The sequence below is a fragment of the Halichoerus grypus genome, chromosome 2 (genome assembly GCF_964656455.1).
Source record: "Halichoerus grypus chromosome 2, mHalGry1.hap1.1, whole genome shotgun sequence".
In the NCBI taxonomy this organism is placed as follows: domain Eukaryota; kingdom Metazoa; phylum Chordata; class Mammalia; order Carnivora; family Phocidae; genus Halichoerus; species Halichoerus grypus.
The window spans coordinates 191,956,885-192,099,154 of NC_135713.1; the positions used below are offsets into that span (position 1 = coordinate 191,956,885).

The following is a 142,270-nucleotide window of genomic DNA, read 5'->3' on the forward strand; positions in this document are numbered from 1 at the left end:
AGAATGAATGAGAATGAGCTGCACTAAGCACGGTTAGTATTATCACATTATTGTAAGAACACACATTCGTTATTAAATTTTTATTGTAAGATGAGCTGTCCTCCTCTTTGGTCTTGGGTTGAGGTCTCCAAACCCCCCATTCTCCTTTAGGCAGGAGGGGGAAAGGGAGAAAGGAATGTAGTCAGAGGCATCTTGCTGAGGATGGCGGCACTGAGAAGAAAGGCAGGGAGGCACCCAGGTCTCGTGGCCCTGAACTCCCTGTCCCCAGGCCTCAAACCCAGTTCCTTTGGTCTTCTCAGAGCCCACCCCCTACTGACCCTGGAGGGACTTGAGGCCCTTGAGGGACGCTGGGGCTCAGGTGACGCTCCCCCATGGGCTGAATGGCGTCTTCAAGGACAAGGAACTGCAAAGCTGAATGTTTCAATCCCATTTTCCTGCGGCCCACTTTCCCTGGAACTAGTCTGTTTTCTTCTGTCCTTACCACGGGCATTGGTGGGCTCCTCCTGGAACTTCAGGGGAAGGTAGCAGCCAAGTAAATGCCACGTGGAGCCCTGAAACCATGAGCCCTGATTCCGGCCCCGAGCCCCCTCTCTTGCTTTGGAAAACCCAGCGGAAAAACAGTCCCGACATCTCTCATGCTCCGGTGTTAGGGGTCTGTGCTTCGACAGGCACAGGGAAGAAGCCACTGAGGTGGGATGTCAGGCATCAGCTTCAGTTGTTACATCTGAGTGTATGTAAGGAAACCTCCACCAAGGCCCTGAAATGCTATCCCTCCAAACCCCCTTCGTCTGGCTCCTAGTGGGGAGAGGACAGACCGCACACTGTCACCTCTCCTCCCCTGCATGCCCAGGCCTGGTGCAAACTCCCCCCCCCCCCCCCCCCCGCCACCGGGCAGGATGGCTGGTGGCCTCCCCCAACCAGTGGCAGCATCAGGATTCAGAAGCGAGACCAGAGGTGAGAAAAATCAGGTCTTTACTGCAAAATCATTCAAAAATCACACAGCAGCAGTTCCTTCCACACACCGCAAAGCGCTACTCAGGGTCAGCGCCCCTCACTAGAAACAGTTTATTGCATAAAATGGCATTTTAAAAATAGTGTGGGCACCACTGAGTTTCACATCAGCTTTCCGTTGAAGGTGAGAGGGTAAAAGTCAACTCATCCGGAAGCATTAGCAGCTTTCTGGTACTGGGCAGAGGGTCGGTTCTAATGCTACGACTAGTGCCTGGGAGGCGGCCGTGGGCTGGACAGGCCCTACCCAGCCTACACCAGGCCTCCGGGGCCGGCCGCGGGGGCAGCACTGCCCATCCCAGGCCAGCCCCTGCCCGCGTGGGGATCGGGGCCCCCGCGGCTGTGCTCGGGCTGGGTTTGTGGGGGAGCATTAACGCTGGCTGTGGGGGTGCAGGACGGGGATAAGGATCCACTTTCCCATTTAGGAGGCTTTGGTGTGCTGGGCATAGGTATGCAACCATCTTCTGTGACGGGGACAGAGAAGCTGTGTGGCAGCCCTCCCCTCCCCCACCCCTGCCCACCACCTCCTCTGTTCTATTGCACAATTTATCCAGCTCCACAGGGCTGGGCAGGTGACTCAGCAGCCGAATCACCCCAAGGGAGAGGTGGGAGTAGATTCATCTCTTGACAGTGACAGGCAATCTCCACCTGAGGCCCCCAATCCAAGCTGAGAGCAGATAGGATGGCCAGAGGACCCAGGGTGGGGGATGGGGGGCTGTGGGTCCAGGAGAGATGGGGGAAGGCAGCAGAGAAATCACCCCCGAACCACAGGGTCTAAATGTCACTTTGAAAACAATTCCAGGCTCCCACTCTACCCCAAGACCTCTTGAAAAGGCAATCATGCTCCAGTGACATTTTCTAGTCTCCAGCAGCGCCCCTCCTGGGCCAGTCCAGCAAAGCTTTGGGAATTCATGGCTTTGTAAACTGAGGCTAAGCATCCTTCCACAAGGTGGCTGCTCCCGCGTGTCCCCGTACATCTCCGCAGCAGGCCTGGCCCTCTTCGTGGAAGGCCGGGGGTCGCCACTCCACGGTGTGGGGCCTGGCAGTCACGATGCCCAAGGCTGGCCCCTGGCCCCGGCTCACTGCCTTCTCTGGGCTCAGGCAGGCAGTGGGGCAGGGGGGGTGTCCCCCTGAGAGCGTGTCTCCAGCAGCCCCCGGCCCATCCGGCTGCATGGCTGCCGTAGGTGTGGAGGGCAAGGGGCTGAGGGGTAGGGAAGAGGACAGCCCTGGCCTGGACCAAGGAAGGTGCAAAGTGCTGACAGTGCTGGTTCCGAGTTACTCCCTTCTCCCGTGGGGACCGAGATCCCAGGCTGTAGGGAAGCCAGGGGGCTCTGACCCGGAGAGAGGTGAGGAGGACAGGGCAGGGCGGAGAGAGGAGAGGGAGAGGAAGAGGGCGGTCATCAGGACCGGTCCCACCAGCCCCCGGGGCAGTTTGGCACGTCGTACTTGAGCTGTGGGCAGCAAGGGCCCGGCGCGGGTGACGGAAAGGCACCCGGTCCAGCCGACAGGCTCTGGCCCAGCGGTGGCCTGCCCACCCGCCACCCGCCGGCCTGCAGGCCAAATGTTCCCACACATTCGCTCCGCGCGAGAGTGCCTGGATTTCTTGGGTGAATTGTGTAGGGTCAAGAATAAAAAAATATTTTCTGTTGAAATACGAAGGGAAAAAAAACCTGCCTTAAAAAACTAGACCTTTTAATCGGGAATGTGGAATTGAGAATGCGCTCAAGTCTTGTGTCCACAGTGTTCGAACAGCCCTGATGGAGGGGCCGCGTCTGTGAGGCGAGCTGGGCCTGATTAGTGCAAAGCTGCCCTGCCCGCTTCCCCTGGGCCGAGGCGGCATCAGATGGTGTCCCCACCTCTTGGAGCAGACGGGGTGCGGGGGAGAGGGACTGGGGGACATCATCGAGGGCCTCATCTGGTGGGCTCGCGCGCTGGTCCCATCTGAGTCTTCCTGACACCTCGAGAGGATCCAGGCTGAAGCCGAACCCAGCTGGGACGGCCGAGCTGAGCGGGCTGCCGCCGCCCGACGGCTTGGGTGGGGACGGCGCGCTGGCTTAGCTGAGCGTGCTCTGCTCCTGGTGCCTGCGCCGCCGGGCGCAGCGGGGGCAGCCCTTCTTCACCACGGCCTGGCAGCTCTGGTGGAAGACTGTCTTGCACTCGCCACACCTGGAGGAGGGCAGCCAGCGTCTGACCAGAGCCCTGGGGGGTGGGGGGGCCCGAGGTCCGCCCCCGCCCGCCCCCACCCCAGCGCGCCCTGCCTCCCCACTGCCAGACGCCACAGGCGCTGACGCTCACTTCTAATCCACTTTCCCCACATGCTGCTGGAGACTCATGGGATGATTCCTTGCCTATGTTGAAAACACTCTGCCGTTTAAAAAACGGAGCCCAGGGGCTGAATCTAGGCCATGAGACGCCTCCTGAAAATGAATGAATGCTCCTGCCTGGGCTGGAATGGAGGTTTGGTGGATGAATTTTTCCACTGAGAGGCTTCTGATAAGGCGTGCTAACCGGCTAAGAAGCATCATCACTGCCGGGGCGAGCCAGGCAGGTGCCAGCCCCTGGGGGCCCACTTCGTGCCTGGCCTGTGCCAACACTCTAGGGCGGCCGCTCCTTCGGTCCCTCCTCAACCCGTCTGTATATGACAGAACCAAGGCCCCCGCTCAAAGACGCGGCAAGCTACCTCTTCTCTAGGGAGACAGACAGCTCCCTTGGTCTGGGGAGGGGTCCTCGGAGGGCTCTCTTGTCCCCTGAGCAGGCCCAGAGCCGCCGTGACTGCCCAGGGCATCGGCTGCTGTAGACGAGCTCGCCAGCCCGCGGCACCAGCACACACACGGCGTCCTCCGTGCGCCTGCCCCCCCGGAACGCCGGGGCCAGCCGTGGGGAGGGCATCCCGCATACCTGACCGTGCTGTCAAACTCGAAGGGGAAGATGATGTCGTGGTGGTGGCAGATCTGGCAGATGAAGCCGCGCTGGGTGCACAGGTCGCAGTGGTAGACGTGCTGGGAGGCGAATCCGATGAGGGCATTGAGGAACCCAGCGTATACCCCGTCTGCGATCTGTGGAGGGCAAGGGCGGGGGCCGCCAGGCCTTTCAGGCAGCTGCGCTGAGGCCGAGGCCGTCGGGACAGTGCGGCCTGCTGCTGTTCCTGGCACTCTGCCTGAACAAGGTCCTACCCCCGAAAAAGGCTCTCCCCGCTTGGGCAAGAAAAGCTCCCCGGACCAGGCCGAAGGATGCAGGTGTCCAGCTCCCCCGCATGCAGAGGTCACTGGGGCTAACCGGCTTGCCAGACGAGACCCAAATCCACAGTGCCCTCCCGCCAGGAAAGGAATGTCCCCAGCTCTCACCCCCGGGGCCTCCCCACCCCCCCGCCCTCCTGCTGGGGACGAGTCCAGCCGCAGGGAAGGGGCTGAGGAGCTCCTGTGCCCCGGACTTGGCTCGCCTGCCCGCTCACCGCAGGGGCTGGTGCTCGGTCACTGCCCGGGAAGCACGGGACAGCGAGACACGCTGAGGGCCTGAAAAGCTGCAGCCCCCCCCTCCCGCATCCCCCTTTCTGATTTCTCCAGGAATGAGGTCCCTCTGAGAGAGGTCTGGAGGTCGGGGAGGGCACTCTCACCTGCTGGAGGTCGGCAACACTGTACTTGTGGGGAGACTCCAAGAGGTAATTCCTGTGGTTGAGCCTTCAAACAAAACATAAGAGGCTCCTTATAAGGCTTTCCATGATCCGGGCAAACCTGTGTTTGTTTTCATTCCTTCAGCTGCTAACCAGGTATGAACGCCTGGCCGGGGCGGTCCCTAAAGAGCACGGTCGGCCGCCTGGGTTGGGGACCTGGTCTTCCAGGTGACCTGGGGCAAATTACTCAGCCTCTCTGCACCTCAAGCTTCCTCACCTGAGAAATGGAGCTGTTTTGAGGATTAAATAATTTATTCAAAGCATTCGGCACAGTGCTCAGCACACAGTAATCAATGAGTGATTGTCAGTTACAGTGGACAACACTGTACCGTATACCTGAAATTTGCTGAGGGAGTAGATCTTAAATGCTCTCACCAAAAATCTGTATGTAAGTAGTGAGGGATGGATGTGTGAATGAGCCAGATGGGAGGGACCCTGTCACACTGTATATACATGCATCAAATCATCATGATGTCCACTTTAAACACCTCACAATTTTGTCAGTTATACGTCAATAAAGCTGAAAAAATTGCAAACAAATTTAAAGGTATAAAAAATAAAATGTCTATAAAAAAAATAACAGCGAGGAGGGGGATGACCAAAGCTAACATTTGTATGGAGAACTGGGCTCAGAGCTTTATCCATTAACTCATTCCATGGTCCCGTGAGCTCGGTACTCTTACAAGCCCCACTTTGAGAAGAAGAGGGAATAGAGGCCCAGAGAGGTTAAATAACTTGCCTGCGGTCACACAGCTAGTGAGTGGCAGAGCTGGAGTTTGAACGCAGGGGTGTGGCTCCGGAGCCCTTACCCTTACCCACCCAGTAACACCCGGAGGTGTTAGCTGTTGTCATTCCTGCCACCATTACATACCAGGGACAGCACTTGGGGACAGAAATGCATGGGAAGTGGCCTCTGCCCTCCTGTCACCCCTGGGCTAGCTGAGGGACAGTCAAGCATCCAGTGTCGGTGCTACGTGAGAGGCATGGAGATGTGGCCCAAGTACGCCAGATCCCGTTTCAGAGGGTGGGGGGCACGGGGGAGACGGGGCCCGAGGGCGGCTCTCCTTTCCAGCTCGGCAAGGGCAGCGATCCGAGGGGTTCCATCCTGAGGGAAGGAGAGTAAACACCCTGTGACAACACCTGCCTGGCCTTGCTGTGTATGCCTATGTGGGTACTGGGGTTGGGGAAAATGCCTAAGGAGGCCCCGGGGCATCTGGAATGGGCCTCCGTCATGGTCTGGGGGAACCCAACCCGGGGCAGAGAGGACCAGCCGCACCAAGCAGCCCGGCAGGCCACGCTGTGCGACGAGGGCTGAGGACACTGCCGACCGGCTGCTCGGTTCACCACGCTGGCTTCCCCAGTAAACTTCCAGCTTTCTGGGAACGGGAAGCCGCCATTTATCACCAGGAAAACACGGGGGGCGGGGGGCGCACAGGCAGGAAGGGTGGGGCTGATCTGGATGGAGAGTCATCTCTGTCATCTGCCCTCTGCCCACGGTCATGGAAGCCCTGGGGAGCGGCCAGGCCCAGGACCCTCCCTGTGAGCCACTGTCCCTTGGGCCTGTCAGACGCTCAGTAAGGCCTTGCAGGTGCTTTCTCCACAGGACTCAGTCCAAGCTGGAGGGGACAGAGATGGGCCCCGGGGCGAGATGCCACTTCTTCTCATCCTGCCGTCAGGGGAGAAATCCACACCCCAGGGCTCCAGGACTCTGTTCTCCACCCTGCAATCAGGAGACCCCTCTCTGTCCTCTTCGGCGTGAGGCTGACTGCCAGGGGGAAAGGGGCCCGAGAGATCTGTAGGGCACTCTGGAAGAGAGTGGAAGACAGGGGAGGTTGCCCCTTCACTCCTGCAGCCAGTGATGGGGTGGGAAAGGGTGCTGGCAGGGCCGGCAGATCTGCATTCCAGGCCCAGGCTGTGTGACTCCTCTGAACTCAGCTGCCTCCTCTGGCCACCCCTCCAGGGCGTTCCTAGAATGGCTCCTTCCCAAGGGCCGAGAGGGTGCTCTGGGGCTTCTCTGGCCCCTGGAGACATGTCCTGGCCTGTCCGAGGATCCCCTTTCTCTCAGAGGGCCCAGCCAGAGGGCTGCCACTAGAAAGGGGAACTCCTCCCTGACGTCACCACTCACACTCAAGGCCTGCCCTTCCTTCCCAACCATTTTGGTCCTCAGCCTCCACTCTGGCCAACTCAGCCCAGGCCTCCTCACTTCCCTGGGCTAATTACTACACCAGCCCCCGTGCCCCTCTGCTGCCAAACTGGGCTTTTCATTTTCTTACTTGCTTACTTTTTTTAAAAAAATATTTTATGTTTAAGTAATCTCTACACCCAATGTGGGACTTGAACTCACAACCCCGAGATCAAGAGTTGTATGCTCTACCGACTGAGCCAGGAGGGCAACCCCTAAACTGGCCTTTTTTAAACCCTGGAGAACGTTGACAGTCCCGTGCTCAAAACCCTTCAAAGGGCTCCTCACTGTTGGCAGGATAAATCCAAACACCTTTAGTGTGGTACCTAGGACCTTCGAGGTCTGGCGCCCGCACCCACGATCCAATTGCACTGGACCCCTCAAGAGTCCTGGTAAGCCAAACTCCCATCCCCTTCCACATCACCGGTCCCCTTGAGCCAGGAAAACTGGGCCCTCCCTTCCCCTTTCTTCTCCTGGTTCTTCTGCAAAATCCCAGTTCACTATGTACATGGGTAAGGACAGAGTTCTGGAAGCATGCTCTAACAGTACTGATGGTGGTGGGATTGCAGGAGGGGTGATCGGAACTTCCTGCCTGATTCTTTAACGCTGTTTGAATATTGACTATCTTTGTAAAGAAGAAACACATTTCTTTTTTAAAGAAAAGAGAAGAAGAAAAGAAAACCCTGCAAACCCTTAGCTCAGACGCCATCTCCTCTGGGAGCTTTCTTGGCCCTCCAGCCCTGATGAGGCTGGGTCAGATGCTTTCCCTCATGGCACGAGTCATGCTGACCCAGGGCCATCTGTCTACCTGTCTGTGTCCTTCCCCAGACTCTGAGCCCCTCATGGGGCCCTCAGCACAACTCTGGAAGGCCGCATGAGCACAGGGATTACTGGCCCATTTTATAGACAAGAAAGCTGAGGCTCAGATAAGTGAACCAACCTCTCTGAGTCACACAGCAAATCTGAGGTCGGGCAGAGGCTGCTCCTTATCTCTTTCACTTGCCCCATGCTAATTCCAAAATGGGACCTCCACTGGCCTAGCCTTGCTCTCTCGAAGGTGGTAGGCTGCACAGTAGGTATGCAGTGCTGCTACCCAAGGATGGGAACCGCAGGGTCAGGGAGAATGAGGCAGGGCTGCCCCGCAGGTCAGCCCAGACAGGTCAGTAAAGCCGAAGACCAAACAATCTGAGCAGGGTGGGGCCAGGGAAGCGAGGCCAGCACCCAGGACCCACCCTGCAGGTACCTGGTCTGCTCAGGTGTGCAGAAGATCCCCTTGACTGGAGGGTGATGACAGTGAGATCTCACCACCCTGGTCAGGGGGGGCCGGAGGGCAGACTCTCTGGAGCCCTGTGTCCTAGAATCTCCGAAAGGAGGGCAATGAGGGAAGACCCAGGCACCCAGCTGATGATCACGACAGGCAGGGCCTCCCCGGGAAGCAGCCTGAGAGGGTCCCTCATGGTGGCCACCAGAGGGCTTTCTGTCCTTTCAGGCCCTGTGCAGACCAGGGCCCAGCTGGCCGCTCTGGGAGCCTATGAGGAGCCAGCTTCTCCCCTATGCCTCAGAGAGAGCTTCCTGCAGCAGCCCCCTCCCTGAGAGTCCTGGGGGGCCTGTACTAGGCACTGCCTGGGCCCCACACAGCCATGCAGGAACGACCCCCGGAGAACACGAGCCAGAAGCCTAGAGCTACAGCCCATCAGAGGGCTGGTCTCTGTGCCAGGCCTGTGTGGAGAAGTGGCTGGGAGCAGGGGCGAAAGTGGAGGGGCTGCTGAGCTGCCCCAAGTCCCCAGACACCCAGCCACAAAGCCCCACTGGACAGTAGGCACCAGCTCCCCCACCTGGGGTCTGCCCTCCTGAGGGCCTGAGGAGAGCCCAACCCCGAGACCGTGGCCTGGGCGAGGAGGCATTTACGACGGGCCCAGAAGGACCCTAAGTCCATGCTGCAGCACAACATCGCCTCCCAACCCTGAGCAGGCCCCCAGGCTCTGGGGGCCGAGAAGCTTCTCCAAGGGCATCCTGAGGGTCCCACCCTAATCTTGCCCTCTTCTGAGGATTTTGGGAGGGATGCTGTGCTGGACAGCAGCAAAGCAGCCATGCAGGGAGGACTGGGTAGGGAGGGGCCAGGGCAACACGGCCTTCCCCCACTCCCCCCCACCCGCCCCCGAGTTCTCTCTGTTCTTTCCATGTATGGGGACTTCGTTCATGGCCTGTGCACACTCTTCCTTCTGTCTGGATCACTCTCTCCTGAATCTCTTCTCCTTTCTAAACTCCTACTCATTCTTCGGGTCTCACCTTATTTGTCCGTTCCTTTAGGAAGTCTTCCCTGCTCTGCCCTCCTCCAGTCCTCTTAACCGGCCTACGTCTGTGGCCCACAAACCTGGGCACTTAGAATGTTCTCAGTAAATATTTGTTGAATGAATGAATACATGAACAAATAAAAGCCACTCTCAAAGCATGTGGTCATTTCCCAAACCCAGTGGGAAGGTGATTTGTGCCCAGCCCTGGCATTTCTCCCAAGAGGGCATCTGGTGCGGGTGCCGGCTGTATGTGTTGATGTGTGTCGGTGTGCGTCCAGGATGCTCACCTCTTGCTCAGCTCCTTCAGGGCCCCACTTCGGCACAGGCCCAGGTAATCCCCCAGAAGCTTCAGCTGTTCCCGGCATCTCCGGATGAGGTGCATCTGCTCCACGTGCTCGTACAGCGAGGCGTTCACCAGCTGCAGGTTGATGAGGGGCTGCGCCCGGATCCGTGTCAGGAACTTCAGGGCCTGCCGGCAGATCTGGAGCACCACCAGATAGCGGGGTCGGGACAGAGATGATCATTTGGTGAGCGCCTCGGGACAGGCACGGTCTTACCTACTCACTCCCCGGCCACCCCCGTCCAAGGGTACCATCTTTATCTTATAGATGAGGGAACTGAGGCTCAGGGGTGAGGTGATCTGGCCTAGGTCCATAGCTCATAAAAGTCAAGATCTGAACCCAGGTAACCTAATGCCCAAACCCACTCCCCCTCCATGGCATCAGCTGTGGCCCCTCTCCCCCTGGGCCCACAGACCTTTCCCACTCTTTCCTGTCCTCCCAGCCCCCATTTTCCTGCCTAACGGAAACAGGCATTGGCCCGGGGCCGACTCAGGAACCAGGTGACTGTCTGAGTCAGGCTCTAGCCACAGGAAGCCACAGATCAGACACGGCTTAACGAGGTTTCCCGAGCCCCCCAGCTCTTGCCAGCAGCACCAACCAGGGCTCCCCCAAGTCCCTGTGTGGAGGTGAGCGATCAACCCCAGTCTCTCCCACCTCAGAGGGGGCTGCAGTTTCCTCCCTCAGCCCTGACCCTCATGCCAAAGCCTGACCCTCATGCCAAAGCTTACTGAGCACCTACTATGTGCTAGACAGTGGGCTGAGGATCTCAGCCACATCCTTTCCTAATGCTTATGACAAGCCAATGGGGAAGGGCCAACATCCCCATTTTATAGATGAAGAAACTGAGGCTCACAGTTGCTAAAGTGGCTTATTTCATCTACCTGCAGAAAGCGGAGCCCAGGTCTAAACTGAGGTGTGGTCTCTGCACACTTGGCTGCCTCACTAACTAATGAGAAGCCTTCCCCCCGCCTTCAGTCTCCTCCTCGCTGTGACAAGGATGGAGGAGCTGAGACGTTCTTCACCATCAGCTACGGTGCAGTGGTTAGGAGTCGGGCTTCCAAGTCAGAATTGAATTTGAATCTTGGCTCTACCACTTCCTAGCAGTGTGACCTTGTGACACTTATTTTACCTCTTTGTGACTCAGTTTCCTTGTCTGTAAAATGGGGAAAATAAAAGCAATTCCCTTATGGGATTATTTTGAGTATAGATTAAAAAAAAACAACAAAAAACGTAGCATATCCTCAGGAATGGGAGCTGCCTTCAGACTCTTGAGTGCCCGTGCAACCCCGCTGTCCCCTGAAGCGTGGGGGATGGAACAGGGCCCTAGGGAGATGGTCACACTGGGGGTTTGGGAGCCTCTGGCCTCCTGTCTTACAGCTCCACCGCCATCTCTTGCTTCCCCCAACAATGGACAATTCCTTTTCCCATTTCCCAGAGCCCCAAAGTACCAGCCCTCCAGCTGGTGGGCAGCCAAGCAGCAAAGGCCTGGGGACTCTGTTCAGATGGCTTGTCTCTAGCCCCGGCCCAGCCCTTCCTACGACTCGGCTTCAGGCCTTGGGTGAGGCTCAGATGAAATCACACACAGGAATGCGCGCTGAAAACTGCCAAGTGCGTGGACAGGCAGGAGCCTCCTGTTCCCCCGGGACTGTTCCTGGCCTGTGGGCTTGCAGGAGACAGGCAAGGAAGAAACCCCAGTCCCACGCTGACATCCTGCCCAGTGGCAGCCAGTGGTAACAGTGAACAGTAAGGCCCCTAACCCACGAGCCAGCCACTTTCTATTTCGAGTGTTCCTGCCTTTCCCAGGCCAGGGATCTCTGAGAGACCGAGAGCTGGATATTTCCTGATCTCAGATATGCCAAGAAAAGTACTGTCATTTTCTAGTTGGGGAAAAGGAAGTGGCACAAGGATTACAGCAATGAATAAGAAGATGGCTTAACAAGTGTCTGGATGTTGTAAATAGTGAGTGTGTTTTATGGCCAAAGAATTATTTGCATTTGTGGTGGTTCTGAGGTTTAATATTCTACATGTAGTTAGTTAAATACTTACCCCTGGGGGCAGGAGTGGGGACAAGGTAACCGACCAAAAAGCCAGAGTGAAGCTAACGTCCTTGGGGTTCCGGTCCCCAGCAAGGTGGAGGCTGGAGTGGCACAGAATCTGAGAGTCACGTTCCCTGTGCTCTGATGACACATCCGTGGCCAGCAGGCCTGGGCCTTGAGAGAAGTAAATAACTTCTTCTTTGTGCTTCGGTGTCTGTCTTAAACAGAAATCTGTGCCTCTGGGGTAAAGCCAAGTTTGTGCTCCTCGAGGCAGGCCCTGACCAAGTGAATTAGGGGCCGAAGGTGTGACAGGCCTCAGGAGAAAGAAAGGGCACTAATGTAGGGCTCTAAGACACGGCGGGTCCTGTCCCTGTTAGTCCTTACACAGTCCTGAGGTACACACTTATTAATCCCTATTTACAGACAAGGAAACTGAAGTCAAATAATTGGCTAATGGTAACATAGCTAGATGAGTGGGTAAGCTCAGGTGGAGAAGAGGAAATGTGAAAGATCTTGGAATACATCTAATTCAAAGGCATTTGGTGAACTTAAAAAAGTACCCAAGACTAAGTGATACTCAGTGGACAAAGCAGGTTATAAAGCAGTATGAGTCCAGTATGATCCCAACTTTACAAATGTATATAAACAGATCCATAGAGAAGGCTGAAGCTCCAGGGAGAAGTACAGCTGGTTGGCCAGCCCACCCATCCACCCACCCATCTACCCACTCACCCACCCATCTACCCACCCACCTACCCATCCATCAACCATCCACCCACCCACCTACCCACCCATCCATCCACCATCCACCCATCTATCCACTCACCCACCCATCTATCCACCCATCTATCCATCCACCTATCTACATCCATCTATGTATCTAATCTAGCCTAATTATCCTTCCTTATCTACCTATCCCTATCTATCTATCTATCTATCTATCTATCTATCATCTATCTACCTACCTACCTATCTGCCTATCTACCTATCTACCTATCTGGTTGCTGGTGCCTTACACAGTTTAGTCTGTAGCCACGGAGAGCTGCAGAGAACCATCCTCAGACCTCCAGCTGAGGACCAAGGCAGGCACTGACAGAGCTCTGCCCAGGGACTATAGACCAGCACCATGTTTTTTTCTTGGTCAGCTCCCCCCCATCATGGGGCCTGAACCAGTGACCCGGGCTTCCCTAGAGCCAAACTCCTCCATGCAAAGAAGGGCGACCATTCCTCTGTCACTCAGCAGCCCTGTGTGGCCACCGACCGGCTGGGCTCAAGGCTTACCGGGCGCTTGGTGAGGTCCCAGTTGTGGATGATCCTGGCCGGAATCACCGAGGCATCGTCTTGGTGGCAGATGTCACAGTAATAGAGGCCAGAGAAGGCACAAAGCTTGGGTCTTACAAACGAGAAGCCAATCTGTCGGGAGCAGCCTGGGGAGAAGGACAGCGGGAGAGTGAGTGGTGGTGAGGCCAGAGTCTGCGATCAATGCAGAAGTTACTAAGCAGAAGGACCTGTTCTTTAAGGAAGAGATAGATTAAAAAGGATGGAAAGATAAAACAACCCTCACTCATATGCACACCGCTCAGAAACAACCCCATTCATGAGTGTTTACAACAGAACCCTGTTAACAATTGTTGTTGCCATTTTACAGCTGAAGAAATCGGTGCAGAGAGAGCTGAGGAGACCTGCCCAGTCACAGGATGATGACGCGGCACAGCGGGGCATTGGACTGGGGTTGGGTTGCTGCTAGAGCCCACATCCTCTTCTACCTAGCCGCCTGTTCAATGTTCCCACTGCTCACTCACCCATGCCAACCTCCTGTAGGTCTACGCCCTCCACTGGGGCCCAGAAATGGAAGTGACCAAGTCTGGGCCTCGGTAAGCAGGGTAGGAGCTGGGGACCTGGGGCCGGCCACAGGGAGCGGGTGGGGAAGCCAGCCAGAGGCAGGGGCATCTGGACATCGCCTGGTGCCAGCTCAGAATCAGAGATGCCCGATACCTCGGGACAGCGGGGCAGGGTCCAGCTTCAGTCCCTCTGCAGGAGGTCCGTCCGCAGCGGCGGGCAGTGAGAAGTGGAGTGGGGTATGCCTAGGGCAGAGCAAAGGCCTGGCTCAATTCCTGAGCACATGCCTGCCTCCCACGGGGTCAGGGGGAAAGGGTCCCTCTGGCCTTGGGACTAGAAGGACTGGCTCTTCTGCTTCCTAGCTGCCTCAAACTAACCTTCACTGAATTTCTACAAGGTTCCGTCGCGGTGTCTGTAAAATTCAGCTGTTACTTGCTCTTCTGCGGGGTGATTACAAAGTTTAAACGAGAGGAGATTTTGAAAGTGCCCTGCACACTATGAATACAGCCAAATGTCAGCGGTGGGGATGAGCCTGGCCACAGAGCTGTGCTTGCGGCAGGAAGGAAGCCCAAGCTCCCCAGATTCAGTCTCGGCCCACAGGCTGGCAGGTGACAGGTGCGGGGAGAGCTCCCCCGGCCAGCACTCACACCCACTGGGGGACCCTCACAGGCCTTGGGGGCCTGGCCTCCTCCCTGAGCCCAACACCCACAGGCTGGAGGTGTAAAGCGTGAGTGTTGGCGGTTGGCGGAGGGAGGGGGTGAGCAGGAACCTGAACATGCTTTCTGCAGGAAGAAAACCGCAGACCACTTCCTTCCGGATGCCCGAAGCGGACTTTCCCCTTTAGTCCCACAGGCTCCAGCCGACAGGACGGCCCTCAAGCCACTTGCAGCCAGGACTCCTGCTGTGACGCTCTGCAGCAGGGCAAAGTTCTCCCAGCTCGCCTGGAGCACCCACGGGGATGGAAATGGGTGTCTGGATCGGGGAGAAGAGCTGACAATGGAATGTGAGCCGTGGAATATCTCACGGCCTTGAAAAGCAAGGGAGTGGAGAGGGCCTATGCGGACCTGGCTGGAGCAAGGTTCTAGGACCGTCAAGGTCCTCATCTGGCTCCACCTCGGGATAGGTACTGTGAGGAATAAATGAAATAATCCACAAAAAGCAGCTGGCCCAGTGCCCCCCGCAGAAGAATCAGATTTGATGACAGTAATGATAGAGCAGGGGTACTGACTTGGAATAATATCCATAATACATTCTTAAGTAGAAAAAACCCAAGCTGTAGAACAATATAGATAGCTGTGCTGTCTCAAATAGCGGCCACGAGCCACAGGTCAAGTTAAATTGAAAATTCAGTTCCCTCAGTCACACTAGCTCCATCTGGAGTACTCGGGAGCCACATGTGGCTTGGAGTTACCATACTGGACAGCAGAGATCTAGAACATTTTCATCATCAGAGAAAGTTCTATTGCACAGCCCTGAGCCGTACGAGCCCATTTTTGTAACTGAAAAAGACTGTGTGCACTTGCAAGAGCATGCAGAAATCTTTGGAAGGGTGCCATGCCCCTGCTCCAAAAGGATCCAACAATATGGTAATGTGGTAACGGAGGGGGTGGAGAACAGAGCTCCCTGGATGGAACTCCCTGAGCAGAGCGCAGCACCTAGCAGAGCTGCCGCCCACAGGTGCCGACCCTCGGCAGGGGTGCTGGCCTCCGTGGGTGCTGGGGAGAAGCAGGGGCTATGTGCTGCCACATCGCAGGGGTGGTGCGGGGGCATGTGCGGAGAGCCAGGCAAGGGCAGAGAGCCTACATCCGGAACCCCACCGGAGGCAGAGGGAGGCGGGCATGTGGGGGTGGTGGGACAGTGGGTGGGCACCTGCACAGAAGCAGCCCTGGGAGTCCAGGCCTTTCTCCGTGGGGATGGCCACCAGGTACTGCAGTAGGAAGCCGTTCTCCCGCGTGGCGAACTTCAGCACCTCCTGACAGTTTTCGTCCAGACTCCCGCCCAGGGTCACGGCCTCCTCGGCCATCTCCAAGTAGGACGCCAGGACCTTGCGCACCAGATCCCTCCACAGGGCGGCTTCCTCGGCACTCCCAGCCTGCAGCTTCAGGACGGCCTTGGCCGTGATGATTTTGAAGAAGGAGGGGCCCCCGAGGCTTGTGTCTGGCAGGATGTCTCGGATGGTCTCAATCCCATGGCTGTCACTTAACATCTTCTCGTTGTTTCTCACTCGGAAGCATTTCAGAGACTCCAAGGAGAGGGAAAAAATACAGGGCATCCAGGTCCCATCCGTGCACAGGTACAGAAGGGATTCTTTAATAGCATCTGGCTCGGGAACTTGGGCAGAGGACCAGCAGAACTGTGTGCCCTGGAGGGTGTCAGGCTCGGGGAGCAGGTCTGGGTGGGAGGGGAGGCCACCCTGAGGGGCATCCGGAGGGTCGTCAGGCTGCTCGGGGTACTGGATGTTCACCCATTCATCCTCCTGCTGTGGCCGGCACTTCTGCAGGGCCTCCCGCACACGGTCCAGCCAGTCCTCGGCTTCATCCTGGGAGGAGGCCCTCAGGGCCAGCTTCCTGCCGGAGAAGACCAGCTCGAAGCGGCCATCGCTATGCGCCGGCCCCACAGATTCGCAGCGCAGTAGCGAGCAGGTCTCCACGCAGGTGCGCTCCTCGGTGTTCAGGTAAAGGCGGAACTCCAGAGGGGAGAGCTCGCAGAAGAGTTCCTTCCAAATGCCCATGGCCCCCCGCCGCTCCACGGTGCCCAGCTTCATGAGGCCCCGGAACGGGTTGGACAGTCCTGGGGGCAGAAAGAGGCACTTTAGATGGTGGGTCACCGCTCCACCTCCCGAGGCCCTGCGGCGGGTGTGGACACTGACTGCCACCAGAACAGTTTTTGAGTGCCTTCATCCTATCCTCACCCTCTACTGTTGACCTTGTTCCTGAATTTTACTGAGCCAAAAAAAGCACTCAAAAGATAACCTCCACAGACTCCTCACTTTGGCATCAGTACCCACAGTCTCACCTCCCCCTTGTCACCAGGGACGAGGCCAACTCCTCTGTTTGCACAGGGGACCCCCCCTCCGCCCCCCCGCCTACTCAAGGACAAGAACATCTCTCCAACAACCCTCCCTCTCCCGTGTCACTGCTTTCTCCCTTCCCTCCCGGATCATTCCCGCCAGCATACAAACATGCTGTTATTTCTGCCATCTTTAAAAATAGCTTTCTTGATGGCACTCACATCTCTAATTACCACCCTGTTCCTCCGTCCCCCTTTACAGAGAACCCCCTGAGGAGGTGTCAAAACTGCCTCTAGCGCCCCGGCTCCCATTCCATCTTGAATCTGCTCCAGTCAGGCTTCTGTCCCCTCCTTCCACTGGAAGGGAAGCCCCATGCCCTCCTTGTCACCAAATCCAAAGCCTAATCCTTGGTCCCCATCTGGCCTGACTCATCAGCATCACTGGATGCAGCTGAGCCCCCCTTCCCTCCCTCGGCTGCTGAGGTGCCACTCTGGGTCCTACTCCGCCTAACGGGCCACTCTTCTGTCCCCTGGGCTCGCTCCTCCTTCTCTCCCTGACATCTCAACACGGGGGCACCCCAGAACTCAGTCCTGGGTCCTCTCCTCCAATGACACCCACCTCCTACCTGGTCTTGCCCACTTGCAGGGCTTCATGCCAACAAGGCCCCGGTTTTTATCTCCGGCCTGAACCCCGCCCTTGAATCTCAGATTCAGATCTCCACCTTGCTCCACGTACGTCTAATATCTAATAAGCACCTCAAAGTGGACATGCCTGAAAATGAATTGCTGACCCTCCCACTGAAAACTGGCTTCTCCCCCAGCATTCCTCATCTCTGTAAATGCTACACTGTATCCTCCCAGTTGCTTGGGGTAAAAACCTTGGAGTTATCCTTGATTTCCGTTCTTCCATACCCCACATGCAGTCTTTCTGCAAATCCCGCTGGCGTATCCAGAACACCCCACTTCTCACCACCTCCACCGCTACCATGTGGGCTCAGTCGGCCGTCACCCCCAGCCTGGCTGATCTCTTTCCCTGAGGTCCTTCAACATATGAGCCAGGATGACTCCCCATTTAAAGGAAGTCAGATCACGTCCCTCTGCCCCAAACCCTGCAATGGCTGCCATCTCCCTCAGAATGAAAGCTAAGGCCACTTCTGTGGCCCTCGAGGCCCTCGCTCACTCTGACCTCACCTCTAACCACGCCCTCCCCATCTCCTCAGTTTCCCGGACACGTGCCCAGGGCAGGGGCTTTGCATCTGTTCCCCTGCTTGAGACACGAAGGTCGCCCAGCGCCTGCCTGCCTCCCTCCCTCCCTCCCTCCACATCTCCTCAGAGGTCACCTTATTTGTGAGGGCTTCCTTGGCCATGTGAAATAGTACACTCCCCACCTTGGTACTCCCATATTTACTGTTCTCCATAGCAATGATTATCACCGGCCCAGACTATACATTTACTTGTGAATCGTCTTATTTCCTGCCTAGGATATAAGTCTGTGAAGACAGAGACTTTGTCTTGCTTCCTGCTGTGTCCCCAGCACCTAGAACAAACTGGCACAGCGCAGATAACTATCTGCTAAATGAGCGCCTGCCTAACTACCACACACTGCTCAGGGCTCCCTGTTTCGTAGGGGTCTGCCACCAACCTGGGGTCCAAAGGACACGCAGTTCTCTCTCTCCCAGCCTGGACTAGCCTTGGAGATCTCAAACAATTGTACAGGGTCTTCCTACCCTTCAGGGAACCTAATGGCCTAGGCATGAAGCACACCTTCTCTGGCATGGTTACAATCACCCCGTGGACCTAAAGAAAAACCTAAATGAAGCCAGCTTGGAGACCAAAGCTCTACCCATACTCCCCAAGCCAGGAACCTGGCCAGAATTGTCTGCTGGCTCATTGCGGACACCAAATGAAGTGGGAAAGAGACACACACCAGGGCATACTTTTTTGTTTATGGGGGTTGTAGATAAATCAGGTTATGGTTATTGACCGCTTTCTAGAATTTCACAGGGCATGGAAATCGAGCTGGCCTCACTGTAAACAGCACAGAGAGGACACTAATCAGATAGCAGAGCTGATACACCCCACAAGCGCTGTTAAACAAACCATCTAAGGTAAAGGCCTTGGGAGGGGACACTGAAATGCCTTCAAGGGGCAGGGTTTGCTCTGGGCTCCAGGCAGAACCCAGGGTTTTGTATAATCATACGACTTCAGGGAAAAAGTTTCAATATTTCAATATATGAAACAGGCTTTTGAACATTATATTGTTGAGATTTTATGAGATAATATAGTACCTTTCCTGAAATGCTTTCCTGAATTACTCAGCAAGGGTGCTCCTTATTACACTGGGGGAAGAGGTGTTGTTTGGGAGAAGACATGACCCGGAGGCCATCAGCACTGCGCTCTGGAAGGCACTGTCCTGCACAGCGAGGCCGCTGGAAGCCACAGCCACCTACCCATCTGCCGGCGGTGCACCACCCTGAAGTTCTTATGCTCCGGCGCTGTGGCTGCCTGGCTTTTCCTGCCTCCTGGGGAAGGCACACAGGCTTTGTCTAAGGCCCCCGTGGAGAAGCTTTTTCTTGGTCCTTGAGAAAAATGCCGGAGGAGCCCGGGCCTCGATTCCGGTGTCCCTCCGGAAGGAGCCACGGAGCGTTCTGAGGGGCTCTCTGGGGGTGGCTCCTGGGTAGGCCGGTAGAAGTCATCCTCTGAGATCCAGCTCTTGCTTTTCTAGTGGGAAAGGAGTGAAGACAGGTTTGTTTCTTTCTTTTTTAAAGATTTTTTATTTTTTGTTATTTTTTTTAAAGATTTTATTTATTTATTTGAGAGAGATCATGAGCAGGGGAGGAGGGACAGAGGGAGAGCGGGAAGCTGACTCTCCGCTGAGCAGGGAGCCCGACGCGGGGCTCGATCCCAGGACCCCGGGATCATGACCTGAGCTGAAGGCAGACGCCTAACCAACTGAGCCACCCAGGCACCTCCAGAGGTTGTTTTTGAAGCTTTTTATGAACATCTTTATTGAGACACAATTCATTAAATTAACCCATTTCAAGTGTACAGTTTAATAGTTTGTGTGTTCACAGAGTTGTGCAACCATCACCACAATCTAAGTTTAGAACGTTTTCATTACTCCAAAAAGAAAGTCCATGCCCATGAGCAGTCACTCCCCATTTCCCCTCAACTGCTCCGGTTCTAGGCAAGCAATAATCTACTTTCTGTTTCCATAGATTTGTCCACTCTGGACATTTCATATAAATGGAATCTTCTAACACATGGTCTTTGTGTCTGCCTTCTTCCCCTCAGCACCATGTTTTCAGGGTCTGTCCACGTTATAGCAGCTGTGAGTACTTCATTCCTCTTCATTACTAAATGGTATCCCATAATGGTATCCATACCACACTGTCTGCTCACTAGCTGATGGGCATTAGGGCTGTTTCCTCCCTTTGGCAATTATGAATAATGCTGCTGTGAACATTCATGTCCAAAATTTTGTGTGGATGCTTGTTTTCCATTTCCTTGAGCACATACCTATGAGTGGAACGGATGGGTCATATGGTAACTATGTCTAACTTTCCGAGGAACTTCCAAACTGTTTTCCACACTGGCTGCACCATTTTACATTCCCACCAGCCATGTATGAGGATTCCAATTTCTCCACATCCTCTCCACCATTTTTTGTTACCTGTTTGCTTATAGCCATCCCAATGGGTGTGAGGTACCATCTTGTGGTTTGGGTTTGCAATCTCCCCAATGTCTAACGACACAGCAACCTTTCTTGAGCTTCGTGGACATTGGTATATCTTCTTTGGAGAAATGTCTATTCAAATCCTTTGCCCATTCTTAAATTGGTTTGTCTTTTTGTTCCTGTGTTATAGGTTGAATTGTGTCCCCCACAGAGATATGTTAAAACCTTAACCCCCAGTATCTCAGAACCTGACCTTTGGAAGTAGGGTTGTTGCAGATGTAATTAGTTAAGATGAGGTCATGCTAGGGGAAGGTGACCCCTTCAATGTGATTGGTGTTCTTATAAGAGAAAAGACACACACACACAGAGGAGAATCCCAAGTGAAGACAGACACAGAACGAGAAAGTCGTGTGATGACAGAGACAGAGCTGGGAGTGACGGATCTTTGAGCCAAGGAACATCAAGGATTTCTGGCAACCCCAACCTGAGAGAAGGGTGCAGAACAGATTCTTTCTCAGGATCTCCAGAACGTTCCTGCCAACATCTGGATTTTGGACTTCTAGCTTCTAGAACTATCAGAGAACGCATTTCTATTGTTTTGAGTTATCGAGTTTATGGTACTTCATTACAAAGGCCTTAGGAAACATTCAAGTTGTAAGGGTTCTTTATATATTCTAGGATATATGGGATACTAGGCCCATACCATATACATGGTTTGCAAATAATTTCTTCAGTTCTGGGGGTTGTCTTTTCACTTTCTTGATGGTGCCTTTTGAGGCACAAAATTTTAAAATTTTGCTGAAGTCCAATGTATCTATTTTTTCTTTTGTCTCTGCCTTTGGTGTTATATGTAAGACGCCACTGTCTAAGGTTATAAAGATTTGCTCCTATGTTTTCTGCTAAAAGCTTTATAGTTTTAGGTCTTACACTTAGGTCTACAATCTATTTTGAATTAATTTATGTGTATGGTGTGAGGAAGGGGTCCATTTTATTCTTTTGCATGTGCATATCCCGTTATCCCAGCACTGGTTGTTGAAGGGCTGTAGAATTTTTCAGCCCTGCTTATAGGGTTTGAGATGAGGGAGGCATGGGTGAGCAGGACCCAGAGTCCTCACTGGCCACCTCTGCTGGGACTCCTCACTTCTGAGCAGGCCCCTGAGGCCCCAGGCAGCCAGGCCCTGCCCCTTCTCTTCTGTTGCTGTCTGAGCCTGAAGTTGCTCGCTGGCTGGTGGAAGTGGGTTGGGTCTGGGGTCAGGGGATTGTGGGAATGGATTTTAGCTTCTTCTTTTCTTCTTTTTTTTTTTTCCCCCACTATTTCAAGTGCTCCCTGCCTTTCTGTGCCTAAGCATGAATGAGCAGAGGCAAGAAGCTGGTTGGACTGCCCTAAGTGACTGTCTATACAGAGGAAATGACTCACACAAGGGGTTAGCCCAGCCCAGCTATTTTGTTAAGTGTCACCAACCTCACCCTGAAGTTGCTATTTCCAACCCCTAACTCAGACTGCCCTCCCTGCTCCCAGAGACAAGGAAGGGGAGCAGGGCTGGGACTGCCCTCGAAGGATTGGTTTGGATGGTTTAATCTATTCAGATGCTAGATGGCTCGTTAAGCCAAGAGTAGAGAGCTCTGAGTCAGGAGTGTGGGGGCCTCACAATGCTGGGCCTCCAGGGCTTCCTCCAAAAACCCTCAGAATTAGCAGGTGTTTCCTTCTGCCCATGACAGGACAGTGTGTCAATCAGAGTGGCTACTTGAGGACTACCTGTAACACAGGATTCTGAACAAAGCCTGCCTAGGCCATAGAGACCCAGGGGAGCTCCCTGAGGAACATGGACAGGAGGAGCCTCACAGAGCCTGGGGGACATACCTGGGAAGTCCTGTGGCCTCCCAGCCCCAGCTAATGGCTCCAATGGGAGAGACCACTATTCCTTAAGTCTCAGTTCAGGGGTCATCCATCACCTCCTCCTGGAAGCTTTCCTTACTATTCCCCAGTCTACACTCCTCCCACCTCCTGGCTGGGTCAGGGACCCCTCTGGGCCCCCATGGCATTCTTTGCTTACCCCCAGCCTAGCACCTATAAGGTTGTTTACAATTTTTCATTTTTCTTTATGCCTGGCACAGAGTTATAACAGATGAGGGAATAAATCTTGACTATCCAAACTTCTTTAGTATGAAATAAGAAGGGTGGAGTGAGGGGACTGGAAGGAAGGGGACAAATGTGAATTGTGAGGTGATGTATGTTCACTGGTGAGGGCTTCTCTCTCCGAAAGGCAAGGGAGACTACTAGGAAATGTTCAGACACGGGCCAGCGGCCAAGGTCAGCCACCAGAAAATGATACTCCAGGGAAAATCTTTTGTTCTCTTAGGTAATAAAGAAAAAACAGTGGGAACATTGGGTCCTTGGAGCCTTTGCACACAGGCCTGGAGGGAGCTCTCTGCAGCTGTGCCCCAGCCAGCACCCCCTACCATGAAGTGTGTGTGGGGGGTAGCGCACCACTGTTGTCCTTCTCCCTCCCCTTTCCTACCACCTTCCTACCTTCTGCTCACCCAGGCCCCACATCTGGCCAGTTCCCTGCCCCTTTAACAGTGGGGGAAACCACCACCGACCAAGGGTCTAAGCCAGAGCAGCGCCTGCCACTAGGGACCCAAAACAGAGGAATGCCACTGGAGTTAGTAAAGGTACAGGATGCTGTAAACAACAGCTAAGTCTCAGAGGGGAGTCTGGCTGAGGAGAGAGATACTAGGTGTCTGGACTGTTTTCAGAAAAAGTGCTTTTTGTCCAGTCTATCCTCATTACACCAGGCAAAGAGATTTTGCCTGTACTCCTGTCTGGGGGAGGGGACCACATGCTATAGGCGGTGATGAGGGGACCACATGAGGGAAGTGATTAGGATGAAGTTTTAGAATTCAGACTGTCCTCTGGAGTCACACTGAGAAATCAATTCACAACCCCCCAGACTCCACAAATAAAAGTCCCCTTAGCTCCCCCACTCCCTGCTCCTTTCCTTCCCAGCACTTGTCACCAGCATAATTATGATGTGGGTAATGACTTGTCTAATCCAGTGTCTGTCCCCAGGGAGCAGGGCCCGTGTCCGTCCTGTTCCATCACTGTACCAAGCATGGTGCTTGGCCCAGAGCAGGGCCTTTGTGTTGAGTGAATTTAAAATAATGTGTTTTTTTTTTAAAGAAAGACTGAATGGCTCTCATGGTTATACAACTTGACAGTGACCCCCCTCTACTCCCCGCACTGTCCACCCCACGCTGCCCAAGTGTCAAATAAATAGCAGTGACTAAGTGCCAGAAGCACAGAAAGATGAGAACTACAGAGGTGACACACAGGGCAGGGTGCTACCCTGTCCAAAGGCTGGGGGTCCCCCGGGCCAGTGTGAGCCAGCGGGCTGCACAGGGGGGCCCAGAGGCTGTCTACCGAGTTCAGGGATGAGTGGGTCCTGTGACTCTCAGCAACCTGACTCCCCTGAGGCCTGCAGGGAGGCAGAGCCTGCCCTGGTCAGACCAACCTGCCCACCCCATGCACTTGATGGTATACTTCTCAATGTAAACTTACAAGTTAGCATCTCGAGAGTCTCTGAGAGTTCGAGAACTACTAATTGTGCCTATACTCTCCCAGGTACAGTGCTCAGAGCTGACATTACAGAAGGGAGCAGACACGTTCTTTTGTATCATGGAGCTGATATGTGAGTCCAGAGGCAGAAAATAAACAAGTAGACAGATCGAGGGACAATATGATTTCACACAGTGATGGGTGTTATAAACAAAGTAAAGCAGGCAAATGGGAAACAGAGTCTCTGGGGATGGTGCTTTTGAGACAAGGTGCTCAGGAAAGGCAGAGACAAAGGCGAGGAAAAGGAGCAAGCTGGGAAAGGGTCCCGGCAGATGGAACAGCAAATGGACAAGCCTGGGGCTGGAAGGAGCTTGTTTTGTCAGGAGCTGCAAGGAGGCCCGAGGGTCAGCACTCGGTAAGCAGAGGAGGAACTTGGGTGACAAGCTGCCCTGTCCCATCAGCTCTGGGACCCTGGCAAGACAGGATGTCTGAGCCAACACAAGACAAGTCATATCCTGGACAGGAGTGAACTCAATTTGGTCAGTGCCACTCTGTGGAGCCCTGCTGGGGCACACAGCCACAAACCCTCGGGACAGCCCTCTGCTGCCAGCTCAAGCCAGGGGCTGTGGAGCCTTTCTTCTTCACCCTTCAGAGCGTGGTGACAGTTTTCTGCTCATAACCTTCAGGGTCCTGTGACATTCTGGGCCCTGAAGTAATCTTCAGGATAGTAAAAATGGAGAGTGTGACCCTCACTTATACAGTGACATGATTTAAATAGTCATAGTCAGTAAGTGGTGCTAGTCCATCAGATATCCCTATGGAAAAACATGACTTTTGACTCCTACCTCACACCATACACAAAAATTAATCCGAGAGGGATCATAAACCTGACTGCAAAAGGTAAAACAGTAAAGCTTCTAGATGAAAATACAGGGGTTTTCACAGCCTCACAGCTTTGGGTAGACAAAGGGTTTAAAAATAGACACAAAACATATTAACCACAGAGAGATCGATAAATTGAGTATCATTAAAACCAAGAACATCTGTTCCATAAAAGATACCATTAAGAGATTTAAAAGGCAAGCCATAGACTCAAAGAAGACATCTGCTATACGTACATATGCTATATAATTTTTTCTGCCATAAAAGACCTATCCATAATACATAAAGAGCCCCTACAAATAAATAAGGAAAATACACACAACTCAATTTAAGAATGAAACAATGACTTAAACACTTCCAAAAAAGGACTGGCCAGTAAGGAAATGAAAAGGTATCAAAATCTTTGGTCATCAGGGAAATGCAAATTAAAACCACAGTGAGGGGCACCTGGGTGGTGCAGTGGTTAAGCATCCAACTCGGTTTTGGCTCAGGTCATGATCTCAGGGTCCCGGGATTGAGCCCCGCATCTGGCTCTGTGCTCAGCAAGGCGTCTGCTTCAGACTCTCTCCCTCTCCCTCTGCTCCCCCAAACCTGCTCGCACGTGTGCACGTGCTCTCTCTCAAACAAAATCTCAAGAACAAAACAAAACAAAAAAAACCCCAACCAAGGTGAGCCACCACTACACACCTTTTAAAGTGGCTACTACAAAGACTGATGACACCCCTGGCTAGGATAAAGAGCAATGAAAATGCTCACGTACTGCTAGTGTGAGTACAGGTCAGTACAAGCACTGTTAGACAATGCTTGGCAGTATCTACTAAAGGTAAACACACCCCTACCCAATGACCTGGCAATTCCATTCCTAGATATATACCCACAGAAATGAGTACAGAGGTTCACTGAAAGGCAAGTGCGAGAATGTTCACAGCAGCTCTCGTCCTAATAGCCAAAACCTGGAAACAACCCAAATGTCTGTTAGCAGGAGAATGGATAGATGCATTGGGATATATTCTTACAATGGAATACTATAGAACAATGGAAAAGAACAAACTATAACCTCGTGCTAAACGCACAGGTGAATCTCACAGACAAACGCTCAGTGAAAGAAGCAGGAGTACATATTGTACGATTCCATTTATATGAATGAAGTTCAACAACAGGAAAAATGAACCCATGGTGCTAGAAGTCAGAATGGAGCCTTCCTTTGGAGGGGAACAATGGGAGAAGGCATGAGAGCCTTCTGGTGGGCGGGAAAGGGTCTACATTTTATTTATTATTTTTTTAAATGCTCTTTTTTTTTTAAGATTTTATTTATTTGAGAGAGAGAAAGAGCATGAGCATAAGCAGGGGGAGCGGCAGGCAGAGGGAGAGGGAGAAGCAGGCTCCCCACTGAGCAGGGAGACTGACATGGGGCTCGATCACAGGACCCAAGGGCCTTCTAAAGGGGGAAATTATGGTGTTTTTAACAAATGGTGCTGGTACAACTGGCTATCCATACACAAAAGAATCAAGTTGGACCCCATCCTTATACCATGTACAAAAATCAACTCAAAATGGATCCTAGATCTAAATAGAAGAGCTGAAACTATAAAATTTTCAGAAGAACACATAAGAGTAAATCTCTGTGACCTTGAATTAGGAAATGGGTATAGATATGACACCAAAAGCCCAAATGAAGAAAGAAAAAAAACAGATAAATTGGATGATATCAAAACTAAAAACATTCATGCTGTAAGTGATACCACCAAGAAAGTGAAAAGACAACTCACAGGATGGGAGAAAATAGTTGCTAATTATGTATCTAATAAGGGTATAGAATCCAGAATATATAAAGAACTATTATGACTCAAGAATAAAAGGACAAAAAATCCAATTTAAAAATGGGCCAAGGTTTTGAATAGACATTTCTCCAAAGCAGATATACAAATGGCCAAAAGGCACATAGAAAGATGATACTTGATATCATCAGTCATTAAAGAAAAGCAAATCAAAACCATAATGAGATACTACTCCTCACCCCGTAGGATAGCTATAATAACAATTTTTACAGAGACAATAAGATCTGTTGGTGAGGATGTAGAAGAATACACTGCTGGTGGGAATATAAAATGGGGCAGCTGCTTTGGAAAACAGTTTGGCAGTTCCTCAAAAGGCTAAATATAGAATTACCACGTGACCCAGAAATTCTACTGCTAGGTACGCACCCAAGACAATTAAAAATATATATCCACACAAAAACTTGCACATGAATGTTCACTGCAGTATTATTTGTAATAGCCAAAATATGGGGCAAAAACCAAACATCTATCACCTGATGAAGGACAAAATAAAATGTAATGTGTTCATACAATGGAATCTACAATGAATTATTACTCATTGAAGTATAGGTCAGGCTACAACAGGGATGAATCCTGAAAACAATATGTTAACTGGAAGAAGTCAGTCACAAAAGATTATGTATTACATGATTCCATTTACATGAAATGTCCAGAATAGCAGATCTATAGACAAAGGAGATTAGCTATTGCCAGGGGATGAGAGAAGTGAGGCCGGTGGGGAGGAGAGGCGGATGGGGAGTCACTGCTAATGGCAAGGAGTTTCTTTGATGGGGGATGAAAATGTTTTCAAATTAGATTGTAGTGATAGTTGCACAGCCTTGCGAATATATGAAAAAAGCTGAATTATACATTTTGATTAGGTGAATTATATGGTGTATGAGTTATAGCTCAAAGAAGCTGTTAAAAACAAGGGTGTGTGCGTGCATTTGTCTCCTAGTCTATTTCATGGCCTTGGCCCCATCCTGAGTTACAGGATCTGGAAGCTACAGGCCAGTTAAGAGATGGAGCTGAAAAAGCAAGACCATCTCCCAGCATGAACCCCAGATAGCAGCTGGGATAAACTTGGGGCTTTGTGTGTTCATGTGCACACTGGCATACAACTTCCAATCCGGGCTGTTCATGACACAAGAACAAATGTGAAATGGCAAAAGAGCTTAGGTCCACAGCTTTGACGATAGTTCTCAAGCCTCTGACCCACGGCTCTGTCCAGAAGATTCCCAGGGCTGGCTTCCCGCGGGTTATCAACAAAGTAGACTGGCTTATCCTAGAGCAGCACCGCCTAACAGAAATAGAATTCCAGTCACGTGTGTCATTTTAAATATTCTACTAGCCACATTTTTAAAATGTAAAAAGAAACAGGTAAAATTAATTTTGATAATATATTTAACTCAACATATCAAAAATATTTTCATTTTAACATGTAATCAATACAAATTTATTGAGACATTTCACATTCTTTTTTTCATACTAAGACTTCAAAATTCAGGGTTTATTTTGTACAGCTTATCTCGGTTTGGACTGGCCACACTTTAAGTGCTCGTTCAGCAGCCACGTGTGTGGCTTGTGGCTGCCATACTGGACAGCGCAATTCTAAGTCTGGTTCATGTTGCAAGATGAGTATTCTCAAAGCCTGGTATTTTAGAAAATACGAATTTAAAAATAACAAGCGCGAAGGAAGAAGCCAAGGCTCAGTGAGGTGAAGTGCCTGGCCTGAGGCAGTGGTTAAGGACAGAATCCATGGTCAGATGAAAATTATCTTCTCCATGGGGTCAATGTGAGATGACAAGAGACACCCATGGGAAGGGACTGGCACAGTGCCTCGCTCATATCCGCCAAGAGACATGAGGGGTTAGCGGGGAGAAGGTAGAGACCACTCCGGGTCACAAGCCGGAGATACCCTGCACCAGTTCTGAGACATTTCCCCAAGCCCGTCCCCTGAAAAGCTTGCACCACTCACCGGACTGGTGGGTGAGGACACCCCAAGGCTCCACGCAGCTTCGTCATCCTCCGGGGGCTTCTGCTGGCCACTCCCCTTGGCCATCGCTCTGGCCACCTCTCTCACGGGACTGGCAGGCTGTTGGCCTGAAGCGCTTCCTGAAGGGACAGCTTGGGCAGTGCCCAACTGCTGCAGGCCCAGGGCGCCAGGTGCCTGGGCAGGTGGCTCCTGCTTGCGGTGCCCATCTTGAGTGGCAGGGGATGCCTGGGCCGGGAGGGGCTCTGCGGGCACATCACACGGGATGCGGGCCTCTGGGCCGGGGAGGGAGAGTGAGGCCCGCCCTGTGGGAATCTCCGCTTCTCCGCTGAGTCCGCTCAGTCCGCTGGTTGGCACAGAGTTTACCTGGGCTTTGCTGAATTCCGACAACACCCTAGAAGTTTTTAAACAAAGAAACCTGTGTGACAGGTTGTCAGTGAGAATGCCCAAGGCTACTGGGGCAGTGGTAAGAAAACAAGCAAGGCCCTCATCATCCATTGCTCCTTGCTTCCACACAGTCCTCCTGTGACACGCCTCACGAAACTTCTCCCCCGCTGGGACTTCGGCAGAGTGGATGGCCAAGTGAGCCGGGGTGCCAGGATCTCCAGTGAAAAAGCTCACAGAGCTGAGGAAAGAACTGATGTGAATGGAAACTGGCTGCCCTTTGCTTTTGCTTTCTGAACAGGCTACTGCGGGCCTGGAGAGCTTGCTCAGCCACGCCAACAGCTGTGTGAGCAACCATCTCCCCAAGCTGTTGTGGCAGAGCCCCAGGGAACAGCGTCTCAGAGCAGGGCTCCCCAACAGCACAAGCAGCTGAGGCACCAAGAACCCACTCCCCGGGACGTGGACTTCGGGGATGTGAGGACCCACTTTGTTCCTGGAACAGTAAGTGGACAGCAGGGTCGGGGTGAGGTGCGAGGGCTGGTCCGCCTCAGAGCTGCACTGCCGGCGGACTCAGAGAAGCCAGCCGTTCCCAAGAACTGCCGCTGGATCAGCGTACACAAGGTGCGTGAGTGTGTGCGCAAGTATGCATGGGGTGTGCACCTGCTCACGCCTCCAGTGGGACTGGCTCTTCCTGCCCCTCAGGGGTGCACAGGGAATGCAGGGAGCCAGTGTTACTGCCTTTGTGTGCGTGTACGCGCACGCATGCGCGCGCGGAAACACACCCCCGGGCCATCTAAAACGTGCACTGGCTATAGCAGCTGCTCCCCCTTCTCCTGCGGCTTCTGAGAATCCAAGTTCTGTTTCTGAAGTAAACCTATTTGCTGTCTCCTCCTCTCCTTACGAACCCAGTAGAGTACGTCATGGGCAAATGCAGGTTCATATGGCAACAAAGCTAGCTGGGCCCAAGAGACTGCACGTATCTGCCCTAATAGCTTAGACTGGGTCAGAAGATATGTCAAACTCCCCTTAATGTTGGCTTATGGAAATGAGGATTTTAGAACACAGGTTTTTACCTTAACGTCTTCTGGCTGAGCTCTGCTCTTATTTACAATGTTAAAACCCCAAACAACATTTCAAGACATGCTAGCTAGTCAAGCACTGGTGACCAACCCATGCATTTATCGGCAACTGATTTTCAACCCAAGACATTTCAGTGGGTGAAGAATAGTCTTTTCAACAAATGGTGCTGGGATAAGTGAATAGGCCCATGGAAAAGAATGAAGTTGGACTCCTATCTCACACGATATAAAAAATGAACTCAAAATGGATCAAAGACCTAAAGGTTAAGAGCTAAAACTATAAAACTCTTAGAAGGAAATAGGTATAAATCTTTGGATCAGGCAATGTTTTCTTATATGACATTCAATGGATAAGCATCCAATAAAAAATAGGTAAGTTGGACTTCATCAAAACTAAAAGCTTTTGTGCTTCAAAAGGATACTATCAGGAAAGTAAAAACACAACCCACAGAATAGGAAAAAAAATCTGCATATCTTATATGCAAGTATTATCATATATCTGATAAAGGTCTAGTATCCAGAATACACAGAGCTCTTAACAATTCAATAGTACTAGAACGAATAATCCAATTGAAAAATGGGCAAAGGAGGGGTGCCTGGGTGGCTCAGTCAGTTAAGCATCTGCCTTCAGCTCAGGTCATGATCCCGGGGTCCTGGGATTGAGCCCTCGCATCGGGCTCCCTGCTCAGTGGGAAGTCTGCTTCTGCCCCTCCCTCTGCCTCCTCCCACCTCCCTGCTCTCTCGTGCTCTTGCTCTCTCTTCAAATAAATAAATAAAAAATATATTTTTTTATTTAAAAAAGAAAAATGGGCAAAGGATTTGCAGAGACATTTTTCTAAAGGTATACAAATGGAGAGCAAGTATATGAAAAGATGCTCAATATCATTAGATAGCACTGAAATAAAAATCGAAGCCATAAGACACTACTTTATGCTCACCAGGATGCCTATAATAAAAAAAGACAGAGAATAACAAGTGTTGGCAAAGAGGTAGAGGAAATGGAACTCTTACACACTGCTGGTGGGAATGTGAAATGGTGTAGCTTCTGTGGAGAACAGTTTGGTAGTTCCTCAAAAAGTTAAATATAGAGTTACCATATGACTCAGCAATTCAACTCATGGATATATACCCAAGAGAATTAAAAGACAATGTCCACAGAAAAGTCGTACATGAATGTTCACAGCAATATTATTCATAATAGCCAAAAAGTAGGAATAAAACAAATGTCCACTAACTGATGAACAGATAAACAAACTGTATATCCACACAATGGAATATTATTCAGCCATGACCCATGCTATAACATGGACGAACCTTGAAAACATACTAAGCGAAGGAAGGTGGTCACAAAAAGCCACATATGGTATGATTCCATTTATATTCAAGTGCAGAATAGGTAAATCCATAGCTAACAGGTAAGGGGTTTCCTTCCAGGGTGATGAAAGTATTCTTCAATTATATCACAATGATGTTGCACAACCTTGTGAATATAGTAAAACCCACTGAATTGGACACTTTAAAATGGTGACTTTTATGGTAGGTGAATCATATCTCAACAAACAAGGAGGTGACCTATCAGAAGAAGGTGTAAATGTGTTGGTGGAATAGTTATGGGGGGAGGCAGGGGGCTGCTGGTTCTTGCTCTAGGCCTCACTCTGAAAACAGACCAATGAGAATCCAAAAGTACAGCTTGCAGTGAGCAGACACTGAGGCTCATGGGTTCTGGACACAAAGGGGTAGTTTCCACAGGCAGAGAAGGAAGGGACATTTGCTAACCAATTGCTTGTATCCAAACCATTGTGACAGAATGGGGCCACTTTCTGAGATGAGCTAGGGAGGCAGATTTTTGACAGATGGCCCCTGTGAGGTCCCAGCTCCACGTGGAGTCCTGAGAGGTGGGGTGGTAACCCGATTAAGAGCAGGGCTCCAGCGTTCTGCCTTTGGTTGGCACACTGCCGGGCCCCACAATAGGTTCCTAAAGTTCACAGACTTCATTCCCTTCCCTGTAAAACATGCATGGTAACAGCACCCACCTGTTAGGACTGTGTTAAAGGCTATGTGAGATAACATAGGTAAAATGCTTGGTAGTGTGTCTAGCACAAAACAAGTACTCAATAAACTTTAACCTCAATTTGTCACCGTGCCTGTTCTTACCATCACTGGTAAGACTGCTTAGCCTCCATGGACCCGAATATAAAAATGTAAGGAAAGGAGAATTATATTCACTAGCATTACCAAAACAGTTATCAATTATCAATGAATCCTAATCTGTAGACAAATTTTAATGACAGAGTAGACTGGGTGTTGGAATAAAGAAATGCCACCCAACAGCAAGAAGCCTGTGTGATAAAACAGAGCTTCTGCCAAATCAACGCCAAGGTCAAGGTGAAATAAAGTTCACAGAGCCTCACCAGAATCAGTGCTGGCCGTCAGGACCCAAAGAGGGTAAGAGAGACATATACATCAAGTGCAGAAAAGTGCTAGAGTTTTTTTTTTTTTTTTTTTTAAGAGATGAGATTTTCAAGGGAAGGCAAAAGAAAATTTTCAAATCCTTTGAAGAAAATGCAACATTGGACTGAAACCACTCCAGTCTGTCCGCTTTTGTTCTGTCCAGCTCAGGGCACTGTTTTTCAAAAACTGTCTATTCAAAAATTCTAGAACTTTGTGCTTTCATTTAGAAGACACTGGAAAAAAAAAGATGTATTATATACATACATATATATGTGTACGTAGAGGTACAGATGTGAAATAAACAAAAAGCATGGGCCGGAGGATCTGGATGACCACCTCATAAAGTACCCCTGCCAAGAGATTCTGAGCCTGAGCTTCTCCTGAGCATGTGGACTGGCATGTGGTGGTCCATGGCACCATCTGGCAGTCAGGGGACACTATTAAAAGCATGGAGGAGGGCTGCATATACGAAGAATCCTTTCCTCCAAGAGAAGGCCTTATGACAACGACATTTGACAAATATCACTAACCACGGTTTTGCAGCTGTGTGTATCGAGACAAGTCGTGGGAGAACTGACATCACAGGGACGCCAGTAGTAAAATGACAATGACACCACCTACCGAGCACTCACCCTGTGTCTAGCACTGCTCTAAGCACTTTACATGCCTCAACTCATTAATTCTTCCTAGCATTCTTAACCCCATTTTGCAGATGAGGACATCAAGGTCAGAAAGGTTGAATAACTTGCCCAAGGTCGCGAAGCTGGTTAATGGAAGACTCCAGCGGTCTGGCTCCTGACTCCACATTCCTAACCACTAGACTGTAGTCGTGCTTCTCAGTGATCACTGTAATTCAGACCCAACCAACACAAAAGAAGCTATTCAGGGCATCAATCCTCTGTTCACAAAGCAAACTGCAATTTGGTTTCCGGAAAAGATTAAATTAATACATTTCACTTGGAATGTTATGTGTTTTGTACTTTCTGTTTAATCTGTCAATGTTTTGATTTTACAGTTGTAGGAGTTATAAACCCATGTTATTTATGCCTAATTTTAAGTTACAAATATTTAAGTAATATAATAAAAATAAGTGAACTCTTAAACATTGATGAGAATCTTTACTCTTAAGACATACCCCCTAAGAAGAGCTGGTGCGGGTTGTGTGTTTGTGCATCTGTGTGCTCCCAGTGGGTGCTGGTTCCTCACACCACTGCCCAGTGCTGGTCTGTACGTCCTGACCCTCTTCCCTCGAGTTCTCCCATAACGCCCAGGACAACATTTCCCACACAGGGTGGATGGTCACTGATTCAATGACCTGAAGCTGGAAATTTTCCAATCACAAGACTCATGAAATATAAAAGCAAGACACATGACAAAGACACGTGGCTGGCCTGTGGGAGGAGGGAGAGAACGAAGGGCTCAGATAGGTGAATGAACCCAAGTCACGCCACCCGCCCAGTGGATAGGTGGGGATTGCTCCTTTCCAGCATGTTCTATCTAAATTCTTCCGTTTGACATTTGAAAGTTCTAGCTAATGTGCTCAGTCCTCAGAAGCCACTTCAGGGGTCTACCAGACGCTGTTATGTGTGCAACTCACTCCCAGGCATCTGATCTGATTCGCAGACAGCCATATGAGGGAGTCTCCATTTTAAGATTTATTTATTTGTCAGAGAGAGAGAGAGCAAGCGAGCAAGAGCACAAGCAGGGGGAGCTGCAGGCAGAGGGAGAAGCAGGCTCCCCGCTGAGCAAGGAGCCCAGTGAGGGACTTGAACCCAGGACCCTGGGATCACTACCTGAGCCAAAGGCAGAAGCTTAACGACTGAGCCACCCAGGCGTCCCGTGGGAGTCCCCATTTTAAAGATGAAGAAACAACTTCAAAGAGTCAGCAGTTTGGCAGCCGTTACTGAACTTGTAAGTGGTAGAATAGGACTTGAAACTAGATCCACTGCAAGCCAGTCCACACCAGCACCCAATCTGGTGTTATTCCTACACCAGCTGGGAACCCTGTAAAGGCCTGAACCAAGAGGGTGGGGAGCACCCAGGAGTAGATAAGAAGGTCCTAAACACAGGCTGGGGGAGCATGGCTGAAGGAAGTACTTAATAAAATTTACCATTTTCTACCTATTAGATGAGCAAATATCCAAAAGTTTGATAATACATTCTGCTGACAAGGCTGAGAGCACAAAGGCCCATCCCTGACAGAAGGTAACCAGGCAGTATCTGTGAAAACCACACATTAATGTATCCTTTGGCTCAGCAATTCTGTTTCTGGGAATTTACTGAACAGAGTTACTTGCATAGAATTAAAAGACCACATACACAAAGTTATTTATAAAAATGTGAACTCCAATGCCCATTAAATACAGGGCTGGTTAAATAAACTAACCAGCGATGGAAAAATAGGCAATTAAAAAAAAATAATAAAGAAGCTCTGATAGGACACTCCAAAACAAAAACTCTGATATGATCTCTTCCAAAACAAGATGTCAAACAGTGTATTTATAATAGCTTTTGTGGGAAAGGGGGCAGGGATAAGAAATAAAAAAAATTTAAAAAATCTGTATATTCATATTTGTTAGATGCATTTAGAAACATCAGAAGAAAATCTAAGGAATTAATAACTGTGGTGACAGAGGTGTGAAAGGCTTTTTACCGTATGCATTTTAGCCTTTTTCTAACCATAAAAATAGATCATCTATTCAAAAATTACTGTTAAAAAGCCTGGATAAAGAAGGCTCTGCTTGTGGTGAGCATGGCATAACACAGACATGGTGAATCACTATGTTGTACACCTGAGACTAGTATAACATTGTGTATCAACTATATTCAAATTAAAAAAATTTTTTTAAAGAGAAGGCTCTGTCCAGGCTCCCTCCTCTAGTCAAGTTCTTTGTTCCATGGACTCTTCCTCCATACACCTGTTGGCCCCTTTTGTCTGCCATATCCTCCAGTCATTGTTCAGGGTCTGTGTCCTTCCAAGGCCTTCTGGGAGGTCACAGAGGAGCACCCTTAATCTGTTATGCTTCATTGCATTTTTTGGAATTGTAAATATCACCGTGAACTCTTAGTTTCCTTCCCTCTAGAGGCAATAATATTTTACAATGCGCCTCAGAGAAATGAGGTAACTTGCTGAAGTTCACCCAGGGGCAGCACTGGATGGAGCCTGATCCAGCTCTGAGCCCTACCTAAATCCATCCTCCTCACAGCCCCATGTGGCCTCCAGTTACAGGTCCCAGCACCTCCAGTCCCTGAGGAAGACAGCCGATGTCCCCTTTGTCTCTCTTTATGCCCTTATAGAGGTCAGTGCTCAATGACAGGCAATCACATGCTATAGGAAGGGAGACTTGAAAGAGGAAGAGAAGGAGGTAGGCAGGAAGAGAGTGGGGGAAGGAGTGGGGGAGGAGCACTCACTCTTGCAGAGACGGGTCTGAATCCTCAGCATTTGCTGTCCCCAGGTCTGAGTTGTAGGACATGGGCTCCTCAGAACGGTCTGGACTCTTGCAGCCATTCTCTTGGAGTAGGCAGCTATCAGAGTTTAGGCTGCAAGACAGCTGGGACGAACTGGCCGTGTCCAGGCTGAGGGAGGAGGCCGTGAGCTTCCTGTTCCGTCGGATCTTGTGGCCTGAGTGCTGGACTTCGATGTCCTCTGAGCCTGAGGAATGGGAAATTGAATCCAGAGACTCTTTCCGCTGTAGTTCTGTCCCGGAGGTAGTGAGGGGGTCAAGCTCAGAGAGCGGGCAAAGCCCAGAGAGAGCCAGTGGGGTAAGCGTCCACTCGTTTAAGATGGCGGACTTGTAGGAGAGCTCGAAGGATAAGGATGTTAGTCCCTGCAGGAAGCTGAGGAGGAACTCCCCCTCCTCAGCATCTCGAAGCAGGGCTGTGGGCTGATAATACTCGCACAGGTGGGCCGGCTCCTGGAGGAGGAGCTTCAGGTAGCACTCCATCAGGCCGTCGTTGAGGGCCAGCCTCAGCCAGGCCCGGCAGCGGCCCACGTCTGTGCTCACAAAGATCAGGTGCTCCAATTCCGAGATGATGTGCCTGGGGATGGGGAGGACAGGCTTGTTTCAAGAAATGATTTCCAATCACTGAAGGTCTTGTTTTATCCACTGGTTAGCAAAAGCCCATAATAACGACTGCCCATATATACAGGCTCGAAAAAATCTTGGATAATAGTGCTCTACGGGAAATTTAGAAATATTAAGCTATAACCCCCAACTTTTTGAGGTTGCTGTCATAAAGGATAATCACCATTTTCATTACAACTACCTGGGGGACCCCTGACATCATGTGCTCATCCAGCACACATCTGATGAGCCCCTAAGTGCAAGTCTTTGGAGCTGTGAAGATACAGGGTAAAGACATGGTCCTGCCCTCAATCCAGGTAACCACCTTTCACAGGCACACTGAGGTGAACCCTGTTGTCAGCAGAGCTGGGGTGGGAGTAGGCAATCATTTCCGGGTCACAGTAAGAAAAATGCCATAGAAAAGGCAGTATCTGAGTTGGGCCGCGAGGGATTTCAAGAGGCGAAAACGGAAGGAGAACCTTCTAGGCACAAAGGACTGACAGAAAAAACGCACCAAGGGTGGGAAAGCAACAGCTCTGTAACAGGAGTGGCGAGCACATTCCGATTACAACCTGGGGAGGAGGAGTGGGTGATTGGGTTGCAAAGTCAGGTTATGCAGGGTCTTGAGGATGCAACTGGTAAGGCAAAGCGGGGCAGTGGTCCCCACGCCTGGCTATGCATCAGAATCACCTGGGAACTTGGTCAGGATGCAGATTCTGGGCCCCCTGCCTAGTGAATCAGACTCCAGGCTAGCATTTGAGAGCCTGAGGGTTTTTACACAGCAAAGTGACTTGACCACAGTTATGCAGGCGTCTTGGTGGGCCGCTCTGGATAAGATCATATCCCACATGTACCAAACTGAGTTCCTGAATCCTTGATCTGATGCAAATGCCCCTCTTCTGACTACCATGGTGCCCTGCGCATGTCTCACCCGTGGGAGTGCAGACCAAGCTCCGCGGGGCTCCGTTAGCGAGCTCTGGTTAGCTTCAGCTCAGTCAGTGCTGCCCCGCTGACTGGGCTAAAGAGAGAGAATGAGCTAAGGAGGACAATGAGAAAGCCACTGTCACCCAGGAGTGGGGTAAGAACCTGAGACGGGGCAGCGGCAGGCAGCAGGAAGATAGAGACCGACAAGGCACCTCAGGCCGAAGGTGGCATCAAGTAGCCCTTCGAGGCCCAGGGCCAGCTGCTTCCTCCACAGCCCAGGCGGTCAGCGGTAGGGCCACGGAGACAACCATCCCAGGGTGAATAGTCAGATGATCTGGATTCCACTTTTTTTAAAGAATGCCATCCTTTGTTACGAGTATAATATTTAGCAACACAGATGTTCAAACATTCTAAGGCAGGGTCGGCAAACTTCTTTTGTAAAAGGCCACATAGTAAAGATTTTAGGCTTTGCAGGCCGCACATTCTCGGTTGCAACCACCTCAGTTTGCCACGGTGTGGTAACGGTGGCCCGGCTAAAGGCGACCAGCCGGGCGCTTGAAGCAGCCCCCAGCCATTGCCTGAGGGCTGAGGGGCTCTTGAGGCTTGATCTAACAATAACCCCTACCTCACCCATCTCTGTTCTAGAACAGAGTGTCTCTGTTGCTTTCCCGTACAGCTGGCGAGGGAGAGCCCCGTGTCCCCCACTCTGAAGCTCCTCCCCACAACAAAACCTCCCCAGCTGATCTCACTTGTGGGTGACGGCTTTCAGGAGGGGCCAGAAGACAGGCTGAGGAAGAGGCTTCTGGTGGGCGCTTTTCTTCCTTTTCCCTCCGGCCTCGGCGCGGATGTGCTTGGCGTGCAGGCCGTGGATAAAGACGGCCTCCAGGGCACTGCACATGGTGTTGGCATCTCCGTCTTCACTAGTGACCACCATGTCCGAGGACACGTACTGCTTCTGCAACGCCTTCACGGATCCCACTAGCTTCTTCTTGATGACCTAGTCAGCGCCAGACATAACACAGCCTTTAGGAGATCCTGCAACGTACCTGCTCATTGCCACGTACACAAGCAACCACACACGTGCACCCATGTGTGTGTCTATCTAGCAAAACTCACACAAGCTAATTATAGAAAACAAAGACAAAGCCTAGAGAAGAAAAGGAAAATCACATACTTACACCACCCAGGGGTACTGATATTTTTTTTTTGCAAAGACATTTGTATATTTTTGTTTTGTTTTGTTTTTTAAACTGAACCTCAAACGAAAACAACAGCAGCAACAAAAGAAACTGAACTTCAGTGAATTGATAGCCATATAAATCTTGTGTTTAAATACCGGCTCCGTCACAGTTACAGCTTTGGGGGCTCGGGGAACCCACCTAGGACAGCGGGGAAGCGGTCTACCTTATTCATGGGACTACGATCCCACCAAGAGGCAACAAGTGCTGCTTTAGAACAAGAAAACAGGAGCAAGGTCTACACTGAGAAAGATCCTACACTGGGCAGTCAGAGGCCCAGGTTAGTGTTAGCTCTGTCGGCCACCAGCTGGGTCACCGCAGACATTTCACTTAACCTTGCTGATCTTAATGCCCTCATCCGTTAAACAGAAAGCGTACTTCCTGAACTATAGCACTGCGGGGATTACCCCGAGGGCAGGACTGGTCTTTTATTCATCCTTGGGTCCTTGACACTTGGCATGGTGCCTGGCACATATACGTACTCAGTTAATGTTGGTTCTGTAAGTAAATTATAAAATACATACACATAGAATCCTTTGGAAATGTAAGGACAGTTCGGTCATACTAGAAGCGTGTCAAAATTACCTAAGTGTCTGGAAAAAGACTAGAAGGAAATGCAGAAAAACTGGCTTGAATTGTTAGCTGATAGGATTACGGATAAATATTTTACTGTTTTATTTTTATTTTAGCCCAAACAGTTCATGTTAATGTTCTCTTAAGTCTAATGTTCTTTTTTTTTTTTTTTACAACAGTTTTAATGAGACCTAATTTACATAGCATAAAATTCACTCATTTAAAGTATACAGTCCAATGGTTTTGGGTATATTCACAGAATTGTGAAACTATAACCACTACCTCATTTCAGAACATGTTCATTGCCTCAGAAAGAAACATCGTGCCCATAAGCAGTTAACTCCCTATTCGCCTCTCCCCCAATCCCTGGCAACCGCTCATCTACTTTCTGCCTTGATGGATTTACCAATTCTCGACATTGTGTAGACACGGAGTCATACAGGGTGCGGCCTTCTGTGTCTGGCTTCTTGCACTGGGCCTATTACCAAGGTCTGTCTATGCTGTCGCCGTGTATTGGGACTTCCTTTTTATTGCCCCATAATATTCCACTGTATGGACACCTCACATTTTATTTATCCATTCACCCATTACTAGACATTTGGGTTGTTCCCACTTTTTGGCTATAATGCTGCTATGAACATTCATGCACATGTGTTTTCAGTTCTCCTGGGTATATACCTAGGGGTAGAACTGCTGGGTCATGTGTAACTCTGGGTTTAACTTTTTGAGGAACTGCCAAACTGTTTGCTACGACAGCTGCACCATTTGACATTCCCACCAGCAATGCACGAGGGTTTGAATTTCTCTACAAGGCCACCACTTACTCTTATGTCATTCTGATTCTAGCCATCCCAGAGGTGTGAAGAAGCCTCTCGTGGTTTTGAATGCATTTGCCTAATGTCTGATGATGTTAGGCATCTCTTCATGTACTTATGGGTCATATGTATGCCTTCTTTGGAGAAATCCTTGGTCCTCAGGTAGCCTATATTAAATCACCATCATTTTTTATAAATTCCCATTAATCACCGATAAGATGTTCTAGAAAGGGCAGGATCTCCTTAGAGCCTGCTCTGCTATAACTTTTTCTCAACCCGAGGACTCACTTTCCGGACAGTCCTCGTTCATTTCAAAGCAAGAAAAATCAATGAAATGGCTGTCCTGTGCACCCTTCCCCACCCTTGAGCCTCCCTTGCTGCCTACCGGGATGGCAGCCCGGGGGTCCAGTCCATTCTCCACCACTGAGAGCATTTCCACTCACAAAGCAGCACCCTCGGAGAATCACATGACACCTGCAGAGACAGATGGTGGCCAGATGAGCAAGTTCCAGCTCACCACCCTCAGCCAATTCGCTCCCACCCCCCACCCCGCCCCCCGAGGCAGCAGGTCAGCCCATCTTCCTCAAACTGCAATGGAAGGGCGTTTGAATACAAAAGTAAAAGCTAAGAGTGGATTTTAAGGAAGGAAGTGAGGAAGGAAAACAAATCTGAGGGCTTGGATCTCAGGAGGTGAGGAGTCCTGTGCGCCATGGGTGGGTCCAGCCCAAGCAGTGCTTGGAAAGGGCTCCAGATTCCACACCCAGTGCGGGCACAAAAAGCAGGGTGTGCAAGGCTGATTTAGACATGGAGCTAAGGGTGCAAGGGGGATGCTGCAGCTGAAGGTGCCAAGGGCCCATATGGACCAGGAAGCAGGGGTTCACAATTCACATTCGGGGCCTGGGCCCTGCAACTATCCCCTCTGACTCCTGTCCCAGTCTGGTGTCTGCCAGCTCAGCAGTGACAGGGATAACTGCAACAGCTTCCAAAGGGAGGGCTCTCTGGCCACACGTCTGCTTCTCCTTCAGGCGCCAGGGTCTAAGCTGGAGCAGCACAGGGACATGTCTAAAGGGAAACGGGTCTGACTCTCGATTTGCCACTAACCAGCTACCCATGCTGGGGCACCTTATCAGACCTCTCAGATGGAGATATGAATGTGGAAAATGCCTAGCACAGGGCCTGAAGGTACTAAGGAGAAATGGCACCTACAACCCTAGTGTTTGTGGCCATCCAAACCTATAGGCAAAGATTGCCAGGGCATGAATGCGCATGCACAAGTAGCTGAAGTGACTCCCTCAGGGCACTGGCTTCCTCCTGGGGGGTGGCTGAGGTGGGAGGGCTTCAACCTGAGCCTGAGCGGGGGGCTGCTGGCTGGCCTGGCCCCACCCCAGCCACCTGGATGGACAGCATGGGGCAGGCACCTTCCCATCTAAACAGATTTCCAGTGACCACAGAGCCTGAGCAGGAGGAGACACCAAAAAATAGGTCATTGGCCAAAGAAGTTAATAAAGCCAAGGCATGCTAAATGGATTTTGTACTCTTTACATATATTGCTTCTTGCATTCCTCCTAGTCACCCTAGGAGGGCTGTTTTATTATCCTGATCTAACAGATAAGAAATAGAAGCTGACCCAGGTCAAGGAACTTCCCAAGATTCCAGGGCTGATAGTGGCAGACTCCACCACCTCCCTCTAGGACGAGGTCAACCCTTCTGGAAGAGGCGAATGTGAGCTAGGGCTAAGGGATGGGTAGGGAGGGAGTAGGGGGGTCTGGGAGGAGGGCTCTCCAGCTGGGGGCCCAGCTGAGGGGGTGCAAGGGAACATCAAGGTCAGTCTGGTGGGAAAGATTTACAGAGAACAGCGGAGCATGGAGAACAGCAGGGTGGCCCGAAATGATGTTAGATGCTCTGATTCAAGCCCTGGCCTCTGGAGCTGGCCAAGGGTAAACAGGACCCAGAGCCAACCTTCCTAAGGAAGGGCATGCAGAGGGAGGTAGGTGTGTGTGGGGAATGGCCCCTGCAGCACCAGCTCTGGTCAGCCCATGACAGACTGGCAGGAAGAGCGCGCCGGCCCCTGGCCACAGCCCCTGTCTGACTGCCTCTCCCTCACCATGTTCCTGGCTCCTACCCGCCTGGAGTTCTCAGGACCCTCCTCTGCAGACCAGCTCCATGCTCTGGCCACCAGGACGACTGGAAAAGGCTGCAGTCAGAGTCCCTCCTGAAATTGTGCCTGATCCTGGAGGCGAGGTTCCTTCAAGGTTACCCTTTACAGCCCTGCAGGTCAAGTCCAGGTTCTCTGGCTCCAAGACCCTGGCATCCAATCCCTTTCAGCAATTCCAGAGGCCTAAGGCCTGCCTTCAGTCCGGTCCTTCCCAACAGAGCCTCAAGCTCCAAAACTGCCCTTCCCTCAGGCAGCCTTATGACTTGGACCTCAACAATTTGAATGGTAGGTCCATTAAGGCCTCATTAATTAATTAACCAAAAATAATAGAGTATTCACGGAGGGAGGGAGGGAGGCTTCTCAGTGAGTGGGTGCTCTGGCCAAGTCAGGGTCTGCTAAAAAAAACAAAGCCAACGGACACTGAGAGATCAGAGCAGGGGCAGATAGGAGACAACTGTGGCCTAAAACAAAGTGAAGAGTCAGAAAAGCCACAAAATGACAACAGCGCAGAGAAATCCAGAAGAGCCACTTGACAATTCACAAAATAGGATGAGACTCTGGGGTCAGGCCAAAGTTAAGGGCACATCTTTCTTTGCAAGAAGCCAGAGCACCCTACCGAGGCTTGTCTGTTCCCTAACACCTCAGGGAGGCAAGAAACCAGCTCAGAGGCAGGAACGTGACAGTCTATGAGATCTCTGGGGTCTGGGTCTCCTGACTGCTAGGTCAGCAGGGCTCCTGGGGGGCCCAGACCCCCAATCTACCGTCCTATGGGACTGGCTTCACTTCCTATCCTCAGAACAGTCTTCACTGACACCAAGAACCAAACCAAAGAGGGGTGTCTCTTCGGGACACCCAGGCTGAGGAGAGCAAATAGAGAGTTTCAAACATCACAAGTGCAGTTGAGCAGAAAAGGTGAGTGGCGTCTGCCTTTAGGAAACTCCAACCCATCCTAAGTCTACTTCCGTCCCTCAGCATTGATTCACCCTGGCACAGGATCTCATTCTCTAATCTCATTTAATTCTTAAAACAATCCTGTGAAAGGAGGATGATTATCTCCCATTTCATAGAGGAGAAAACGGAGGCTCAGTAGAAACAGGTCTCAGGTAAAGGACAGAATTCTTTGGTTTCCTCATTCCAAGTCCTGTGCCTTTCACCAGATCAAACTGTCTCAGGTCCTTGGTTCAAAGAGCTGCAGGCAAACTTATTACTCAGAGACCGTTTAGGGGCACTCAGAAGCTCCATTTTATTAAAGAAGGCCTAAAACCAACAAGAAACAATCTTGCCCGTCAGATCTGTAGCATAACAAAGGGGCAGGCCCACACACTCAGGTGCCCCATCTCCAACAGCTGGTTTTATAAATGGAAACAGGCACTGGGACCCCGATCTTCCCAGAAAGGCCCGTGGAGCCCCTGGCCCAGATCAGCGGAGCTTGCTTCCAAGAACTGTCCTGTTCCCAGGCCAGCCCTGTAGATACTCCCAAAGTATCCTCGGAGCACAGATTCTTTCCACGGTAGCTAGGTTTCAGAACTGTCCTTTCTTAAATGTTCCTACACACAGGAAGGAGACATTCTGGTTGATTTTCTTTATTATACGCCCTTCTATATACTTCCAATTTCACTTCCTCCAGAGACTAAGGAAGAATGAAAAGAGGAGAAAGGCCCAGATGAGACTTACATTAAAAGAAGAAATGGATGACCTGGCTTCACCGCTTTCGAAACACTCCATTCATCAGTAAACAGCAATCTCCTCTTCTTGGAGACTTCCCCGCCATCCGTGACAGCCTCAGTCTCCACAGCCTGAATCCGATCCTGCACCTGGCTATGCAGAACAACAGGCCGGTGTTTAAGCCCTCCAGCTGCTGTACCAGGTGATGAGTCAGGGTTTTCAGTTGGAAACAAATGACAAAGTTATCTTCTGATTCAGAAAGGCAGCTGATCCTTCAGACATGTGAGTGCTGGGTGAGTAAACAGCACCTCCTTCCACCTGAAGAAAGTTGGAGTTCTGGACAAGGGTCCTGTGAGGGGTGGGATGGGTGTGTGTGTGTGTATGGGGGTGAAGGCAACTAGGCCTTTGAAGCAACTGAATCCCAGCTGGAGGGCAAGAAACTTCTAGCTTGTGATTCTCAGTCTAAAGGCTAGTGGGTGAGGCCAGAAATGTGAAGTCTATGAACATTGGGTATCTTTCTTTACTCCCTCCCTCCTCCTACCCAACAACACCCATCTCCCCCACATTCTTTTTTTTTTTTTAAGATTTATTTATTTTTGAGAGAGAGAGAATGCACATGAGTGGGAGGAGGGGCAGGGGGAGAGAGAGAGAGAATCTTAAGCAGGCTCCATGGCCAGCATGGAGCCCAATGCGGGGCTCGATCTCACAATCCATGAGATCATGTCCTGAGCTGAAACCAAGAGTCAGACACTCAACTGACTGAGCTACCCAGGCGCCCTGCATCTCCCCCATATTCTTTTTTTTTTTTTTTTTTAATATTTTTATTTATTTATTTGACAGAGAGAAAGACAGCGAGAGAGGGAGCACGAGCAGGGGGAGTGGGAGAGGGAGAAGCAGGCTTCCCATTGAGCAGGGAGCCTGATGTGGGGCTCGAACCCAGGACCCTGGGATCACGACCTGAGCCGAAGGCAGACGCTTAAGGACTGAGCCACCCAGGCACCCTCTCCCCCATATTCTTGTCCCACATCCCTTAGGATTCCAGCAAGGACCAAACTCTGAAGGAATGAAAGCAGAAACTTTGCCCAACTCATTCACCATTGCATTTCTAGTGCCTAGAACACTGCATGGCACACAGTGGTGCTCAAAATATACTTGCTGAATGAACAGATGAGTAAAATAAAAAGGCTCAGGGAGAAGTTGAGGTATACAACTTTTCAGTGATAGGGCCACTGTGGAATTCCTTCCATTACACCAAGCTACCAACTGGCTGAAAACCCTTTAGATATATCACACCTTAGTCGGGGGGGGGGGGGGGGTAGGGGGATATTGAAGGTAGAAGAGCATTCAATTTTCAAAGAAGTGAGACTCTAAATGGCAAGCAAAGACAATGGGTCCTCTTTGGGGCCCTTTACAATTGCTGTGAAATGGCCAATCCTTTGGAGCCTGGTCACCAGAACTAAGAGGGGATGTGCACCCAACAAGCCCAGGAGATTATAAATATTAACAATGGGGCCTGGATGCCTCAAGAAGGTCTAGCTACTCTGAGATAACTTGGCTCTCTGAGTTCATGGGTCATCAAAATGGTCAAAACTCAATGATCCAGTACCTGCAAAAAGAGGAAGCAATTCAACAGCCTCTGAATCCACCTAGGCCTCAGCCTCCCCAGGACCACTCACCTATACTCTTCACAACATGTAACATCACCTCTGGTACTGTGTTTCCCTGTGTTCGGTATTGGGACTAATCTGCAATCAGCTCTGGCTGGGGGGAGCACTGGGTGAGGGTCCTTTCTAAGTGCCAGGACAACACTTTTGGACGTGGCTCTGTGACCACAGCCAACCCCACATGGTAGGACCCTCTGAGTTTCTACAGATTACCATCCAAAAGGAAGTGGTAGGTTTCCACTGTCCCAGGCTCAATGAGTAGCCATCCCTCACCTTCCAGGTATTTGGATGATACCTACCATTCCAGCAGACAACACAAGTAATGTAAGATGAACGCTAGAAACACAATCCTTGGGGACAACAGGTACAGGGGACCAGACATCCAGGAAAAACCCTTGAACCACAGGAGATGGAGCTCTACTCCTCCACACTTATTTACCATCTGAGGCCCTGTACCCATCGAGCTGCTCAGCAACTGCCTGGCTCTGAGGAAGCACCTTGACTTGGCTGTTGAGGGGAAGCAGGTGGGGTTGGCAGGGGGCTGCACTAAGTTCTCAGATCAAACGGGGACCACGTCAAGGGAAGAATGGGTGCAGAGTTGGGGTGAAGAAATGGGGACATGGAGACCTCATTTTAATAAGACTGGGGAGGGGTGGTAGGAACTGGGGCAGCAAGAGTTGGGGGCAGTTTAGCAAAGACTTAGGGATGAAGTGTCCTCGGGCCGGCTGGAGGTGATAAGAAATTATGTGGTGGGCTCGGAAGTTAGGGGTTGAGTCTGTGAGGACAAGAAGATACATGTAATAAGACTTAGGATAGGGCTGAGATCAGAGTTATTAAGAAGAGGGGGTGAGCTCAACAGAGCGTCTGCTTTGGTGGTAGGTATTAAATGAGGCTGGGTGGAGGTGGGGTGTTACGGCTGAGCAGACCTTGGGGGCTGGGGGGCTGGGGGGCTGGGATAAGAAAGGTGAGCCAGAATAGGGGAAAACCAGAATGGTGGGGATCAGAGGAGGCTGGCGTGGAACACTGGAGTTGCCCAAGGGGTTGAGGGGTGAGGAGGAGATGCGTTAGAGGGAGGCCGAGGGATGTGGCTGCGCTGGGGGATGGAACTGGGCTACCGTGGGGTCAAAAGTGTGGCTGCATTTACGCAGCACCAGTGGTGAGGGGGTGGGGGGTAGGGGCTTGGCTCGGGTCCCGGGCGGGAGAAGATGGAGGGGACGGGTCAGCAGTGGCTGTGCGGGCTGAAGGCTCGGGTCCGAGTGGGGTGGGGTGCGGGGCTCAGGCGGGGAAGGGAAAGGGCTCTAAAGCAGGACAGTGTCAAGGCAACCAGGGGTTTGGGAGCATGGACAGGGCTGGTGGCCCACCGCCCGTTCGCGTCTCGGCCCCGCCGCCCCTTCTCGCCCTCCTCGCCCCCGACCCCTAACTCACCAGAGGGAGCGGCGACGGGGCGAGGGGCACTCGTGGCCGCTGCAGCCTCTAAACCTCCGACCCGAAGCTGCGGCCTCTCCCCCACTGACAACAGGAAACGGCGCTCGCGGCGCCTGACGCCATCACGTCGGTTCAGCGCCCGGCCCCGCCCCCGGCCCCCGAAGCCAATCGCAGGGCTGGAGGAGCCGTGGGGCGGGGCCCGCGCTTCCGCACGCCCAAATTGCCAAACCGCGAGCAGGTGAGTGATCTGGGAGGCTCCCGACTCTACCCCGCCGAGGTGCGCGCGAAGAGGTGAGGTCACTAGGCGAGGCCACCAGCGTCGGGCGGAACGTGTCCTCCTGCCCGCCTCTAGCAGTGTCTGTGTCAGACTAGATCCTGGCTTTTGGGTTCATGACCTCGCCGGGCCACAGCACCGCCTGTGTAACATTGGGACTGTCTCTTGGCCTCCTGCGGGGAAGGCTCCCACTTGTAAAATCGGACCAATAGCCTACCGTATTTTTGCCTCCCTGAGGGCATCAGCGCAGGTGGTGCTTCCCGCCTTGCGGCTCTGGGGAAAAGCATACGTGTTTGGACCACACCTTATACCAGGGGAGCGCCTTTAGGTCCCCTGGGCTTTCTCCCGTAACCTGCCCATCAGCCCGGAGGCGCGAAGATCAAGGGCCCGGTTATTCTCATCCAGCCAGGTAGTTGTTTGTTTGCTTTCCTTGGTAGAGTTGGTATTTCTCTTTCAGGTGCACTCAGAACAAAAGGTCAAAAGTGTGTGTTTTTTGGGGGGATGTCTTTGCTTCCGCTATTTCACACCTGAAGGCTTTGGTCAAATGGGAGCTTAGGGCCTGAGTGTGGGGTGAGTGCTGGGGTGGAGAGGTATCGCTACCTGCAGGTCCAGGGGAACTTAGGGGGTATCTACAGGGCTGGTCTAGGAACAGGACAGTTCTTGGAAGCAAGCTCCACTGATCTGGGTCAGGGGCTTCATTGGCCTTTCTGGGAAGGTCCAGGTCCCAGTGCCTGTTTCCATTTATAAAACCAGCTGTTGGAGGTGTGGCACTTGAGCGCGTGGGGGCTGCCCCTTCAGTAATTCTCTCTCCAGGAGTGAGAACCACCTCTTCCTGGTTTTAGACTAGATGAGCCTGAATGCATTCAGTATGGTTAATCATTGAGGAGGAAGTTAGAAATAAAGACATAGAGGCAAAGTATTCTCTTGGTGTTAAACAAGGTGGAAAGTAAGGGATTTACTAGGGAAATCCCGTTTCCCAGGCAAAAGGATAGTGTTTCTCGTCATAATTAGCACAGCAAGAGCATCAGTGTCTTGACACAAGCATGCCCTCCCCTAAATGGAGCAAGCAACAGTCCTCAGTTCTTCCAGTGAATTTTTGCACAGCCCCTGTCTGCAAAAACCGTGGGAACCCCCACATAGTAATCTCTTGTCTGCCTTTTCAGGAGCCCCCATCTCATGATCTTCTCTTACTTCCCATGCCTCTTGGCCCCTCTGCAAAGTCTATGGGCTTGTCTTCCTCTCTTCATCTTGCTCTGGTGTACACTTCCACCATTCATGGGCCGTGAGTCCACCAGGTAGTCTCCAGGCAGAAAAAAATCTCACACTACCATGTCATTTGAACAGTAATAAAGGCACATGCAAAGTGCCACGGTGCCAGAGAAGAGGGCTTGAAGGTTATCCTGGAGGAGGCAACTTGTATCTGAGCCTTCCAGGTGGATAGAGGAAAGAGCATTGCAGGTGAAGAGACTGAAGAGAAATGGCTGTTGAGTAGGAATGCAGGCTGAGCTCAGGGGAGGGTGCAGCGAGAGGTGGAGAGGAAGCTAGGAGGTAAGAACAGAGGAAGGGGAGGGGGTTCGGATAGGAGGGGTGATAAAGACAGATTGGGTGAGGGGGAAAGGGAGGATGCATGGACACAGTTGGAGGCCAGTGCAGGAAGGGGTGAAACATTCCCAAAGGCCCCTTACAGGCCACTGGTCTGTCAGCTGAGATTTCAAGCACTATGCAGAGTCATGCAAAAAGTCAGGTAGGAGAACTGTGGGTGTCTGAATTCCCTGGGGACAGGTCCAACGTGTAGATTCCTGAACCCCACCCCTACCCTGGAGAGTCACTCTGGGATGGGGCCCCAGAATTTCGGCTTGACCACCTCTCCTGTGCCCAGCCCTCACCGCCAATGGATTGTGATTTGTCCTTACCAACCACTGGGAAGGTAGGTTGCCATTGTTACCTCCAAAGCACAGATAAGAAGAGAGGCTTAAGAGAGAAGTTGAGTAACTTGGCCACACAACTAATAAATGGTAGAGGGAGGACTCTCACCCAGCTCTAATTCTAGTTGGAGGGCTGGCATAGTTCGGTGGTGGAGCAAGTGGGGTTTGGAGCCAGGAAATCTTAGGCGCCCCTGGATGAATAAAATCTTAAGAAAAAGAAAAAGAAAAGATGACTGGCTATATTATTATAGTTTGGGCTAATTCTCCCTTCCCAATCCAGTCAGATCTGTTTTTAACTTCTCTCTGAGCACTGGAGTGAGGGCCTTTCTTTTTTCTTTTCTCTCTTTTTTTTTTTTTTTTTTTTTTTGAGAGCCTTTCTTGTTTGAACCCCAGATGTATCCCTATTTGGCAGCTGACTGAAATCATCAAACTAGTACTAATGCAGCCCTTTCTCTCAAAACTGGAATAGCTAATGTTCTCCTGGGTTCTGTTATAGGAACGCTGGTTCTCCCCACTCTCTTTTAAAAAATGGATTTAAAGGGTTTTTAATTATTGATTTGTCAATTATACCTCAATAAAGCTGGACAAAAATAAAGCTTTGACAAAATAATGAATTTTTAAAACCCCCAAATGTTGTTATACACATAGCTTACAGTTTAAATAGTATGAAATGAAATGGTGAGGAAACCTAATGACCCACAGCATTTTCTTGCCCCCCCCCATCCCCACCCTCCTGAGCCAGCTCACTGGGGCTGGTTACTTCTAGCTGAATCTTCTGGTGCTTATCTCCACCTATCTTGCGCTTCTAGCTCTTGATTTATCCATTTTAGACACTGTCTACTGACTTCCTAATACCACAGACAAGGAGTTAGCTCTTTAACAACCCAGTCCATTCTTGGGGTTTAGTTATGTCACTCTTTCAAGGTAACTGATAGTGTTTACAGAATTGTGACTGTGTAAATATTGTTCACTGCCGAGCTTCCTCATGTACTCTGATTGTGATCGTTTCCATCCCTGACCCCCAGAACGTTTCCGTTCTTCTCCTCCTTCTGTGCTACCTGCCATTAGCACTCCTCTGGTCCCCTCCAGTGCTCTGGCTGGTACTTAGCCTTCCCGTGCCCTCCAGCTACCTCCTCCACCTGTCCCACAGCTGCCACCCTGGAACCTTCCCTCACTGCTTCCTGGGTTGGCCTTTTCCTGGCTCCCTTCTCTTCCTGCTTTCTTTACTCTCTCTCTCTGCTGGAGCTCATCCGCAGTTAAGAATCCCTATCGAATATTAAAGAACAGAATGGTCTTGGGACCTGCTCATGATAGTAATTATACCTTTAGTAGCTACGAATTGGGGAAAAAAATACACAAGGACCCAAAATTATCATGGAGGCACTCCTGCTCCTAAGTGAGTTTGTGTTTTACTTAACCACAATAGCATCTATGAATGGGGGCGGCTTCCAAGTTTAGGCTTAAGGGTTTGTTCAATCTAGCTTCAGTCTCTCATCCTCCATTTGCCACCTCACCTCCTTATCTTGCGGTAAGACAACCTCCCTCTTAACTTTCAACTCAGTCCCTGTGCTTTAACCGAACTTAAGTACTGGTTTAAGGCCTGACCTCGCATGTGCACGTGACCATGGCTGGCCAATCAGAAATCTCCTCTTCCCGGAGGTAGCGTCCAAGCAGACCAACCAGAGGCATTTTGAGGATGGGTTTTCCTCTACACCGGTGTAGAGCTGGAATTCCTAATGACCATCTTTGCAGCCTTGGGGCTTGCATCCTTCAGAGCCTGAAGCCAGAGGAAAGCACAGTTGAGGAACAGATGGGGAAAGGATGACGCTGTTTGAGCCCTAGATGCAGCCAGCTTTAAGCACTTAGGCTTCCCGGGTATGTGAGCTGATCCACTGTATGACATTTTTGGTTCAAGCATATTTTAGTTGGATTTCTTTCACTTGGAGCATAAAGAACAGCGACTGATATATTTGTCTTTGTGAACTTGGTCAAGTTATACAAGCAGTGTATATATTCATGTATCCTGACCAACAGCTTACAGCAACACTAGGTTCCCTATCCCTCTGCTTTTGTCAGCCCGAGCCTGAGATAGCTTGACACTGAATAGTCCCATTTAGGGACTGGAGGAAGCAACTTACCATGAGTCACTGCCCTAAAATATACTTTCCACCCACATGCCCCGTGCCTGGAATTCGGTGGTGACGGTGGCATTCTCTAGGGTTAATCCTGGCCCTCTTCAAGTGGTACTCCTTTGGAGTGCAAAGTATGTGGGGAAAGGCAGCAATTAAGGTAGAGCATCTGGGGCCGGTTCTGCTTTTGCCCTGAAAGCTGGCAAAAGAGATGATGACAGGGGCCGGAGGCCTTGTGGAGCCTTGGGGGCTCTGATGGTGAATCTCACTGTTCTTCAAATTGTCCGAAGTCCATGCAGATCCCTGACTAGGGTCGTGCCTTTAGACAGCCTCCCTCTTAGGACATTTCAGGCAATGAGAATCTTTCTAGTTTCAAAAGGCCTCAAGACAAAGAAATTTCACTACCTTTTTTCTTTTTTCTTTTTTTTTAAGATTTATTTATTTGGGCAGGGGAGGGGCGGAGGGAGAGAGAGAATCCTCAAGCAGACTCCCCGCTGAGTGCGGAGCCCCACACAGGCTGATCCCAGGACCTTGAGATCATGACCTCAGCCACAACCAAGAGTGGGTCGCGGAACTAACTGAGCCACCCAGGTGCCCCTCATTACCCTGGTTTGATGTTTAACTTGTAGAAGCCCTTTCTTCTGGAGGTTCCTATGGGAAGCAGTGGATACAGGATTCAGTGTAGACAGATCTAGGTACAAATCCCAGCTCCTAACGGCATAGTCCCTTTGCAGCTTCTGGGGCAAACTCAGCACTATGTGCTGACCTTTAGGAGGTCAGTCTGTATTTCAAAAGGAAATCATATGTGGAGAATGAAGAAATGGTTTAAAATCCACCCAGTAAGATTCCTGAGTCATCGCTGCGGGCAGGGCCTGGTACTAGGTATTGGGGAGAGGAAGGAGATGTGATTCTTGCCTTGTCAGGGTTCCTGCCCTAACAGAGAACTGCGGTGGGGCTTTCACATTGATGGACTATCTTTCCCTCTGCTCCATTTACAGGGGACACCTAAAAGAGCGGGGCCTTGTACATAACCTCTAAACCAGGGCTCGGTCCCATCCCGGGATAGAGAGGATTATTGGCTCTCCCTGCATCCACACTCTTGCTTTGTCTCCCTGTGGGCAGAGTGTACTTCCTGTCCCCTGGCCCGGGGCTTGACCATGTGACTTGCTTTGGCCCATGGAATGGGCAGAAATGAAAGTGTGATCGTTCTGTGTCTGGGCTTGAAGAGGTCCAATGAAGTTTCTGCTTCGCCTCTTATTATGCTTCCTTCCGGTAGCCTCTGCAGCTGGGGGGCCCCAGAACCAACACAGGTGGAAAAGAGCTGGCCCCGCCGATCTGCAGACCAGCACTGACCCAGCCGGCAGAGCATTCGAGTACAGCTGTACCGGCCATCCTGCGAGAATCGGTGTTCCAGTCCGCTGAGTTTGGGGATGGTTTATCAGTTAGCATTGTCGTAGCGAAGGATAACCAGTGCACGTACTCACTCCTTCATTAGGCTATAGGTTCAGTCGCAGTAGAGACCCAACACAACAGTGTGGTAGATAAAAAAGAAGCTTATTGATCTCTGATATAATCATCTGGTTAAGGACTGTAGTCCAGGGCTGGTTTGGTGGTTCACATGTCAGGGAGCCAGGCGCCTTCTATTTGACGGCTCCACCATTCTGGGGTGTCGCCCTCATCCACGTGAGGTCTTTATGCTGTTCACAGGTTGAGGTCTTAATTTCCCTTGGCCCTGCAAGCTGGAACCCTCCACAGCGTGGCGCCAAACCTTCTCCAACACTACCCTTGAACACACAAAGCTCCACCTTGAAGCACCATTCCCGCTTCTGCTTCAGGCCTCTAGGACTTTAACTCTTGAATGAGTGTGCTCCTCCCCCCCCATCCCCCAGGTCTCAACAACATCTCCTCCCCACTAGGACCTCAGGAGCCGGAGCTGGTCGTGCCTGGCACTCCCCAGGACTGAGAGGCCCTGACTTCCATGGGGGCGGCTGCCAGCCGGCGTGAGCCTTCGGGACTCCAAGGGTAAGAATCCAGTGGTGCCTTCTGGTCATCTTCAGTCGGCTCTGCCCTGCCTCTCCCACCCTCCAATCCCTGTTGACCTCCAGTCCTGAAGAAGCCAGAGAACCTCTGCTCCACCGCCTCCCGGCTCTCTTTGCCCTACTTCAGTAGTTTGGTGAGCATAAGAAGGCTTGTTAGAGGGGCGCCTGGGTGGCTCAGTTGGTTAAGCGACTGCCTTCGGCTCAGGTCATGATCCTGGAGTCCCAGGATGGAGTCCTGCATCGGGCTCCCTGCTTGGCAGGGAGTCTGCTTCTCCCTCTGACCCTCTCCCCTCTCATGCTCTCTCTCATTGTCTCTCTCAAATCAATCAATCAATCAATCAATCAATCTTAAAAAAAAGCCTTGTTAGAATGGTCCCTCTGTTTCGGAGACCAGCTCAGGAGGGGTGGGCATGTGGGTTTCGAGGGCGACAGATTCTCTCTTTCTCTAAATGCTAGCCAGGCTCCTCTGAGCCCTCTTCTTCATTCAACCTTGCTTGGCCCTTGAAGACTTGAACAAACACTAACATAGTTTCGAGCAGCTCATGGCCGCATCCCGAGTAGAACCCAAGCCTCCGTTAAAGTGCCTGCCTCAAAAGCTCAAGGCTGTCTGAAGAATTTGCTGCTTATTCCAGCCAACACCTGAGGATAGGGCCCTTGTATCCCAGCTTCCGGGAGAGGGTAAGAGCCTAACTTTGATAAGTGCCAGTTAGCAAGCCCAGATGGTTTCATATGGGCCAACCCACCGTCCTGCTTTTTGTAGTTTTTCACTTCTGGTTATAGAGTCCCCAGTCATTCCCTCAGTCTCCCTGTGAAATACCCAGTCACCTCTGTACTAGCCCCAGTTAAGTTCCGGTCACGATGAGCCCTTTTCCCTGTACTACAGCAGTCCCATATTCCCTGTACTACAGCATTCCCTTAATCCCTGTACTACTGCAGTCCCGTATTCCCTGTACTACAGCAGTCCCGTATTCCCCGTACTACTGCAGCAGTCCCATATTCCCTGTACTACTGCAGTCCCGTATTCCCTGTACTACAGCAGTCCCGTATTCCCCGTACTACTGCAGTCCCATATCCCCTGTACTACTGCAGTCCCGTATTCCCTGTACTACAGCTTTCCCGTATTCCCTGTACTACAGCAGTCCCATAGTCCCTGTACTACAGCCTTCCCGTATTCCCTGTACTACTGCAGTCCCGTATTCCCTGTACTACAGCCTTCCCGTATTCCCTGTACTACAGCAGTCCCGTATTCCCCGTACTACAGCAGTCCCATATTCCCTGTACTACTGCAGTCCCATATTCCCTGTACTACAGCAGTCCCGTATTCCCTGTACTACTGCAGTCCCATATTCCCTGTACTACAGCAGTCCCGTATTCCCCGTACTACTGCAGTCCCATATTCCCTGTACTACAGCAGTCCCGTATTCCCCGTACTACTGCAGTCGCGTATTCCCCTTACTACTGAGTCCCGTATTCCCTGTACTACAGCAGTCCCATATTGCATGTACTACAGCAGTCCTTTATTACTGATTGAGATCTGTCTGGACCACTTTCAGTGGTGTCTGGTTTGGTTTATTTTCAACAGGGGAGATGCACAGGATCGGCCTTTTAAATTTAATTAATCTGTTTATTTTTCAGGGTCAGTCTTTTAAATAAGCATCTCGGGGATGTTTGAGTTTCGAGGTTCAAAGACCGTATTTTGAGAAATTGTGTTTCCCTATGGATACCTTTTCTCTGGCAGCCCTTTTGAATGAGGGCTGTGTTTCCTCAGATACCTCATTGCCCATAGTCCATTCAGCTCTCATTCCAGTGAGAACACTCCAGAGACCAAACTAAGAATCAACTCCAGGTGCTTCTCCAGTCACCTCTGGGGATGACTGCATGTCATCAGTATCCAGTATCTGGTACCTCACCTGCTGCCCAGCTAGAATGACACCTTTCTAGGTTTCTGACTTAGCTAGCTCTCCACCATGTTACTCCTGGTAGACACCACCCCCCTTTTAGAAAGACTTGAACACCCACCCATTTGTTGGATAGTGTTGGTTGGCTTTTGACACCCACTTCTATCCCTTTCTTTGCAGGTGCTGGAAGCCCACGAACCACATTTCACAGATTCCCTTGACAGCAGAGTTCTGCCAATAAAATGTACCTGGGTGAAATCTGGAAGGTGGAAGCCACTCTCTCCTCCTCTGCAGAGCAGACACGCAGGCTGCACGCTGGACTCCATATTCCCCCACTAGTCACTGGGCTTGGGACTGTTGGGGGGCTGCCGTGACCTCAGCAGTCTGTTGAGTGGTGGCAGCAGCTTTGAATCTTCGGAAAGCAGCTGTAACCTGAAAGCTAGTGATGCGATCCCCCCCGCCCCCGACGTTCACCACCGCTAGCCCCCCAGTGATGAGCACCAAGTACATTTACGGACATCCGTCATGACCTGAGCTGAAACCAAGAGTTGAATGTTTAACCAACCTAACCACCCAGGCGCCGCAGGAGTGGAGGAATTTGTGCCTTTTCCGCAGATTGCGCCGCATTATCCCTTGGGATCACGCGGCCATGATCTGTGTTGGGTGAGGAAGGTGGTGGTAGGTTTGGTGCTGGGCTGCGCTGGCGAGAGCCAGGCCGCACACGTCTGACCCTCAGTGGGGTCAGGAGAGGCTAGGGCGGTACATGCATGCGAACGGGTAAATGACCCCACCAGTATGTTTTCTGAAATAAAGGCCTGAGGAGGGCAGTCTTGGGTAATTACTGCTCTCACACATTCTTCTTTACCCTAGACCTCAGCCCCTCCCTCCCTGCTAGCTACCCAAGGGTTGGGATTTTTTTTTTTTTAAGAAAACAAACCCAAAACACCCCAATGTGAATTATCCACGGCTTGTAAGGGTGAAGAACCCTCTACTTGCCAAGACAGGGCACACATTTTGTGCATGAGTTTGAGCACTTGGGAAGAAAGACAGGGCTTAGCTCTACAGTGGAGCTAGGCTCAGTGATCCAAATATTCTGGCAATGCCGAAGACCTTACGAGAGGGGCCAGAAATAGATGGTCCTCTCTGGGCAGGAGGTCAAGCGTGTTGTGAATAGCTGGTCCTTGGTGAGCCAGGGGAGAGAGCACCAGAATAAACTGCTAATTGATTTAAGAGTCTACATCCCCTGAATATATGTTTTCCAGTTTCCAGAGACTGATTTGATCAGGGAAACGAGGGAAAGATGCCCCTACTCATCCTCCTTTGCCCACACTGCTCTTGTGGAAGTACGCTGGCTCCCACAAGGGATTCTAGCTTCAGTCCTGCTCCTCACGCCTGTGGCCCCTGTTCCCTGGATAGACATGTTTAACTAGTTCCATTTTAATTCCTTACCACATGGCTAGAATTGGTTATGAATTTATACATTTTAATATGAGAAAAATCAGGATTTTACAAGCAATGCTGAGAAGCCAATATCAGAAAATAAACTTTGTAGGCGACCGGAGGCAGGATGGGCTCACTCAATGACGATCTCGGGGACAGTCTCGCTCTCGTCACCCAGCTCTTCACCGGTGGAATCTGTGAACTGAGCCTTCTCTGCCAGGTCTTCACTTTTCTCTCTGCGAAAAGAATACCAAAGGCTTTTACTCTGCAGAGGAACAATTCAACTTTTCATAATTTACTCATTTGAGGTAAGAATTGTAAATCAGGTACCCTCGTTCCTTGTTAAATCTCATCCTCATCAGGAGAATCCCTGTCATGCAGCTTCTGTGCCATGTTTTTCTTGCGTGTGGCATTGAGAGGTCTGTACATGTCCTGAAGCCAAAGTGGCCGCCTCCTCCAGAAAAAGCCCTCCTAGAAAACAGAAAGGACGATGTTAATTCTGCATTTCCCCTGCACTCTCCAGCCACAGGACTTTACCCTGCTCAGATTTACCTGACTCTCACTTTCTGTTGAGCATCTCTTCCGCAGCAGAGATTGAAAGAAGCCCCTTGGAGGAAACACACACGCAGACAATTAGTGATTCGTGCCATTTCCTTTGCCTCTCACAATGTGCATCTCTGGTCTTATTAGGACACCTCTGTCCATAATCACAGGAAGCAAAATCCCCACAGACCTGGGATCTTGAAAATAATCCCATGCATGCTGGGCTTCCAGAATTTTCCCATGTCTGTCTGTAATGGCCCCACAATGTCGGAGATGTTTGTACGTAGCTCGGAGTATAGGCAGGATTTTCATCCTGCTCACCTGGGCCCTTGGCCAAGTGCAGTGAACAAACCGTGCAACCGCACGGCAGAAGCACCTTACTCTCCGGAAGTATTTTACATTGGTCTCCTATGCACTTAGTCTCATAGGCATCATTTGCTGGGGAGGGGGAAGGAGAGGTGCTTCTATTTTCCTAGCTGCTTTATCCTGCAAGTTGAATTGCACCAAGAAAATGCCTGAGTCCAACCAGCAAAGATATCTAGCTCACTGACTTTCACACTGCAGCCTGTCACTGATGAGTGAGTGAGTCGTGAAATCAGCTTAAAGGTCACAACCAGCACTAAAATACAAAATATTCTTTTTGAATACAAACAATATAGAGAAAGAGTGTATAGGAAGTTTGTCTTAGAAACTGCTTATGTCTCTACGGTATGTGTGTACTGAATTGTGACATAAAATGTAGCCTGCAGCCCAAGAACAGTGTAATCAGAGGAGGAGTGCCCAACTGGAAAGGAACCATCTTCTGACACTCACTAGCAGTATGACCATGGGGCAATTTACCTTCCCTCTCTTCTTCTCCATTTCCTTATTATAAAAGGAAAAGACCAACTGTTATCTAAGGCCTCTCCCAGTTACAGTTCTATGGGATCTGGACAAAGGGAATGGAGAGTGGGGGCTCGAAAACCAGGAGGAGGAGGAGGGAAAAGTTTTCCTGCCACTTTACAGGAAGGAGTCATATAACCTGCCTTCCATCAGCCTTGAAGACTAGCCCTCTTAGCCCAAGACTTTGTGGCCCTCCCTATCCTTTCCCCAGAACCTCCGAGAAGGCCTCCAGCCAGGCCTGATGCTCACTACCAGCAGGAACCAACACCTCCCCACCTCCACCCTCTTTCTTTAAAGGACTGGTGACAGCAGATGCTCTCTGCCAGTCTCATTCTAACTCAGGTTTGGCTGGGGAGCTAATTTTGCTGGATCCAGGCAGAGCATTAGGCCAAATAAGTATTCTTTCTGCCTTTGGTGGTGTCCTGGGCGTAAAACAAGGGGATTGAAAAAGAGAGGAGTTCTAAAATCTAGTTCTAAAATTCTACTTTAACAATTGCCAGACTCATATTTACCTTGAGCTTCCTTCTTTAGCTTTCTTGGCTGCTGCTCTGTGAGAATAAATCTGTTTTGGAAGAAAACGTGATCACAGTTACCCATCTTGATGACCACTGCCTCCAAATCTTTATTCATTCCTTTGTATTTTAAGTCTTATCTAGCCAGTGAGACGATAACTTTTTTGAGGACAGGAATTCGGTTTGCTTAATAGTCCTTTGACTCTTCCACTGTACCTAACTTGGGATGGATCTTGTGTGTAGTTGGCAATACATCTTATTGACGGTTTTAGATGACATTCAACAGGTAATTCCTAATAAAAATTCTTAGAGGTAGGAAAGGAAAATATAAGTATCTACTAGAAACCTAAGCAGCAGCATTGTTTAAAGTCAAGGACAAGAGTGGGATGCCTATTATTCCTGCTATTATTCATCATTGTTGACGAGGTCCTAATCAGTGCAATAGGAAAAATGAAGTATTGGAAAGGAAGAAGCAAAACATATTTGCATATGAAATTATGGACAACCTAAAAGGCCCAAGAGAATCAACTAAAATTTTACTGAAGTATGAGAAGTCAGTAAGATGGCTAGATACAAAATCAAGAGCTCAACATGCAAACCACAATAGCTTTCCTACATTCCACAAATAACTAATCAACAAATGGAAGAATGATCTCATTTACAATATCAATAAAAGGCATAAAGTACCTAGGAATAAACTTATAGCAAAGAATGGGTAAGACTTACGAGATGAAAATATTAAAACTCTTCTGAAGGACATTAAGAAGAAATGAATACATGATGTGAGATACCATGTTCCTGGAATATTGCAAAGATGTCAGTTCTCCTCAAATTAACCTACAAATTCAAAACAATCCTATTCAAATCTCAAGATAGTTGTTTTGTTTTTTAACAAAAACTGGCCAGCTGACATTTGGTGGAGAAAATATGCAAGCCTAGCTACGAAATGTATGAAAAAGAAGACCAAAGAGCAGGAGCTTACCCTACCAGACATCAAAATATGTTATTATAAGGCAACTGGAATTAAGTACATAGTGTGATACTGGTACAGGGAAAGAAAACTGGATTGATAGAGTCCAGATAAAAATAGTATTTTAGATCAGTGAAGAATGAATGAACCATTCAATAAAAGATTTTAAAGTAACTGGATCTTTACGTAGGGAGAAAAAAAAGTTAGATCCCTTACCTCAACCATACCAAAAAACAAAACAGATTCTATACATATTAAAAACTATAAATAACAACAAATGTTATAAAAGCATAGAAGAAAACAGTATAGAGTCAACAAAGGCCTCGTTAACAAGACCCACATCCCAGAAGGCGTGAGGAGAGGACTGGCAGATAGGTCCTTGCCCATCATTCATAGTCCTTGCCCCCTTCCCCCTCCCTGGATTGTTGGTCTTCCTATTGATTTATAAAACTGTCTTCATAGTAAATCCATTAATCCTTTCAGGGGCTTTCATTGAATTTCAATGTTTCAAATATTTGCCAGTGTTTTCATCTTTAAGGAGACAGAACACGTGGAACCGGAGCACAGGGTCTGCAGTCAGGCAGAACGGGGTTCTGCTTTGGGTTTTGCCACTGGGACCTTAAGCTCATCCTCTTTTAGTTATCAAAGAGGGATGGTAATATCGTCATCACAGGATTGTGGGGATTAAATCAGAGATGGGAAATTCTTCTTCCTATGCTTGGCATAAACCAGTGCCAAGTTTGCTAATGGTATCACAGACACCATTGGATGGATGATCAAATCTATCAAAGGTTTCTGCCTGTGGTGTCGGGTCAGAAAGCTCTTTCCCACCACCAGATGATAAAAATATTGCTTCTGTTTTCTTCTAATAGTTTTATGGGTTCTTTTCTCTTCTTACATTTACTGAAATATGTTTGTTTTAAGGTGAGGAATGGGTATCTGCTGTTATTTTCCTCCCAAATAATGAAGCAGTTGTTCTATTACCATTTATTTATTTTCTTCCGCTGGTTTGAATACTAAAAGGTAACATTTCAGAAGTCCTAGTAACACATGGGTCTGTCTATTGCTGGACTCTGTATGCTACTTCAAATAAATATTAGGCTGCCTTATTCCTCATTGTGAAATTGACATAATGCCTCATCTCTCTTCCTATGAACACTATTATTGTCTACTAAAGGAAAAACACTGCATGGTCTCTGTCCTCGAAAAGCTTATCATCAAAGTAGGGAGGCAAAATAATGAAACCACATAAATACAAACACAAGGTTAAGAAATTAAAAACAGCCATAAGAATTTATAGAACTTCGCTAAAAACCAAAGGCCACATGCCACCTGGAGATGCAGAGGGTACTATCTGGACAATGGCCAATGATTTATCTTCCCAGAGACCTTGGTAAGCTGACTCCACGCCAGTTCCTACCCTCCTGGGCTCAGAAATCAGACTCTGTCCTCATCAAAAGCGAACTCACTTCTTCCTACAGAGGCAATCTCACTTTATCAATGCCCCAGGATTGATCAAAATCAGAATGCCAGGTTATGACTTGACAAGGAGAAACATATCTGTTCCACAGATAGGGCATCTGTGTCTACATGATTGGGAATTACCTCCCGTGGACACAGGCCTCCGTGGCACGCTGAAGCACAATCAGAAGGCTATTTGGTGAGAAGGGAAATTAGAAGGAAAGTAACCAGCTGAATCCAGTGTTTCCCAGAAAGGACTGAAGTAGCCAGATCCATCCATCTCCCCCACAGGCACAGCCTCACTAGTGGGCCTGACTTTCATCTGCTGCCTGAGGTGCCGTCCCTACTCTTGGGCAAGCCTAGGACGGGCACTGCCCATGTTGGGCTCTTCTTCACCATTTCTATGTTTTTACTACTGACCAACCTTCCTGAAGACAGACATGTTTCTCTTTAGCAGTTAATATATCCAGTCAGGTTTTACTCAAGTCTGATAAACCAGGAAGCCACTTGATCCTTACATATCTCTGCTCTGCTCCATGTGTTGACCTTGGTGTTTCTCTCTTGGGGAACTGCCTTTTAAAAAATTGTTTACCTTATTTTTGTTATCAGGGGAGGGGAATGAATCACTGTAGACCCTAAGAAATGGTGACAAATCTCACAGAAGGACTAGGACCACGAGCGCTGGAGTATTCAGGGAAGGCTTTATGGAGAAAGATGAACTTCAGTTGGCTTTTGAGAGATTCCTGGTACTTCCACAGGCAGAGCAAATTAAGGGAATTTCAGATGGGCAAAGTCACCGACAGAAACAGGAATGGGCATGGGGTGACTAGGGTGTGGTGAGGGGCTGCTTTGGTTAGAATGGAGGCCTGCCACAGCAGTAGAAAAGGTAGATAAGGTAAATTAGGTTGGTTTGGTAGGATAGAGTCAAGACTGTCAACTTGTTAAATCATTCTTTTAAAAATGTTAGCACCTGCCTGTTGGGAAAAGTAAGAAGTCATTATAGGATTGAAGAAAAGGTAAACAGACGAGCTCCAGGAACAGGCGACTATAAATATGACATGCTTTGGAGGAGTCTGATGCAGGATTTTAGCTGCAGTGTTTTAACTGAACCTAGTCACATAACACCTTTCGCAGTGGAGGAGAAAGCTGCTAAGTAAATCTAATTAATCAACAAGATGACATTTTTATCTGTAAGCCATGTCCTTTCTTCTAGGATGACTGATAGCTCCGGGAGGGTGGAGACTCTCTCTCTCATCATTTCAGCCAAGGAAAGAAATCAGTGGTTGTCTGAGAGTCACCGGTGAGTACATCTAATCAACATAATTTTGAGTTGAAGAAATGTTACTATCATGTCAACTCTGGCCTTCTTAAACTGAATGTCTCAGAACAGTCTAATGGCTTGTTGCCTTGGTTACAATCCACAGATCTCCTGTCAGTGGGGTTCCTTTAAAATTCCCTGGAATATACTTTGCAAAAAGAGAACAAAGCATATCTCAGTCCTCCAGACTGAAGAGGAACATCAAGTAGTAGTAGGTGGGAAAGTGGCTTTGATTTTCAGTTTGTGGGTTCTGAATCTATTATAAAGATAGAAGATACTCTGGAAATCTAAATTAACAGTTGTCCTTACCTCAATGAGACAGAAAACTATAATCAAAACCATCACTACTACAGTCACAGATATTGCCAAGATGAGTTTGTTGTTATAGCCATAACCTGGAACTTCTTTTGTGAGCTAAAAAAATAAAGAACAATTTTTTTTAGAAAACAAAGAGACAAGATGAAAGCTAACTATTCTTCAGCTACTCTAAAATAGACCCCATTCTTTCAGATGAGTGGCTTACAGGTTCTTAAGGAACACACCAAATCTAATGTGTTATGTAATCTTATCATTAGCATTTTCTTCAAAATTTTATTTATCTTGTATGTTAGGTCCTCTTCTCATCTACCCTGGGGATAGTGGCACTGTTCTCTAAATGAGCAAAGTGGCAGATCACTGTCTTAGCCAACGTTACCTGGCCAAGACAAGACCCAGACTAGGAGCCCCCTGGCCTATGTGCTTGGGTGCTTTCATGGCACGTCCTAAACTGACTCAAAGTCCAGATCCCATGTTTTAGGAGTTTTCCTCACCTCGCTGGACTCCTGCCCTTTCTGTTCACTCTGGACTTCTGTGCTCTCATTGATGTAGTTCTCAGTCTTCCATTGGTCCGTATCCCACTCTGCCTTGGACACCTTTACTTCTTGCTGCTCACTGAGAAGCTTCATCAGGAGGCCTGTTCTGGAGATGAGCTTGGCACAGGCCAGTTGCACGTGGGTCTCAGAGCAGTCCATTTTCAAAGTCCGGATAACGTGAGAAATGAGCCTTCTCACGTCGTTGTTCGGGATGAGGGACCGTAGCTGCTGGTTTAGCTGGATTTCAAATAGGTCACCTGGGGCTGAGAGCTTCGACACAGTGAAGCCTGTGGGCTTCGGGGGCAATTCAGTGCCCACGCTGTGGTTTATCCTTCCTGGTTCATTGGTTTGTTTAACAGTTGGCATAAAGTTGTCTGTGGTGACCGCAGAATAGTCATTGGAACTAATCTTATGGTTCCTGAATGCAGGGAGGGTTTGTTCTGGCACAGTCATGTTTCTTGTAGAAATAGGTTTCTCAAAACCATTCTGTGCAGTAGTGTTTTCTCCAGTAGTGTTTTCTTTAAAACGTTCTGAAAGAGTAAATAATTCTGGAAAAGGATTTTCCTGAGAACTCAGTTCTCCTGAAGATGAAAAAGCCTCCCGTGAAGGGGAATTTATGAGGCTCCTGATGGCGGAGAACGGAGGCCTCTTTGCAAGCATCAGCCTATTACTGATAGGACTTTCCTTTCTGAATTTTCGACTCAGCTTGGCCTTGGGTGCTCTGTGGACCACACGCGAGCGAGTTTTATGAAAGAGGTACTTTTTTCTGGAATGTGAGACTGGTTTAGAAGCCTTCATATTCCTAACTCTAGCATTTGCATCCTCTAAAACAAAAATGGTGTCGGTTAAGTCTTTTGGTTTGTTTTTCACCTCAAGTAGGGATTTTGGAGCAGTGGAGGCAGAAGGCCTGCCCAAGATGTACTGTCTCAGGAAAGAAGAGACTGCTGCCTTGTGCTCCTTTGTGAAGGATGGCTCCGTACTGGGCCTCTGCGCCATGTGAAGCTGCTCCAGCTCCCTTGGGGACGGTCTACTTTCTTTGGCCATATTCTCCACAAATGGCTGGGCATTCTGTTTCCCCCGGTTTCTCTGATGGCGCATTTTTTTGAGGTACCTTTTCCGTAGGCCCTTTGGGCCCTTGATAACCTTCTTTACTCTCAGAAACTTTTTCCCTACACTCTCAGCCTTGGTGAGGCTCTTTTCCTGTGCTTGGGCAGTTTCCAATTTCTTTGGAAAGATTTGGCGTCTGAATTTGGGACCGAAAAGGCCGGAATGTATAAGCATGGCAGTTTTTTCTTTCTTTTCCACCTCATCAATTTTTTCTTGAATTTCTGCATCTAACAAATTTTCTAGAAAATGGAGTTTCCTCAGTTTATTTTTGTAAGTTGAATCGTTTATGGGTCCAGGTTTAAGAAAAGGGTTCCCTGTGTTGTTTGTCAAGGGACCCATGGGCTTGTCTCCGTCTTGCACATTTGAAAACAGAAGTTTAATAAATGGTGATAATGTTGATTCTACATCTTCTAGATTTCCCTCTGAGAAATAAGGCAATATGTAATTCAGCACACTAATAACATCACTTTCATCATTAAAGTCTAGCTGCTCATTCATAAAGGCTAAACTGAAGCGATTTTTGTCTGAGGATGGCTTCTCTGGCTCAATTATCAGCTCAGTACTGGTGCTCTTCTTCCGGGATTTCAATACGTTCATGAGTGATTCTTCTGCATTATTTGTAGATACTTCATCTGTCAACAAAAAAGAGACTAGTTTCGATAATGAAAGACTGATAGTACAGCTTTCTGTCAGTCCACAGTCATACATCCCAAATAAATTAAGAATCAACAAATATTTGAGTACCATTTAGAGAGGAGACAAACTCAAACTTGAATCTATGATTGGCAACACCAAAAGGAGAAAAGGGTATTTTTAGAAAAAGCAGCTATTTACTCAGAACCTTCCATAGTGTGAATAACTGTATTTGGGATTATTCCATGGGTTCCCCAAGGCTCGATTGTGCAGTACTCAAAAAAAGTCAAGGCTGGAAGACACTCAGCTAAACTGTGTGCAGATCTAATGTGACTCCTGGCATTCGTATACCCCACCCTGTCCTGCTTCAGATGCTTCCTCCTTCCACTCTTCAGTATGCTTGTGTTCTTGCTGCCATCACAGATGCCCATGACAACACCCACTTAGCAGGTCCTCATCTGGACATGCCCTCTCTACCCACCCACCAATTCCTTTGCTTGGTCCCTGCTCCCATATATTGCAGCTCACATAACATATGCTCTATGTTTTGGAGCAGTGGAGGCAGAAGGCCTGCCCAAGGTGTACCCTCTCAGGAAAGAATTGTCTCTTTTATGAATGAAGGCTCCGTACTGGGCCTCTGCGCCATGTGAAGCTGCTCCAGCTCCCTTGGGGACGGTCTACTGAGCCTTCTTTCTTTGGCCATATTCTCCACAAATGGCTGGGCATTCTGTTTCCCCCGGTTTCTCTGATGGCGCATTTTTTTGAGGTACCTTTTCCGTAGGCCCTTTGGGCCCTTGATAACCTTCTTTACTCTCAGAAACTTTTTCCCTACACTCTCAGCCTTGGTGAGGCTCTTTTCCCGTGCTTGGGCAGTTTCCAATTTCTTTGGAAAGATTTGGCGTCTGAATTTGGGACTGAAAAGGCCGGAATGTATAAGCATGGCAGTTTTTTCTTTCTTTTCCACCTCATCAATTTTTTCTTGAATTTCTGCATCTAACAAATTTTCTAGAAAATGGAGTTTCCTCAGTTTATTTTTGTAAGTTGAATTGTTGGGTCCAGGTTTAAGAAAAGGGTTCCCTGTGTTGTTTGTCAAGGGACCCATGGGCTTGTCTCCATCTTGCACATTTGAAAACAAGTTTAATGAAGGTAATAACGTTGATTCTACATCTTCTAGATTTCCCTCTGAGAAATAAGGCAATATGTAATTCAGCGCACTAATAACATCACTTTCATCATTAAAGTCTAGCTGCTCATTCATAAAGGCTAAACTGAAGCGATTTTTGTCTGAGGATGGCTTCTCTGGCTCAATTATCAGCTCAGTACTGGTGCTCTTCTTCCGGGATTTCAAAACCTTCATGCATGATACTTCATCTGTCAACAAAAAAGAGACTAGTTTCGATAATGAAAGACTGATAGTACAGCTTTTTGTCAGTCCACAGTCATACATCCCAAATAAATTAAGAATCAACAAATATTTGGGTACCATTTAGAGAGGAGACAAACTCAAACTTGAACAACAATAGGAGAAAAGGGTATTTTTTGAAAAAGCAGCTATTTACTCAGAACCTTCCATAGTGTGAATAACTGTATTTGGGATTATTCCATGGGTTCCCCAAGGCTCGATTGTGCAGTACTCAAAAAGAGTCAAGGCTGGAAGACACTCAGCTAAACTGTGTGCAGATCTAATGTGACTCCTGGCATTCGTATACCCCACCCTGTCCTGCTTCAGATGCTTCCTCCTTCCACTCTTCAGCATGCTTGTGTTCTTGCTGCCATCACAGATGCCCATGACAACACCCACTGTTAGCAGGTCCTCATCTGGACATGCCCTCTCTACCCACCCACCAATTCCTTTGCTTGGTCCCTGCTCCCATATATTGCAGCTCACATAACATAAGCTCTAAACAGAAAAAAACCCACTATGTCCACCCTGGCTCTTTGCTTAAATTTGGGCAGGGATCTGGGGTCTAGTTAAGAGATGTCCCAGGTGTGAGAGATATGTCAATGTGGAACGTTCAATAAATCAATGGAATGATACTTGAGGTTTTAAAATGCACAAGGGATAAAGAATCTTTTGCCAGATGCCTACTTCACTTTCATTTCTAGTATTTCCAGCTTTATTTAGGGAACTGTCCAGAGCTTCCAACTACCTGAAGGTCAAGTGTACAGCTTGTGTAGACTGCACAGCATTGTGCTGCTGGGTTTCTTTTCCAGAAGAATTGGAAGTATCTTTAGTGGTGGTGGTGAGGGTCAGAGGAGGTCACGAGAAAGGAGGAGCAACAGGCTTGCAGAGAGTGCAAAATGAGACACTTGAGTGCTAGGCTACAGCACTTAACACCTCTGATCACAGTTTTCCTCACCTGTAAAAGGAGATTCAACATGCCTATTCTGTCCACCTCTAAGGGAGAAGGGAGTAATATAATTGGTAAAAAATTGTTTTGAAAAATAAGCAACACTGTACTTACAGAAGTAGCAAAGTATTATTTCTGATGTACCCTAGATCATTGATAAGGACCCGTATTCCATCTATCCAAGTGCAAAAGCACATTTTGGAAGTCATCAAGTTAGTGCCAATAAAACATAGTATACAGAAAAATACTTAAAAGCACCTGAGTGTTTTTGGACAGAAAAGCTTAAGATTCAGAACAAGTTCAGAGTTGGACAATCCAAGAATAGAAGAGCCCTCTCTATCCATTAGAAGGTAGCAGCTTCTGGTTAGGGAACAGAAAGTCTCAGCCTCTGAATAAAACTTTTTTATAAATCAGCATTACTTTTACTCTTATATTACTTGTAAAAATAAACAAAATAAACAAAAATGTACCTTTACCTGTCCTATAAGACAAAGGGCACCTGAGATCTAATGCATATAAAATCAGTTTACAGGGGCGTCTGGGTGGCTCAGTTGGTTAAGCGACTGCCTTCGGCTCAGGTCATGATCCTGGGGTCCTGGGATCGAGCCCCGCATCAGGCTCCCTGCTCAGCCGGAAGCCTGCTTCTCCCTCTCCCACTCCCCCTACTTGTGTTCCCCCTCACGCTGTCTCTCTCTCTCTCTGTCAATTGAATAAATAAATAAAATATTTTAAAAAATCAGTTTACAAACTGTGATGCACTATATGAACAAGTTTTCATTTGGGGGTAATTAATTTAATAACATGACTGAGAATCTGACTTTTAACAAAGGAATAGTTCTTAGAAATTTAGAGATTTGAGGAGTGTTTGGGTGGCTCAAGCATACAACTCTTGGTTTTGGCTCAGGTCATGATCTCAAGGTCATGGGATCGAGCCCCGCGTTGGGCTCCACACTCAGCGGGGAGTCTGCTTGAGATTCTCTCCCTCTGCCCCTCCCTTGACTCACGTGCTCTCTCTCTCTCAAATAAATAAATAAATCTTTTTTTAAAAAAGAGAGACTTAGGGATTTGACTCTGAATGAATAAAAATAATGCAATGACATCATTAGTTAAAAATTTTATCATTGCGGGGCACCTGGGTGGCTCAGTCGTTAAGCGTCTGCCTTCGGCTCAGGTCATGATCCCAGGGTCCTGGGATTGAGCCCCGCATCAGGCTCCCTGCTCTGCCAGGAGCCTGCTTCTCCCTCTCCCACTCCGCCTGCTTGTGTTCCCTCTCTAGCTGTCTCTCTCTCTCTCTGTCAAATAAATAAAATAAAATCTTAAAAAAATAAAAATAAAAAAAAATTTATCACTGTTGATTAAAAATTAAAAAACATAAATAAAATAAAAATTAAAAAATTTATCATGGGGCAATTCAGACTCACCACAATGTGTGGCATTTGTCAGACATTCACTGTCGCAATGCAGCTTGACTGTCTTGCAGACAACCTCAATATTATTTTTGAATTGGCAGAGACAGCAGGCCATATGGCTAGGTAAAATCCTATAAATGGAAAAACAGAGAATTAAATTAGTGCTAAAGGAGTTACTTGAGTAGGCATGCCAAGGGCATCACAGGGCTGTGCAAAAAGGAATTCTTGAGGCATATGGCCTGGATGTTTGGGTAGGGACCAGTTGGCCAATTGCTGCTCTTGAATATTGTAAATAAATACAAGGACAGAGGTGTCCAACAGAAAGGTAAGGATGGTAGGGGGTATGGTATGCCTAGAATAAGATAAAGATGAGAACTGGGTGACACTGATCTGTAGTTTAGTTCAGAAGTATCTCCTTCCAACCCAAAAGTCTCACTTTGGGTTGAGAGCACACAGGGAGAGGGTAGATTTCTAAGAAGAGTCTGAATAAGTCTGAAATATGACCCATACTGAAGATAGAAAGCAATCAATCAAAACTGACCCATAATCTACACAGATATTACAATTAGCAGACAAGGACATTTAAAAAGTTGCTGTAACTGGGGTGCCTGGGTGGCGCAATCATTTAAACATCTGACTCTTGGTTTCAGCTCAGGTCATGATCTCAGGGTCATGAGATCAAGCCCCACACTGGGCTCCTAGCTCAGCGTGGAGTCTGCTTGAGATCCTCTCTCCCTCTCCCTCTGCCCCACCCGCTCATGCTCTCTCTCTCTCAAATAAATAAATCTTTTAAAAAAAGTTATAACTGTATTTCATATGTTAAAAAAACCCAGACTAAGAAACCCATGCCTCTACTTAACTCAGTGAGTTGTACAACAACTTCAAGTGGCCTAATATATGTGTACTTAGAGTGAATGAAGGAGAGGAAATATAAGAAATTTTGAAAAAATAATAGCCTAAAATTTTCCAAACAGGAAAACCCAATAAACCCACAAATCCGAGAAGGTCAATAAACTCTAAGCACAAGAAACATGGACAATGAGGGCGCCTAGGTGGCTCAGTCGTTAAGCGTCTGCCTTCGGCTCAGGTCATGATCCCAGGGTCCTGGGATCGAGCCCCGCATCGGGCTCCCTGTTTGGCGGGAAGCCTGCTTCTCCCTTTCCCACTCCCCCTGCTTGTGTTCCCTCTCTCGCTGTGTCTCTCTCTGTCAAATAAATAAATAAAAAATCTTAAAAAAAAAAAAAAGAAACATGGACAAAACTACATGAAGGCACGTCATAATCAAACTGCTCAAAACCATCAATAAAGAGAACATCTTAAAAGCAGCCAAAGGAAAAAAACACACACACACAACATATAGAGAAACAAAGATAATAATGACAACATATTTCTTGTTGGAAATAATGGAACTCAGTCTTTAAAGCAGTGAAGAGGAGAGGGGACCCAACAACTATCAAGCTAATATTCTATATTCAGATCTTTCAAAAACAAAAGCAAAACAAAGACTATCTGAGACATGCAAAAGCTGAAAGAATTCATCACTAGTAGACTTACACCGTAGAAATGCTAAAGGAAATATTTTTAAGCGGAAGGAAAATGATACCAGATGGAAATGTGGATCCACATAAAAGAATGAGGAACAGTAGAACTGGTAACTACATAGGTAAATATATAAGATTTTTCTTACTATTTAAATATCCAAATACAATGTGATTTCACTTATATGTAGAATCTTTAAAAGAAGACAAATGAACAAACAACAACAACAAAAAAGAGAGAAACACACTCATAAATATGGAGAACAAACTGGTGGTTGCTAAAGCAGAGAGGGTGGGGATATGGTCAAAATAGGTGAAAAGGATTAAGAGGTACAAACTTCCAGTTATAAAATAAATCAGTCACCGGATGAAAAGTATAATGTAGGGAATACAGTCAATAATACTGTAATACACTTATTGTGGTGAGCATTTCAAAATGTATATAATTGTTGAATCACTATGTTGTACATCTGAAACTAATTTAATATTACATCAACTATACTTCAATAAGAGAGTTAACTTATTGGTTAAACAAAAAACATAATATGGTGTGATGTTTATAAGTAAAAGTAGGGGCGCCTGGGTGGCTCAGTCGTTAAGCGTCTGCCTTCGGCTCAGGTCATGATCCCAGGGACCTGGGATCAAGCCCCGCGTCGGGCTCCCTGCTCAGCGGGAAGCCAGCTTCTCCCTCTCCCACTTCCCCTGCTTGTGTTCCCTCTCTGGCTGTCTCTCTCTATCAAATAAATAAATAAAATCTTTATTAAAAAAAAAAAAAAGTAAAATGTATGAAAACAATAGCACAAAGGCCAGGAGGGGAAAAATGGAAGTATACTATGTATTGTAAGGTTGTTATACCAATCACGAAATCATATAATATAATTTGAAGATAGACTGTGATAAGTTAAAGATGAACACTACAAACCATTAAGCAACTACTAAAATAACGAAATCTGAGTTGTAACTAGTCAACAAATAAAATAATAAAATGTACTCAGTCAATCCAAAAGCAGGAAGAAAAAGAAGAAAAAAAACGAAACAAAGAACAGATGGGACACATAGAAAATATTAGACAGTAGCTTTAAATGTAATCATATAAATAATTACATTAAATATAAATGGTATAATCACCCTAATTAAAAGATAGAGTTGTCACACCAGATAAAAAAGCACAAGCCAAAACTACATGCTGTCTACAAGAATGATCTTCAACAGAAAGATACAAGTAGGTGAAAAGTATGGAAAAATTATGCTATGCTAACACTAATCAAAATAGACCTTGAGTGGTTATATTACTATAAGACAAAGTCAATTTCAGCAAAGAATATTACCAAGGATAAAGGAGGTTATTCCATCATGATAGAAATGTCAACTAATAAAAAAGACATAACCTAAATATTTATGCATCTGATAAAAGAACTTCAAAATATATTAAGGAGAATGGCAAAGAGAAACAAATACATACACAATTATAGTTGGAGATTTCAATACCCCTGTCTCAATAATTGACAGAAAAAAAATATAAAAAATCAGTAAAGATATAGCAGACTTGAACACTAGCAACCTACTTGATCTAATTGATATTTATAGATCACTCCACCCAAAATCAGAATACACGTTTTTTTCAAGTAGACACATAATATTTACCAAAATAGACCATATTCTCATCTATTACCAGAATACATGGATATAAAACAAGACTCAATACATTTAAAAGGATTTCAGTTATTCAACAGATGTTCTGTGACCACAATGGAATTCAATTAGAAATTAACAGATTTGAAAAATCTCCAAATATTTGGAAACTAAACAATACATTTCTAAGTAACCCTGTGGGTAAAATAAAGCAAAAGGGAAATTAAGAACTATTTTTTTTACTGACTGAAATTGAAAACATGTCAACATGTGGGATGTTGCTAACACAGTGTTCAGCTTCCCCAGCGTCCACTTTTAAGAAACTAGAAAAAGAAAATTAATCACTGAGTAAGGAGAAGAAATAGCATAATAAAGATCAAGGCAGAAATAAAATGGAAAACAGAAAAATAGAGAGGTCAGTGAAATGAAAAGACAGTTTTTAGAGAAGGTAAATAAAATTGATATACCTCTAGCCATATTGATCAAGAAAAGACAAGAGAAGACACAAATTATCAATAACAGAAACGAGAGGGGTGACATCAATACAAATTCTACATATATTAAAAGGATAATAAGGGAATATTATAAACTAATTCATGTCAATCAATTCAAAATGAAATGGACAGAGTCCTTAAAGACATAAACTACTCAAAAATAAATATGTAACTTAAATAGCACTATTAAAGAAATAGAGTGTGTAGTTTACAACCTTCCCACATAGAAAGCTTCAAACCCACATGCTTCACTGGTGAATTCTACCAAACATTTAAGGAAGAAATAATGCCAATTCTACACAAACTCTACCAGAGAATTGAAGAGAAGGGAAAACTTCCCAACTCATTTTTAAGGCCAACTTTTGCTTTATCAAAACTAGACAAAGACATTACAAGAAAAGAAAACAACAGACCAATATCTCTCATGAGCACAGATGCAAAATTCTAACCAAATTTTACTATATCAAATCCAACAATATATGAAAAGATGCTAGCTACATTATGAAGTGGGGTTTATCTCAGGATTGCAAGATTGGTTTAATATTTGAAAATCAATGTAATTTACCCAAGTTAATAAACTAAAAAAATTATACAATCATTGTAATAGACGGAGAAAAAGTATCTGACAAATCTAACATCCATTCCTGATTACAAATTAAAAAAAAAAGAAGCCCTTGGCAAACTGGGATGGAAGGAAACTTCATCTTGATAAGAGACTTCTACAGAAAAAACCCGAACATCGTATTTAATAGTGAAAGACAAATGCTTTCTCTCCAAGATCAGGACAAAGGAAAGGAAGTCTTCTCTCATTACTTCTATTTGATAGTGCACTGAAGGTTCCAGTCAGTGCAATACAGCAAGAAAAAGAAATAAAAGGTATTCAAAATGGAAAGGAAGAAGCCAAACTATCTTTATTTGCAGATAAAATGATTATCTATGGAGAAAACCTGATGGAATCTATAAAAAGGTTACTAGAACTAATAAATGAGTTTATCAAGTTTGCAGGAAAAAGATCAATATACAAAAAATTAATTTATCTCTAATACCTAGCAATAAACAATTAGAAATTGAAATTTTAAAAAATATTACTTATAATAGCATCAAAAGTATAAAACACTTAGAAAAGTCTGAAAAGATGTAAAAGGCTTACACACTGAAAACTATAAAATATTCCTGGGAAAAATTAAAGAACACCTAAATAAATGAAGAGACATAAAGTGTTCATGGATCAGAAGATTCAATATTGTTAAGATGTCAATTCTCCCCAAATTGATTTACAGATAAAAATCCCACCAGACTTGTCTGTAGAAATTGGCAAGCTAATGCTAAACTTCATATGGAAATGTAAAGCTCCTAGAATAGCCAAACAGCTTTGAAAAAGAAGACAAAATTGGAGGACTAACACTACTAGATTACAAGACTTCTGAAGCTACACTTTCAAGACTTTGTGATATTAGTATAAATTTAGACAAACAGATCAAAGAAACAGAATAGAAAGTCCAGAAGGAAAGAGATATGAACAACTTATTTTCAGGTTCCAAGGCAGTTGAGTGGAGAAAGGATAGTCTTTCCAACAAATGGTGCTGGAACAACTGGATATCCATATGCAAAAAAGCAAACATCAATCCAAACCATATACAGAAATGAACTCAAATTGGTTCAAAGATCCAAATATAAAACCTAAAACTATAAACGTCTCAAAGAAAACACAGGAGACCTTGTGTTGGGCAAGATTTCTTAAGATATGACACCATAAGGATAGCCTACAAAAAAAAAATGGATAAATTGGACACCATCAAAATTAAGAATTTCTATCTTGCAAAAGACACTCTTAAGAGAATGAAAATACGAGCTACAAAATGGGAGAAAATACTTAGTAAATTACATATTTATAGAGGACTTGTTTCCAGAATATATAAAGAACTCTCAAAATTCAATAATAATATAGCCGAAAGACAAATAAGCATATGAAAAGATATCTGACATCATTAATTATAAAGGAAATGCAAATAAAAGCCACAGAGATGCCACTATACACCTATTAAACTGTCTAAAATTAAAAACACTTACTATAGCAAGTATTAGCAAAAATGTGAAGAAAATGGAAACCTCATACATTGCTGGTGGGAATGTAAAATGGTACAACCACTGTGGAAAATAATTTTTTAAAAACTTAACCACACACTTACCATATGAACCAGCCATCCACTTCCAGGTATTTACCCCAAGAGAAATGGAAGTACGTATCCATACAAAGACGTGTACGTACACACACAGAAGCGCTATTTTTAATAGCCGAAAATTGGAACAAATCAAATGTTCATCAATGGTGAGCAGATAAATTGTGGCATATCCATATAATGGAATACTATTCAGCAATAAAAATGAATTATTGATATACATAACAACATGGATGAATCAAAATAATTATGATGAATGAAAGAAGCCAGTTAGAAAAGAGTACTTACCACATGATTCCATTTATATAACATTCTAGAAAATGCAAACTAATTTTTAGTAACAGAAAGCAGATCTATGAGTACTACCCAAAGCAATCTACAGATTTAATACAATCCCTATCAAAATTCCAATAGCATTTTTCACAGAACTAGAACAAACCATCATAAAATTTGTATGAACCACAAAAGACCCTGAATAACCAAAGCAATCTTGAAAAAGAAAAACAAAACTGGAGATGTCACAATTCCACAATTCAAGTTATATTACGTAGCTGTAGTAATCAAAACAGTATGGTACTGGCACAAAAACAGACACATAGATCAATGGAACAGAATAGGAAGCCCAGAAGCAAACTTACAATTATATGGTCAATTAATCTTCCACAAAGGAAGCAAGAATATGCAATGAGAAAGACAGTCTCTTCAAAAAATGTTGTTGGGAAAACTGGACAACTATGTGCAAGAGAATGAAACTGGACCACTTTCTTACACCATATACAAAAGTAAACTCAAAATGGATTAAGGACCTAAATGTGAGACCGAAAACCATAAAAATCCTAGAAGAGAGCACAGGCAGTAATTTCTCTGGGATTGGCTTTAACAACATCTTTCTAAATATGTCTCCTGAGGCAAGGGGAACAAAAGCAAAAGTAAACTATTGGGACTACATCAAAATAAAAAGCTTCTGCATAGTAGAGGAAACAATCAACAAAACTAAAAGACAACCTACTGAATGGGAGAAGATATTTGCAAGTGACATATTCAATAAAGGTTTAGTATCCAAAATATATAAAGAATTTATACAACTCAACACCAAAAAAACCCCCCCAAATAATCCAATTTAAAATGGGCAGAAGACATGAACAGACATTTCTCCAAAGAGGACACACAGAGGCACCTGGGTGGTTCAGTCGATTAAACGTCCGCCTTCAGCTCAGGTCATGATCTCAGGGTCCTGGAATCGAGCCCCACATAGTGCTCCCTGCTCAGTGGGGAGTCTGCTTCTCCCTCTCCCTCTGCCTCTCCCCCCGCTTGTGCTCTCTCCCAAATAAATAAATAAAATCTTTTTCTTTTTAAAAGAAGACCTACAGATGGGGCCAACAGACACATGAAAAGATGCTCAACATCACTCATCATCAGGAAAATGCAAATCAAAACCACAATGAGATATCAACCTCACATCTGTCAGAATGGCTAAAATAAAAAACACAAACAACAAATTCTAGTGAGGATATGGAGAAATAGGAACCTTATGCACTGTTGGTGGGAACGCAAACTGATGCAGCCACTGAGGAAGACAGTATGGAGGTTCCTCACAAAATTAAAAATAGGGGCGCCTGGGTGGCTCAGTTGGTTAGGCAACTGCCTTCGGCTCAGGTCATGATCCTGGAGTCCCGGGATCGAGTCCCGCATCGGGCTCCCTGCTCGGCGGGGAGTCTGCTTCTCCCTCTGACCCTCCTCCCTCTCGTGCTCTCTGTCTCTCATTCTCTCTCTCGCAAATAAATAAATCTTAAAAAAAAATAAAAAATAAAAAAATAAATCTCTGCAAAATTAAAAATAGAACTACTCTATGACCCAGTAATTGTACTTCTGGGTATTTAACCAAAGAATACAAAAACACTAATTCAAAGGGATACACGCACCTCTGTGTTTATTGCAGCATTATTTATAATAGCCAAATTATGGAAGTAACCTAAGTGTCCATTGATAGATAAATGGATAAAGAAGAGATTCATATATATAAATTATGGAATATTATTCAGCCATAAAAAAGAATGAACTCTTGCCATCTGCAACAACATGGATGGAGCTAGAGAGTACAATGTAAGTGAAGTAAGTCAGTCAGAGAAAGTCAAATACCATATGATTTCACTCATGTGAAATTTAAGAAACAAAAAAAATGAGCAAAGGGAAAAAAAGAGCAAGAAAGAGAGAGACGAATCGAGAAAGAGAGAGACAAATGAAGGAACAGACTCTTAATTATAGGGAACAAACTGATGGATACCAGAGAGGACAGGGGGTGGGAGGATAGGTGAAATAGGTGAGTGCATCAAAATTTAAAAATTAAAAACTTCTGGTCTTCAGAGATAGAACAGAATGAAGACAAACCACAACCTGGGAGAAATTTGCTGAACACCTATCTGAGAGAAAGGACTTTTTCCAGAATATAGAACATACTCTTAAAACTCAATAATATGTATCCAATTAAAAAATGGATTTGGGGGTGCCAGGGTGGCTCAGTCTGTTGAGTGTCCGACTCTTGATTTTGGCTCAGGTTATGGTTTCAGGCTTGTGGGATTGAGCCCTGAGTCAGGCTCCATGCTTGGCGGGGAGTCTGCTTGAGATTCTCTCTCTCTATCTCCGTCAGCCTCTCCCCCAACCACACTCACTCACTCTCTCTCTCTTTGTCTAAGATAAATAAATAAATCTTAAAAAAAAAGAAAAGGAAAAGAAAAAATGGATTTGAAGGACACATCATTTAAAAAGGTATCTGTACATGGGGTGCCTGGGTGGCTCAGTGGTTAAAGCAGCTGCCTTTGACTCAGGTCATGATCCCAGGATCCTGGGATCGAGCCCCGCATTGCGCTCCCTGGTCAGCGGGAAGCCTGCTTCCCCTCTCACACTCCCCTTGCTTGTGTTCCCTCTCTCGCTGTCTCTCTCTCTCTCTGTCAAATATATAAATAAAAATCTTAAAAAAAAAATAAACTGGTTCTCCTGCAATTAAAAAAAAAAAAAGGTATCTGTACATGAATAGACACTCAACATCATGAGCTATTAGAGAAATGCAAATTAAAGCCACAATGAGATACAGCCTACATACATACCTATAAGAAAGTCTAAAAAAAATTTTTTTTTAAAGATTTTATTTATTTATTTGAGAGAGAGAGAATGAGAGACAGAGAGCACGAGAGGGAAGAGGGCAGAGGGAGAAGCAGACCCCCTGCTGAGCAGGGAGCCCGATATGGAACTCGATCCCGGGACTCCAGGATCATGACCTGAGCCGAAGGCAGCCGCTTAACCAACTGAGCCACCCAGGCGCCCTAAAAAATTTTTTTAACTGAAATACAAGGTGAAGATCTCATACACTGCTGGTTGGAATGCAAAAAGGTACATCCATTTTAAAAACAGGTAAGCAGGTTTTTTTTTGTGTTTTTTGTTTGTTTGTTTCTTTTTTTAGAGAGAGCACACACGTGGGTGCGTATGAGCCGGGGGTGGGGAGGTGCAGGGAGAGGAATAGGGAGAGAGAGGATCTTAAGCAGGCTCCACATTCAGCGTGGAGCCCAACTGGGAGCTTGATCTCACGACCCTGAGATCATGATCTAAGCCAATATCAAGAGTCGAACACTTAACCGACTGACCCACCCAGGTGCCCCCAGGTAAGCGGTTTCTTAAAAAGTTAAATATACACTTAGCATATGATGTAGCAATCCTACCATTAAGTATTTTACCTCCCCCAAAATGAAAACATATGCTCACGCAAAGACCTGCATGTGACTGCTTTTAGCAGATTTATTCATAATAGACAAAAAACTAAGAACAACTCAAATGTCCATTAACTGATGAATGCATAAACAGACTGGTGTATCCATACAACTGGAATACTACTCAGCAATAAAAAGGAATGAATTGCAGATAGATGCAACAACCTTGATGAATCTCAAAAGGATTATGCTGAGTGAGAGGAGCCAATCACAAAAGACTACATACTGTATGATTTCATTTATAAGACATGGTGGAAAAGGCAAAACTATAGGGACAAAAATGAGGCTGGTGGCTGCCAGGGGCTGATGGTGGGAAAAGGGGATTGAGTGCAAACAAAAATGTTCTAGATCTCAAATGTGGTGGTGGTTACGTAGCTATATGTTTGCCAAAACTCATCAAACTGTATACCTAAAAAGAGTAAATTTTATTAAATGAAAATTATACCTCAATAAATCTGACTTAAGAAAAGAATCAAACAAACATAAACAACTAAGTGAAAATAAACATAAGAAAAATCAACTTACAGTTTTTCCAATTCAAGGGTCATCATGAGGATGCTCTCAATTGTTGGAAGTGACACCTGTGTTGTTCCCATGTCTCTGAAGGAGAAAGTCCAAACATGAATGATACCAAAGACAAAAATTCTATACTTAAAAAGAGACTTAACAACATGTGATTAGTTAAATTCCGTCAAGCCAGCTCAAGAGTTAACTTGCTATGGACAATAAGTTCAGAGAACTTTTATTGAAGAAATTTAAATTTATGTGCATCATCCAATTTATCACCTTGGTGATGAACAGGACAATCTCTTTTTACCATTATCCTACTTCTCATTCTCAATTGCATCCACCTCTCTTGATTAATCTTTTTTTTAAAATAATGTACATCTTATTCCACTTTGCTTTTTGAGACAAATGATATTTCTACATACATGATAAATGATATTTCTGCATACATCTGCATGTTCCATATCTGTATGTGTTCTTCAATACTGCTTTCTTCCTCTGCAGGCTGTCTTGCCCATATACATTGTTTCTTTGCCAATAATTCTTATTTCAATAACCCAGTTAAAATTTAAATTATGACTTTTTAACCAAAATGCAAAATACTTAATCTTTAAAAAACAGCAGAAATCATCTCATGAGCCATGAGATTGTTGTAATACTTACAAATATTTTAATGCCGGCAATTTAAAAAGATACGAATCTTCAACAGTTGTCAGAGGGTTATGATTGAGAATTCTGAAAAATGCAATGGAATTAAAATTATCTGCATTTTCAATAACTACCATGAAAGTTTATGTTCATTTTTTTTGGTATGGGACTTGAAGGTTAAAAGTAATCATTTTCTGCCTTTGCCTATAAATCTGTAAAGCAGTCTTCCTTTGGGAACTACCCAGGTCTCTGAATGATAAAGTGGGAAAGAGAAAAAACTTTTTTTTTAAGTGGACGGCAAAGAAAAACTATGCCAAAGAACTTTTCAGGTTGAAAACCCCAGAAGTGACTACACTAGTAGGAAGCCCTGGCTCTGTAGGAAACACCATTTCTAGTGTCCTCCATGATTTAAGGTGTTTTTCTCTTATCTCTAGAAATTTAAAAAATTCCACAGTTTAAACCACGCAGTGAAAGACAAAAAGAGGACCAATTCCTCAGTTTTGGAGCCAAACAATAGGGGCTAAATGTAGGAGGAACTGGTGAAAGCTATATCCCGCCACATGTTCCGTGTATCCTTGTATCACAGCCTTTGTCATGGCATGTAATCACCTGTTTCCTTGTCAGTCTCCTGGACTGTCGGCTCCTTGAGGGCAGGGACCATACTTGATTGTCATTGTCCCTGTGCCTGACATAGTGCTTGTTATTTACTAGTTATTTAATGAATGTTTGTCGAATAAATAAATAACATTTTTTCATTCTTTGACACAAGTTTTTATTCCAAAATGTTGAATACATTTTCTTCTCAATGCTTTAAAAACAAAAAAGGTAAAAGAAATAGGAAGAAAGAAAAGAAAATCTTCCTTGAGGTTGACTATACTCAAGAATCATTACTGTACTTTTGCCAAATATTAGAAAGATAATCATCACAACCAATACTATTGGACTGTAAGGCATCTGTGATCAGCATTTCACATTTAATCCTCACAATAACCTTATGTGATAGATATGATCATTACCCCGTTTTACAAATGAGGAAACTGAGGTACAGAGAGGTTATGTAATTTGTCCTAGATTGTCAGGAGAGTCAGAAGCAGAGCTGGAATTTGAAATCAGTTTTGACTTCAAAGCCTGTGTTTAACTCGTATGAAGAAAAGGGGATTTCAAAATAGCTGTTACCTTAAACTTAACTTTGAGAGCACTAAATATAGAAATACTTTGTTGAACTTCATCTCTCCATCTGGGAGAGCTTCTCTGAGAAATACATTTTCTATTTTTATTCCTTTTCTCTAATCATCTCACATGATTAAGTGTTTAATTAGCCAATGGTCATTGAGACTTTAGAGATTTAAAAAACCATGTTATAGGCAAATCAGCTAAAATGGGAAAGTGAGGACATCTGAAAATTCATCTCTCATAAAAGCAACAACAACAATGACAAAAACTGGCAAAAATGGTCAGAATTAACTTTGTTAGAAGTTTGGAAAATTTAACCAATGGGCTTGCAGCAACCCAGAGAGCATTTATTAAATAAAAACTAATTTCTGTAAGAACAGTGAGCTCTGTTGTTTTAACTTGTCCTAGACCTCTGCTCTCTATCCTGATGGTTGCCTTGAAAAATAGCCCACATCCCAGGGGAGCAAAATGGAGCTGGAGTTCCTTAAAGCCTCATTTTCTCTTTTTAAATTTTATTATGTTACGTTAGTCACCATACAATACATCATTGGTTTTTGATGTGGTGATCCACGATCTATCATTTTCGTATAACACCCAGTGCTCCATGCAGTACGTGCCCTCCTTAATAACCATCACTGGGCTAACCAACCCCCCCTCTCCCCTCCCCTCTAAAACCCTGTTTGTTTCTCAGAGTCCATAGTCTCTCATGGTTCATCTCTCCCTCCAATCCCCCCGCCCCCATTTTTCCCTTCCTTCTCCTAATGTCCTCCATGTTATTCCTTATGTTCCACAAATAAGTGAAACCGTATGATAATTGACTTTCTCTGCTTGACTTATTTCACTTAGCAAATCTCCTCCAGTCCCATCCATGTTGATGTAAAAGTTGGGTATTCATCTTTTCTGATGGCTGAGTAATATTCCATTGTATATATGGACCACATCTTCTTTATCCATTCATCTGTTGAAGGGCGTCTCGGCTCTTTCCACAGTTTGGCTCTTTTAAAGCCTCATTTTCAAAGAACTGTCATTGTTTTACCTGTATAGTGGGTTCCCTGGAAAACCTCGCTTGAAAAGCTTGTCTTTGACCTCACTGAGAGCTGCACAATGCTAAAAGCCTCTTCTTCTCAAGGGGCATTTTTAAAAAACAATTACAGGTAAATGTTTTATCCTGGTGGTCGTGTGAGGCAATGGATTAACAGGCGGGACAAAAAAATAGCTTAACCAAAAATCTTAAAAGGAAAAAGCTGAGAAATAAGATGTCCACAGAGACTTTGAAATGCTTCAACATATTCCTGGGAAACCAGAAGACCACAAGACATATTCCTAGGAATGTAGGAAAAAACTTAGCACTAATACATGGGGTCAGCAAGGTTGCAGGATACAAGATCAATGTGTAAAAATTAGCTGTATTTCTATACACTAGCAATGAGTAGTCCAAAATGAAATTAAGAAAACAATTCCATGTATAACAATATTAAAAAGAATAAAATACTTAGGAAAAAATTAACCAAAGAAGTACAAGACTACACTGAAAACTATAAAACATTGTTGAAAGAAATTAAAGAACATCAAAATAAATGGAAAGATACGCCACGTTCATGGATTAGAAGAAAGTATTGTTAAAATGGCACTATGCCCCAAACTGAACTATGGTTTCAGCACATTCCCTATCCAAATCGCAGCTGACTTCTTTCCAGAAATTGGCAAGTTTATTCTAAAATTCATACGTCAAATCAAGGGACCCAGAATAGCCCAAACAATCTTGATAAGGAAGAACAAAGTGGAAAGACTCATGTGCCCTGGTTTCAAAACCCAATTCAAAGCTACAGTAATCATAGTGGGATACTGGCATAAGAATAGACACATAGGGGCGCCTGCGTGGCTCAGTCGTTAAGCGTCTGCCTTCGGCTCAGGTCATGATCCCAGGGTCCTGGGATCGAGCCCCGCATCGGGCTCCCTGCTCAGCGGGAAGCCTGCTTCTCCTTCTCCCACTCCCCCTGCTTGTGTTCCCTCTCTCGCTGTGTCTCTCTGTCAAATAAATAAATAAAATCTTAAAAAAAAAAAGAATAGACATATAAATCGATGGAACAGAACTGACTGTCCAGGAATAAATACTCACATTTATGGTCTATTAATTTTCAACAAGGATGCCAAAACAATTCATTGTGGGAAGACTGGTCTCTCCAAATGGTGCTGGGGCAACTGTATACCCACATACAGAATAATGTGGTTGGATTCTTACACTTCATACCATATATAAAAATTAACTCGAAATGGACCAACTACCTAAATGCAAGAGCTCAAGTTATAAAACTAGGAATCTTTCTGACCTTGGATCAAGCAACAGCTTCTTCGACATGACACCAAAAGCACAAATAGCCAAAGGCAAAATAAATAAATCGGACTTTATAAAAAAACAGACTTTTGTGCTTCAAAGGACATTATCACAAAAGTGAAAGACAACTCACAGAATGGGAGAGAACATTTACAAATCATATGTCTGATAAAAGTCTAGTATTCAGAATATCCAGAATATAAAGAACTCTTACAACTCAATAAAAAGACAAATAATCAAATTTTTAAATGGGCAAAGGATTTGAAGAGATGTTTCTCCAAAGAAAATACACAAATGGCCAATAAGCACATGAAAAGATGTTTGATGTCTTAAGTCATTAGGCAAGTACAAATCAAGGCTATAATGAGATATTACTTTACACTCACCAAGATGGCTATAACCAAACAAACAGACAACGATAAGTGGTAGCAAGATTATGGAGAAACTGGAACCTTCATACATTGGTGGAAACATAAAATGGTGTAGTCACCTGTGGAAAACAGTTTGGCAGTTCCTCAAAAGGGTTAAACATAGAGTTACCACATCACCCAGCAATTCCACTTCTAGGTATGTACCCAAGAGAATTAAAAACATGTGTCCACACAAAAACTTGTATGTGAATACTCACAGCAGCATTATTGATAATAGCCAAAAAGTGGAAACAATTCAAATGTCTCATAACTGAGGAATGAACAAAATGTGATGTATGTATACAAGGGAATATTATTCAGCCTTAAAAATGAATGAAGTACTGAGACATGCTACAACATGGATGAACCTCGAAGCTAACATGCTGTGTGAAAGAAGCTAGACACACATTTCTATGAAATGTCCAGAATGGGCAAATCTACAGGGACAGAAGGTAAATTAGTTGTTGCCAGGGCCTGGGAGGAAGGGAGAATGGGGAGTCACAGGTGATGGGTATGGTATTTCTTTTTGGGGCTGATGGAAATTCCCTGGCATTAATGCTGACTATTGTCTGTCAAAGTATACCATTGGACTGTATACTTTATAATGTTGTATATTATATTATGTGGATTATATCTCCATTAAAAAAAAGAACCATATTGTGATAAATAGAGCACCAGTTGTCAGAAGACCAAATATGTTGGTAGGTGGAGAAAAGAGGAGTAAAGACTCAGACTCTTCCACAACGGAGGTCAGAGGGTGCCAATGGTGAGGCTGGGAGCCATGCTTTTTCTGGGCGGGGGCGGGGGTTCGGGGGGCAGCGGGGGGGGGGGTGGTGGGGGTGGGGGGTGGGAAGAACCATGCATTTTTGTTCTTGCCTTGGAAACTCCCCTATTCTTCTTATTCTAGCCCATTCTTCTAGATTTTTTTCAGTACCATTAACATGTTGGATTTGTAACACTAGTTACAAAGAGGAAGAATGTGAGTGTCACATGTCTGGTTAAGCACAGTTCCTCAACTTTGAGGCTTTGAATGTCCTTTGCTTTGAAAAAAAAATTGGCATTAAAATCTATAAGCTCATTGGTGGGCTCTGTGCAAGTGAGTTCCTCCACCTGTGCATCTTTCTCTGTTTTAAAAATGACTATAAGGCATTATGTAGCCAAAACAATTTAGCAATTAGTTATCCTTCCCCCCAAATTATCTCAGTTCTCTAACCCTCCACTCTTTCCTGGGTGCTCACCCATGGCCTTGTATCCATCAGCTCAGTGTTTCCTCTTAACCAGACAGCCCTTGTCCTACTGAGATTAACATCCTGCGTTTATCCCTAGTGAAACCAAAATATAGGGCCACTCTAAATTATCCTATTTCCTCCTCCTGTCTTTTGTGCTGTCTTTTCTTCATGAAAGCTGTGCCTGGGGGGCGGACAGAATGAGAACTGACTCAACAGTTTACATGTGGGGGACTCCACAGTAACCGTTTTTCTACAAATCACAAAACGAATGGTTTTAGATGCACTGAGGACATCACACTAGAGACCATTTCCCTTTCAGTTCAATTCCCTCATTTTACCGATAAAAGGTGTGCTGACTCCTAGTCCATCAGCTTTTTGATATTCACGGGCTTCTAAATGATTTTTAAAAATATACCTTACTTGAAGAGGAAAACTCAAGTATTTTTGCAAAAGCCTTTTGCTGTAGAACAACGGGACAGATTAAAGGTAGCTCACAAAATAAGGGAACATTTCTTAGCTGTTATTTTTTTTTCTCCAAATTCTTCTATACAGGTCCAGACAGAAGGGCTACGTTTCCTTTCTATTAACTGAGGAGACAGAGAAGAATTGAGGACTGAAGCATGTCATCACTGTCCTGAATGTACTGAAATCCTAACAGGTTTAGCTGAAAAAATGTCCAAAGCAGGCAGTGAAAATAAATTTAAAATAGGACCAACTCCAAACTATCTATGCTAGAATCCCAAGGCAGGCAGGGAAAACTGGCTCTTTGGAGGAAGGCAGTCCAAGAAGTAAGCAGAGTGACCTAGAACCTGTTCCAGTATGTTTGAAGTACTTGGGGATGGAGTAACCCCTTTCCTCTATTCATCTACATAGGTCCATGAGCCACGAGAACATGACTCCCCATGTGAAGCTCCTCAATACAAGACATCTAATTTCATGACGTAAATCCTTTCTCGGGTGGGAGGGGAGGGCGAAGTCTAAAGGATCTGAAATTGTGGGCCCATATTTTAATCAAAGTTCTGAGAATAGCTTTGAAGAAGAGTTCCTGGCAGTGAGGAACAGCAGAAGAAGCAAGGGCCTCTGGAATCAGGAAGACCTAGGTTTGAATTCTGGCTGTGACATCCTGGTGAAGTGACTGGAGTAACAAACATCTCTGAGTCTCACTTAGCACCATTTACTTCATAAGGCAATTTGAGGATTAAATGAAAGAGCATGTGCAAAGCACCTCACATAAGGCTGGGCACAGAGTAGGTGCCTAGTAATAATGATGTTACATTTGCACTGGGCAGTGAGCAGAAAATCTGGGGATGCCCAGAGGTGGCATGGCCAGGAGCTCCAGAAGCATGCGACTGTCGTGGGGAAAAGGAGCTCTCTTCCCCAAAAGGTCCTATTCCAGTTAGAAACCAACTCCAAGAGACGATGCACAAAACACCAAATAGTCATCATTCAGCTCCTAGTCCAAGGGAATGCGGAGTTGCCTTACTTGCAAAGCTCCTAGGCGGTTCTGCCACTTGTTAACAGTGTGAACCTAGGCAAGTGACCCAACGTCTCCGAGTTTCAATTTCCTCATCCCCAAAGTGGGGATAACGATATCTACATTGCAAGAGCTGTTGGAAACATGAAAATGAGATACAGTGTGAGAGAGCATGTATTGAGCATTTTCCATGTGCCAGGCACTATCTGAGAGTGTTGGGCACACTATCTTGCTTGTACAATACGTAAAGGTCCCTAGCCTAGTGCCTGAAACACAGTAAGCGCCTACTAGAGATAGGTCATAAAGAAATGTTAAGGGGCAGAGGAAGAACTACTCTGCTTCCAAGAGAAAGAAGATATGTTGTTAGATATGTGGGAAGAAGGGATGCGGCTGGGAGAAGGAAAGTATGGTAGTTGCTGGGTAGGACTATCTCAAACCTTTTGAACTATTACAAATAGAAAATAATAAAACAGCCACCCGAAGTTCCCTCAAAGGACAGACCCGAGTTATTATTTTCATCCTGAATGTTTATGCCTTTCTGAATCGGAGAAGAAGCTGCCAGGATTTCCAGTACATAGCAAAAAGTGATGACGATACCCTGCAGTGTATACACTTGTGTGTGCACACAGCCGTCTAAAGGAAACCGATGCTGGATGACGGGGGAGCATTAGGGTGTCTCTGTGACTGCAGCTCGATTTGCCTTCACCGTGTGGCCACAACTACCTCAATGGTATTCTCAATAGTGGGGTAAATAATTCAGTAGGGATAAGGCTTAGATTTTCCTCATTCTCTCTTAGTGCTTATGTTCTTGGCACAACACTGATGCACCACAGACAAGCCAGCATGTGGATGTGCTCTATGTGGATCAGGTAGAACCCTTCTATATTGCAGAGTCCTTCAGTTTCTAAAATCATGGAGCTTGTATTGTTAGAACCAATGAAGTGACTAAAAGAATTTTAAAAAATAAGCCATCAGTTTGGACCTGTGTAGGTGAATGAAGGAGAAGCACTTTAAAGTCAGAAAAAAAAGTATACTTAACATTTAGGATTATCAACCACTGCTGGTTTTCCATAATATATTTCATTCCTGATTTCATCTGAAAGAGATATGATTATTACTACCATTCAAAAAGTGGTACCTTATTAAAACAAAATGTAACAAAAAACCCCGAAAGTGGTACCTTATTAATAAGCTCTTGGAATGTCTTTGAGCTGGATTTCAGTTTTCTGTTTTGCCAGCACACCAGAGAACAGGCTCATTGGGTTTCTCCACCAAGAGGTATAACGTCTCAAACTCACCACCTTTACTAAGCACTCTATAACACCAAGAGTCTCTTACGAGAGCCTGAATTTCATTATAGTTAGGTGGGAAACGTAGGAAGAAATCGGGTGGAATCAGTTGATAAAAATTAATGGATTCACTGAAAAACATTCACCAAGTGCCATGCCCACTCAAAATACACTTTACCACGCTGCTAACTAGTTCACTCTGTATTTATCAATAACTTAGAGGCTTCATGCAGGAAACTTACTGAGTTATAGTTATCTGAAACCCAGGGGTAAATCAAGGATCTTGTGGGGCCTGAACCTCATCTACTTTGGGAAATCCTGTCTAATAAAAACATGCAAAATTATGAATACAAAAAATTGCTAGGACCCTCTCCCAAGACCTTGGAAGGGGCCTGTGTAAGCAAGGAGCCCTGAAGCGTAAGTTCAAGATAAATCCACCTCAGCTGGGGCCTCTAAGTTTTACAAACTAAGTTAATGCCAGAGAAAGTATCGTTTCAACTTATAAACACCCCGGTAATATGTCACATAGGTAATAACATGACTTAATTCAAGGGGTAGCACCTTCCCTTGGCAACTTGCCTTTGAAAAGAGATGCAATAAAGTCTATATCTCACTATGGCAAACATTTCCCGAAGCAGACTAGCTTTGTCTATTAGAAAAATGTGGCTCCAAACAAAGAAGGAGCCTCGCCCCCAGTACACACTTACTATACTGTGATTTCTTTCGGAAGGAACCGTGAATTAGTTTCAGTAGTGCAGCTCTATTCAAATCATGTGACATGTGTATGAATTGATTTTCAACGCCAGCTAGCTCTGGTTCTTTAATTACCTTTTTCTGTCATTTAAGATGCACGCAGAAACTCAACACAAACAAGTTGTTGCCTCATCCATTACGAATCTTTCCTATCCCGCAACCCATTGCCTACTTTGTCACCCCCCCACCTTGGGACCCTGCTGTACAGATGCCCGCAGGACTCCCGTGTGCCTTCCCCTCAACACCCATCTTCCTCCTTCTGGTATGAAAGTTTCTTGGGAGCAGTCCCTGTCCCGTTCTTCTTTGCACCCCCAGTACTTAGTACAGTGTCAACATATGGTGGGCATGGCACTCAGTGAATGTTTTTCAGTGACTCCATTAATTTTTATCAACTGATTCCACCCGATTTTTTCCTATGTTGCCCACCTAACTATAATGAAATGCAGACTCTCGTAAGAGACTCTTGGTGTTAGAGAGTGCTTAGTAAAGGTGGTGAGTCTGAGACGGTATACCTCTTGGTGGAGAAACCCAATGAGCCTGTTCTCTGGTGTGCTGGCAAAACAAAAAACTGACCCTGAGGACTCCTTCCCCAAGTGAGGCATCAGCAAATTAATGAGAGGAGAGAGGAGGCCACTGCAGATGGACATCGGCGGCAACAGTTACTCAGCTCCAGACACACCCTCAACACCTTCATCTATTCTAAAATAAACTGTGTGAAATTGTATTTCTGAACCACGAGACAGGTAAGATAGTCTTTTCCAAAGTCAGGGTTAGAGGAGGATCTTCACCTTGTGTCTAAAATCCCACTCAGGCCATTGAACATACCCACTTATGACTTGCTATGTCACAGAGAAATCACGGAATTTTCCAGCTGAAAGGGAATAACACGCTTCTTACTGAAGAACAGCCAGGAAAGAAAGCATATGAAATTAGGCTACAGCAATGTATTTTCTTCATGAACGTTTTTCACACTCCAACTTAGCAGAAACACATCTTTTTCCATACCTCCATACCTTTCCATACCTTGCTATTGCCCCCAGATCATTTACTTCAGAGGTATATACTTTTTGCTCCGGGTGACTGGGGAGAGAAGTGTCCTGTGGTAAGTTTTCAGGAGTTCTTTCTGCTTTACCATTTAAAAGAAGCTGATGGCTGAGGAAGGACACACACTTTTGCTCCCTGGAGAACTCTAAACTTAGAGTTCTTTGAAGCTTTTTTTGCATGTATTGAAGCAGTTAGGAACTTTGCACATGAGCAGGAATCTGAGTTATAGTTATCTGAAGTTACTGAGTTATAGTTATCTGAAACCCAGGGGTAAATCAAGGATCTTGTGGGGCCTGAACCTCATCTACTTTGGGAAATCTTGTCTAATAAAAACATGCAAAATTATGCTAAACTAAGTTCTTTGAAGCTTTTTTTGCATGTATTGAAGCAGTTAGGAACTTTGCACATGAGCAGGAATCAAAGTTAAATTCAAAAGTGGAATTTCAAGGACCACGCACCTATTGGAGAAGCATCATTGTCCTGGAGTCCCAGGATAATGCTGATTTGGGTGTTATTTGCTTGGGGTCTTTTATTGCCCGCACCAAAGCTGAGTACTAGAGAAAGCAGAGTGTGCCATTTATGAGACAGACAAGTCTCTTGGCCTCTTTGTACCTTAGTTTCCTCATTTGAAAAAATGAATAGATTTTAAGACATACTTTTCAGAGTTCATACTAGGCTTATTATACCCACCGAACCAATAACTGTATGATGTTTTTACACATAGTTATTGTTTTTTACATGTATTCATTTTCTATTTCACTTACACTTTGTGTAAAAACTGCATTCCATGCCAGGCCTGAAATGTTCCAAAGCTCAGTTCCGTGAGTAAATTGCAACCAAGATTTCTAAAAAAAAAAAAAAGACACAAGCAAAAGAAGAACAAAAGATATTCTTTCAGAACATTTATCCTTTGGCAGTGATTCCAATTTATATATGATGAAACATAACCTCAATACTCTCTCCATACACTGAAGAAATCTCACTATGGAAGATACTTACTTTTTGAAAAAAACTTGCACGAAAGATTTATACTTTCATGTTTATACGTGTGGTGCATTAGATACAAATCAGTCAGTGTTCTATAAATACTTGTGTCAAGTAATCTTTATTTCTCTAGAAAAATGTTTCACAACATCAGCATTATTGACATCTATGGTTGGATCGTCTTTGTTAGGAGGGGCGGTCCTGCGCACTGTGGGGTGTTTAGCAGCCTCTGCCCACTAGATGCCAGTAGTTCATCTACAGTCTGACAACCATAAACGTTTCCAGACAGTGCCAAATGTCACCCGGGTGCAAAATGACCCCGGTTGAGAACCACTGCTCTAGAATGATTCAGTCTGATCTATATAAAATTCTCACACTAATCTTTGCTACAGCCAGAAAAGATTTGCTACATAATTTTAGTAGCTTTCTACTAATAAAATTTCAATCATATTTCAAAATGATTATAACAAAGAGGCTTACAATTAAGTTTAACAAAAATTCCAAGTATAATGAAATTATATTTGTAATTTACATAAACTGCAAAAAAGGTAGTGCTTCAAATGTACGTCTTTCAATAAATTGTATTTTATTGCAGGATAAATCTCTAGAAAAAGTAAAAGGAAAATATTGCCTCAATTATCTATTAGATATCTAATGAGTAGGATGATAGTATTGAATAAGTAGCTTTTGCCTAAACTCTGAATCTCAGGAATTGTTTTTTGAACCTTCCAGAGCCCCTAACTCTACTTACTCTGTCCTCACCTCTCTTAAAAGAGTCTCACCTTCAAGATCTTCATAAATAAAATCCACAACTATAGATCTTGATAGATCTTGGAAGGAATCTCTCCTGAGAGCAGGAGAATTGATTAGAGGATCTTTTGTGGTCTCATCAATTTCTAGATTATGAGGTCAAAGTTTTTATCTCCACATACAATTATAAATTCTTTTTTCAAAAGATTTATTTATTTATTTATTTCAGAGAAAGAGAGTGAGCGAGCGAGCGAGAGAGAGCACAAGTAGGAGGGGCAGAGGGAGAGGGAGAGAGAATCCCAAGCAGACCCCGCACTGAGCACAGAGCCCAATGCGGGGCTCCATTTCGGGACCCTGAGATCATGACCTGAGCTGAAACCAAGAGTCAGATGCTCAACCAATTGTGCCACCCAGGCGCCCCTATAATTATAATTTCTAATATTAAAAGGGATATTCTCACATTAGCACAACTTCTTGGTTTAGTTCTATTTTTCTAGGCCAATTCAATAGCAGAAGAAATAAAAGATATCCTTTCATTTAACTTGAAAGGAAATCACTCCTCTAATCAATACATAACTTTGAACTAACTCAGAATTATATTATCATATTAATAGAAATTCATTTTTGGTCACACACTGCCTTAATAGTCCATGAATTTATTAAGTGCTTCAGTTGCAGGTAGTGAGACAACAATAAAAACCACATGGTACTGGATTTTTATTTGAAAACACCCATTCTTGATTATAGCTGACCCTCTTACTTCCACTCATCCCAGCTTAGTTCCTCACTTTCCACCTAGTCTTCTGATGGCCATTGCCATATCCAGTCTCTCCCTTTCTGATCCATCCTACACACAGTTACCAGATTAATTCTCCCGAAGTGGTTCTCGAATACCAGCATCACTTGGGAACTTAATCAAGATGCAAATTCTCAGCCCTACTGTGGACTGAGTAGTCTGTAATCAGTAACTGTGTTCTGACAAGCCCTTCAGGTGACTCTGCTGTAGGCTAAAGTCTGTCCTGGAGCACTGCTGTGATAACCCAGTAGCTTGGCATGCTATCCATGGCCTTCAAAATCCTAGAAGATCTGGCTCCAACCTCCTACTCTACAGGTACAAGATATTCCTGCATTTGGCCTTTCTCCCATTCTCCTTTGCAAGCTTATTCTTCCCAAGATGTCCGTCTGATGATACCCAATAGCTCTTCAAGGTCCTGTTCTAACAGCATTGCTCTAGTAGCTTCCCTGATCCAACGTGAAGTCTTTTTTCCCTCATCTGTGTTCCAAAAACAACTTCTATCTCTCATTGCCCATATCCATTTCTCCTTCTCCTTCTCCTCCTCCTCCTTCTCCTCCTCCTCCTCCTCCTTCTTCTTTTTAAAAAATTTTTAAGTAGGCTCCATGCCCAACCAGGGGCTTGAACTCATGATCCCTAGATCAAGAGTCACATGCTCTACCGACTCAGCCAGGCAGGCACCCCAATTTCTTTTTAATATACTTATTTTGGCATCCCATGTCCACTGAGCATAAACTCCTTGAAACTATGGACTAGTTGTGTTCATCTGCATTGCCTACCATGTTTAAAACTGACACAGGGACATAAACTCAAATATTTATAAAATAAACAAATAGCTGGGTAATGAGTAGCAGAAGCAAAATGACTGTTTTAAAAGAAATGTAGTTTTATGACTTTATGGCTCCCTCTTCTGCACCTCTCCGGCACCTTGTCCGCTTAGTGCTTTACACATTATGGCTTGAGCTTCTGTTTATTTTCCTTGTGAGATCATGAGTTCCTACAAGGGTCAGAAGCCTGTGTTAACCATCTGTGAGCCTATGATACTGGGCACAGTGCCTGTCATATTAGCTTTTGATTGACATTTTTTTAAATGAATGAGAATACTTCAGCTAACATGAAGTAATTGGTTTACAAAGTATTTCACAGTAGAAGTAATGAAGGACCTAATCCATCGAGCAGTTTATCTCATTTGTTTTTTTCCAAACTGTGTTTGTAAGGTTTGGAGTCCAGATGGCAGAGGTATCCAAGAAGACCAATACAAGAGTGGCTGTTTCCTAAGACTTGGAAGGTTTGATCATTTAAAAGACTATTCTTAATATCATATCAGGCTCTTTTTACCCACTACCCTTAAACCTTCTACATTTACAAGAAGAATCTATTTGCTAAAGAGCATCATTAATAAGGATTAATGACGTACACAGCTCCGGATGCCATGGACAAAGAAGAAAAATTGAACCAGGCATCTGGGTGGCTCAGTTGGTTAAGCGTCTGACTACGGCTCAGGTCATGATCCATCCTACACACAGTTACCAGATCCTGGGATCTGTACAGTTAACAGGTCCTGGGATTGCGTTGTCCCGCATCAGGCTCCCTGCTCAGTGGGGAGTCCTCTCCCCTTGCTCCTCCCCCCTGCTCATGCTCTCTCTCTCACTGTCAAACAAATAAATAAAATCTTTTTAAAAAATTAAAAGAAGAATAAAAATTGAACCTTCGTAACAAAGAATATAGTATCCCTGTATGTCTAAATCCATAGAAATACCATGCAAGCATTTCCTCCTTTACAATGAGGCTGGAGAGATTTTATTTTGTAATTTGTGAAGTTAGGGGCATTTCTGATATGTTTCTTTAGCGTAAACATTTCTAACTATACCACTTAACCATCATTTTATTTTATTTTTAAAGATTTTATTTATTTATTTGTGAGAGAGAGAATGGATGAACGCACAAGCTGAGGTAGCGGCAGGCAGAGGGAGAAGCAGGCTCCCCGCTGAGCAAGGAGCTCGATAGGGACTCGATCTCAGGGTCCTGGGATCATGACCTGAGCCGAAGGCAGATGCTTAACCGACTGAGCCACCCAGGAGCCCCTTATTTTACTTTTTTTTAAAAAGAGGTTATTTTTCTCAAGTAATCTCTATACCCAATGTGGGTTTTGAACCTACAACCCTGAGATCCAGAGTCGCTTGCTCTACCAACTGAGCCAGCCAGGCACCCCTTAACCATCATTTTAAACATCTATTTTTAATATTGGTATAAGAATTCCCACACTGAAATCCTTAATCTGTTCTCTTGGTAACTTAATATGTACTTGATCATACTGCTTACATAATTTACCTGCTTAGTTAAATATTTAATATTTAAATATTTAATTGAGCTTAAATTTTAAAAAAATTCTGCGTTAATGGCATTCAAATTAATCTAAGTGTTCTATATTTTCTTGTCCTGTAGGTGATAATTTGAGGTTAACTTTAATTCCTCTCATTTTATTAAACCAACTTTTAAAACCTTTTCTGTAAAAGCCAGATAGTAAATATTTTGGGCTTTGCAGGCCACATGCCGTTTCTGTTGCATATTCTTCTCTTCCTCTTCTTTTCTCTTTTATAGCCCTTTAAGAATGTAAAAATCATTCTTAACTCATAGGCTGTATAAAGACAGCCCATGGGCGGGATTTGATCCATGAGCCATAAACTAAATATAAATGTAAGCAGATGGTATATGAACACGTAGGAAACAAGGTACATATGGGTGTCCATAATTGCTCAGACCTCATTACCCCTTTTGCTCTATAACTGTAGGGTCTTTTTCTGTCTATATCTTGTATATAAAATTAAAAAAACTGAAAACGCATAGAAGACATTTAATGCTAGAGATGGGTTGGGGCCCTACAGACTTACAGAACTGTAGAATTTTATTGTTAGAAGAAATTGTCGCGATTATCTAATTTGAACCCCATATTTATTTTATAGATAACTAAAAAGTCATAATAAATGATTAATTAACTTACAAATACTGGAGGGATAGTAGGCCTTGAAATGAGTCCTTATGTAATTCGGTCAAATTATTTTCACTGAGAATTCTGAAAAATGAAAAGGTTATTTTTGCATCAAAATGCAAAATAACTACAACTATTTACTACCTAGGATTGACTTCCATATGGGAGGGGAAACTTGGGTAATGGTGCCCCGTAAATACACTAATTCTTATTTAATTTAGGAGTACTGATCTCTGCTCTGTTTCCATTCAAATCCTTCTTTTCATGTACTCCTTTGTGTCCATCTCTCTCCATCTCTCTCTCCCTCTCTCTCTCTCTCTGTCATACACACACACACCCCTATCTACTCTTTGCACCAAAATGCATATTTAATGCCTACTCTCTGGATCACAAAGTCTCTGCTAGAACCCAGCTCTGGGTGCCAACAACCCTGGCAGAACTGCCATTTCCTCCTCTCTTTTCCCAAATTCTATTCGGAAGCCCCATACACAACTATAGCAGTGTGGCAGAGAAAGCCGTTCGTTTTTTTTTCTCCCCGACTAAAAACTATTTTTGAGAACTAAAACAATGTTCATTAATAAATGTTCAGTTTAATAATTATCAAGCAAATACCCATGTAACACCATTCATGTCAAGAAAAAGCCCTGCCTGCATCCCAGAAGCCCCCAGTGTGCCCCTTCCAATCACAACCCTCTCTCTGATTCCCCAGAAGTAACCACTATGCTGACTTTAATAACAATTTCCTTGCTTTTCGGTTTTTTTTATTTTTTTAAAGATTTATTAATTTGAAAGAGAGAGGGAGGGGCAGAGGGAGAGGGAGAGAGAGAATCTCTAGCAGACTCTCCACAGAGTGGGGAGTTGAAATCTCAATTTGGCTACTAATTTTTTTTTATCAGAAATACTTGACTGTATTTAGATTTCATAAAATTTACAGTTGAAAAGCTAACATCACATACCCACATTGTTGCAAACATATTTAAACATTTTCTAATAACTGTTGAGTATCAGTTTTTGAATTTAAATTTTAAAATAATTGAAATTAAACATTCAGCTCCTCAGTCACACTAGCTACTCCCAAGTATTCAGTAGCCACATGTAGCAAGACATGCAATACTAGGCATTGAAATGAACCAACCTCAGCTACATGCAACAATATAATGAATTTACAAGATAATGTTGAATGAAAGAAGCAACATAGAAAATAATACATATAATATGATTCCATTTATATAGAGTTAGAGTTCAATTACAAAGAGGCCTGTCCCACGACCCTGAGATCATGACCTGAGCCCAAGTCAAGAGTTGGATGCTTAACCAACTGAGCCACCCAGGCACCCCTAATTTCCTCTCTTTTTAAATGTAGTTTTACCTATCATATGGCAGCTGTAAACAACATAAGTTAGTTTTGCCTCTTCTTGAACTCTAACTCTAAGTTGGATAGTGGCTTATAGGTTGACTTATCACCTCATCACTTACTGAAGTTTGAAATAGATACTCCATAGGAAACTCTGGAACTAGAGTTGGGGCCTCCTGTTGGACTGGACTAGGTCCAGCCTCCTCGGGGCGCTCTGCAGGCCGAGCCGGGGCCTCCAGCTGGACTGGGGTGGGCCCAGCCTCCTCGGGGCGCTCTGCAGGCCGAGCCGGGGCTTCTGGCTGGACTGGGGTGGGCCCAGCCTCCTCGGGGCGCTCTACAAGCTGAGCTGGGGCCTCCTGCTGGATTGGAGAAGGCTGAGCCTCCTCGGTGCGCTCTGGAGGCTGAGTTAGAGTTACAGTAAGTACCAGATCCACAGGTTTAACAGTGACATTGAAGTTTGGCCACTGAGCTTCATTCTTACTTGGAGATGGCACATTCACCTCATGTGCTATTGGTTGAGGTACCATCTCCTTAGATGGCTCTGGAGGTTGAGCTGGGGCCTCCTGAGGGGTCGAAGGTTCTACTTCCTCAGGGGCCTCTGTCGGTTGAGCTGAGGCCTCCTGAGGGGTCGAAGGTTCTACTTCCTCAGGGGCCTCTGTCGGTTGAGCTGAGGCCTCCTGAGGGGTCGAAGGTTCTACTTCCTCAGGGGCCTCTGTCGGTTGAGCTGAGGCCTCCTGAGGGGTCGAAGGTTCTACTTTCTCAGGGGCCTCTGTCGGTTGAGCTGAGGCCTCCTGAGGGGTTGAAGGTTCTACTTTGTCAGGGGCCTCTGTCGGTTGAGCTGAGGCTTTCTGCTGGACTGAAGAAAGTTTTCTTCAGGGGTACTTGAAGGCTCAGCTAGAGCCTCCTGTGGGTTTACAGATTCCTTAAGAATCTCTGGAGGCGGAGATGGAGCCCCCTGCCTAATTGGAGATGTTTCTATATCTTCAGGGGGCTCTGAATGTTGGGCCTGGGCCTCCACCTGAGGCAAAAAAAATTCAGCTTCCTCAGGCAACTCTGGATGATTTGGGGTCTCCTGCAGGAGTGGAGGAATTTCAACCTTCTCAGGGAGCTTTGGAGGTTGATCCGATCCCCCTGGGAAATCCATTGGTAAGTTCACCTCAGGATATAGGATATCCATACTGGAATCTGAATAACCATCCTGCAACTGTTGTTGTAGGTGGTCTTTATTTGCAAATTGGTTTGGAGTTCCAACAACTTTGGCAAGCCTTTGATGCTGAGCTAGATCTTTCTCCAGGTTTGGGGGTGAAACAATAAACTTTGTTGGCTTTGAACTGTGACTATCCAGAGGTGGAACAAGTATTTCAAATGATTGGTGATCTTCAGCCTGATCTAGACCTACAGTTTTAATCTTACTTTTGAGTCGAGGAGGCGGAGCTATGGTCGGATTCTGATCCCAACCTAGCCTTGGAACCACCTCTGGGAGCCTTTCAAGCTGGGTTAGCCTGTCATTCAGATCCTGATCTGCCTCTGGGGGCAGCTTGCCAACTGAATCCGTGTCCGGGAACGGAACCAAAGTCTCAGTCAACTCCTTAGGCAGGGCCAACATCTGGGCTGGAGCAGAGGACCCCTCTGCTGGCGGTGTAAGGGCCTGGGGCGATTCGGGCGGGAATTCAGAGGAGTGTGAAGACCAGGGCTCGGTGGGTCCCAGGAGGTCGGAGGTCAGCTGGGGAGGGTCCAGGGCCCACTCCGGAGGCTGAGCTGCTTGGACCAGCAGCCACAATGATTGCCACGTGCGGAGGAGCAGTGGGGCCCAGAGGCGCAGCCGGGACATGACACGCGGAGGCTCTGGGGTGCAGCGACCCATGCTAGTGGATCAGCACGCGCCCGAACGGGAGCCGAACCGTTATGGCAGCCCCGTGACGCGCGCACCGTTAATAACTGCCTGCCCCTCCCCCGCCTATGTCCCACCCTTTATTTACCACACTTTTGTTTACACTACCTTTATTCGCTCGGCGAGGATGGGCACCGCGCCCCTCGGAGCGAGCCCTTTTTCCAGAATCACCGGGGCCCAAGCCTCCCTTCCCCCTACAAAGGGCACAACCACCTCCTGGGGCTCACAGCGAGGCAGGATGGCCCCGGACTCCAGCAGCTCTGGGGTGGAAGGGGGCAAGGTGCAGTTTCCCAAGGACGCCACAGGACCCGGCATCCCGGGAAATTAAAAAATGCTAGTCCAATTCTGGCGGTTTGAACTCGGCCTCTTCAAAGCTTAAATCCGAGAGCCATTCTTCCTCCCCTCGGCCATCCTGCTTCCAAGAAAAGTAGCTGACCTGCAGAATAAGCACCCGTCAGGGCAGTGGGGAAGGGAACACATTTTACAGTTAGTTATTCTAAAATGTTGCCATTTCCTCTAAATTCTCAATACGCATGTCTGAGTATTAAGTCGCCACTCTGTTAGGAGGCTACCTACCACTGAATCAGTGATGGCTCCAAAATTTCTGTAGGAGGGGTTTTGGGGTGGAGGTTGAGGGGGCAGGTAAGCATTTCATTCTGGGAATGAGGGTCTGAAACCAAGAGAATAGCCCTTTATTTACACTGGCATGGGAAAACTTCCCCCATCCCACCTTGATTCAACACAGCCGTCAGTCTAGAAAAAGTAACACCACCACTTTTGAGAGGTCTGACCCTGTGTGTGCACATGGAGAAGGCACTTAGGATGTTCAAGTTAGCATGTTAAACAATTTTCTTGAAATACTGTAACTAGCACCCAGTTTACATCCTTCACAGCCCTTTTTACAATCTGTTTTATTTGAGTCCTTGTTTATGGTCTGGCACAAGCTCTAGCACGCAAACCGTAAGAGAGAAGGGTTTTATCTTATTCCCAGCGTGTAGCACATAGCAATGGTTTTTAAATGGAACGGATTCCAAGACTGGCCTTATTTGGGAATGGATCTGTTGTTACAATCAGGTTTCTGAAATCTTTAGCATCAATACGGAATCTCTTTCACATTTCACAGGAAGCTAGACTTCTTAAAGTGTAAACTTGGATAAGTCTGAAGTTTCCTTGACTGGCTTGATTTAAATTGAATTAAAATAATTATTTTGCACAAAAAAAAACTTCAAATATTTTTTTCAGAAAGTAACCATCTTTCCTTTCTCCACTCTTCCCTTCAAAACAAACAAACTTTGCAGCTTTGGAGTGAGTTAAATAATCAGAAATCTAGCCCCAAATTAAGTTTTCAATGACATGAAACACATCCTTTTCTCCTTTTTTTTTTTAAACATTCTATATGCAGTATTTTAATATCTTTTTTTAGAAATTACTTCGGCAACTTAATCCCTAATTCAGGGCATTGATATAAGTGATTTACAGAAAAGTTCTTCGGCAAAATATTTCATACAAGATATGTATGAGATGCTGACATCTGGGTAATACACCTTATTTGAAAGGCATAATGGTTTTCAAGCACGGTAGCATAATCTCACTTAAGGCCAGAGTTACTCTGTTCCCAAATCCTTGAGATTCTGTTTGAGGGGAGCTCTAAAAGGCTGTGTCCTCTCCTATGGCCACAACAGTAGGAGTATTCTGATGCAATTTGCTCTCCAAATTTTAAATAAGGGGTCAGAGCCAAGGGCCAGGACTTCAGGAAAAGCCCCAGAAATTCTCTGCACTCAGAAGCAGTTTCAGAGTTTTCCATTTCCCAAAGGATGACAGAGCTACCTGTACGTGCCCAAGTCTTCCAAATCCTGCCGGTTGCTTTAAATTATGGCTACACTGGCTGTGGACTCCTCGAGCTCTAATCTCCACATACTTGAATTAAATCCTGTAGCTCCTCTTCGGTTCTGGCATCTGTAATCTCTTCACAGGGTCTATATTCCACAGCTATTTTACCACTTTCTGAAATAAAGTTAACAAGTAGCGTATCAAAATTTTTCTTGTTCTAAAACTTGCTGTATATAACTGGGATAGCACCTAGTAATTAGACATTCTTTTGATTTTTAAAAAATATTTTATTTATTTATCTGAGAGAGAGAGTGCACAAGCAGGGGGAACCGGAGAGGGTGAGGGAGAAGCAAGCAACCTGCTGAGCAGGGAGCCTGAGGAGGGGCTCAATCCCACGACCCTGGGATCATGACCTGAGCCGAAGGCAGACCTTAACCAACTGAGCCACTCTGGTGCCCCATAGACATTCTTTTGATTTCTAAAAGCAGAAAATAAAAGCATTTTCTCAGAAGTTTTCTCATCTCACACTTCAGTTTTTATCGTAACTAGTTTTTTTTAAGATTTTATTTATTTATTTGAGAGAGAGAACACGAGCAGGGGGGAGGGGCAGAGGGAGAGGGAGAAGCAGACTCCCCACTGAGCAAGCAGTCCGACATAGGGCTTCATCCCAGGACCCTGGGATCATGACCTGAGCTGAAGGCAGACGCTTAACCGACTAAGCCACTCAGGCACCACTATCATAACTATCTGTGAAAAAATATATATGAAGTTATCAACCACGTGGTTAAAAAAACTTTATGATTTCAGAGATAGGAACTAAGGAATAATGACATAGGAAGTTAAAACTGTGGAAGCAAAAATGTTCAATCATACTATGATTAAACAGTAAGACATTAGGTAGGGGTCAATGTAAGTTAAAACCTGGAATAGAGACCACTGGACTATGGCTGATACTTCATATCAGAAACAAGGCAAGTGTCTACTATTTTAGACACTATTTTAGCACAAGGCAAATTCTTCTTCTTCTTCTTCTTCTTTTTTTTTAGCACAAGGCAGATTCTTAGCCAAAAATGGGAAAAACATTACTTCCCTCTTCCTAAACTTCTTGGCAGAAAGTCAGTTTTAGAATTGTAAAGCTAAGTTCTTTTAGGTATTGTGTATGATAAAAACCTGTATTGTACGGTAGAAAAGCTCTGCCCAGGGTTTTAGTAGCTTAGCAAGGGGAGGGCTTGATGATATATCTGAAAAGATGAGTTTCAGAAAGAAAGAGAGATTCTACCTCCACTCCACTCCAGCCCCACCCCCACCATAAACAGACCTTCTTCCAGCTTCTCCAAAGGCTCCTCGGCCATGCCAACTCCAGGACTCCTGCACTCATAGGATGGCAACACCACCTCTAAAGCACAGAAGAATTTCAGGCTCTGCTTCTGAAGTGGTACCGTAGCATCTTCATTTTCTCTTTCTTCGAGGTCAGAAAGATCCTGAAGCTGTTAGGATTTTAAATTAAAGGTCCTTCCTAGGATCTCAACATAGACTTCAAGATGTTTTGTTATTAGAAATAAAAACTAAACTCCAGTAAACCCAGCGAACAGTTGAGGTCCTATAGCTTCAAAATCAAGTAAGACTTGCAAACGAATTATTAAATACAGACAACTAGTTTTTTTTACTCTATACCCTACAAATACTGGCGAAAATTATGGACATCACTACCCAAGTCATTGAAAGTATTATTAATTCTAGGTGGCAGGCCGATGCTCAGGTCCTTCCACTTAGAAGCCTCTCACATCTTCTCCCCACACCCAGTTCTCTCCTCTCTGAAGTCCAGGATTTCAATGTTGAAATGAGTCTGATTAGCCAAAGAAAATCTATAAAGTTTACCTTGATGATCCCTTTTGACCATCCACTGAAACCAAAGTAATAATTTGCCAATTCTTGGCACTGGGAGCTATTTAGGGCAAGGGCCTGATGTTGAACTGCTTTATGTTTGGTGCCAAGACGAACCGAAAGACATAAGAGAGAGACTGAAGAATATCACAACCTGCCACAGAGGCTTATTTTGGATACACCTGAGATTGATCAATACCTATTTCAGAGACTGGCTGTGAAGATTAAAAAGGAAACACCATTGTAAGCAATGAGCTCATAGTAAGCCCTGAATAAATGGTATTCATTATTTTTAAGCTACAGTACTTTTCTGCATCATTTCCAGGGCTCCTGATTGAATTGGAAGATTTCCCTGACCTCTGGTGGTGAGAGTGATGATGAAAGCCACTAAGGAAGCCCTCCAGGAGCAAATTATGTAGGTGAGCAAAGGAAAGAAATTGTTTTTGTTGTCCCATCCTGTAGCTCGTTTGAGAATATGACCTGAAGAGCCGACAAGATGGACCTGACGTGGAGGTAGGACCTTAACCTGCAGCACCCTCCTCCCCAAGTTACTAACCTGTTAGAACAAGGAATATACATACCTCTAAAAATTTTATAAGCAACTAAACAACTAGAGGTTCATTTGCATTAATAAGCTTCTTTGAGAATGCAAATACTTCCAGTCTAACTTACGCTCTATGGTGAATTTATTACATGTCCTGTCTTAAATGTCTATTTCAACTTTAAGCAGGGTGTGTATAGTAATATATTCATAAAGATTCAAATAATGCAAATGAAGTCACAGCACTATTAATTCTTTATTGATTTGTTCGTGCATCTTCCTCTATCACTAGTTTATAAGCTCCTTAAGTGCTTGAAGGAACCATCTCTTACTCTTTTCTCATTCCTAAAACCGAGCACATTCTGTTGTTGATTGAGTGAACGAATGAAAGAATGGGTGATAAGAAAATAAAATTACTTTCTCCAGCTGAAGCTGCATGCTGGAAAGAAGAAATGAAGATGAACTTTTAAATGTTGAGTGCTGCAGGGGAGGCTAATGGCGAGGCATAGTGGAGCTGTTCTGGATAAGAAGGAAGCTTCAGAAGGGCCCCGAGCCCCTCTGTCGGAGAAATAGTTCCTGCTGCCAACCATTTTCCTTCATGCTACTGAAAAAAACTCTCTCAAATGCCTTAGGCCTTTCCTTGATTTATTTTATTTAAGCCATTATTCTTTTTCCTGTATTTATAAAAGGCAAACAACAACAACAACAAACCCAACCAGGAACTATATGTAGTTGCCAAAGTAGAAAAGAACACATAAGTAAATTGGATAACAATTTTGGAAAGCAGGGGTAGTAACCCAAGGTCCTGTGTTAAATTAAAAAAAGAGATCGAATATGAATACGCTCTCCTGTCAACTATATATTGACTTGTAGAACATTTCCTTCATCACTCTCAGTGATGGGCTTTATGCTGTTAAATCTCAAAACCTAAATTTATGAAATGATCTTAATGTCCAATGAGAGACAAAAACCTCATTTCTTACAACTGATACAAAGTAATTGTTTCATAACCTATACTATCTGAGTGGCTATGTGAACTTTTCACAGGCTAGAAACAGGCAGACCATAGTTTGCAAACTAAAGAATGTCTGACAGGTCATCATTTCAATCACAGGGAGTGAAGCCCAGATTGAAGAGGGTGTTGAACAAGTAGGCAGTACACCTAGAGTCACATCTGAGCAGATTTGCCCCTCCCCTCGCTTGTGCTCTCTCCCTCTTTCTCCCAAATAAATTTGGGAGAGAGAGAGAGAGAAAGAGAGAGAGCATGAGCAGCGGGGAGGAGCAGAGGGAGAGGGAGAAGCAGGCTCCCCGCCGAGCAGGGAGCCCGATGCAGGGCTCGACCCCAGGACCGGGGGGTCATGACCTGAGCCGAAGGCAGACGCTTAACCAACTGAGCCACTCAGGCGCCCTCAAACAAATAAAATCTTTTGAAAAAACACAATGGTTATCCAACTTGGCTGCACATTAGAGTCATGTGGGAGAATGTCTGCCTTTTGAAGTAGAAGCCGGGATGGAGACAGCTAACTAAGCAGGCAGTGTGGTACGGGGGAGAAACTTGGGAGCCAGACAGGGCTGCCACTCACCAGCTGTGTGACCTGGCAGGGGTTCCTTCACCTCTCTGAGCTTCACCTGTGGAATGGGAACACTACCACACGCCCTGCAGAGCTGCGGCTGAGAGAGAGAGGATGTAAGCCCAGGCCCATGCAGGGTCAATAAATGGTAGACACTACTGTCATTTTTATTAAAAGTGAGCAACCCCAGGAAGACTGAAAGCCCTTCTTTATGCAGAAGGGACCCAATCTGGGGAGAGGGGACGCAGGTTATATGGAGAAGAGGGTCAAGAGGTAGTGTTAATGAGAAGCCAGGGTCTTTCTGGGGAGCACGGGAAAATTCCAGGGGCGGCAGCGATTCCAAGCCAGAGCTGGTTAAGTGGCGGCTGCCAACAGCACCAGGGACCAGCAGCTGTGGATGGACCTGGATGGGCCCAGTTTGGGCAAAGCCAATCCTTTTCCTTCAGCAGGCATGAGGAAGCTGACCAGCTGCAGGCTCTGACTCTGGGAGCCGCTTATGGAGAAAGAAGCAGACTTGGTTGAGCACCTACCTTGTGCCAGAAATTGCACCTCCATGCCTTTGATCCTGTGAGGTGGGCACACCCTCATCCCATTTCACACTCAAGGGGGCTTAACTCCGGCTGCCTGACTCACAGAGCCCTGGGGTCGCCACAACCCTGGGACCTGCAGTGGCAGCGCCCCCCCGCCCCCCGCCAGGGCGTACTGTATACACACATGACCCAGGAACGCCTCACTTGATGAAGTGCTCCTCTCCGTAGTGTTAGTTGTTTTTTTTTTTCAAAACAAGAAGTAGGGGCGCCTGGGGGGCTCAGTCATTAAGCGTCTGCCTTCGGCTCAGGTCATGATTCCAGGGTCCTGGGATCGAGCCCCGCATCAGGCTCCCTGCTCTGCAGGAAGCCAGCTTCTCCCTCTCCCACTCCCCCTGCTTGTGTTCCCTCTCTCGCTGTGTCTCTCTGTCAAATAAATAAATAAGATCTTTAAAAAAAAATTAGTCACCATACAATACATGATTGGTTTTTGATGTGGTGATCCACGATCCATTGTTTTCGTATTGTATGGTGACTAACATAACATAATAAAATTTAAAAAAAATTAAAAAAAAAACCAAGACGTATACTTTTTAAGCTGATTATCTTTTTTCATACTTGGTACAAGATACAATGTTCATTGTAAAACACATAGAAAATACAGATAACCAAAAAGAAAAAAAATTAAAATGTCGCATAGCCACATCGTCCTGAGACGAGCACTGTCGATGTTTCGGCATCTCTTGTTCCTCTAGGCGAGGCTGGGATGTGAGCGCGTGGAGAAATGACCAATAAAAATGACCAAAAAGGGGTCATAGGGTAGACTGTTAGATTATGTGCTTTTCTTCCCTCAACGATACAGAGTGGTCATATTTCCATGTCAGTGAATATTCCTCTACAACAGTGGCTCCGTGTTAGAACCCCCTGGAAAAGCTTAACAAATACTGATGTCTGCACTCTGCCCAGACATCAGGGATGCGGCTGGACTAGGGAGGGGACTTGTAGACTCCCCGGGGGTTCCAGTGTGCGGCCAAGTTTGAGAGTCACTGTGCCACAGCATCATTTTTCAACAGGGGCCTGGCATTCTCTTTGCTGAAGGGATGCACTCTAGTAATTTGATCAATCCCCTTTTCTTGGACCTTTAGGTTGCTTCCAATTTTTCATCATTAAGAACCAGGAGGTCGCAAGCGTTTCCTGTTAAGGGCCAGATAATGCATGTTCTAGTTTTTGTGGCACCTGAGGTCTCTGTTGCAATGATTTAATCCTTCCATTGTAGTGCAGAAGCAGCCAGGATGCATAAAAGAATTTATTTTTTGTTTGTTTGTTTGTTTAAATAAAACTTTATTACAAAAACAGGGGCCGGCCAAATGTAGCACATGGGCCATAGATGGCTGAGCCCTGGTACAAACAGAGCTGCAGTGAGTCTCCTTGAAGCTAACCCTTCCAGTATGAAATGATCATTTTCTTGGGACAGTGATTTTATACTGTTTATTTTCAGAAGTTGGACCCTTTTTCAAATGAAACTTTAACTAGAACTCATACATATAACAGGTCAGAGAAGCATTTTGTTAGCCAAACATATTTTACAAATGCAAATGTACGTTGCACGTTTAGGAAGTCAAGTGGGGGTTGTAGATGATGGTTACAAATTCTTTTTTTCTAATCAGCCTCAGCACCTGTGGCGTTCAAAGTTTTGCAGAACCAACATAACATCTCTATGGAACCCTGGTGTTCCACAACGGACACAATTTGAAAACCACTGCAATAAGATAAATTCCTGGTGCAAGCGACCAAAAGTCAGCTCGAGGGAGCTTAACTCATAGCTAAGGATTTAATGGCTTATATTACCAAACTGTGGGGAGAGCTCAGGGTCCGACCTGCTGGGACTTTCTCTCATACCCGTGAAGCAGCTGCTCCCTGTTTTCCTTCTGCGAGCCCCTGGCAACCATCAGTCTCACATTCTGTCTCGGTGGGCTTACCTATTCCGGGTATTTCATGTAAACGGAATCGTACAAGGTGTGACTTTTTGTGTCTGGCTTCTTGCACTTAGCGTAACATTTTCGAAGTTCATCCATGTCGTAGCGGGCACCAGTACCTCATTCCTCTGTATGAGTAAGACCCGACTGTATGGAGAGACCACATTCTGCTTGCGCATCCAACTGTTGGTGGATCTTTGGGCTGTTTCCTCCTTGTGGCCATTGTAGACGGTGCTGCTATTAGCATGCGCATACATGTATTTGCATCCGTTTTCCATCCTTTTGGGGAGATGTCTGTGAGTGGAGTGGCTCATCATTACCATTTACCTGGTCAGTTGCAGGCCTCCAAACTGGCCTCCACATGGTTGTAAGGGTGATCATTTTCTTTTCTTTTTCAAAAGCATTATTTTCCTTCGTATACGTGAACATGCTTCATATCAAAGGTATACATGTTCACGGTCAAATTTTGAAAACTACAGAAAACAGTGAGAGTGAGTGTGTGTGTGTGTAATACAGGGGAGTGTAATTGACGTGTATGGCTGACTTTAATAAAGTCTCTGGGGTCCAGGTGCCCGCCCCCTCTTTAGCCTTCTCTCCCGACGGCCCTCTATACTACCACCCCACCCCTGGGTCCCCGCCACCACAGCCCTGCGCTCCTGCGGGCTTCTGAGTCATAGCAGATGCTCTTTCTCTGCGGATTGCCTTTCCTTGCCTGAATTTACCTTTTCTGACTCAGCTCTCCCTTTCACTACTCCCCCAGCATGTGACACATACCGGAAAGTGGTCGGGATCACTGTGCCCAGGACAGTGGGAAAGGGAAGCTGATCCATGCGGGGGATGCTGTTGGGTCCTCGTGTTTGAGTCTAAAGGGGCACTGATCCCACCTCTCCCCAGTCTGCCTCTGAAATATGCTCCACAGCATCTGAGCTCAGCAGAGAACCCCAGACTCCCCCAAGCCTTGTCGTTAGGGGTTGGCATCTCGCTATGTTCCCCTGTTGTGACAACTGGCAGTGAGGCTGGTGCCCAAATGGACGATCCAGAAGGATCTTTCTCTTCTTTTTTCCTTCCTCCGGGCTTGTTCTTTCAACTCGGGAAGCCAGATGCTTTGGAGTTTAATTACATGCTGCAGTTGGAAACCCAGAATGTCAGCGCTGGAAAGGGAGAATCTTATTATAAATAATAGCTGCCAGCATTTATTGAACATCTACTCTGTGCCAGGCCCGTTTCCAGGCATTACCCCATTCAGCCTTCCCGACAGTTCAGGGGGCAGGTGCTATGGTCACCCCTGTTTTCCAGGGAAGGAAATGAGACTTCAGGGAGCTCACAGGGCATTTCCCAAGCCGTGCTGAGTGGTACATAGTGCAAAAAATATTACTTTGTGTTGGTTAAACCCTGCATCCTGCATCCGCCCCTAGGAAATTCACAATGCACACCAACGTATTAAAGGCCCCGAGAAGTCCTGTATTGATCAGACCTCTTTAGCTCAGTGTCACCTCTGCTGAGCGGTTTGCAGAATGCAGGTATTAATGTGCTCCTTATTTTATGGATGGGATCATGGAGGCCCAGACAGGGCTTTAGGTGCAGACCAGGCACAGATCTTGGGCCCCAGGCTCTCTGAACCCCACAGGAAATGTAAAGCAAAGGTAGACTATGGCCCATCTGGTCCACCACCTGTTTTTGTAAATGTAGATTTATTGAAGAATATCTGATCCAGGTCCCTTGATTTACAGATGAGCCAGTCAAGGCCTAGGGAGGATGGCGACTTGCTCACGGTCACAGTAGCCAATTAGGGGCAGAGGCAGAAACAGATCCTAGATCTCCAAAATCCAGGTTTTCTCTAAAACACAAATCAGACAGGTGGTGGGAGGTGAGGTGGCGGGAGGCGGGCCATGAAGCTCCATGATCCCTGTGATACCTGTCGCGGTTACCTGTTTCGAGGTGCGTACACAGGAACTGCCCCTTTCTACTCCTGCGCAGACACCTCTGCGGAGTCTCTCCTGCTGCTGTGGGTCAAGCTCCCACGGCCTGAGCTGCCTGGGGGCCCTCCACTGCTCTCCACTTGGTGTGCGGGACAAAGGCTGAACCGGGCAACCGTGTTTATTTTAATTCTGTGAGAGATGCAGTAAATCATTATTAACTTCCCCTCTGCCAGTGTGAAACATGAGATCATTCGGATAGGAACCTGGCGGAAGGCAACCTTTGCCCGCTCCAGGGAGAGTTTGCCAAACAAATGAATAGTGTAAACAGGATCCTAGGGGGTTGTTTGAGACCACTTCAGGAAATAAATTACGTCCAAAGGTTCTTAGACTTCCCCCTGAAGTATGTTATACAATGGCCATCCATTTACATTTTTCATCTGTGTGTGTGTGTGTGTGTGTGTGTGTGTGTGTAGTCTGAAGATGCAAAATACAATCATTCTTATCTCATCATTAAAATGGCTCATGCAGGGGGCACCTGGGTGGCTCAGTAGTTTAAGCGTCTGTCTGCCTTCGGCTCAGGTCATGATCTCGGGGGCCCTGGGATCAAGCCCCACGTCAGGCTCCCTGCTCAGTGGGGAGTCTGCTTCTCCCTCTCCTCCCCTCCCCCCCCATACTGTCTCTCTCAAATAAACAAAATCCTTAAAAAAAATGGCTCATGCACAGGACACTTTTAAACATTGTTTGAAATGTGAACAATTTAAAATATCTGCAGATTTAAACGTTTTAGTTCAGAAAGGTCCAACTAGTAAGTGATACTAATTAAGGAGGTTTTATTAACCCTTGAATCCAGGCGAGGGAGGCACCTGACTGACCCTGGGCAGCCATGACGTGCCAGAAAGCTAAAGGTTCATCTAGAAACAACTGCAGGGGACAGCAGGGCATAAACGGTGGCCTCAGGGTAGAGGCTCTTCCTGGGACAGCCAGACTGCCCAGATGGCCTTTCCAGAGCTGGAAGATGCAGACTTGTCACTGAGGTGGAGGGTAAAAATAGTCCTGTGTGGGTGGCCGCTGGGCCCAGAGGCCCTGGCTTCCTTGTCTCTGGAGCAGAGAAGGCAGCTCAGTTGACAGACAACTTCTTAGGCTCCCGAGGCCTCCCCCAAGCTCTGGGGGCTGGGGGGGGTCTTTCCCTAACAATGAAGCCCCCCCAGACCCGTCCACACACCAAGTGCTGGAAAAAGCCGGGGTCAGGTTTTAAGGTAGCAAAGGGCTTACATTCTGGTTGTGTCAGTCACCAACCAGCTCTGTGCCCTCCGGCAAAATCTCTCTCCTTCCTGAGCCTCCATTTTCTCATCCGTCAAATGGGGCTAATGGTTTCTCTCCCTAAGGTGGCTGTGAAACTTAAATAACAAAGAGAACCAACACATTTTACACTGCAGCCTCACTCTTCTGCCCCCTCCCTCCTACCAGTTGCTCACCATCCCGGCGCATTCTTCAAGAGTGGCTCCGAGGCAAGCCAACTGCATGTCAGCCCCGTGGAAAGGTCTACATGGACGGGAACTGAGGCCTTGAGACAAGAGCCGTGTCAGGAGCCTTCTCGGGAGCCAATCCTCTATCCCCAGGCAAGCTCTCAGGCGACCGTGGCGCCGGCCACCACCCTGGCTGCAACCTCATGAGACACTCTGAGCTGGAAGTTCCCAGCTAAGCTGCGTCCGGTTTCCTGGCCCCCCGAAAGCTGTGTGAAGTCATAGATGTTTGCTACATTTGGGGATAAGCTCTGATGCAGCAGTAATAACTAAGATGCTTACCTTTCGGGGCTGTTATAAGAATTAAGAGATGGGGCACCTGGGTGGCTCAGTCAGTTAAACGGCTGCCTTTGGCTCAGGTCATGATCTCGGGGTCCTGGGATCGAGCCCTGCATCGGGCTCCCTGCTCAGCGGGGAGTCTGCTTCTCCCTCCCCCACTCCCCCTGCTTGTGTTCCCTCTCTCGCTGTGTCTCTCTCTGTCAAACAAAAAAAAAAGAATTAAGAGTTAATGCACATCAAATAGCAACCAGACGTACCGGGACCGGTGGCTCCAGAAAGGGCAGAAGGGAGAAGCAGAAGGAAGGAGCACGAGATAAGAAGCCTCGGTCCAGGTCCGAGCCAGGAAGGCCCCTCTTCCAGAACTCTGGCGAGCAGTCTGAGAGACTCAATATAGCCACAGACAATGGCTGCACCATCTGACCCGCTCCCTGCAGCAACAGCTAAGGAGGCGACCCCCTCTCGGGGCAGCCACGAGGCAACCCTTGTAGCCCTCGGCCCAAACACAGCCAAGACTGGACCACTAGCTGACAGCCTCCCTAATTTTGGCCCCGTGTCCAATGTAGGACAAACTGGGAAAAGTCCAATATGCTCCCCTAACCAATCACATAGGGTACCCCCCTTCTAGTTAGCACACCTACAGCTTCCCCACGCCGAGAGAGCCTCTGATCAGAACCTGAAGCCTTCCCTTTGTCCCACTATAAAGCTTTCCTAGTCTTCTGCCGGCCTTCAATTCTCTGCCGAACTCAAGTGATTGGTAGCTGACTCCCTTGGGGTAGGGGGCTCGGAAAACAGCCTTTGTGTCTTCTCATTTGGGTGGTCTTTGTTTATTTCCACAAGCCCATGTTCTCTCTCTGCCTTCCCGGCCCCAGGGCAAGGACAACATCTTCCTCTTCCCCCAGGTAGCTACAGAAACCAGCTCAGGGATGATGGAAGGGGGAGGGTAGGAAGAGTTAAGAGCATAGCTTTGGAACAAGACAGATCTGGGCTCAAATTCCGGTTCTGATACTTAACTAGCTGTGTGATCTTGAGTAAGCCAATTAACAACTCTGAGTTTCTTCATCTCAAGAGGACAGTCCAGTGGAACCCAAGGGCTGGTGTAAGAATTTAGTGAGGTACAGGGGCACCTGGGTGGCTCAGTCGGTTAAGCGGCTGCCTTCGGCTCGGGTCATGATCCTGGGGTCCTGGGATGGAGCCCGATGTGGGGCTCTCTGGTCCCCACCATTCCTCCTCCCACCCCTGCTTTCTGTACAGCAGGCAGCCCGCCCTGAGCGACATTGAGTCAAGAGCACAGACTCCATGCCCAGGGCATATCAAAGCTCAGGGGCTGGTCTCGGGAGAACGCTGGGCAAAGGACATAACCAAGCACTTCTCTAAAGAAATCCACTGGTCAAAAGCAGAGGACAAAATATCTGGCCAGAAACCTGTTGTCTCCCTGTTCTATCCCGGCTCTCAGGGGTGGTCAGGGCAGGGAGACCCTTGTGCCAGGCGGCTCTCCCAGGACCCGGGAGGGTGAGACAGGTCTTCTTCCCCCAATCTCTCCTGTGTCTCTGTGTGTGTGTGTCAGTTTCTTTGTCTCTAAAATGAGAAATGTAAGAGCTTCCCAGGAGGCACACACACGTGAATTAGTTCTCATCTACCCTGGGGATAGTGGCACTGTTCTCTAAATGAGCAAAGTGGCAGATCACTGTCTTAGCCAACGTTACCTGGCCAAGACAAGACCCAGACTAGGAGCCCCCTGGCCTATGTGCTTGGGTGCTTTCATGGCACGTCCTAAACTGACTCAAAGTCCAGATCCCATGTTTTAGGAGTTTTCCTCACCTCGCTGGACTCCTGCCCTTTCTGTTCACTCTGGACTTCTGTGCTCTCATTGATGTAGTTCTCAGTCTTCCATTGGTCCGTATCCCACTCTGCCTTGGACACCTTTACTTCTTGCTGCTCACTGAGAAGCTTCATCAGGAGGCCTGTTCTGGAGATGAGCTTGGCACAGGCCAGTTGCACGTGGGTCTCAGAGCAGTCCATTTTCAAAGTCCGGATAACGTGAGAAATGAGCCTTCTCACGTCGTTGTTCGGGATGAGGGACCGTAGCTGCTGGTTTAGCTGGATTTCAAATAGGTCACCTGGGGCTGAGAGCTTCGACACAGTGAAGCCTGTGGGCTTCGGGGGCAATTCAGTGCCCACGCTGTGGTTTATCCTTCCTGGTTCATTGGTTTGTTTAACAGTTGGCATAAAGTTGTCTGTGGTGACCGCAGAATAGTCATTGGAACTAATCTTATGGTTCCTGAATGCAGGGAGGGTTTGTTCTGGCACAGTCATGTTTCTTGTAGAAATAGGTTTCTCAAAAACATTCTGTGCAGTAGTGTTTTCTCTAAAAGGTTCTGAAAGAGTAAATAATTCTGGAAAAGGATTTTCCTGAGAACTCAGTTCTCCTGAAGATGAAAAAGCCTCCCGTGAAGGGGAATTTATGAGGCTCCTGATGGCGGAGAACGGAGGCCTCTTTGCAAGCATCAGCCTATTACTGATAGGACTTTCCTTTCTGAATTTTCGACTCAGCTTGGCCTTGGGTGCTCTGTGGACCACACGCGAGCGAGTTTTATGAAAGAGGTACTTTTTTCTGGAATGTGAGACTGGTTTAGAAGCCTTATATTCCTAACTCTAGCATTTGCATCCTCTAAAACAAAAATGGTGTCGGTTAAGTCTTTTCGTTTGTTTTTCACCTCAAGTAGGGATTTTGGAGCAGTGGAGGCAGAAGGCCTGCCCAAGATGTACCCTCTCAGGAAAGAAGAGACTGCTGCCTTGTGCTCCTTTGTGAATGACTGCCCCTACTGGGCCTCTGTGCCATGTGAAGCTGCTCCAGCTCCCTTGGGGACGGTCTACTGAGCCTTCTTTCTTTGGCCATATTCTCCACAAATGGCTGGGCATTCTGTTTCCCCCGGTTTCTCTGATGGCGCATTTTTTTGAGGTACCTTTTCCGTAGGCCCTTTGGGCCCTTGATAACCTTCTTTACTCTCAGAAACTTTTTCCCTACACTCTCAGCCTTGGTGAGGCTCTTTTCCTGTGCTTGGGCAGTTTCCAATTTCTTTGGAAAGATTTGGCGTCTGAATTTGGGACCGAAAAGGCCGGAATGTATAAGCATGGCAGTTTTTTCTTTCTTTTCCACCTCATCAATTTTTTCTTGAATTTCTGCATCTAACAAATTTTCTAGAAAATGGAGTTTCCTCAGTTTATTTTTGTAAGTTGAATTGTTTATGGGTCCAGGTTTAAGAAAAGGGTTCCCTGTGTTGTTTGTCAAGGGACCCATGGGCTTGTCTCCGTCTTGCACATTTGAAAACAGAAGTTTAATGAAGGTAATAACGTTGATTCTACATCTTCTAGATTTCCCTCTGAGAAATAAGGCAATATGTAATTCAGCGCACTAATAACATCACTTTCATCATTAAAGTCTAGCTGCTCATTCATAAAGGCTAAACTGAAGCGATTTTTGTCTGAGGATGGCTTCTCTGGCTCAATTATCCGCTCAGTACTGGTGCTCTTCTTCCGGGATTTCAATACCTTCATGAACGAGCCTTCTGCATTCCGTATAGATACTTCTTCATCTGTCAACAAAAAAGAGACTAGTTTCGATAATGAAAGACTGATAGTACAGCTTTCTGTCAGTCCACAGTCATACATCCCAAATAAATTAAGAATCAACAAATATTTGAGTACCATTTAGAGAGGAGACAAACTCAAACTCGAATCTATGATTGGCAACAACAAAAGGAGAAAAGGGTATTTTTTGAAAAAGCAGCTATTTACTCAGAACCTTCCATAGTGTGAATAACTGTATTTGGGATTATTCCATGGGTTCCCCAAGGCTCGATTGTGCAGTGCTCAAAAAAAGTCAAGGCTGGAAGACACTCAGCTAAACTGTGTGCAGATCTAATGTGACTCCTGGCATTTATATGCCCCACCCTGTCCTGCTTCAGGTGCTTCCTCCTTCCACTCTTCAGCATGCTTGTGTTCCTGCTGCCATCACAGATGCCCATGACAACACCCACTGTTAGCAGGTCCTCATCTGGACATGCCCTCTCTACCCACCCACCAATTCCTTTGCTTGGTCCCTGCTCCCATATATTGCAGCTCACATAACATATGCTCTATGTTTTGGAGCAGTGGAGGCAGAAGGCCTGCCCAAGATGTACCCTCTCAGGAAAGAATTGTCCCTTTTATGAATGAAGGCTCCGTACTGGGCCTCTGCGCCATGTGAAGCTGCTCCAGCTCCCTTGGGGACGGTCTACTGAGCCTTCTTTCTTTGGCCATATTCTCCACAAATGGCTGGGCATTCTGTTTCCCCCGGTTTCTCTGATGGCGCATTTTTTTGAGGTACCTTTTCCGTAGGCCCTTTGGGCCCTTGATAACCTTCTTTACTCTCAGAAACTTTTTCCCTACACTCTCAGCCTTGGTGAGGCTCTTTTCCTGTGCTTGGGCAGTTTCCAATTTCTTTGGAAAGATTTGGCGTCTGAATTTGGGACCGAAAAGGCCGGAATGTATAAGCATGGCCGTTTTTTCTTTCTTTTCCACCTCATCAATTTTTTCTTGAATTTCTGCATCTAACAAATTTTCTAGAAAATGGAGTTTCCTCAGTTTATTTTTGTAAGTTGAATTGTTTATGGGTCCAGGTTTAAGAAAAGGGTTCCCTGTGTTGTTTGTCAAGGGACCCATGGGCTTGTCTCCGTCTTGCACATTTGAAAACAGAAGTTTAATGAAGGTAATAACGTTGATTCTACATCTTCTAGATTTCCCTCTGAGAAATAAGGCAATATGTATTCAGCGCACTAATAACATCACTTTCATCATTAAAGTCTAGCTGCTCATTCATAAAGGCTAAACTGAAGCGATTTTTGTCTGAGGATGGCTTCTCTGGCTCAATTATCCGCTCAGTACTGGTGCTCTTCTTCCGGGATTTCAATACCTTCATGAACGAGCCTTCTGCATTCCGTATAGATACTTCTTCATCTGTCAACAAAAAAGAGACTAGTTTCGATAATGAAAGACTGATAGTACAGCTTTCTGTCAGTCCACAGTCATACATCCCAAATAAATTAAGAATCAACAAATATTTGAGTACCATTTAGAGAGGAGACAAACTCAAACTCGAATCTATGACTGGCAACAACAAAAGGAGAAAAGGGTATTTTTTGAAAAAGCAGCTATTTACTCAGAACCTTCCATAGTGTGAATAACTGTATTTGGGATTATTCCATGGGTTCCCCAAGGCTCGATTGTGCAGTGCTCAAAAAAAGTCAAGGCTGGAAGACACTCAGCTAAACTGTGTGCAGATCTAATGTGACTCCTGGCATTCATATACCCCACCCTGTCCTGCTTCAGATGCTTCCTCCTTCCACTCTTCAGCATGCTTGTGTTCCTGCTGCCATCACAGATGCCCATGACAACACCCACTGTTAGCAGGTCCTCATCTGCACATGCCCTCTCTACCCACCCACCAATTCCTTTGCTTGGTCCCTGCTCCCATATATTGCAGCTCACATAACATATGCTCTATGTTTTGGAGCAGTGGAGGCAGAAGGCCTGCCCAAGATGGACCCTCTCAGGAAAGAATTGTCTCCTTTATGAATGAAGGCTCCGAACTGGGTCTCTGCGCCGTGTGAAGCTGCTCCAGCTCCCTTGGGGACGGTCTACTGAGCCTTCTTTCTTTGGCCATATTCTCCACAAATGGCTGGGCATTCTGTTTCCCCCGGTTTCTCTGATGGCGCATTTTTTTGAGGTACCTTTTCCGTAGGCCCTTTGGGCCCTTGATAACCTTCTTTACTCTCAGAAACTTTTTCCCTACACTCTCAGCCTTGGTGAGGCTCTTTTCCTGTGCTTGGGCAGTTTCCAATTTCTTTGGAAAGATTTGGCGTCTGAATTTGGGACCGAAAAGGCCGGAATGTATAAGCATGGCCGTTTTTTCTTTCTTTTCCACCTCATCAATTTTTTCTTGAATTTCTGCATCTAACAAATTTTCTAGAAAATGGAGTTTCCTCAGTTTATTTTTGTAAGTTGAATTGTTTATGGGTCCAGGTTTAAGAAAAGGGTTCCCTGTGTTGTTTGTCAAGGGACCCATGGGCTTGTCTCCGTCTTGCACATTTGAAAACAGAAGTTTAATGAAGGTAATAACGTTGATTCTACATCTTCTAGATTTCCCTCTGAGAAATAAGGCAATATGTAATTCAGCGCACTAATAACATCACTTTCATCATTAAAGTCTAGCTGCTCATTCATAAAGGCTAAACTGAAGCGATTTTTGTCTGAGGATGGCTTCTCTGGCTCAATTATCCGCTCAGTACTGGTGCTCTTCTTCCGGGATTTCAATACCTTCATGAACGAGCCTTCTGCATTCCGTATAGATACTTCTTCATCTGTCAACAAAAAAGAGACTAGTTTCGATAATGAAAGACTGATAGTACAGCTTTCTGTCAGTCCACAGTCATACATCCCAAATAAATTAAGAATCAACAAATATTTGAGTACCATTTAGAGAGGAGACAAACTCAAACTCGAATCTATGACTGGCAACAACAAAAGGAGAAAAGGGTATTTTTTGAAAAAGCAGCTATTTACTCAGAACCTTCCATAGTGTGAATAACTGTATTTGGGATTATTCCATGGGTTCCCCAAGGCTCGATTGTGCAGTGCTCAAAAAAAGTCAAGGCTGGAAGACACTCAGCTAAACTGTGTGCAGATCTAATGTGACTCCTGGCATTCATATACCCCACCCTGTCCTGCTTCAGATGCTTCCTCCTTCCACTCTTCAGCATGCTTGTGTTCCTGCTGCCATCACAGATGCCCATGACAACACCCACTGTTAGCAGGTCCTCATCTGCACATGCCCTCTCTACCCACCCACCAATTCCTTTGCTTGGTCCCTGCTCCCATATATTGCAGCTCACATAACATATGCTCTATGTTTTGGAGCAGTGGAGGCAGAAGGCCTGCCCAAGATGGACCCTCTCAGGAAAGAATTGTCTCCTTTATGAATGAAGGCTCCGAACTGGGTCTCTGCGCCGTGTGAAGCTGCTCCAGCTCCCTTGGGGACGGTCTACTGAGCCTTCTTTCTTTGGCCATATTCTCCACAAATGGCTGGGCATTCTGTTTCCCCCAGTTTCTCTGATGGCGCATTTTTTTGAGGTACCTTTTCCGTAGGCCCTTTGGGCCCTTGATAACCTTCTTTACTCTCAGAAACTTTTTCCCTACACTCTCAGCCTTGGTGAGGCTCTTTTCCTGTGCTTGGGCAGTTTCCAATTTCTTTGGAAAGATTTGGCGTCTGAATTTGGGACCGAAAAGGCCGGAATGTATAAGCATGGCAGTTTTTTCTTTCTTTTCCACCTCATCAATTTTTTCTTGAATTTCTGCATCTAACAAATTTTCTAGAAAATGGAGTTTCCTCAGTTTATTTTTGTAAGTTGAATTGTTTATGGGTCCAGGTTTAAGAAAAGGGTTCCCTGTGTTGTTTGTCAAGGGACCCATGGGCTTGTCTCCGTCTTGCACATTTGAAAACAGAAGTTTAATGAAGGTGATAACGTTGATTCTACATCTTCTAGATTTCCCTCTGAGAAATAAGGCAATATGTAATTCAGCGCACTAATAACATCACTTTCATCATTAAAGTCTAGCTGCTCATTCATAAAGGCTAAACTGAAGCGATTTTTGTCTGAGGATGGCTTCTCTGGCTCAATTATCCGCTCAGTACTGGTGCTCTTCTTCCGGGATTTCAATACCTTCATGAACGAGCCTTCTGCATTCCGTATAGATACTTCTTCATCTGTCAACAAAAAAGAGACTAGTTTCGATAATGAAAGACTGATAGTACAGCTTTCTGTCAGTCCACAGTCATACATCCCAAATAAATTAAGAATCAACAAATATTTGAGTACCATTTAGAGAGGAGACAAACTCAAACTCGAATCTATGACTGGCAACAACAAAAGGAGAAAAGGGTATTTTTTGAAAAAGCAGCTATTTACTCAGAACCTTCCATAGTGTGAATAACTGTATTTGGGATTATTCCATGGGTTCCCCAAGGCTCGATTGTGCAGTGCTCAAAAAAAGTCAAGGCTGGAAGACACTCAGCTAAACTGTGTGCAGATCTAATGTGACTCCTGGCATTCATATACCCCACCCTGTCCTGCTTCAGATGCTTCCTCCTTCCACTCTTCAGCATGCTTGTGTTCCTGCTGCCATCACAGATGCCCATGACAACACCCACTGTTAGCAGGTCCTCATCTGCACATGCCCTCTCTACCCACCCACCAATTCCTTTGCTTGGTCCCTGCTCCCATATATTGCAGCTCACATAACATATGCTCTATGTTTTGGAGCAGTGGAGGCAGAAGGCCTGCCCAAGATGGACCCTCTCAGGAAAGAATTGTCTCCTTTATGAATGAAGGCTCCGTACTGGGCCTCTGCGCCGTGTGAAGCTGCTCCAGCTCCCTTGGGGACGGTCTACTGAGCCTTCTTTCTTTGGCCATATTCTCCACAATTGGCTGGGCATTCTGTTTCCCCCGGTTTCTCTGATGGCGCATTTTTTTGAGGTACCTTTCCGTAGGCCCTTTGGGCCCTTCATAACCTTCTTTACTCTCGGAAACTTTTTCCCTACACTCTTAGCCTTGGTGAGGCTCTTTTCCTGTGCTTGGGCAGTTTCCAATTTCTTTGGAAAGATTCGGCGTCTGAATTTGGGACCGAAAAGGCCGGAATGTATAAGCATGGCAGTTTTTTCTTTCTTTTCCACCTCATCAATTTTTTCTTGAATTTCTGCATCTAACAAATTTTCTAGATAATGGAGTTTCCTCAGTTTATTTTTGTAAGTTGAATTGTTTATGGGTCCAGGTTTAAGAAAAGGGTTCCCTGTGTTGTTTGTCAAGGGACCCATGGGCTTGTCTCCGTCTTGCACATTTGAAAACAGAAGTTTAATGAAGGTGATAACGTTGATTCTACATCTTCTAGATTTCCCTCTGAGAAATAAGGCAATATGTAATTCAGCGCACTAATAACATCACTTTCATCATTAAAGTCTAGCTGCTCATTCATAAAGGCTAAACTGAAGCGATTTTTGTCTGAGGATGGCTTCTCTGGCTCAATTATCCGCTCAGTACTGGTGCTCTTCTTCCGGGATTTCAATACCTTCATGAACGAGCCTTCTGCATTCCGTATAGATACTTCTTCATCTGTCAACAAAAAAGAGACTAGTTTCGATAATGAAAGACTGATAGTACAGCTTTCTGTCAGTCCACAGTCATACATCCCAAATAAATTAAGAATCAACAAATATTTGAGTACCATTTAGAGAGGAGACAAACTCAAACTCGAATGTATGACTGGCAACAACAAAAGGAGAAAAGGGTATTTTTTGAAAAAGCAGCTATTTACTCAGAACCTTCCATAGTGTGAATAACTGTATTTGGGATTATTCCATGGGTTCCCAAGGCTCGATTGTGCAGTGCTCAAAAAAATTCAAGGCTGGAAGACTCTCAGCTAAACTGTGTGCAGATCTAATGTGACTCCTGGCATTCATATACCCCACCCTGTCCTGCTTCAGATGCTTCCTCCTTCCACTCTTCAGCATGCTTGTGTTCCTCCTGCCATCACAGATGCCCATGACAACACCCACTGTTAGCAGGTCCTCATCTGCACATGCCCTCTCTACCCACCCACCAATTCCTTTGCTTGGTCCCTGCTCCCATATATTGCAGCTCGCATAACATATGCTCTATGTTTAGGAGCAGTGGAGGCAGACGGCCTGCCCAAGATGGACCCTCTCAGGAAAGAATTGTCTCCTTTATGAATGAAGGCTCCGTACTGGGCCTCTGCGCCGTGTGAAGCTGCTCCAGCTCCCTTGGGGACGGTCTACTGAGCCTTCTTTCTTTGGCCATATTCTCCACAAATGGCTGGGCATTCTGTTTCCCCCGGTTTCTCTGATGGCGCATTTTTTTGAGGTACCTTTTCCGTAGGCCCTTTGGGCCCTTCATAACCTTCTTTACTCTCGGAAACTTTTTCCCTACACTCTCAGCCTTGGTGAGGCTCTTTTCCTGTGCTTGGGCAGTTTCCAATTTCTTTGGAAAGATTCGGCGTCTGAATTTGGGACCGAAAAGGCCGGAATGTATAAGCATGGCAGTTTTTTCTTTCTTTTCCACCTCATCAATTTTTTCTTGAATTTCCGCATCTAACAAATTTTCTAGAAAATGGAGTTTCCTCAGTTTATTTTTGTAAGTTGAATTGTTTATGGGTCCAGGTTTAAGAAAAGGGTTCCCTGTGTTGTTTGTCAAGGGACCCATGGGCTTGTCTCCGTCTTGCACATTTGAAAACAGAAGTTTAATGAAGGTAATAACGTTGATTCTACATCTTCTAGATTTCCCTCTGAGAAATAAGGCAATATGTAATTCAGCGCACTAATAACATCACTTTCATCATTAAAGTCTAGCTGCTCATTCATAAAGGCTAAACTGAAGCGATTTTTGTCTGAGGATGGCTTCTCTGGCTCAATTATCCGCTCAGTACTGGTGCTCTTCTTCCGGGATTTCAATACCTTCATGAACGAGCCTTCTGCATTCCGTATAGATACTTCTTCATCTGTCAACAAAAAAGAGACTAGTTTCGATAATGAAAGACTGATAGTACAGCTTTCTGTCAGTCCACAGTCATACATCCCAAATAAATTAAGAATCAACAAATATTTGAGTACCATTTAGAGAGGAGACAAACTCAAACTCGAATCTATGACTGGCAACAACAAAAGGAGAAAAGGGTATTTTTTGAAAAAGCAGCTATTTACTCAGAACCTTCCATAGTGTGAATAACTGTATTTGGGATTATTCCATGGGTTCCCCAAGGCTCGATTGTGCAGTGCTCAAAAAAAGTCAAGGCTGGAAGACACTCAGCTAAACTGTGTGCAGATCTAATGTGACTCCTGGCATTCATATACCCCACCCTGTCCTGCTTCAGATGCTTCCTCCTTCCACTCTTCAGCATGCTTGTGTTCCTCCTGCCATCACAGATGCCCATGACAACACCCACTGTTAGCAGGTCCTCATCTGCACATGCCCTCTCTACCCACCCACCAATTCCTTTGCTTGGTCCCTGCTCCCATATATTGCAGCTCGCATAACATATGCTCTATGTTTAGGAGCAGTGGAGGCAGACGGCCTGCCCAAGATGGACCCTCTCAGGAAAGAATTGTCTCCTTTATGAATGAAGGCTCCGTACTGGGCCTCTGCGCCGTGTGAAGCTGCTCCAGCTCCCTTGGGGACGGTCTACTGAGCCTTCTTTCTTTGGCCATATTCTCCACAAATGGCTGGGCATTCTGTTTCCCCCGGTTTCTCTGATGGCGCATTTTTTTGAGGTACCTTTTCCGTAGGCCCTTTGGGCCCTTGATAACCTTCTTTACTCTCGGAAACTTTTTCCCTACACTCTCAGCCTTGGTGAGGCTCTTTTCCTGTGCTTGGGCAGTTTCCAATTTCTTTGGAAAGATTCGGCGTCTGAATTTGGGACCGAAAAGGCCGGAATGTATAAGGATGGCAGTTTTTTCTTTCTTTTCCACCTCATCAATTTTTTCTTGAATTTCCGCATCTAACAAATTTTCTAGAAAATGGAGTTTCCTCAGTTTATTTTTGTAAGTTGAATTGTTTATGGGTCCAGGTTTAAGAAAAGGGTTCCCTGTGTTGTTTGTCAAGGGACCCATGGGCTTGTCTCCGTCTTGCACATTTGAAAACAGAAGTTTAATGAAGGTAATAACGTTGATTCTACATCTTCTAGATTTCCCTCTGAGAAATAAGGCAATATGTAATTCAGCGCACTAATAACATCACTTTCATCATTAAAGTCTAGCTGCTCATTCATAAAGGCTAAACTGAAGCGATTTTTGTCTGAGGATGGCTTCTCTGGCTCAATTATCCGCTCAGTACTGGTGCTCTTCTTCCGGGATTTCAATACCTTCATGAACGAGCCTTCTGCATTCCGTATAGATACTTCTTCATCTGTCAACAAAAAAGAGACTAGTTTCGATAATGAAAGACTGATAGTACAGCTTTCTGTCAGTCCACAGTCATACATCCCAAATAAATTAAGAATCAACAAATATTTGAGTACCATTTAGAGAGGAGACAAACTCAAACTCGAATCTATGACTGGCAACAACAAAAGGAGAAAAGGGTATTTTTTGAAAAAGCAGCTATTTACTCAGAACCTTCCATAGTGTGAATAACTGTATTTGGGATTATTCCATGGGTTCCCCAAGGCTCGATTGTGCAGTGCTCAAAAAAAGTCAAGGCTGGAAGACACTCAGCTAAACTGTGTGCAGATCTAATGTGACTCCTGGCATTCATATACCCCACCCTGTCCTGCTTCAGATGCTTCCTCCTTCCACTCTTCAGCATGCTTGTGTTCCTGCTGCCATCACAGATGCCCATGACAACACCCACTGTTAGCAGGTCCTCATCTGCACATGCCCTCTCTACCCACCCACCAATTCCTTTGCTTGGTCCCTGCTCCCATATATTGCAGCTCACATAACATATGCTCTATGTTTTGGAGCAGTGGAGGCAGAAGGCCTGCCCAAGATGGACCCTCTCAGGAAAGAATTGTCTCCTTTATGAATGAAGGCTCCGTACTGGGCCTCTGCTCCGTGTGAAGCTGCTCCAGCTCCCTTGGGGACGGTCTACTGAGCCTTCTTTCTTTGGCCATATTCTCCACAAATGGCTGGGCATTCTGTTTCCCCCGGTTTCTCTGATGGCGCATTTTTTTGAGGTACCTTTTCCGTAGGCCCTTTGGGCCCTTGATAACCTTCTTTACTCTCGGAAACTTTTCCCCTACACTCTCAGCCTTGGTGAGGCTCTTTTCCTGTGCTTGGGCAGTTTCCAATTTCTTTGGAAAGACTCGGCGTCTGAATTTGGGACCGAAAAGGCCGGAATGTATAAGCATGGCAGTTTTTTCTTTCTTTTCCACCTCATCAATTTTTTCTTGAATTTCTGCATCTAACAAATTTTCTAGAAAATGGAGTTTCCTCAGTTTATTTTTGTAAGTTGAATTGTTTATGGGTCCAGGTTTAAGAAAAGGGTTCCCTGTGTTGTTTGTCAAGGGACCCATGGGCTTGTCTCCGTCTTGCACATTTGAAAACAGAAGTTTAATGAAGGTAATAACGTTGATTCTACATCTTCTAGATTTCCCTCTGAGAAATAAGGCAATATGTAATTCAGCGCACTAATAACATCACTTTCATCATTAAAGTCTAGCTGCTCATTCATAAAGGCTAAACTGAAGCGATTTTTGTCTGAGGATGGCTTCTCTGGCTCAATTATCCGCTCAGTACTGGTGCTCTTCTTCCGGGATTTCAATACCTTCATGAACGAGCCTTCTGCATTCCGTATAGATACTTCTTCATCTGTCAACAAAAAAGAGACTAGTTTCGATAATGAAAGACTGATAGTACAGCTTTCTGTCAGTCCACAGTCATACATCCCAAATAAATTAAGAATCAACAAATATTTGAGTACCATTTAGAGAGGAGACAAACTCAAACTCGAATCTATGACTGGCAACAACAAAAGGAGAAAAGGGTATTTTTTGAAAAAGCAGCTATTTACTCAGAACCTTCCATAGTGTGAATAACTGTATTTGGGATTATTCCATGGGTTCCCCAAGGCTCGATTGTGCAGTGCTCAAAAAAAGTCAAGGCTGGAAGACACTCAGCTAAACTGTGTGCAGATCTAATGTGACTCCTGGCATTCATATACCCCACCCTGTCCTGCTTCAGATGCTTCCTCCTTCCACTCTTCAGCATGCTTGTGTTCCTGCTGCCATCACAGATGCCCATGACAACACCCACTGTTAGCAGGTCCTCATCTGCACATGCCCTCTCTACCCACCCACCAATTCCTTTGCTTGGTCCCTGCTCCCATATATTGCAGCTCACATAACATATGCTCTATGTTTTGGAGCAGTGGAGGCAGAAGGCCTGCCCAAGATGGACCCTCTCAGGAAAGAATTGTCTCCTTTATGAATGAAGGCTCCGTACTGGGCCTCTGCGCCGTGTGAAGCTGCTCCAGCTCCCTTGGGGACGGTACTGAGCCTTCTTTCTTTGGCCATATTCTCCACAAATGGCTGGGCATTCTGTTTCCCCCGGTTTCTCTGATGGCGCATTTTTTTGAGGTACCTTTTCCGTAGGCCCTTTGGGCCCTTGATAACCTTCTTTACTCTCGGAAACTTTTTCCCTACACTCTCAGCCTTGGTGAGGCTCTTTTCCTGTGCTTGGGCAGTTTCCAATTTCTTTGGAAAGATTCGGTGTCTGAATTTGGGACCGAAAAGGCCGGAATGTATAAGCATGGCAGTTTTTTCTTTCTTTTCCACCTCATCAATTTTTTCTTGAATTTCTGCATCTAACATATTTTCTAGAAAATGGAGTTTCCTCAGTTTATTTTTGTAAGTTGAATTGTTTATGGGTCCAGGTTTAAGAAAAGGGTTCCCTGTGTTGTTTGTCAAGGGACCCATGGGCTTGTCTCCGTCTTGCACATTTGAAAACAGAAGTTTAATGAAGGTAATAACGTTGATTCTACATCTTCTAGATTTCCCTCTGAGAAATAAGGCAATATGTAATTCAGCGCACTAATAACATCACTTTCATCATTAAAGTCTAGCTGCTCATTCATAAAGGCTAAACTGAAGCGATTTTTGTCTGAGGATGGCTTCTCTGGCTCAATTATCCGCTCAGTACTGGTGCTCTTCTTCCGGGATTTCAATACCTTCATGAACGAGCCTTCTGCATTCCGTATAGATACTTCTTCATCTGTCAACAAAAAAGAGACTAGTTTCGATAATGAAAGACTGATAGTACAGCTTTCTGTCAGTCCACAGTCATACATCCCAAATAAATTAAGAATCAACAAATATTTGAGTACCATTTAGAGAGGAGACAAACTCAAACTCGAATCTATGATTGGCAACAACAAAAGGAGAAAAGCGTATTTTTTGAAAAAGCAGCTATTTACTCAGAACCTTCCATAGTGTGAATAACTGTATTTGGGATTATTCCATGGGTTCCCCAAGGCTCGATTGTGCAGTGCTCAAAAAAAGTCAAGGCTGGAAGACACTCAGCTAAACTGTGTGCAGATCTAATGTGACTCCTGGCATTCGTATACCCCACCCTGTCCTGCTTCAGATGCTTCCTCCTTCCACTCTTCAGCATGCTTGTGTTCCTGCTGCCATCACAGATGCCCATGACAACACCCACTGTTAGCAGGTCCTCATCTGGACATGCCCTCTCTACCCACCCACCAATTCCTTTGCTTGGTCCCTGCTCCCATATATTGCAGCTCACATAACATATGCTCTATGTTTTGGAGCAGTGGAGGCAGAAGGCGTGCCCAAGATGTACCCTCTCAGGAAAGAATTGTCTCCTTTATGAATGAAGGCTCCGTACTGGGCCTCTGCGCCGTGTGAAGGTGCTCCAGCTCTCTTGGGGACGGTCTACTGAGCCTTCTTTCTTTGGCCATATTCTCCACAAATGGCTGGGCATTCTGTTTCCCCCGGTTTCTCTGATTGCGCATTTGTTTGAGTTCAATTACAAAGAGCCCTGTCCCAGGACCCTGAGCCCAAGTCAAGAGTTGGATGCTTAACCAACTGAGCCACCCAAGCACCCGTAATTTCCTCTCTTTTTAAATGTAGTTTTACCTATCATATGGCAGCTGTAAACAACATAAGTTAGTTTTGTCTCTTCTTGAACTCTAAACAGAGCTCTGGCTAACGATTTCTTATCAGTACTTGAAATTATATCTATTTATTATATTTACATATTTGTTTTTATATTATATATTTGTAAACCCCTCGAGAACTGGGGTATTTGGTCAATTTTATCCTTGAGCCTCTATCCCAGGCATGTAAAAACAGTTCCTGGTATACAGTAGATGCTCTATAAATATTTGTTGAATGAATTCAAAAAGTGACAGGTATCAATATGCAAACATACTGCCTTTATTTAAAACAAATTATCCATTTATTATCACTGGTGAGGATAAGTACAACTTAATAAACAATAATAATAATGTCTTTATAATAATAATGGTAAATTATAATAATTTATAATCATAATAAATAAATAATAATAAATGTCTTTCTCCACCCCCACCCCTTAATTTGTGACTCAATCTCAATCTTTTGAGACAAGAACCTTTTGAGAATTTCATAAAAGCTATGGACCTTTTCCCTAGAAAACTGCACTTTCTTGAATATGTGCAAAGGTGTGCACGTGATTTCAATTTATGAATCATCCCTTTTGGGCATAGGTCTGTGAGGAGAATGGATTGAATTCGGAGGAGGGCCAAACTTGGGTGGATAATAAAATGATATGTCACATATTTGTTGTAGATATCTCAAAGTATCATTTATTCTCATCCCTACCTTGAATTGTTATTATACCTACCACTATATCTTGTTATTTAATGTGTGAACAGAAGCAGGTTTATTGCTATATCACTAATCTTTTTTAAAAAATATTTTGAAAACTGTATTTCAATATAATTTCCTTTTACTATATATTTTAAATTATTATACATTTATAAACATTATCCCAAGAACACAGTCTTCTGCAGATCATCAAATAGATATATAGAAGAAAAGGTTAAAAATCCTGCCCCAGGGGACCAGTGATCCATAGTTAGGAACCTCTGCCTCAAGCTGAATTAGAAATCTGCAAATCTTACTAGATTCATGTTCTAGTATATAAACTCCCAAACACATGCTTTTTAAAAATTAATTTTTAAATTTCTATTTATTTTCTAAAACTATGTTTTATATATATGTATTCACATGGCTCAAAATTCCAAAGGTATATAGTACACAATTCAAAGTTTTTCTGCTACTCCTGTCCCTCAGCCTACCCATCCCCCTCCACTCCCTAAAGAAAAGTAACGTGCCAAATGACTTTCAGTTTTCTTACAAGTGTGGGAAACAAAATCTCCAAGTCAGACACTATCATGGGGAAATACAAACTATAAATAGTATTTAAGAAATTCATAAAATAAAAAAATTTTGCTTAGTTCTAGCATTTCTCCAATAAGATAACAAACTAAGGGTGGGGGAATCTACTTTAGTGGGATCATAACCCCTATTTTTAGATTACGATGACTACTATGTCTTTTATTACTAACTCAGAAGTCATTTATGACTTATCTACTCAAGTTGAACTAATGATACGATACACAAGCTGTCATGAAAAATGCCAGTTAGTTGCTTTGAGTGTAATATTTTTTCCAAAATCATTTGTATCTACGTTGACTTTTTCCACAAATCAATTAAAAAAAAGATAACAAAAGGTTGGCAAAGGACAGAAAATTCAGATAAGAAATACAAATGTTCAGTAAACAAAGAGAGACATTTAAATTTACAAGTAATCAGAAAACTTCAAATTCAGATGAGACCCCTTTTATGCACCCATCAGATCAGCCAAGAAATGGAGAATATCCAGTGGTGGAGGGGTGTGAGGAGGTGAATGCTGTCATGGTCTATGGGTTGGGGTGTAAGTCGGCACAACTTTTTTGAGGGCAATTAAAATTGTACATCTACATAGTCTTCATCCCAACAATTCCATTTCTAGATCTCTATTCTACAGAAATCCCTGCCCGTGTACACAAAGATGCATTGAGGAGGTGGTTCAGTGCAGCAATGCATGTGACAAGAAAACCGGACACAGTCTAAACATTCATCAATAGGGGAATTATTAAATTATAATACATTCATACTACGGAATATTATGCAGGAGTTTACGTGAATGGGGTAACCCCCTATGTACTAGAAGAAAAGAAATCTAAGACCTACCATGAAGCAAGAGAATGGAGTTGTAGGATGTTACCATTTATGTAAAAGAAAAAAAAAAAAAGAAAGAAAATCACACAACAAACCTGTTTTGTTGTCTATAAATATGTGTGTAGACAAATGCATGGATAAAGGTCTGGAAGGATATATATGAAATCCAGAGTAGTGGCTATCTCAGCGGTGGGGGATCAGAACACAAGGAGGATGTTCACTATATCACTATATTCTTTCATTTTTATATATTGAGAATATAATCATGTATTCCTTGTATAATAGAATATAAGTTCAGATTGACTCTAATTTTAAAGAGAGCCTGCCAAATTTAATTTTTAAAATAAACACTGAACTGCAATCAATAGAGGTTGAATTGGGATATGGAGGGGGAAATACCTTTCCTCAGAGCTACTGACTTCAAAATTCTGCACCAAGAACGATCTTAGAATGCAGTTCAGTTTTTTGTATTTGTATTTGGAGAGAATATACTCACAGTTTCTCAGTCCAACGGTATGGCTTCCATGTATTTTCATCAATGTAAGAAATAGAATTTCCTTTGAAATTTCTGTGAAGAAACACAGTTCAGATCCTTGAATAGGTAGGAAAAGAATGAACAGAATAAGTAAAAGAAGCATTGGCAACCTTGTGGGGAATATTCCAATGCAGAAAATACCAGCGTTCTAATTTCCACAGCTATCAGCATCCCAGTTTGCACAATTAATGAAGAGATGATGCGGGACTGCTGTGCGCAAACAAGGCATCTCCCTAGAACCTGAACTTCCTATCTTGGACAGATATTGCCAGTTAATTACTTTGACTATGAGTGTTTTCTCCAAAATCACTTATGTGTCCAAAATGGCTCCTTCGTAAATCAGTGAGAAAATAATAATTCAACAGAAACATGGCCAAAATGTATCACTTATCAGCAAACAAAGGTAAAGAAATCCTAAGCCAGGCAACACCAAAGCTTTGGCTCAGTGCCCTCTGTTGAAACCTCTTCAGCTGTTCGGATAAAGGAAGTTAGAAATTAGAGGAACTAATATGGAGAGATTTCTTAGACGTACTGCACAAGGAAAAGCAACAAATCACTGAGCAAGGAATAGAAAGTATTACCTCATTAGGGGAAAAATTGCAAAGGAAAGCGATGGGAAGGAAGGACACACACCGAAATGGTAACAGGAGTTATCTTACAGGTGGTAGGGAGGGTGGGGTGGGATTTTTACATTTTATCCTATATGCTTGTGCCATTTAAAAACAAACAAACAAAACAAACAAAAAAACCCCCAGTGAGAATGTATCCACGAATTGCATGTGTTTAAAAGAAGCCACGAAATGCCTGAGACTCCGTTTCATCCAGTAACTCTGTATTTTTACCTTTAGCTTTCCTCAGCAAAAACTTACCCATTCAGTTTATATACACATTTTTTCTAGGGGAGTCAGAAACAAGGCAAAACAGGTACCCATCTGGCCATCTGCCTAGTGGCCATTTCCAGGAACCAGAAGCCTTCTGGTTGCTTTATGTTCCCTCAGAAAAGATGCCTAAAACTGAACTTATCTCCCTCAAACTGGCTCTCCTTCCCAACTGCTGTGTTTCCACCTGTTCTTCCGCCATTGTACTGCTCATACAGGACAGAAACTTCAAGAGTCAGGTTTCATTTTTCTCTTTCCTGGACACACCCTACCCGCTACTCTCATCAGTTACTCAGTCTTGCCGCTTCTTCCTTTGTGGTGCTCTCAGGATTTTCTTTCTACTCCTATCACAGCCACTCTGATCCGGCCCCTTGTCATTTTACTGCCAGCTTTTGCTAGAGCGTTCTATCTGGTCTCCCTAGATCAAGCTTTCCTCTCTAGATCGCTCTACATAGGGAATCAAAAACAATCCTCTTGTTTTAATGATACTTATCTCTTGCGGGAAACCTTTCAGTGACTCTCTATATCTCAGAGTGTAACTTTCAAAGCCCTCTAGCTGATAGTTAAGGGTTTTCATAATCATATCTTTCACAGCGTCCTAACCTAATTCTTAATTCCTCATCAGTCTTGCAGCAGTGACTTTGCCTAGACTATACTCCCTAGTTTTGCTCTATTTAACCAATCATAGCCACTCTTGAAGTCTCAGCTAAAGTTTTAGCTTATCCATGCAGCTCTCCCTCACCTCCACACTCTACTGATTACAGATTCTGGTGAATTACAGCACCTATGGTCTGTACTTAATCATAGGTCACCTCCCTTTCTATGCCTGTTTCCTTTCTTCCCACCTATCATTTCATGTTCTAAAGACAATGTCATACTCTCATGGATCCCACAGTACTGAGTCCTGGGCTGGGCACAAAATAGGTGCTATATATAGAAGGCCAGGGAACAAAGATGAGCTCTGAACATAACTGAGGAGTCAAATAATAATACATAACACTCATATATATGCTAGGCACCAGCGTTAAGTGCTTTATATGTATTAACTCATCTAAATCTCACAATAAGCCCACGAGATGGTAACTATCATAATCCCCATTTTACGGAAAAGGAAAAGGAATCAAAAGCTAGTAAGTGACAGACCTCGGTTCAAAGCCAGGCGGTCTAGTTCCAGAATCTCTACTCTTAACCCCTTTGTTGTATCACCACCAACGAGATGGAGAGAAGGACATGTGGCTATAAAGAGGATGGAGCAAAAGTGGGAGAGTAGAGGTTAAGGAATGAAATGATGGGGATAAAAAACTGGATAAGAAAAAGGAATAAGGACAATTGCAAGTAGAAGATTGGAGAAGGGGGAACAATAGCAAAGAGCAAAACAAAGATAAGGGACAGTTGACAAAGAAAAGGTAAAAACAGAAAGTCAACATGGGTTGGGGAGATGAGGAAGGCCCAGGAAGACCTGGAAGAAAAGGCTGCCGTGGCAAGCAGGAGGCAGAGAACAAATGAGGAAAGGCAATTCTTACAAGATGGTGAAGGTGCCGTTGTAGGTGTTGGGCTCTGGCACCGGCACTCTGTGGAGCCTCTGCTTTGCGCTGAAACCAGTACACGACAGCGTCTCATCTTTGCAGATACACAGCTCACATAGGTTGATGTTCGCGGTAGCGTTCTCTTCTGGTTGCTCAGTTAAAGTTGCGTAGGCCTTTTCTGGGGTATATTTTACAAGAGGCAGCCCTGAATGCACAGTGGGTCGTTGGGGGAAAAACTGTCTCAGACGACTCTGGGTCGTTGGGGGAAAAACTGTCTCAGATGACTCTGGTTGCGGACGTACAGGAATTTTCAGGTCCACGGGTGGAACTGTGACTTTAGTCAGCTTTGGATGTTGACTCTGAACCTGTTCTGGATGGGCAAGTGTCACCTCAAGGTCCTTTGGAGGAGGAGCTATGGTCTTCTTCATGGTTGTAGAATGTGTAGGCTCTGTAATAGGTTCTGGAGTAATGCTAAGCCCCAAGCCCACATGATGAAATGTGGTGCTGGGTGATGCCGGATGCTGACCTTGATCCTTACTTGGAGTTGGAGCTGTCGCCTCCTGATGGAACGGATATTGAACTACAACTTCCTTAGGTGGCTCTGGAGGCTGAGTTGGGATCTCTTGCATGGTTGGAGAAGGTTCAACCTCCATATTGGATCCTGCAGTTACAGTAATTTCCAGGTCCATAGGTGGAACCGTGACTTCAGTCAGGTTTGGATGTTGACTCTGAACCTGTTCTGGATGTGCAAGTGTCACCTCAAGGTCCTTTGGAGGAGGAGCTGTAGTCTTCTTCGTGGTTGTAGAATGTGCAGCCTCCATAATAGGTTCTGGAGTAATGGTAAGCCCCAAGCCCACATGATGAAATGTGGTGCTGGGTGACGGTGGATGCTGACCTTGATCCTTACTTGGAGTTGGAGCTGTCACCTCCTGATGGAATGGATATTGAACTACAACCTCCTTAGGTGGCTCTGGAGGCTCAGTTGGGGTCTCTTGCACGGTTGGAGAAGTTTCGGTCTCTGTAGTAGGTTCTGGAGTTATGATAAGCCCCAGGTCCAAAGGTTTAACCGTGACTTTATTTAAGGTTGGATGCTGAACCCGAACCTGCTCTGACTGTGGAAATGTCACCTCAAGGTCCTTTGGAGGAGTTGTAGTCTGCTGCAGGGTTGTAGACTGTTTAACCTCTGTAGTAGATTCTGGAGTTATGGTAAGCTCCAGGTCCAAAGGTTGAACTGTCACATCTGGTGACCACCGATGCTGAGCTTGATCCTGACGTGGTGTTGGAACTGCTGCCTCTTGATATACGGCAGGTTGACATACAAGTTCCTTAGGCGGCTCTGGATGCTGATGTGCGGTCTCATGCATGGCTGGAGAAGGTTCAACCTCGGCAGTAGATTCTGGAGTTATGGGAAGTTCCAGGTCCAAAGGTTTAACTGTGACTTTATTTAAGGTTGGACGGTGAGACTGAACCTGCTCTGAATGTGCAAGTGTCACCTCAAGGTCTTTTGGAGGAGATGTAGTCTTTTTCAGGGGTGTAAAATGTTCAACTTCTGTAGTGGGTTCTGGACTTACACTAAGCTCCGGGTCCAAAGGTTGAACTGTTACCTTGGGTGATGATGGATGCTGAGCTTGATCTTGACCTGGTGTCTGAACAATCTCCTCCTGACATACTGGAGATTGAGCTACAACAACCTCCTTAGGTGGCTCTGGAGGCTGAACTGGGGTCCCCTGCGTAGGTAGAGAAAGTTCAGTCTCCTTAGTAAATTCTGGAGTTATGGTAAGCCCCAGGTCCAAAGGTTGAACTGTGACTTCAGCCAAAGTTGGATGCTGAGTCTGAACCTGCTCTAGGTGTGCAAATGTCACTTCGAGGTCCTTTGGAGGAGCTATAGTTTTCTTCAGGGCTGTAGAATGTTCGACCTCTGTAGTGGGTTCTGGAGTTACGGTAAGCTCCAGGTCTAAAGGTTGAACTGTGACTTCAGTCAAATTTGGTTGCTGAGCCTGAACGTGCTCTGGATGTGGAAGTGTCAGCTCGGGGTCCTCTGGAAGAGATAGAGTCTGCTGCAGGGCCGTGGAATGCTCAGCCTCTGTAGTAGGTTCTGGAGTTACAGTAAGCTCCAGGTCAACAGGTTTAACAGTGGCACTGGGCAAGTTTGAATGCTGAGCTTGCTCTTGTCCTAGAGCTGGAACTGTCGCCTCATTATGGACTGGAGGTTGTGCTACAACCTCCTTAGGTGGTTCTGGAGGCTGAGCTGGAGCCTCCTGCTGGGTTGGAGAAGGTTCTACCTCCTTAAGGGGCTCTAGAGGTAGAGATGGGGCTTCTTGCAGGACTGGAGAGGATTCTACCTTCTCAGGAGACTGTGGAAGCTGAGAATGAGTCTCTTGAGAGACTGGAAAAGGTTCTACTTTGTCAGGGAGTTCTAGAGGCTGAGCTGGGGTTTCCTCAGGCAGATTTTTAAAATAATGACAATAACCAGGATCGGGGGCAATGCCCCCCTTCCCCACAGGGCTGGAGTGTAAACTGGTATATTTCTAATTAATTTTTAAAAGATTTATTTATATATATTTTAGGAGAGAGAACACGCAGGTGCATGAGGTGGGGGGGTGGGAAGGGCAGAGGGAGAGGGAGAGAAATCCTCAAGCCAACTCCCCCACCCCCTCGAGAGGGGAGCCCAATGCAGGGCTGAATCCCAGGACCCCTGAGATCATGACCAGAGCCAAAATCAAGAGTTTCATGCTCAAGCGACTGAGCCACCCAGGTGTCCCCTAAACTGGTATATGTCTGCAGAACAATTTGATAGGATGTAACCTTTTGATTCTGCAGGTCCATTTTTCAAAATATAAAGGAAACAATTAGACTACGGAAAAGTCTGCACAGCCTTTGTCACAGGGTCTTTACTGTAATATTGCTTTCCACACAAAAAAGGGGGGACAACTAAAATACCCAAAAATAAACACTGTTTACTTAGCAGTACTGTACTGCTCATACAGGACAGAAACTTCAAGAGTCAGGTTTCATTTTTCTCTTTCCTGGACACACCCTACCCGCTACTCTCATCAGTTACTCAGTCTTGCCGCTTCTTCCTTTGTGGTGCTCTCAGGATTTTCTTTCTACTCCTATCACAGCCACTCTGATCCGGCCCCTTGTCATTTTACTGCCAGCTTTTGCTAGAGCGTTCTATCTGGTCTCCCTAGATCAAGCTTTCCTCTCTAGATCGCTCTACATAGGGAATCAAAAACAATCCTCTTGTTTTAATGATACTTATCTCTTGCGGGAAACCTTTCAGTGACTCTCTATATCTCAGAGTGTAACTTTCAAAGCCCTCTAGCTGATAGTTAAGGGTTTTCATAATCATATCTTTCACAGCGTCCTAACCTAATTCTTAATTCCTCATCAGTCTTGCAGCAGTGACTTTGCCTAGACTATACTCCCTAGTTTTGCTCTATTTAACCAATCATAGCCACTCTTGAAGTCTCAGCTAAAGTTTTAGCTTATCCATGCAGCTCTCCCTCACCTCCACACTCTACTGATTACAGATTCTGGTGAATTACAGCACCTATGGTCTGTACTTAATCATAGGTCACCTCCCTTTCTATGCCTGTTTCCTTTCTTCCCACCTATCATTTCATGTTCTAAAGACAATGTCATACTCTCATGGATCCCACAGTACTGAGTCCTGGGCTGGGCACAAAATAGGTGCTATATATAGAAGGCCAGGGAACAAAGATGAGCTCTGAACATAACTGAGGAGTCAAATAATAATACATAACACTCATATATATGCTAGGCACCAGCGTTAAGTGCTTTATATGTATTAACTCATCTAAATCTCACAATAAGCCCACGAGATGGTAACTATCATAATCCCCATTTTACGGAAAAGGAAAAGGAATCAAAAGCTAGTAAGTGACAGACCTCGGTTCAAAGCCAGGCGGTCTAGTTCCAGAATCTCTACTCTTAACCCCTTTGTTGTATCACCACCAACGAGATGGAGAGAAGGACATGTGGCTATAAAGAGGATGGAGCAAAAGTGGGAGAGTAGAGGTTAAGGAATGAAATGATGGGGATAAAAAACTGGATAAGAAAAAGGAATAAGGACAATTGCAAGTAGAAGATTGGAGAAGGGGGAACAATAGCAAAGAGCAAAACAAAGATAAGGGACAGTTGACAAAGAAAAGGTAAAAACAGAAAGTCAACATGGGTTGGGGAGATGAGGAAGGCCCAGGAAGACCTGGAAGAAAAGGCTGCCGTGGCAAGCAGGAGGCAGAGAACAAATGAGGAAAGGCAATTCTTACAAGATGGTGAAGGTGCCGTTGTAGGTGTTGGGCTCTGGCACCGGCACTCTGTGGAGCCTCTGCTTTGCGCTGAAACCAGTACACGACAGCGTCTCATCTTTGCAGATACACAGCTCACATAGGTTGATGTTCGCGGTAGCGTTCTCTTCTGGTTGCTCAGTTAAAGTTGCGTAGGCCTTTTCTGGGGTATATTTTACAAGAGGCAGCCCTGAATGCACAGTGGGTCGTTGGGGGAAAAACTGTCTCAGACGACTCTGGGTCGTTGGGGGAAAAACTGTCTCAGATGACTCTGGTTGCGGACGTACAGGAATTTTCAGGTCCACGGGTGGAACTGTGACTTTAGTCAGCTTTGGATGTTGACTCTGAACCTGTTCTGGATGGGCAAGTGTCACCTCAAGGTCCTTTGGAGGAGGAGCTATGGTCTTCTTCATGGTTGTAGAATGTGTAGGCTCTGTAATAGGTTCTGGAGTAATGCTAAGCCCCAAGCCCACATGATGAAATGTGGTGCTGGGTGATGCCGGATGCTGACCTTGATCCTTACTTGGAGTTGGAGCTGTCGCCTCCTGATGGAACGGATATTGAACTACAACTTCCTTAGGTGGCTCTGGAGGCTGAGTTGGGATCTCTTGCATGGTTGGAGAAGGTTCAACCTCCATATTGGATCCTGCAGTTACAGTAATTTCCAGGTCCATAGGTGGAACCGTGACTTCAGTCAGGTTTGGATGTTGACTCTGAACCTGTTCTGGATGTGCAAGTGTCACCTCAAGGTCCTTTGGAGGAGGAGCTGTAGTCTTCTTCGTGGTTGTAGAATGTGCAGCCTCCATAATAGGTTCTGGAGTAATGGTAAGCCCCAAGCCCACATGATGAAATGTGGTGCTGGGTGACGGTGGATGCTGACCTTGATCCTTACTTGGAGTTGGAGCTGTCACCTCCTGATGGAATGGATATTGAACTACAACCTCCTTAGGTGGCTCTGGAGGCTCAGTTGGGGTCTCTTGCACGGTTGGAGAAGTTTCGGTCTCTGTAGTAGGTTCTGGAGTTATGATAAGCCCCAGGTCCAAAGGTTTAACCGTGACTTTATTTAAGGTTGGATGCTGAACCCGAACCTGCTCTGACTGTGGAAATGTCACCTCAAGGTCCTTTGGAGGAGTTGTAGTCTGCTGCAGGGTTGTAGACTGTTTAACCTCTGTAGTAGATTCTGGAGTTATGGTAAGCTCCAGGTCCAAAGGTTGAACTGTCACATCTGGTGACCACCGATGCTGAGCTTGATCCTGACGTGGTGTTGGAACTGCTGCCTCTTGATATACGGCAGGTTGACATACAAGTTCCTTAGGCGGCTCTGGATGCTGATGTGCGGTCTCATGCATGGCTGGAGAAGGTTCAACCTCGGCAGTAGATTCTGGAGTTATGGGAAGTTCCAGGTCCAAAGGTTTAACTGTGACTTTATTTAAGGTTGGACGGTGAGACTGAACCTGCTCTGAATGTGCAAGTGTCACCTCAAGGTCTTTTGGAGGAGATGTAGTCTTTTTCAGGGGTGTAAAATGTTCAACTTCTGTAGTGGGTTCTGGACTTACACTAAGCTCCGGGTCCAAAGGTTGAACTGTTACCTTGGGTGATGATGGATGCTGAGCTTGATCTTGACCTGGTGTCTGAACAATCTCCTCCTGACATACTGGAGATTGAGCTACAACAACCTCCTTAGGTGGCTCTGGAGGCTGAACTGGGGTCCCCTGCGTAGGTAGAGAAAGTTCAGTCTCCTTAGTAAATTCTGGAGTTATGGTAAGCCCCAGGTCCAAAGGTTGAACTGTGACTTCAGCCAAAGTTGGATGCTGAGTCTGAACCTGCTCTAGGTGTGCAAATGTCACTTCGAGGTCCTTTGGAGGAGCTATAGTTTTCTTCAGGGCTGTAGAATGTTCGACCTCTGTAGTGGGTTCTGGAGTTACGGTAAGCTCCAGGTCTAAAGGTTGAACTGTGACTTCAGTCAAATTTGGTTGCTGAGCCTGAACGTGCTCTGGATGTGGAAGTGTCAGCTCGGGGTCCTCTGGAAGAGATAGAGTCTGCTGCAGGGCCGTGGAATGCTCAGCCTCTGTAGTAGGTTCTGGAGTTACAGTAAGCTCCAGGTCAACAGGTTTAACAGTGGCACTGGGCAAGTTTGAATGCTGAGCTTGCTCTTGTCCTAGAGCTGGAACTGTCGCCTCATTATGGACTGGAGGTTGTGCTACAACCTCCTTAGGTGGTTCTGGAGGCTGAGCTGGAGCCTCCTGCTGGGTTGGAGAAGGTTCTACCTCCTTAAGGGGCTCTAGAGGTAGAGATGGGGCTTCTTGCAGGACTGGAGAGGATTCTACCTTCTCAGGAGACTGTGGAAGCTGAGAATGAGTCTCTTGAGAGACTGGAAAAGGTTCTACTTTGTCAGGGAGTTCTAGAGGCTGAGCTGGGGTTTCCTCAGGCAGATTTTTAAAATAATGACAATAACCAGGATCGGGGGCAATGCCCCCCTTCCCCACAGGGCTGGAGTGTAAACTGGTATATTTCTAATTAATTTTTAAAAGATTTATTTATATATATTTTAGGAGAGAGAACACGCAGGTGCATGAGGTGGGGGGGTGGGAAGGGCAGAGGGAGAGGGAGAGAAATCCTCAAGCCAACTCCCCCACCCCCTCGAGAGGGGAGCCCAATGCAGGGCTGAATCCCAGGACCCCTGAGATCATGACCAGAGCCAAAATCAAGAGTTTCATGCTCAAGCGACTGAGCCACCCAGGTGTCCCCTAAACTGGTATATGTCTGCAGAACAATTTGATAGGATGTAACCTTTTGATTCTGCAGGTCCATTTTTCAAAATATAAAGGAAACAATTAGACTACGGAAAAGTCTGCACAGCCTTTGTCACAGGGTCTTTACTGTAATATTGCTTTCCACACAAAAAAGGGGGGACAACTAAAATACCCAAAAATAAACACTGTTTACTTAGCAGTACTGTACTGCTCATACAGGACAGAAACTTCAAGAGTCAGGTTTCATTTTTCTCTTTCCTGGACACACCCTACCCGCTACTCTCATCAGTTACTCAGTCTTGCCGCTTCTTCCTTTGTGGTGCTCTCAGGATTTTCTTTCTACTCCTATCACAGCCACTCTGATCCGGCCCCTTGTCATTTTACTGCCAGCTTTTGCTAGAGCGTTCTATCTGGTCTCCCTAGATCAAGCTTTCCTCTCTAGATCGCTCTACATAGGGAATCAAAAACAATCCTCTTGTTTTAATGATACTTATCTCTTGCGGGAAACCTTTCAGTGACTCTCTATATCTCAGAGTGTAACTTTCAAAGCCCTCTAGCTGATAGTTAAGGGTTTTCATAATCATATCTTTCACAGCGTCCTAACCTAATTCTTAATTCCTCATCAGTCTTGCAGCAGTGACTTTGCCTAGACTATACTCCCTAGTTTTGCTCTATTTAACCAATCATAGCCACTCTTGAAGTCTCAGCTAAAGTTTTAGCTTATCCATGCAGCTCTCCCTCACCTCCACACTCTACTGATTACAGATTCTGGTGAATTACAGCACCTATGGTCTGTACTTAATCATAGGTCACCTCCCTTTCTATGCCTGTTTCCTTTCTTCCCACCTATCATTTCATGTTCTAAAGACAATGTCATACTCTCATGGATCCCACAGTACTGAGTCCTGGGCTGGGCACAAAATAGGTGCTATATATAGAAGGCCAGGGAACAAAGATGAGCTCTGAACATAACTGAGGAGTCAAATAATAATACATAACACTCATATATATGCTAGGCACCAGCGTTAAGTGCTTTATATGTATTAACTCATCTAAATCTCACAATAAGCCCACGAGATGGTAACTATCATAATCCCCATTTTACGGAAAAGGAAAAGGAATCAAAAGCTAGTAAGTGACAGACCTCGGTTCAAAGCCAGGCGGTCTAGTTCCAGAATCTCTACTCTTAACCCCTTTGTTGTATCACCACCAACGAGATGGAGAGAAGGACATGTGGCTATAAAGAGGATGGAGCAAAAGTGGGAGAGTAGAGGTTAAGGAATGAAATGATGGGGATAAAAAACTGGATAAGAAAAAGGAATAAGGACAATTGCAAGTAGAAGATTGGAGAAGGGGGAACAATAGCAAAGAGCAAAACAAAGATAAGGGACAGTTGACAAAGAAAAGGTAAAAACAGAAAGTCAACATGGGTTGGGGAGATGAGGAAGGCCCAGGAAGACCTGGAAGAAAAGGCTGCCGTGGCAAGCAGGAGGCAGAGAACAAATGAGGAAAGGCAATTCTTACAAGATGGTGAAGGTGCCGTTGTAGGTGTTGGGCTCTGGCACCGGCACTCTGTGGAGCCTCTGCTTTGCGCTGAAACCAGTACACGACAGCGTCTCATCTTTGCAGATACACAGCTCACATAGGTTGATGTTCGCGGTAGCGTTCTCTTCTGGTTGCTCAGTTAAAGTTGCGTAGGCCTTTTCTGGGGTATATTTTACAAGAGGCAGCCCTGAATGCACAGTGGGTCGTTGGGGGAAAAACTGTCTCAGACGACTCTGGGTCGTTGGGGGAAAAACTGTCTCAGATGACTCTGGTTGCGGACGTACAGGAATTTTCAGGTCCACGGGTGGAACTGTGACTTTAGTCAGCTTTGGATGTTGACTCTGAACCTGTTCTGGATGGGCAAGTGTCACCTCAAGGTCCTTTGGAGGAGGAGCTATGGTCTTCTTCATGGTTGTAGAATGTGTAGGCTCTGTAATAGGTTCTGGAGTAATGCTAAGCCCCAAGCCCACATGATGAAATGTGGTGCTGGGTGATGCCGGATGCTGACCTTGATCCTTACTTGGAGTTGGAGCTGTCGCCTCCTGATGGAACGGATATTGAACTACAACTTCCTTAGGTGGCTCTGGAGGCTGAGTTGGGATCTCTTGCATGGTTGGAGAAGGTTCAACCTCCATATTGGATCCTGCAGTTACAGTAATTTCCAGGTCCATAGGTGGAACCGTGACTTCAGTCAGGTTTGGATGTTGACTCTGAACCTGTTCTGGATGTGCAAGTGTCACCTCAAGGTCCTTTGGAGGAGGAGCTGTAGTCTTCTTCGTGGTTGTAGAATGTGCAGCCTCCATAATAGGTTCTGGAGTAATGGTAAGCCCCAAGCCCACATGATGAAATGTGGTGCTGGGTGACGGTGGATGCTGACCTTGATCCTTACTTGGAGTTGGAGCTGTCACCTCCTGATGGAATGGATATTGAACTACAACCTCCTTAGGTGGCTCTGGAGGCTCAGTTGGGGTCTCTTGCACGGTTGGAGAAGTTTCGGTCTCTGTAGTAGGTTCTGGAGTTATGATAAGCCCCAGGTCCAAAGGTTTAACCGTGACTTTATTTAAGGTTGGATGCTGAACCCGAACCTGCTCTGACTGTGGAAATGTCACCTCAAGGTCCTTTGGAGGAGTTGTAGTCTGCTGCAGGGTTGTAGACTGTTTAACCTCTGTAGTAGATTCTGGAGTTATGGTAAGCTCCAGGTCCAAAGGTTGAACTGTCACATCTGGTGACCACCGATGCTGAGCTTGATCCTGACGTGGTGTTGGAACTGCTGCCTCTTGATATACGGCAGGTTGACATACAAGTTCCTTAGGCGGCTCTGGATGCTGATGTGCGGTCTCATGCATGGCTGGAGAAGGTTCAACCTCGGCAGTAGATTCTGGAGTTATGGGAAGTTCCAGGTCCAAAGGTTTAACTGTGACTTTATTTAAGGTTGGACGGTGAGACTGAACCTGCTCTGAATGTGCAAGTGTCACCTCAAGGTCTTTTGGAGGAGATGTAGTCTTTTTCAGGGGTGTAAAATGTTCAACTTCTGTAGTGGGTTCTGGACTTACACTAAGCTCCGGGTCCAAAGGTTGAACTGTTACCTTGGGTGATGATGGATGCTGAGCTTGATCTTGACCTGGTGTCTGAACAATCTCCTCCTGACATACTGGAGATTGAGCTACAACAACCTCCTTAGGTGGCTCTGGAGGCTGAACTGGGGTCCCCTGCGTAGGTAGAGAAAGTTCAGTCTCCTTAGTAAATTCTGGAGTTATGGTAAGCCCCAGGTCCAAAGGTTGAACTGTGACTTCAGCCAAAGTTGGATGCTGAGTCTGAACCTGCTCTAGGTGTGCAAATGTCACTTCGAGGTCCTTTGGAGGAGCTATAGTTTTCTTCAGGGCTGTAGAATGTTCGACCTCTGTAGTGGGTTCTGGAGTTACGGTAAGCTCCAGGTCTAAAGGTTGAACTGTGACTTCAGTCAAATTTGGTTGCTGAGCCTGAACGTGCTCTGGATGTGGAAGTGTCAGCTCGGGGTCCTCTGGAAGAGATAGAGTCTGCTGCAGGGCCGTGGAATGCTCAGCCTCTGTAGTAGGTTCTGGAGTTACAGTAAGCTCCAGGTCAACAGGTTTAACAGTGGCACTGGGCAAGTTTGAATGCTGAGCTTGCTCTTGTCCTAGAGCTGGAACTGTCGCCTCATTATGGACTGGAGGTTGTGCTACAACCTCCTTAGGTGGTTCTGGAGGCTGAGCTGGAGCCTCCTGCTGGGTTGGAGAAGGTTCTACCTCCTTAAGGGGCTCTAGAGGTAGAGATGGGGCTTCTTGCAGGACTGGAGAGGATTCTACCTTCTCAGGAGACTGTGGAAGCTGAGAATGAGTCTCTTGAGAGACTGGAAAAGGTTCTACTTTGTCAGGGAGTTCTAGAGGCTGAGCTGGGGTTTCCTCAGGCAGATTTTTAAAATAATGACAATAACCAGGATCGGGGGCAATGCCCCCCTTCCCCACAGGGCTGGAGTGTAAACTGGTATATTTCTAATTAATTTTTAAAAGATTTATTTATATATATTTTAGGAGAGAGAACACGCAGGTGCATGAGGTGGGGGGGTGGGAAGGGCAGAGGGAGAGGGAGAGAAATCCTCAAGCCAACTCCCCCACCCCCTCGAGAGGGGAGCCCAATGCAGGGCTGAATCCCAGGACCCCTGAGATCATGACCAGAGCCAAAATCAAGAGTTTCATGCTCAAGCGACTGAGCCACCCAGGTGTCCCCTAAACTGGTATATGTCTGCAGAACAATTTGATAGGATGTAACCTTTTGATTCTGCAGGTCCATTTTTCAAAATATAAAGGAAACAATTAGACTACGGAAAAGTCTGCACAGCCTTTGTCACAGGGTCTTTACTGTAATATTGCTTTCCACACAAAAAAGGGGGGACAACTAAAATACCCAAAAATAAACACTGTTTACTTAGCAGTACTGTACTGCTCATACAGGACAGAAACTTCAAGAGTCAGGTTTCATTTTTCTCTTTCCTGGACACACCCTACCCGCTACTCTCATCAGTTACTCAGTCTTGCCGCTTCTTCCTTTGTGGTGCTCTCAGGATTTTCTTTCTACTCCTATCACAGCCACTCTGATCCGGCCCCTTGTCATTTTACTGC

General features: G+C 45.8%; 4 protein-coding genes, 2 long non-coding RNA genes and 1 pseudogene across 18 annotated transcripts; 1 reads left to right on the forward strand and 6 right to left on the reverse strand.

Moving 5' to 3' along the window:
* Nucleotides 1-955: 955 nt before the first annotated feature.
* PLEKHM1 (pleckstrin homology and RUN domain containing M1) lies at nt 956-46,876 on the reverse strand. Of its 8 annotated transcripts, XM_036096640.2 has the most exons (13): nt 46,741-46,866; nt 43,661-43,844; nt 40,217-40,305; nt 37,955-38,202; nt 35,629-36,255; nt 28,289-28,697; nt 18,830-19,100; nt 15,240-16,160; nt 12,813-12,958; nt 9,442-9,635; nt 4,622-4,685; nt 3,907-4,064; nt 956-3,174 (listed from the first exon to the last, which is right to left on the reverse strand). In XM_036096640.2, exons 3-13 carry the CDS (start codon nt 40,262-40,264, stop codon nt 3,063-3,065), a joined length of 3,198 nt encoding a protein of 1,065 aa, XP_035952533.1. In that variant the 5' UTR covers nt 40,265-40,305; nt 43,661-43,844; nt 46,741-46,866; the 3' UTR covers nt 956-3,062. The 8 variants fall into 8 exon arrangements, 7 of the variants coding, with proteins under 7 accessions (XP_035952533.1, XP_035952530.1, XP_035952537.1 ...); XM_036096637.2 differs by lacking the exon at nt 40,217-40,305 and having other exon boundaries at nt 43,661-43,804; nt 46,741-46,876; XM_036096644.2 differs by lacking the exon at nt 43,661-43,844.
* Nucleotides 46,877-46,889: 13 nt separating this feature from the next.
* On the forward strand, nt 46,890-55,843 carry LOC144380869 (uncharacterized). 5 transcript variants are annotated; one of them, XR_013445132.1, is made up of 3 exons: nt 46,890-46,978; nt 52,985-53,241; nt 55,186-55,843. It is a non-coding gene; the product is annotated as an uncharacterized LOC144380869 (long non-coding RNA). The 5 variants fall into 5 exon arrangements; XR_013445133.1 differs by having other exon boundaries at nt 46,898-46,978; nt 52,958-53,241; XR_013445134.1 differs by having other exon boundaries at nt 46,916-47,031.
* Nucleotides 55,844-56,783: 940 nt separating this feature from the next.
* Nucleotides 56,784-96,346, reverse strand: LOC118542730 (leucine-rich repeat-containing protein 37A2-like). The gene is made up of 13 exons (XM_078066382.1): nt 95,942-96,346; nt 95,835-95,848; nt 94,478-94,549; nt 90,466-90,537; nt 89,714-89,794; nt 79,258-79,329; nt 78,613-78,687; nt 68,495-68,613; nt 62,941-64,721; nt 62,441-62,545; nt 58,383-58,432; nt 56,998-57,052; nt 56,784-56,916 (listed from the first exon to the last, which is right to left on the reverse strand). The coding sequence occupies exons 1-13, from the start codon at nt 96,344-96,346 to the stop codon at nt 56,788-56,790; spliced, it is 3,030 nt and encodes a 1,009-aa protein (XP_077922508.1). The 3' UTR covers nt 56,784-56,787.
* Nucleotides 96,347-96,627: 281 nt separating this feature from the next.
* On the reverse strand, nt 96,628-98,020 carry LOC144380924 (leucine-rich repeat-containing protein 37B-like). Its single transcript, XM_078066383.1, has one exon. It carries the CDS (start codon nt 97,681-97,683, stop codon nt 96,628-96,630), a length of 1,056 nt encoding a protein of 351 aa, XP_077922509.1. The 5' UTR covers nt 97,684-98,020.
* A 24-nt stretch (nt 98,021-98,044) lies between these two features.
* On the reverse strand, nt 98,045-106,317 carry LOC144380925 (RAD52 motif-containing protein 1-like). The gene is made up of 5 exons (XM_078066384.1): nt 106,077-106,317; nt 101,419-101,561; nt 100,859-101,027; nt 99,629-99,714; nt 98,045-98,146 (listed from the first exon to the last, which is right to left on the reverse strand). The coding sequence occupies exons 1-5, from the start codon at nt 106,315-106,317 to the stop codon at nt 98,045-98,047; spliced, it is 741 nt and encodes a 246-aa protein (XP_077922510.1).
* On the reverse strand, nt 104,643-113,315 carry LOC118554294 (leucine-rich repeat-containing protein 37A3 pseudogene; annotated as a pseudogene). The gene is made up of 3 exons (XR_013445282.1): nt 113,124-113,315; nt 111,579-112,579; nt 104,643-109,957 (listed from the first exon to the last, which is right to left on the reverse strand). The product of XR_013445282.1 is annotated as a leucine-rich repeat-containing protein 37A3 pseudogene (transcript).
* Nucleotides 113,316-113,531: 216 nt separating this feature from the next.
* On the reverse strand, nt 113,532-118,580 carry LOC118554342 (uncharacterized). Its single transcript, XR_013445138.1, has 2 exons — nt 116,932-118,580; nt 113,532-116,158 (listed from the first exon to the last, which is right to left on the reverse strand). It is a non-coding gene; the product is annotated as an uncharacterized LOC118554342 (long non-coding RNA).
* Nucleotides 118,581-142,270: the final 23,690 nt, after the last annotated feature.

What these genes read in the sequence shown, in the direction of transcription:
- PLEKHM1 (XM_036096637.2), bottom strand. Translation starts at nt 43,711, where the DNA reads ATGGAGTGTTTCGAAAGCGGTGAAGCCAGGTCATCCATTTCTTCTTTT. An exon ending in CCAGGGCTGCTTCTGTGCAG is followed by an intron (nt 12,959 to 15,239) that starts GTGCCCACCCAC and finishes CCTTCTCCCCAG; the next exon opens with GCTGCTCCCGACAGATTGGC. An exon ending in GGGACCTCACCAAGCGCCCG is followed by an intron (nt 9,636 to 12,812) that starts GTAAGCCTTGAG and finishes GTGGTGCTCCAG; the next exon opens with ATCTGCCGGCAGGCCCTGAA.
- LOC118542730 (XM_078066382.1), bottom strand. Translation starts at nt 96,346, where the DNA reads ATGGTACCTCAACCAATAGCACATGAGGTGAATGTGCCATCTCCAAGT. An exon ending in CTACTATCCCTCCAGTATTT is followed by an intron (nt 90,538 to 94,477) that starts GTAAGTTAATTA and finishes TACTTTTTCTAG; the next exon opens with AGATTTATCCTGCAATAAAA. An exon ending in CTACCTTTTTTGCAGTTTAT is followed by an intron (nt 89,795 to 90,465) that starts GTAAATTACAAA and finishes TTTTTTTTTTAG; the next exon opens with AAATCTTGGTTGCAATTTAC.
- LOC144380924 (XM_078066383.1), bottom strand. Translation starts at nt 97,683, where the DNA reads ATGGGTCGCTGCACCCCAGAGCCTCCGCGTGTCATGTCCCGGCTGCGC.
- LOC144380925 (XM_078066384.1), bottom strand. Translation starts at nt 106,317, where the DNA reads ATGGAAAACGGATGCAAATACATGTATGCGCATGCTAATAGCAGCACC. An exon ending in GGTCAAAAGGGATCATCAAG is followed by an intron (nt 101,028 to 101,418) that starts GTAAACTTTATA and finishes AAATCCTAACAG; the next exon opens with CTTCAGGATCTTTCTGACCT. An exon ending in TTTGGAGAAGCTGGAAGAAG is followed by an intron (nt 99,715 to 100,858) that starts GTCTGTTTATGG and finishes ACTTTATTTCAG; the next exon opens with AAAGTGGTAAAATAGCTGTG.